This window comes from Phoenix dactylifera, chromosome 2 (assembly GCF_051530095.1).
Source record: "Phoenix dactylifera cultivar Ajwa chromosome 2, Ajwa_hap1_PhDact_Kaust_v1.1, whole genome shotgun sequence".
Lineage (NCBI taxonomy): Eukaryota > Viridiplantae > Streptophyta > Magnoliopsida > Arecales > Arecaceae > Phoenix > Phoenix dactylifera.
This window is the reverse complement of record NC_143191.1, coordinates 10,882,866-11,004,761: the sequence shown is the minus strand read 5'-3', so window position 1 is coordinate 11,004,761 and position 121,896 is coordinate 10,882,866. Positions and strand designations below refer to the sequence as shown.

Genomic DNA, 121,896 nt, shown 5'->3' with positions numbered 1-121,896 from the left:
CTGCAAATTCATATATCAGAAAAAAAGAAGAAAAAGAGTGGGACCACAAAGGATCTTCTTACTCGCATCCTTTATATATGGTTATAAAACCATGACCATATTACAAGATGGATGTCATTTGAGTGATGACGCATTGTCCCATTACCATATGGACCAATTCAGTCAATTCCTGCAGTAGAGACAGAACCATGATCCATCTCTCCAATTCTCCTGAACTGGAGAGGATGCAAATTTAGCCATAGAAGAATGAATATCTGCACCCTAAAAATTTCCAATGGGGTGATTCGAATGCAACAGTGCAAGAGATCAAAGATGCAGAGCCCTCTGTTTCTACTGCACACAATTAGTCCTACCAGAAAGATTTGGAAGACCATAATTTCAGAACTGACATAAGTAACTTCTCTTCATCTTTTTCTTACTGTTTATAAATGACAATTACTATTAACATACAAAAGCCTTCAAAATTAGAAGAGCAAAGACCAATGAGAGTGCCAGCAGGTTCTTGTGTACAGTCGCATTTCAACTCAATGACCTAGACTTCGGGCAACAAAATTCCCTCTGCCCCACACATTTGTAAAAAGTTGATACCACAAGATGATTACCCTATGGAAAAATAATCAATCCTTCCATGGATCTCCCTCAGTCCGCACCTCCGAAGGTTCAACCACCTCTGCCTCAGTATTTTCACCAGATCCTGATTCAGCACTTGCTTCGGCATCAGCTTCTTCTGTTGCTGCTTCAGATTCCAGTCTACCCCATCTTCCACCAAGGGCAATTGCCATCATCTCATAAATCTTTCCCCCCAACTCAGCTGGGCTGTCGGGCTGGAGGAAGAGAAACAAGTACAAGGAAGATGGGTCAACACAATCTGCTGTGGAAACATAAGGTTGGTTAAGGGATTTGATTGACTTACAGTGTATCCACTGGAGATTAAGGCAGTATCATACAATAAATCAATGGCTCTCTTAGCTTCATCACTGCTTGGGTCATTCTTGCAGGCAGCCTGCAGATAGTCTATGTTAGAACAAACGGCGAAGAGTTTCAAGCAGGACACAGTATAGACAAAACTTCAGCTGACGGCAAACATATTTAGAACAAATATCTGCCTCCCTGACCATACATTCATCGAAAAAGCACCCACCCCATGTAGCACATAAGATTTTACGCTGTTGTGTGTGTAACTAGGCCAACAAACTGCTGAAATATTCAACAAGCAAAAAAAAATTAGTCAAACAATCTTACGTTCAAGTCTTTGATGATCGGATGATCTGGATTGATTTCTAAGATTCTTCTTCCTCTCATGAATTCTAAGCTTGATGTGTCACCAAGAGTTTGAGCTTTCATGAGCCTATGAACCACATGTATATATCATAAATTAGAAAAGCAAGCTTAGAAACGTGAACGTATCAAAACATAGAATTACTACATGATTACATTAGTTTCTCAAATGAAGATTAAGCAATTTGAACTTTTGAGTATACCGTTCCATGTTTGCAGACCATCCAAATTTGCCAGAAACAAGAACACATGGTGAAGAACTGAGCCGCTTTGAGACTTGGACTTTAGCAACCTTATCACCTAGCTGTTGCTTTATCCAGTCACATAAAAGATTGTACTCCTGTTTGTTTTCTCTTTCTTTCACGTCATCCTCATCACCTAAATCAAAATTCAAATCATCATCAGATGCACATTCAGAAACTTGATAACATTAAAAGAGAGGATGCGAGCTGAATGCTCCAACTGATCATTTGTAAGTCATTTCAGAACACTCACCCAATTCTAGATCTTCCTTACTGATATCGACAAACTTTTTCTCTTTGTAGGTCTGCAGGTTCTGAATACCAACCTCATCAATTGGCTCTACCAGATATAGAACCTAAGGAAGCAGAAAAACGCAACAGGGAATCATAACTCAAACAAAGCAATTTAACAATAGTTGCTCAGTGGAAATCCATCTGGGTGCTTACTTCAATATCTTTCTCGACTAGCTTCTCTAAAAATGGAGCAGTTTTCGCACTTTTCAAACTGTCTGCGGCCAAGTAATAGATAGCCTTCTGGTTCTCAGGCATGTTCTCAACATACTGATCAAGGCTTATCATATCTTCCTCATTTTTAGAAGAATAGAAGCGCAACAAAGGAGCAATGCGCTTGTGATTTCCTGAGTCCTCAATACATCCAAGTTTGATAAGCTTTCCAAAATTCTCCCAGAACTTCTTGTAATCCTGCAAAAGATTAATAGTTAGTTTTAACATTAGTCTCATATAGTATGATGAAAGCCTACCTTCATTCTTCCAAAAGAGAATAGGATTTGCTCACAGAGAGATAGATAGATAGATAGATAGATAGATAGATAGATAGAGAGAGAGAGAGAGAGAGAGAGAGAGAGAGAGGGGAAGAGAAGAGAAAGTCCAATTAAGACACTTCTCACCTCCTTGTTTTCACTTTCAGATATTTCTTGGATCATATCAAATGTTTTTCTCACAAGCCTTTTCCGCATAATTCTCACCTGTCAATATAAAATATACATTTAAAAGAGTTGTCAAGATGAATGCAAATTAAAATACATCAAAAGCCTAAACACATATTTATCAACCATGCATCCAGACATTGGTTAAATTAATACTAAGACAGCCAAATAAACTAATATATATGGTGTGCATACTAAATAAACTAAGTTTTACAGTGTCTACATCTAAATATCAGATGACTTACAATTCGACTTTCTTGAAGAATTTCGCGAGAAACGTTGAGAGGAAGATCATTCGAATCCACTACACCCTTCACAAAGCTCAAGTATCGAGGGAACTGAAATTGGAATACTAATTCAGCAACTAATTCAACTCAGATTCGAACATGCAGATCATGAACTAATGTGCACGTATATGGACAAAATCAATGATCAAACTAACAATGTATCTACTCAACCTTGAATTTTAATATGGAGCTACATACCAGTTCACCATCAAAATCATCTGAAATAAATACACGTTTGACATATAAGCGAATATTCTTTGTCTTAGGATTTATTATGTCTTCATTGTTAAGAGGCGCCATTCCTGGTATGTAAAGAACACTCCTGAATTCCACCTCCCCCTGTTATGTAATGAATTGAGTCAACTTCACAAAAATCACCAAGAAAATGAATTGCCTAGCTGCTTTTATAAATCAGCCTAGTAAACTTTCAGAACTGCTCACCTCTGTGGTGAAGTGAGTGTGTGCAAGAGGATCCAAGAACTCATTGAATGTCTTCTTATAGAATTCATTGTATTCATCTTTCTGAACTTCTTTTGGATTTCGCATCTGGAAACGGCAAATAGAAAAATAAACCAGCTTTAGTCTTTGCTAATTTAGGTGACACATCAGCAGAGAGACAAATTTGGATCAAGAGATCAAGTCATCAGAAAGCCAGAAATTGATAGAATATGTCTCATTGTAGATTAAGGGAAAAAGTTGTCTAAGACATTGTAGATTCTCATTGAATGTTTTGGAGCATTGTACTCAAAACTTACCCATATAGGCTTTGTTTCATTTGCCAATTCCCAGTCCCAATACTTCTCAGTAACAGTTTTCTTCTTGCTCTTCTTTTCACCCTGCCGACAAGCAGGAAATAAGTCAGCCTCATTATATGAAAGCACTTTACCACGAGCTGCCAACCATCAAAAACACTAGTTACCTCTGGTTTTTCTTCTTCACCCTCTTTTGGAGGTTCCTCTTCTTCCACCTATCAAGAAATATAAAAAGAAAAAAAATTGAAAGATGCTCATGGATAAAGATTTTCTAAAAGAGAGATCAACAGAAGAATTGGCATGCCCAAACTACATTCTCACCTCTACAGTTCTTGATTTCTCCAGCCAAGTGTATATGGGGAAGGACACAAACTGTGAGTAGTTCTTAACTAATCCCTGGATCTTCGTGGGCTCTGCGAACTCAAACTTATCATCTGGCTGATGAAGTAACAAAATGATAAGAGCCCTACTGAGTAGATCTGCATAACACATATAAAAGGCTGGTAGAGTTCATACTCTTAGATGGAGGGTAACTTGTGTTCCGCGCTTTAGTAACTTCTCAGGATCGGTCTCTTCTCGTATCACATATGAGCTACTGTCAGCCACTGCTTCCCAGACATACTGCTTATCTGACCTAGGGTTCTTTGTTGATACAACAACCTATTTCAGAATGGTTTTGCATTTCAAAAAATAAAAGGCCATTGTTTTAGCAACTTCACAAAAATGATAGCGAAAAAAAAGGGTAAGAAAATGCATCTGATGTGAATTTAAGCACTAGCAACTGCAAGTTAAATATTATTCAACAAGGACCAGTTCCAAACCTTGTCTGCAACCAGGAAAGCTGAATAGAATCCAACACCAAATTGACCAATTAAACCATTGTCTGCCCCAACATCCTTGTTCTCCTATATATATAAAGATCTTACATTAGTGATCTAAAGATTGATGCAAAAGCCAGCTAGATTTACCCGTTACACATTAACAAATAAGCCATACAGTACAATATTAATGTTATATTATTAAGTCAGATATCATAAAGAATAAAATTGAACCTTGAGAGCCTTTAAGAAGTTGGAAGTTCCACTCTGCGCAATCGTCCCAAGACAATCGATAAGCTCTTCTTTGGTCATTCCAATGCCAGTATCACTGCAATTTCAAACCTTTTATTATGTACTGTAGAATTAGAAGAAAAGGAAACCAAGGGTGTTTACTATCCTACCTGATTGTAATTGTCCCATTGTCTGGATCGGGCTTAATGCGTATCTCCAACTCACCACCATCACCAAGTAAAGAAGGATCAGTCACACTTAAAAATCTCAGCTTATCCAGTGCATCACTTGCATTACTGAAAAAGATGACATCAATCAGCAGTAGCATTAAACAGCACACAAAATATTTTACGTAGGACCTATAAAAGAAAAAATTATCATCACATGAAAATAAAGTACAATCAGATATGTCCTATATAGGATAAACTGATTGTCCGGTCCTAGGAGCAGTATTTCCTGAACTTGAACAAGGTATTAAATTATTATCTGCATTGGGAGTTATTCATCCATATGAAAACATTATGAGCATGTAAACATTGAAAATATAAGCATGAAAATAAGGGGCCCACCTGTCTTCAAACTGCAACCTTTGCCTGCAATATTAGAACACAGATAATAGAAGTTTCAAGCCAGTCCTTTTTGAAAAAAGGTAGATGCCTCGGCAGGTTTAGAATTTAGAGAATACTGTCATCAACATTATGCCTATTGTGGTTTTCAAAAAATGGTGGGCATGTCCCACAAGCTCAAGGCCTACATGACAAAAACAATGCCGTCACCAAATCAAGGAGAATAACAAATGTCACCTTTTGAATCCTACAAACTGGTGAAATGCTAATTTTTTGTTCGTGAATAATGCCACAAGGATCCAGCCAGTGGTGTTGTTTCTAATAAAGATTTTAGGATTTTGCAGAGGTGCCTGATCACATTAGAAGAAAATGTGTGTGAAAAGAATGGTGCTGGTTACTGGGCTCATGCAAATCTACCTGGATGCCCTCAGAAGAGTTCTTTCTAACTGTTCATCAGCCATAGTTTTATGTTTGAATGTTATTTTTGCAGTCTTTTCATACTTCTGCAATCACCTTTTCATCTATAGGGCAATTTCTGAATACTGGCAATCTACTTAAAAAACAAAAGGCTCCATTGTTCATTAGTCTGTTGGAGCATTGTTAATGCATATTTTATCTCCCTTGTGCTGGAATTTCTATTTACGGTAATTTTGGATACATGGATCTACGTCTTCCTTTAGCATCAGTTTGGTTTAAGCAAGCAACATCTTACATGCTGATATCCCACCTTTACTCAACGAACAAATCCATTATACTTATTATTTTGTTTTAGCATGTCTTATGGTATTATTTGTTGTTTCATAATAATAAGTGATTTGTTATTAATTTCTACTTACAAGCTTTTAAACATACAATATGCAAACATGAGTTTACACTAACTAATATGTTGCATGAGATGATAAACTTTTCTTTCCTGCCTAGGCTTGAGCATCAATACAACGATAGCTGACTTTCAGACTAGAAGTTTGACACTTGGCTAACTAACAAGTGGGTGGTAATTAACCCTCATGCCATTATAATCCACAAAAAATTGCACACCACAATCACTCAATATAATATTCCTATAAAATAAGAAAAAAGGAGATAGACAGGAAAACTGTCCATCAAGAATATATTATTCTAAACCCTTTGATTAAGATGCATAACTAGAATTATTTTTTGTCACTATTCACACCGCATTTCAAACCTTTAAAGCCATCATTTTGCTTGCATATGCAGAGAGGAAACATAGAAACGATCATTTATTTGACTATTTCCTTCTATCACCAGCAATATTCAAATTTCATCTATGAAGCATATTTTAGAAATGAAATTGACAAGTAAAATAATGCTTTCAAAATGTAAGAAATATATAAAGAACCAGTTCAAACTTATAGGGTATTCTAGCTTCTTGAAATCCATGAATTGAGCAAACTATTGGAAATACCCATTGACTGGCCTATTACTAGTTGATTCAAAGGATACATATCAGTATATTAACAATATTGGGGCAATGAAAGTGCAAAATCAGATTAATGAAAACATAGATTCCACAGGTCTGTCATGCCAGATTTTTGAAAGTACACTAAATACATCTAAGGATAATTACCAATACCAACCTTACAAGCTCGCGAAGAAACACTTCTTTGTGGCTGTACAAACTATGAACTATCAAATCCAATAGGCGGCTGACCTGCAAATATCATAAGTAGAACCAACCGCTTGTTGAAAAACTAACAGTGTGTATCAAATTAACAGAAACAGGTCAAACATATAACAAAAGCTCAGGATGAACAGATATAATGGGATTTTCCTTTTGAGAGAAAAAGACCGCAACTTTTTTAATTTGACGACAGAAAATTTTCAATTTTCAAGAACAGAGCTCAACAGAAGATATAAATAGGATAAGACCCTTTCAAAAAACGTAAGAAACCCATTCCAATCCACAATTACTAAAGAACTAATAAACTAGAGTAATCTCACGAAAGATAACAAAAAAAGTCTCAACTTTCATCAACAAAACTTAGAGAACAACAAGCAACAAGCCGAAATTGAGAAGATAAAGGAAACCGCACCTCGGCCTGGTACTCAAACTTCTCGCCAGAAGCCTCCTCCGCTTCCTTATCCGCAACAGCCGCCTCACACCGGACCACCATCCGGCTGTCCTTCTCCAGTTTCCATCTCAAGCCAGCTGAAGGAAACCCCTTCCTTGCAAGCAGGGATTGAGGCAAAACCGAACTTCTAAACGACACAGCTCTCGGAGGATTGGAGACCAAGGGGGAAGAAGGGAAACCGAAGGCCGAGACAGAGGAGGTGCCCGGGCTCCGGCTCAATACGGGCGCCATGGACGCGGTCGCGACGGCGAAATCCTAGAGTTCTGGAACAGTTCGGAATCGAAACCCTAGCAATTTGGAGAGAAGCGGCTTGGGAGGGAACACCCCTCGCGAGAGAGAGGAGGGTTTAAGGGGGCGACCACGGAGAGAAGTGACAGAGAGAGCATTCTAGAATACGAGCACGAGATAGGATGCGAGATACCATTTCAAATTACAAGCATAAGAAATAATATGCGACAGCTTGATCTACCGTTGCTAATGTTATACAAAAAGATCTTGTCCGTTGATCAATTTCTCACATAGCATTTCTATCCGCAAATGCGGTAGAGGTGAAATTGTGCTTAATATTTTATTATTTTTCTAGAAGGTTCTGTTCGCAGGGTTTGTAAGGCGCGGATGCTGCCACGTCAGTTCGCACAATATCCGCGAATCGATGTTCGGAAACTTTGGACACGTGGAAGCATGGTGTGCGTCTAGCACAAAATTGGAACTTTATGTGGAGTTTTATGCTTGTAGGATAATTTAGCGGAGGTAGCTGAAAAGATCAGGATCATGCTGGATGGATGGAAGGAAACAATAGCATTGGATATTTTTTCAGTGCTAGTAGGGTAAGAATATTGATGGATGTTACTGGTGACATGGAGATGGAAGTATAAATATGTTGCATGCGGCAAATGTTTTAAACATATTCAAAGTTGAAGATATTAGTATACATGACATGTGTCGTACATACATTGTATATCTACTTTTATCACAATGGCAAATGGCTTGATAGACAAAAAATTATATTTATATTCTACACCACGTGTACCATGCGGCAGTTTATACTCCACCATATGCACTACACAACGGTGCATCATGGCAATCATGGAATCACCTTATCTCGTTTTTATAGGCATCATTCATCATACGCACATCTCAAATTGCTGTCGCATTTATCTTGTCTCTAATTGTTTCTTTAGTACATAGCCAACATGGTGCCGCTTATCTTGTTTTGAATTGTTACTATGGTACATAGCCAATATGGTGGAGTATAATTTCTCCTAATAGGCAGCCCCTCGATTTAGAACCGGAAAGAATCATGTCATAAGCTATCCATGGGCATTAAAGGCTTTTATTATCTACTTTTTATTTTTTATCTGCAAAAAAAAACTCATTCAAAAGTTATTCCAAATTTGTAATGTTGATGTTGGTAGTAGATTGATAATGCATGTGGCCAATCATGATTGCCATCTTTGTAATGAGCCATGATTCAACAACTCATCATTTTTTCCCTTACTGGAATTTTTACTTGTCATGTGTAATGACCGCATCTTCCATGGATCTAGCAAGTAACTAGTTAGTCTGAGTGAGCTCAAATAATTTACAATAGTCCATTCTACTTCCATTAGAATACTAGGTAGCTCAAACATCTCTGTGAATGTCAGCAAGTTCTTGTTTTCTACTTAAAGAATGCGAATTGTTGATATCCTCAGGGCTATGGCATTGCTGAGCCATCAATCTCTGATACATTCACTTTTCAATAGGAAGAGTATAAATTATTCCCCTTCCAAGGCCAGTTTCTGTTTTGGAGGAATATCTAAAACAATTAACAGGACATGTAATTCTAACCAAAGCCATATTTCACCAACATCCACCCTGTAAAGTACTACTCAATTTGCACCATGAATGACATGCCCATGACATGTCAATGTGCATGCAGCTCTGAAAACAGTTGCAGAGGTCAATAGAAGCTCGGATCCAAATCAATGGCTGCACCCTTTTTTATTTTGTTTACATAACTCATCAGGAAGAATGGATCAGAGGGGATTATGTCCCATTCATTGATTTTTATTAGTTGCAGCATGAAATTATATTTTGGACAGTAAAATTGTTTGTTTGCGTTGCGCAGCAAAGGAAAACATGCATGAATATATCTTACAGGACAATGCTCTGCAGATCAGCACTGGGCAGAGAGAAATCTGTGGATGACTATGATTCAATCAAATCATAATTGTTTGAAGTTAAAACTAATAATGGGGGGCAAAAATCCACATACTACTTTCCCCTCAAAAACACAATCAATGACTCATTCATAAACTATATGATGCTTACCAAAAATAAAATAACGCGAACACAGATAACCAGGAGTCGAACTTGCACCGGGATTTAGACATCTTTTGTTGCTGTCTTGTTACAGTGTCAAAGTCTTCACAAATGCCAATACATGCATTCTACTACTAGAAATGGAGATCAGCATACTTAACAAGAATTGCTTAAATTTGGAAATTATAATCTTTTATATATTGAATTTATCATACTTTCTGAGAAAGTATCAGTTTAACTTTCAGAAAAAGTGCATGGCCAAGCTCGCAGAACGGTCGTTTATTGTAGTTTCCAGTGGTTTGAGCCTTTTAGGCTGCAGCTATGCAGCCAATGAACAAGTTGTCAGGTTATTCTAACAAATGAATATCCTCTCATGTACACAAGGCTGATATGGGCAGCATGTGAAGTTTGGCAAGGAATACATACTACCTGCTTCTGATCAGGGTTGCCTTTCTGGATGTGAAAATCTCAGGAAAAAAAAGGATTTCGATCAAAGATACTAATTGTCAAATATTCACAGGATCTAAAAACAAGTTGACAAAGTTATTACAAATAATGAGCACTGAAACTTAAAATCAAACATTCAATCACTATAAAAAATTAAAATCACAAATTATGTGTAATTCTGATTCCCAACGTTGATGCAGATGCACATGCACATGCTTGTCATAAAACAGGCAAAGCTAAAAAGTTCTCTTGAAGCAGAGAACTACATTGGAAAAGGTAGAGGGTCAGGCCTGGCTGAGCACATACAACATATTGAATAGACCCATCTGGAATAGTGTAAAGATCAAGTTTTTGGTCCATTTTTCAACAGCATCCCCTACCAATAGCAGACTGCAGGATGCCATAAATTATAAATATCATTTGCCTGCCGCTCACCTAACAGTTATCTGACTACATGGATAGCGCACGGAATAAGGCTAATCCATTGGCAGCAGTCGCACGAGAAGAACTTTGCTGACAAATATATATAGAGCTAGAGTTCCATAAAGTTTTATAATTTTAAGTTCATGGAAAGAGAAAAATATATATCAAAAGAATATATCAACTATTAAAGAGGGTTTAAAACCCTTTATAAATCTGACAATATCAAGATGTTCGAAAAACTTGAAAGTTTAATCATATTTTCAGAACTCGTCCAACTCTTTAACATTGTATCTAAAGATAAGCCACAACTATTTAAACAAAGATTTCCAATAGACACTTGCCAGTAAAATGAGCATTAGAATTGAAATTGCACCACAAGTCACAAAATGAAACAAGAATTGAACGGCCAATGGTGCAATAAATAAGGACCAACTTTGTCATGCTTCTCAATCAGCACTACCTGACTTGCTAAAAACTACCTAGATCTTTTATATTTAAAATGACAATGATGAGCTAATAGAATAACTTCTTGTAAGGGCTAGTAGCAGTATACAGCATTGCAGATGCCTTCACAGTAGCAAACATAGTGGAGCACCATGCCCCCAACCTATCCACTATTATATGTAATAGATGCAAGAAGCTGGAAGCTATTATGCATAAGGAGATTACATGCAAGAGATACGCAATTCTTCAGAAATTGCCTTTGATTCATTTCACCTTACAATTAGCGTACCCTGCCACCATAATGGGTATGAACAAAATGAACTTGTATTCTGCTCCTTATATTTCAAAATATAATTGCACTTTCCTCCAATCAGCAACAACACGAATGACAATTCAGTATATAGAGTAAAATCAGAGTCTATTCGCCAAGAAAGACACCATGTTCCATTATTTTCAACATTGATCTTCCAATCAGACCCTTTTATGGAAGTATTAGAGTTATCCATGCTGTTATTTATGGCAAATAATTTGCCATTCGCATGAGGAAACAAAGACAAAAACAGGTATGTTGCCAGCACCAAAACCAGACAAAAGAATCACTATACTAAATTTTCTTATAGTAATTTTAATATACCATTTGCTACTTTGCTTCTGTTAGAAAGCTGATCTCACGAGGCAAATAACCAAGCTCAAAGGTAAAGTTATGTAGGGGCTATAAGATACCCACATGATTTTTATGCATACCAAATCTCTTTCAATGGACAGTAACATACATGTCACCAAGATTGATTGCATGACACAGAAGAATAAAAATGAAAAGAGAGAATTTCTCCTTCTATGAGCCTGACAACAAAAAGCTCGTTAAATTAAACCGTATTATTTTTTCCAATAAACATGAAGATGCGAATTTTCCATCACCAAGACAATCCACCCAACCCATATATTAATCAGAAAGGAAAAAACAACCCAAAACCAAGCACTGACCTCTGAATACCTCAGGCCCCGGAAGCTTTGTCTTTGAAACAGTCGATATTGCACAACCCCACCGATCTCACCATATCTCCAAAGCTGCCACCATTTGATTACAACAGTCAAGAGAGAACCAGACAACACAAAAACCACAGAACACAAGAGATATATATACACATATGACAGAACACAAAAATTTGAAAAAAAGGAAGAAAATCTTAGCCAGTCATTTAAGTTTTATCCGACCGATCAAAGCTTTTCCTTGGTTTCTCTGGCTGGTCCATGTTATCCTTTGAATTGTCAGAACGATCAACACTTCTTCTTGATTTTTCTCTCCTATCAGTGCTGGCTCTTGACTTTTCTCTCCGATCTGTGCTTTGCCTATGTTTCTCTCTACGGTCAATGCTTGACCTAGACTTCTGCTCTGTGCTCTTCCTTGGGAACTCCAAATTATCGGTGCTTGGCCTAGACTTCTCCTTCTGGTCAGTGCTTTTCCTGGGAAACTCTGAATTCTCGGTGCTAAGCCTAGACTTCTCCTTCTGGTCTGTGCTCTTCCTTGGAAACTCTGAACAGTCAGAGCTTGTCCTAGGAGCCTCAGAGAGATCTGAGCTCTCAGCTGATTCAATTTTTATTGCAGGAGACTTCTCTATGGCTGATATAAATTTTCTTAGATGCCTTATATAGTCAGGATAAAGTTCCAAGTTACAATGGTTCCCTCCCTGAATCCAGAGAGGCTCATACTTTTCTTTGCACAGTTCCCAAAGCTGCTTCCCATGGTAGAATTTCACAACATCATCATCAGTTCCCTGAAAAAAAAAATACACTTCACAATCCTAAAGACAGGGAGAACTTCCTGGGAAAGCAGTATTCTTATAGAAGAAATTCTTTAGGCACAGACAACCTAAAGAAGCATGCATGCTTATTTATTTATGCCAAAAATAAAGAAGTTCATTTTTCTTTCCAATATTTTTCAAAGTATAGGTTGCCAATGCTGCACCAAAGATAATAAACACTTGTTAATATCATGTTTGGAAGGAAAATCTTAATTTGAAATTTCCTATTTTTCATTTGCCAGTTCATGTAAAAACATCAGGTTTCTTGTATGATGCAGAAAGGACAAATATTGAAGCATTTTTTTCTAGGCTCTTTATTCCAGATACTGCAGTTATTTTACATCAGTTATTCATTCTTCTGGTCAATGCACATCGAACATCCTTTGTTTATGATGTAAGAGTTTCAAATGAATGCCATCTTACACTGACATCATGCCTATCGTTTGGTGATTGATAACTTGGACTCAATGACCAAAAGGATAGTTCCCACTGATTAATATAATTATACAACACGACTTGAATGTGTACAATTGAAGTTTTTCTACCATTCAGGGTATGAATAGTAAATACAAGAACTATAGTGCCAGCTATACAAATAAACTTTCTTTCATCTATTCTATTGCCCAATAGTGACTGCAACTACATTTCCATAAAATGCAATATCAAGCTCTAATGGAAGGCACATTCAATACAAAGAAGGTTGGAAAGAGGCACCTCTTATGAGTCATGAGTGAGTTATGAATTCACCAAATAATTGTTGCATTCACTTGGTCATGAGTATCACAATCTCATAAAAATAATGTAACATTAGTATGCTTTTTTCTTTTCTTCATCTAAATGACATATCTAGTAAACTTCAAATTCGCAAGTAAATAGAAATCAAATACCAATCCAAAAAACTCCACTAGCAGAAATTTCTAACTCAAGATTTTTTTCTTAGTGAATTGAATGGTGCGAAGAATACCTAGACAATGCTTGGGACATAAGAAACAAAGAAAGTGTTGCTGAATGCTGGAAAAAAAAAACACTAATGGAAGAAGATAAGTATTAAAAATATTTTCTAACAGGTAACACCAAGTTAAATTTGATGTACACCCCTCGCCCCAAAGTTTAAGACTTAGATAAGTACATAAAGTTGTAGACAAAGAAGAATGAAATGAGAAATAAATAATGAAAGTTAAGCTAGCCAATAGTTTTCTATCCTTAAAACAAATGATTCATATATAATCATCCACTGGAGAATCACCATATATGCATGGTGCAAACACAAGCTCCATTCTACAAGTATATGAAGAACCACTAGAGGAAAAAAATAAAAATACAAAATTATAGCTACTATATGTTAAGAATGATAAATATAAGATAATTGGAAGGGAAATGAGGTTCCCCTACTTTGTCTAGGAAACTCCAACCCAACATTAACATGCAGTTATAGTACAACCATGGCATTTCATAAGAGTCCAATATCCAATAACTAACTTAGCAAAACTTCCATAACATAGATTTCATTGGGAGCAGAAGAATGACTCCAACTGACAAAGAATGAATGCAGAGAACCCAAAGTACCAAGAGAAATAAAAGATTTATAGGCAACTATTTATACTGAGGCTAACTGAATAAACTTAAAATGTGATATGATGCTTTAGCAACACTTTCAAATAAATCAAGAGAGGTATCAATATAATGTACTCACATGAATTACAAGCACAGGACACTTGACATGTGAAATTTTCTCAATGTTCTGCAAAGATAACAAGAGTTCATGTTAATCTGCTAAAAGCATAAATTCTTTAAAACTAAGCAAAGAATGATATGGGAACCTTGTATATGTCAAACCAATATGTATGCTTCACAGGATACATCACTCGTAGACCAGACAAAATGGGACTATGTAGAACAACTGCTCTCAAATGAGGCATGCGAGTAGCTAAATCCAAAGTAGGCCCACTGCCAACTGATTGACCATATAAAATGATATCTTCTTCATGGGTTCCATATGTCTCCTCAAGGCATCTGTAAGCAGCCTCAATATCTGCATAAGTATTTTGCTCACTTGCCTGCCAGTAAAAGTAATAAGAAAAGGTGAACTTTAGAGAAGTTAAAAATAAATAAGCAAAACAAGAGGCAGCTAAGAACATAATTCCAACCTTTCCAGATGATTGTCCATAGCCAGAATAGTCATACCTGCAGAAATTAGATATCTATGTTAAAAAGGATATCATCCACCACAAGCATGGGATGGATTAATATGAGAAACCAAAAGGCATTGAAGACCTATGCAATTGGAGGCAAGGAAAACAAAAAGAAACACAAACTTGGAGGTCCATCATGTGCCAAGTGCTAAGTCTCGGCACCAAATTCAATTAGGGCTGTCAAACGGATAAGCTGTTGACGAGCCAGCTCATGTTTGGTTCAAAATTCAGCTTAAATTCAGCTTTTTAAATTAGTAAATGAGCCAAGATAGAGCTTGATTGGCTTGTTTGAGCTCGGCTTAATTAAAGCTTGAAATATAAATATAAAACTAATTAATATATTAATTATTTTAGCAACTATTTGTATACAACAAATATTTGATAGTTATTCATTATAAACTAAAATAATTTGTATAAAAGAAAAGAAAATGTGATATATCTGGGATAATCAGTTTAAAGAGTCCACAAGCTCTAATAGATCTCTTGAATAAGCAGTTTGTGAATTGCGAGCAGCTTGAGACTGGCTCAAAATTAAAGGAGCCAGCTCAACTACTGTTTGTTTACGCACCTAAATTCAATATTAGAAAGAAATGAAAGCTCTTTTATACAAAAGAAAAGGGTTTAACTATTTAAGCCCATTTACTTTAGCTTCACTCTATTGATCTCCACACACTAGAAAACTTTCCAAAGTCATTCCCTTGACTTGTCACCAGTTCTTCGATTACACTCTTGTGAAGCACATTTGCCTCCATTTTCATATAGATGTTGCATCAAATGCTGGTGGGGTTCACATGACATAGAAATGGATACATGCAGATGGCTTTCAGCTACAAGTTGAATAGATACAACATTCCTCATGTGATTGTATTTACAGCACAAACATTTCAATATGGGGTCTCTAAGCAGAGAAAATCGAGTAGAAACCAACGTCTGTTGTGCCGGAACCGGGCTCCGTACCGGTTGTCTGGCAGCACGGGCTGGTACAACCCCACATCGTGTCGTGCTGGTCCAATACCGACACAGTAGAGGCGAGGGAGAGGGAGAACAGGAGAAAGAAACAAAGAGAGAGCGAAGAAGGAAGGGTGCGGAAGAGGAAGGGAGAGAGAGGCCGACCAAGGCTGGCCAGCAGAAGCCGAGGAGCCTCCACATGGAGGAGGCAGAGGTCGAGGAGACACGGAGGCCGGGCTCCACCTCCAGTCTCCTTTTATTTTTGCGGATTTTAAGTTGAAGTCGGCAAACCCATTGCCAACTTCACTTAATTTTTTTTTAAATTAAGTGCTCAACCATCTCAACAGTTATCATCCAAGTCTCCATATTTATATATCATTCAGAATTCAAACCAAAATATTTGACGACTATGTAGCCGGATATAATCATTGGAATTAGTCCAAATTCATCATCTACATATGAATTTATTAAATAAAATTTAGGGAAAGTTATCATAGCACACTGCTGAACCATCTCATCAGTTACATTTACCAATAAAAATATAGGCACAGTACAATTTGTTTGGATCAATGTCTGATGAGTGCGTCTATGTATACATATATATTACTAGCATAAAGAATTGACACGTTGATTTAGAATAGCCACATAACCCTAGTTTAAATGATTTCATTCCAACATCCCAAAAAAATATTAGGATTGCATTACTATCAACATCAACCTATTTATAATATCCGGTCTTTTTTTCCATTGATGAGGTATGAAGAAGTGAACAACTATGCATATAAAACAAGCCAAAGTGGCTGGTGCAATGAACAAACAACCAAATCATGCACCGACATCAGGGACTTTTTGGAGGGACGGTCCCAACAGCAAGAAAATTGCATCTATCTTTTCTCTTCTAGCGGTTAGCCACACGGTAGTTGTACGCCAACAATATACTGTTACCGATTGAGGGCGGTGACCACGCCACCGCTATTGTAATGGTCCTCTGTACTGAGTCTCCGTCGGTGTCGATGGCGTGGTGTAAGCATCCTCCGATGAAACCTGGCGGCGAAAATAACGACATTATCGTACCTTCCTCATTGAGCATGTGATACGTATTATAACGACAACATAAAAACCCTATCTCCACAACTGTACGTTGACAGCTACAGGAGCCTCCTAAGGACTGGCATGTAGCTCATGAGATTTAAATTATATACAACACTTCTAGCCAACATCTCTAAAGTCAACACAAGTCATAAAGTATTGGAATTTTGGTCATTGAACATAAATAACTATTATCATTGAACATAAATAACTTAATTTTTTTGAATAAAAAAATAAGTAAAGTCGGCAATGGGTTTGCCGACTTTAACTTAAAATCCGGAAAAATAAAAGGGGGCCCCCTCCGGGCCCCTGTTTCGAAACAAACAGGGGACCGGAAGCGGAGCCCCGCCTCCGTGTCTCTTCGGTCTCTGCCTCCTCCGTGTGGAGGTTCCCCGGCCTCCACCAGGCAACCCCAATCGGCCTCTCTCTTTCTTTCTCTCCCTCTCCCTCTCCCTCCCCCTCTCTCTTTCTCTCCTTTTCCTTCTCCTTCTCCCCCTCTGGCGACGGAGTCTCGATTGCGATGACGGAATCGTCCCAATCCGCCGCCGGTACGACTTGGGACGCTCTGAACCGGGCGGTTTGGGATGGTTTCGCCGACCATGGTAGAAACTGTAACAAAGTTTTCTTTATGGTAAAGCACAGACACAATGGTCGACCTTACCAATAAAATCCTTGAGTTTTTCTTCTTTCTAGGTCATATTACTAGAAGCATAGGATATAGCAGACTAAATATTTGCGTTTCAGTAAAGTCCATCCATGCATTTTAAATCTCCCATCGGAACTTCCAACAAGGCACGGTTTGTGATCAATAGAGAAACCAATCAAAGATTGAAGTTATTAACTTTCAGTACAACGTAGATAAAATTCAAGTTTTGCATAACTTCCTTTGCTTTCAAGCTTTTTATCAACATAACTTTATGAGGCTTCCTATAGTTGAAATTACTTTTTCTGTAGACATCTTTCTGCTTATAGTAGACTCTTGATACAGTTTTCCTCTACTATGCGCAAACTTCTTTTGTTCCTTCACATGTCCATGTGCCACAGGTTAATCTTATTTTCATTGATAATTACAAATTAACTAGTCAGCAGTTGCACTTATATAACTTCATTTTGTATACCTTTGCTAGCTCATCGTAGATGTTCTAGTGCTATGTGTTAGGCTGACACTACAAAACAGGATTCCGAAATGTAGAAATAAGGCGTTCTCTAGAAAGAATAGCTGAAGACAGGGTACTTAGATGGACATGAAAGCACATGCAGGTGCCCCTCACACACATACAGAAAAAAGTAACAATAGAATTGCACCTTTGGACTGCCAATGAGTGAAGTTATAAAACTTCTACACCAAGGTCTAAATTGCAAAACTAAAATAGTCCATCCCTATTGTGCTGTAGGAGAAGCTAATAAATGACAGTATGGACTGAAATAAAAGAGCACAATAGTTACAGAGCTCCAATTGCCGGTACCCTTTACATCCATAAGCCATTATTTAGCTGTGAATACACTGCAATAAACCAAAATCCTCTCATCCTCACGGCTTTCTTCATGTGAATAATAACACAATAATCCAACCTTTATATAATATTTAAGAAAAAATGGATAAATTTTGAACTAGAAAGAAACTGAAATTATTTTTATTTTTTTTTAAGAATAAAGTACTGCAAAAATAGCCAAGAAAAGTTTGAATTTTCATTAATCTTAAAAGTTAATGATTACAATAAGTAAAATTAAATTTAAATCTGAATGCAACAGTAGATATTTAAGAGGTGTAACCTTTTAAATTCCCACCTTCTTATAACTTCCAATTTTCTTCTTTTTAACTTTTTGAAAATTAGCATGTATCCACCAGTCATGTTAGAGGAAACAACCTAAGTATTCCTCTTTAAATTGGTCTGTCTATCACTAGACCAAATTTCTAGAACTAGAGGAACCTATCACACTGAGACTACTTAAGGTAAATAGAGGGACAACCCAAAATTCACTGTCATGCTACATGTTAAAAACATTAATCCTTAACCCACCAAAAGCGCCTCACTCAATAAAAGACTTCAATATTATTAACTGATAAGAACAACTTGCATTCATAAAAGCAGCAATAAAATTCAATCTAAACTTGCAACATGCCATAGATCAATCAAAATGCATGGACTTCCAACCGCCTTATTCAAATGCAAATAACAAATTAAATTGAGCTCTCAATTAAAATTGTTCATCATAGCATCAATAATCATCATTAATGTTGTTATATTTAGATACATAAGATTCAATAAAGTATTACTTTGAAATACAATGATGTACTTGCAATTGTGTCTATCCCATTTTAAGTGGATGCTGCTTTTATTTCTTCAACAGCAAATGTTTTAACTACCATTCCGTGGTCAAATAAATAAGGAGCGAAAGCAAGAAATTGATATATTCATGGGAGTGGAAGGATCATGCAGCAAAAGTTTTCAACCACGAGAATGCGTACAAGGCAATGTGTAATAATTAAGATCAGTGGGTGGACTTCCAGTTCCAGGATCCAAATAGCATTTCACCACCCATTCATAAGCAAGAAGTCTACTATCTACCAATTCATTGATGTCCCTTCACGCCTAAAATCGATTCTGCCCTCAAAACCAGCATTTTCTAGTTCTTTAATAAAGATGAAAGAAAGAAACTTGACCATGCAACCATGCAATTGTAATCATCTTTGATTTTTCCAAAACAAGGTGCCACACACCAATGTAAAGCATAAATTTTAACATGCTATTCGCTGCATCAAATGAAGCTGCAAGGTTATAAATTAGGGAACTTTATCTACTTTACATCTATAAAAAAAAAAACCTTGCTGATAATTACACTAACACTCTTGGAAACACAAGTAGCAAAGAAACTCAAATTAAAAAAAAAAAAGAATCAAAGAAACTCCAATCAAATATAAAAAAAATGACTCATGATTCTGCTCCTCAGTCAAAATTTATAGACTAGCAGCAAACAAGGGTGTCCTGCCTATCATTTCAAGAGAAAAAGAAAAGAAAAGAAACGAAGCACAGATGAAGACATTATTCACACCTTTTTTACAAAGACCGATCTAACTCACACCACTCAAGGAAGTTCAAAAGAAGGGCCACACCCATACTTTTCCATCTGTATCCTAAGATTTCCAAATTGAATACAGCTATACGAGACATAGAGGTTCAAAGAGGTAAATAGCACTCTAGTCTGTAAGGCTTCCTCAAATAGACTCAAAGAATTTTAAGTTGAACGAGTTGCTTATTCCATGCAGCAGCAGCAGCAACAACAACAAAAAAAAAACAAGCGTTCCTTATTCCAAAATTTCAAACTACCAAAAATTCAAATTTGAATTAAACTAAGAACCTGGAGACTCATTCATCCCATCAAACAGAGATCAGACCTTCCCGATGTCTTCAGTCTCGGCAAACATCAATAAAATTCTCCTTGGCATCAAAATCGAAACTTTAACCCCCACCCCAAAAGAAAAACGAAAGAAGGAAAAAGAAAAAAGAAAGAAAGAAAGAAAAAAAAAAAACAAAAACAGCCCACGAAGAACGTTCAGCAAAAGAAACAACATGAGAAGGCTCCTCACCCCATCAAGTTCACTCGGAGGTGATGGCTGAGCTCGACGAAGAGCTCATACATCTGCCCGAGGTCCGCCGCATTGCCGTGGGAGTATAGCACGGTGAGCTTGGCCTCAGTGTTCCTCACGTGCATGGCCACTATCTCGGTCCCCCGCTTGGTCTGCAGCCTCCGGACCTCCACCCCCTCCCGCCGCGGCACCTCCGTCATCGCCAGCCGCCCCGACGCCTCGTCCTCCACCACCACCCCGTACGACGGTGGGTCGGGAGGGAAGAAGGCGAACCTCGCCACCATCGTGGACTTCACCCCTCCCATCTCCGATCAAACCCCCACTCCTCCCTTAATTCCCCCAACCTATCGGGTCACGCCGCCGGCTGCAGGCCCCACCGGAGCGCCGTCGTCGGCATCGGAGAGAGGGCTCCCAATGAGGATCCTGGTGTTCCAATCTAGGTTTAGGGTTTTGGGTTTGGGGGCGGAGAATGGAAGAGGGGGCGGCGTAGGGAAAAGAGAGGGGACGTGGGGAGGAGGAGAAGGGGAGGGAGGGAGGGAGAAATAGAGGCATTTTTTTATTTTGATTTTTTTGAAAAATGAGGTATTAAGAGAAATATTTCTAAAAAGGGATTTGGGGGAATAATTAAAGAGCGAATTAAAATGGGGAGGGAGGGAGATGGGAGGAGTTCCCGGCGCAAGAAAGGTCAGGGGATCACGTGATGAGACCTGCGAGTCACGTGTGGCGCGGAAATTACGGCAGTGAGGTCTGGTGACCCTGTTGAATTCTTGGGCGTTAGATGGTTCTAGCAGAATTTTGTGGGATTTGGTGAAAATCTGAATATATATATATATATATATATATATATATATATATATATATATATATATATATATATATATATATATATATGTAGAAGTGGAATTGATTGACTTGTATGAATCTCAAGTTAGTTTAAGGACAGAACTTATTTTAGTAGGGACTCCTTTTTTTATTGCCATGTATATGAAAAAATTGATCTCAAAAGGTGCAACCCTCTCATGTTGCATGCAAGTTATGTCTTCAAAACTAGGGTCAAGTAGACTCAAGCATGTGATGTAGCTCTGAGCAACACATGATGTATTTAGGTGGTGCATGCATGGCAAAACATCATGTTTTGTTAATCAAAAAATAATAATAGTACATCGACAAGTTAAATATAGATGCTAAGAAACTATTTGTACACAAAAGATATTGTTTAAATTAAATAAATTGATTATGTAATTTTTGATTGATGCACCTTTAGAGAGAGGGATGGAATTAAAATGGACCGAAAGAAGTATGTTTACCATATAAAGTGTACTTATGCAATGTTATGAACTATGAAGCTTGCTATGATCTTAAGTAGCTTAAGCTTAGCTTGAAATCAGCTTGGTTTGGGCTCGACCTATTTACAAAAATAAGTCGATCTCAAACCAATTTCAATGCTCGGCTCATAAAGGAGCTAAGGTTGAACATTTGAGTCATTCATCTGGAGTGGAAGAGCTCATCTTAGCTCGAATAAAGCTCCACTTAGGAAAGCATAGCTTGGACAGACTTTTTATGAGCTTGGTTTGAGTTCAAGCGGAGATCAAGCAACTTGTTTATTTTCTGAGCTGAGCTTGAGATACTTGGCTTGGTTCGGCTTATTTATAGCAATATTACTGGGCAACTACTAACGTGAATATAATTTTTGAAATAGTTACCTATGTTATAGTATTAAATGGGAGAGCTAAATGTTGTTTTAGAATTCGTCTCTCAAATTTTATGACTATAATAGCCTCAATTACTCTCTTCATGAATGAAGCTAATCTACTTATGTCTCTATTTGTTTTTCTCTTTATCAGCTATATGCTTTCTCCTAAAAATCTCAAACCAATTCTACAGCCCTAGCGGATTGGAGTTTTTTCAAAATTAAAACCAAACAAAGATGTCAATACTCTTTATTTAATCCATATATTTTCTCCTTTTCCCAATTCCTTAAAACTCTTTTTTACTAAATGATGGTTTCATAATTAAGAAATATTCTCTCTTGATTCCATCTATTAATTTTCATATCAACAATACCCTTCTTAGGGTTAACTCGCACACACTTTCTCCTCCTTTCTCATCTAAATTATTTATATCACTCTCATAGGACTCCAAAACAAATTGAACTCTCTTTCTCTAATTCAACCTCTAAACAACTCTTAAAACTTGTGCGCAAATTAAACTCTCTCTAATTCTACTACGGACTCTTGGATTTGACTTATAAATGGATCTGACTCTGTCGCTTAGCTCTTTCTTCTCTCTTTCCTACTACATACATTGCATGTTCCTAATTACTAGATGTTAATAGATTGGACTCTATCACTTGTTCCACTCCGGCAATCACCAACTTCATTCTACTTAGTAATCTGAGTAGTGATTTGGTGGGTAATCTAAAGCTTTTTCCACATAAAATTAAGTGTGACCACAAGACAGAGCATCGACGACAAAATAGAAATAGTATAACAAGCACATATATTATGCATTTAAGATCAATTATTTATGTACGAGCATTCTTTTCTTGACTTACTAATTTAAATGCCATTACACATGTAATAAGATAGCGAAAAGGGCGACAAAATCATTTTAATTGCAATCACTTTTTTTTTTTTTTTGAGAATACATGCCTGGCTAGGTTTGCGAGCTTGCTCAATCATCTTGGAGGGCGACAATCAGATGGATCTAGGGGGCCCGAGGGGTGCGGATGACGACCACCCTCTGCCTCGTAACATTTAGGCCATGATAAGGGATGGAATGGCCTTTCAGGTCAAGCATGTCTTCTGTGAAGCTAATGGGATTACGGATTGGGTGACCACCTATGTGGCCAACCATACGGGTAGTACCATGTGGGCTGAAAGATGGGGAACTACCTCGGGCACTCCGAAATATTTTATTTTCTGATTTTATTGGGTGTATTCGTACTTGTCAGATATGAATCGCCCGTCCTAGGTAAAAAAAAAAAATACAGGCCAACAACAAATGATAACACATGAAGACTGAAAGAGGAACACTTTGAATGGGGATGGGAAGGCGAGAATGCATGTTTTGGCATGTGGGAAGAGGCCAGAAAGCTTCAGAAATTTATGGACAGGGTGCAGGAGGACGTTTCTGGCCAAAATCTCACGGGGTTTTACTCTCTGAGAGAGTTTAATGCAGAGAAGGGAGGGGGAGGAACAGCTGGCTGGCTCTTTAGATTGGACCGAAATATCTGGTTGCAGTCCTGCAGGACAGACATGGCACAGTTGTTTTGATACTGAGATGGACCCCTCACTGACCCCTTAGCAGTCTCCAAGTATGGGCTAATACAGCTAAAACCAGCAGAGTTTATAGATTTCAGAATTGTCACAATCTTGCTTTAATTCTGAACCAAAACATATTTATAACTATTAATAATTAGATTTTTTTTATATGAATATCTTTCTAAAAATTCAAATTTATTTGAATACCATCTTAAAATTTATATTTATTTCTATCCCTTCATGAAACGCTATTTTTTGCACAAATGTCCCTAATATAACGGTTCTTCCAATACTATTAATAAAAACCATATTTATTTTTATTAAAAATAAAATAAAATTTTGAAATTATTTTTTTGTCCTCCATCGCGACCGTTTTATAAATATTATTTTACACATCTATCTATTAAGGGTATTTTAGTCATTTTAATTTGAAACTGTTAATTTTTCTAACGGCGTTTATGTAAAAATAAGGATAAAAAGAAGGATAGAATAGCAAAACAAGTGTTTTACGAGGGTATACATGTAAATATCAATTTGGAGAGGATATTCTTGCAAAAAACACTTAGTAATTCACCAACTCAAATCGAAAACAAGGTACAAGATTTTAAGCTAGGTGAGATCGACAAGAACGACAATAAGATCGAAAGCCATGTAAACTTATGAATAGTTTCACTGATTCTGCATGCTCGCATTGATTTGGAACAATAGATATCCAAACAATGCTGGGTTATCTTGGAGAACAAAATATTTCGATAAACCTCGTCGCCATCCCCTCCCTTTAACAGTCAATTTAGGAGCTTGTGATATGCCAATCTTGGTCAAGAGTACAAAGAAATCTTCAAAATATAGGAGATACAATAAAATGAAAGCCATGATATCTAGGAGAAACTTTCACTATGAGATACACTCGAGTGCCATTTTTGTGCTGCCTTTGTAGTGCGCATGCCTCGGCACGGCTCTTATCATTAGTTGGTCACACCCATATCCTAATGATTCTTGAGGATGCCTTTTGATATGCCTCCCGTTCTCTTAGCAGTAAAGGGCTCTCAGGCTGAGGGCATCTTTGGATTGGTGGGGCAAATGGCAGTGCATCTTTTCAAAAGATTTTCCAATCCAATTGAAAGCGCATGTTGCCTTTGCTGCCTTTGTTCTTGAAACCAATGTCTCTTTCCTTATGATAGAATCTTGGTCTATATGATAGTTGTTTGGGAGACTCTCTTTTTTTTTGTGAATACATTAGAATTTACGAAAATTATAACAAGCATGCTCTTTTGGATATATGGAAGGGAGTAAGCAAAGCAAGCATAAGAATTATAACAATTTTGAGTTTGCTCTTGGAAAATAGGCTTCTTAACTAGGTTTGGGCATAAAAGTGAATAATATCTAGAGAGAATCATCTTGAGAACCTGGGCTGAATAACTTGGAGTTTGCTCTAGCCTAAGTTTTTTATATGTAGAAAAAGAAAATACAATTATTTTAACCCTTTTTTGCAAGTGATACTGGTCTTAAATTGGGTGTATTTGGACTCGTGATGTATGAAATACCCATTTTAACAAGCAAAAAAAAGAGAGAGAGAGGATAAAATGGTCTGAACCTAATCCAGCCTGCTTTGAACCCAATATAGGCGAATGTGGACCACACTTGGTCGGGCAATGTGCAACCCACGCTTGGCCTGACCTGACTTAATAATAAATCACTTGGGGCCCAAACTGACCCAGTTGGTTTCCTAAAGCTTCATCTCTAATGGCACCTTCATCCTCTATTAAGTTCCAATTATGGTCCTTGAGCTGTCGAATATTGTTTCCATGCCTTCTGAGCATCGTAGATCGATGGAAGAATTTGGAATTGTCTCCCTATCGTAGCCTCCTCACTCTAGACTTGTGCCTACAGAAGACCTCACTCTAGACTTGTTGCTGCAGGAGCGAATGATGCTGAGCTAAGCAAGAACTAAGTGTGGCCAATTACTCATCTGTCGAGTCATTCTCACAATCCTTAAGTTGCAAATCTCTGACTCATTTTTCTTGGCTCTTTTGAGAATATTATCCATCATAGTTCTGTTAGTGAGCTCCTATCTACAATTCATCCGATACATGGCATCACCCCTGATAGAAATGCTCCAAACACCATAAAAATATCCTAGAACTGCCGGTACTATAATTTGTCAAAGCGAAAAGGGAGTTAGCAAGATGTAACTATAGAGGTATTAATAAGTATAAGATAATAATAAGATGCAATTCGAGAAAGATGATGTACTTGGTGGCCTGGGAATCTCAGTATCCAGCTCCCAGTGGCAAAAGCTCTATCAATATATTGCTAGACTATTCTTATCAAGAAAAAGAAAAAACATTCTTAGATTATGGCCCGACCATTGTAGCTATTACGCCAAATGAAATGCGCCGCCATATACTCCAAATCAGGCAATGCGTTAAAAGCTATGAAGCTACAGAATTCTCTGACATCGTTATTTCCAGTGCAAGGTTTGCTCCTTGCTTCTTAGTCGGCCCATCAGTACAATTGAAATCTTCTATAATCTGGCAAGCTTAGTTTATCAAAGCAGAATCTTCTGGCCATATAATTTCCTTCGTCAATACTTTGTATCTACATAAACAGCCAAAAAGATCCATGAACCATACCAAGTTCCTTGATTACAAAATCTATCTGTTGGGAGCTATTATTAATGAAAACACCCATCCTTGCAAAAAAAACCCTACTGCCAAATAAAAATGATGCCTCCTTTCAACCCTTACGACTCCTTAGTATCGCCCATCTAACTAGTCAAACTTTGCTCCCCATATTTTTAGCACCAATAACAACATCACATCTACCACCATCGCCGCCACCTTTGCTAGAAAAACCTTCTTTTGAATTGGAAAATCTCTTAATTATTTCATAAATAGTTTTCTACACACACAAAGCAAATAAAATAAGTTATAGATATTACCTACTTCAAGGCACGCTATGGAATGCTCTCTTTAAAGTATAATTTGCCTTGACCATGTGCAAATAATTGATGGCGGTTTACTCCTAAGATTCAAATAACCGTTATATTTTCTTCTTGAAAATCAACCAAATCCAGATGTTATGAAAATCGGTAAAATAGATTGAAGAAAATCGTTCTATCTTCTTTTATATGAACTTAGCCCTTTCTTATCAAATGCTCGAAGGATGCATTTGAGCCTACTCACTTAGTGCTCAATTTACTCTCTCAATGTATAGAGTTAGGCTCCAAGGAAAGCACAACATTTTATTTGATTCTTCGATGTCAAAGACCTAAACTCGATCGTACTTTCTTTTGAGAGTGTTATTCGCCTTTTACTTTTCGTGAAATGAAATATGGTGCTATATATCCAACCTTCTTCTCCTTTTGAGTTGTGGTAGGAACAATAAAAATGAATAAAGGATACGTATATCCTTAAGATTTGAATAACTTAAAGCTCGTCAAATAAAGCTAGAATGCCCATACAGAGGAAGACAACTGTGTGTCCCTTCAATTCGTGGCAATGAGGACAAGGATTAGCTATTGATCCAGAATTATGGGAAAGGAACGGAGCAAACATCAAGGGCTCGTTCGGTTTGTGGGAAGCATTTTTTCTCCTAGGAATATGATTCCTGGCAAGCAGATTCCTAGGAAGAGGATGCTTAAAAAAGTACTTTTGGCATGTTTGGTTGACCATGGAAAATTGACAAATTTCCAAAGTGCTTATATTTGGTTGGCCATCCACTTTCCTGAAAAAGTTTTGTATAATTCCTATTATACCCTTAATAAAAATTAAGTCTTTAATGCCTCTTTAATGCCGAAGGGTTTTTTTGAAAAAAATAAAAATGGAGTGATTTCCGCCTCATGGCAAAGTAACTTTTCCATATTTCTCATGGGAAAGATTTTTTCATGAAATGTGGGAATCATATTCCCATGGGAATACAACCTTTCCGTCTCTTTTTTGAAAATTCCAATTAAACAAGAGGCATCTCATTACTTTCAACAAGCCCCAAGAGCAAAATACTTGTGAGGGGACATAAATGAACCTTTGGAGCCTATAAACCTATATTTTGATACAATGCTTTTTGCACCTGCACGAGGGAATAGTCTAGATGTGTCATAGCGTAAGAAAGATACCAAAGAAAATTTTGATGCGGCATTAATTTGTAGTGTGGGACTTGAATTGGAAAATAACACAATGAAAATATTAGTACATTCAATGCTTGTAGAAGGATACCTACTTAAAAATTTTATAAATTTGTAAAGCCATTGAGCACTTTATTGATGTACCTACTACCAATGTTGCATGTCAATATGTGAGAGGAAGGCCTCCTTCGAGCAACCATCTAAAAGGTGGTAGTGGTTCTTTCACTCATGGTACCAGAGCCCATAAGTTATACCTATTAAGCTGCCACTAAATTTGATCCATATTCATTTAGATTCAAGGCCCATTTCTATATGGTGAGATCGATAAGATGAGGTAGATGGAAGCCTTCCCCTCCAAACTAGTTTAACATAAACATGGATGATTCTATAATTCAAGCAAGTTGATGGTAGTGCAATTGTCATCATCAGAAACCACATTGGACAATCTTTTGTTGATAAAGGTATAACATTTGTGCTCAAACTCCTCTATTCTTGCAGAGGCTTGGGCTCTTCATGAGGCCTTTTGAGGCACTAGTTTCTACTCCCAAAAGTGATCATTAGAAGTAATTTCCCCACCTTGCTCTCAAATATAGAGCATGGTAAGCCTTTCCCTTTCCTATCTCTTCACCTAGGCTCGTTTGGTTCGCAGGAAAAATAGGTGGGAAAGTGTGGTCAACAGGAAAGTAATGAAATGCCTCTTGTTTGGTTGGAGTTTTCAAAGGAGAGAGATGGGAAAGTTGTATTTCCATGGAAATATGATTCCCACATTTCATGGAAAAGTCTTTCCCATGAGAAACATGGGAAAGTTACTTTCCCATGAGGTGGGAATCACTCCTTTTTTATTTTTTCCCAAAAAAACCCTTCAGCATTAAAGAAGCATTAAAGAGACATTAAAGACCTAATTTTTATTAAGGGCATAATAGGAATTATACATAACTTTCCTAGGAAAGTGGATGGTCAACCAAACAAAAGCACTTTGAAAATTTGTCACTTTCCCATGGTTAACCAAACATGCCAAAAGTACTTTCCTAGGTATCCTCTTCCTAGGAATCTGATTCCCAGGAATCATATTCCTAGGAGGGAAAATACTTCCCGCGAACCAAACGAGCCCTTTAATTCTCAGCTGCAATCTCATGATGGATGGCTCCAAGCCTCCAAGGAGACCAAGTTGCAATGTGTGCTTAGCGAAGGAAATTGAGCAAAGAATTGGATTGCTTCTCATACTAGAAGGTTGCGAACTCATTGATTTATGGATGACAATGTATCTGGAGATCTTAGGGACATTTTGAAGGTCTAATTATAGTGAATGTGCACATGCACGTGGAAACTAAAGAAAATCTACCCAAAATAAGGATAAGTGAATTATTAAAAGTATATTAATTGTACTATAAAAAAGATAAAAATTAATAATTTATAGGGTTTTTTTGCATCAATACCTTCCTAAATATCAGATATTGTATGAATACACTTCCAAAATTGATATTTGTATGTATACCCTCGTCAAACACTTATTTTGCCATTCTACCTTTTTTTATTTTTATTTTTGCATATGTACTCATGCTATCTAACGACGTTAAAAAATTAACGGTTTCAAATTAAAATGACTAGAATACCCTTAATGGTAGACATGCAAATAAATCGTGATTCCGATAGGAAAAGAAGACAAGGATAATAGCATAATTTTAAAATTTTATTTTATTTTTAATTAATATAAATATGATTTTTCTGAATCTTGTTAGAACAACTGTTATATTACGGGCATTTGTACAATAACAAAATTTTACGAGGGTATACATGCAAATATCAATTTTGGAAGGATATTCATGCAAAATTTGATATTTAGAAGGATATCCATGCAAAAAACCTTAATTTATATGATTAATTAGAATGACGGTTATATCTTGCACGATATTTTATGCATTACAATAATATAGGACATTATTATTTTGTTTGCATTTGTTGCAATGCAACAGAATTGACCTAAAAAGTGATCTAACTTATTCGACCTCGAGAGTTAATGGATCAAGTTTGGGTCAAATTCTTATATTCAAGGTTAGCTGATATCAGGTTCAAGTCATGCTAGGTAAGTGCCTCAAAAAACAATTGTCCGTAACTAGATTGCATTTAAACAAACTCAATAAAAAATGGTTCTAAAAATTGAACCTATAAAAAACAATTGAATACTATGAAAAAGGTGATATATTATATTTGTATCTACCTCATAAAATCCATGAATTGCTTGTTCCAATGACCATTGCTTCTTTTAAAATTGATTGAGATGGTAGCAACGTCTATCCTAAAAATCTTAAACCAAGTATATATATATATATATATGAGATGGATATTGCTCCCCTCGAGAGGAGAGATTATCCACATCTCTCAACTCCAAAATCATTAACGTGGAACTCAAATCAAAGACTTACCTCGTTGATCATTATGTTCCTAATAATTCTCCAGAACCAAAAATCATGTGTTCTGATGGTCTCCAAACTATGCATTATGTGGAAAAAAATGAATCATTGAAATGATATAAGAGTATATTTACTATGATTTAAACATCAAATCAATTGATTTCTATTTTATAATTATTTTAATATGTCTAGATAATGTTAATAATATGGATTCTCAATTTAAATATTTTATGTATTAGCATACTAGTATAATAAAATTATTTTTTTTGTGTATACATGATACATAGGTTATAGACTACCAAAATATATGATTTTTGGTTTCGTGACACTTTTAGTGATATAGTTCATAATCGCTGGTACGAATCTTTAATTTGAATGTCTGATTATGAATTTTGGATATGAGAGGAGTAGATATCATCTTCTCTCGAGAGAAATATATTTAATCTCTATATGGAATAAACTATGCTCCTCTCGAGAGAACATATTTGCTCTTCTTAACTCTAGATGAACTATGCTCCTTTGGAGATAAGAGAGTGTTGCTCTTCTTAAATCCAAAATCAATAATCAGATATTCGATCCATTGTAATAACCCAGGACTTCACCCAAAAAAACGAGCCGAAAGGTATTTTTTAGATTCCTTAATCTTGTATAAGTACCCAAGATCTACATAGCGAATAACCAATGTGAAACTAAACAGACGCCCGCATAAGTCATCACATCCACACCTCTGCTCATATCTATATTACTAAAAATAACAAAAATTCAAAAATCATATGCTTTAGTAGTATATAAACCTTGCATCAAAAGAACACAAAAGCAAATGATTTTTGTCATGCTAGGATGTTAAAATACATGATAAGACATCTAAATTAAGAATCTACTTTTTGGACCATGATCTATAGATTCTATACACATTAAAACATATATAGATTAAAACTCATGATAGTACCTTTTTTTTAATGGTATAGATCACAACCAATAATGATATGGATCCTCGATTTGGATGCCCCATTATTAATTTTGAATACGAGAGAAGTAGATTCCATTTCCTTATATTGATAATGTGTATATATATGTGTGTGTGTGTGTGTATGCATATATGTAAGGAGGAATACAGAGTTTTCCACTTGTTTCGTCAAGATAATGAAAAGAAGAGAAAGTAAATTCTAATGAATAAAAAGCATGATAAGGAATATAATAACAAAAGAAGATGTAAACCGTGTGTTGCATGCTGCTTCCTTTGGGTTAAGAGCATCTCTTATATCGTCATTTTAACCTATCAAAATGCTATAGATTCCATTACGACAAAGTGATCGATATTTTAATTTGAAAGTTTTAGAACTTTTAACTACCATAATTTTCCAACTTAACAGTTGTATTTTGATCACCATCACTGCTCTTAAAACCATGCTTCATGATCTTTCAAAGTACAATAGTTTTGGGGTCCCACATACATTATTTTGCGTGCTACATTGGACGTGCCACACATGGCTGCTAACTTTTGTGGCCATTCTTGTAAACCATAAATAATAACATGCTAAGATTTATAATCACAATAACACTGTATTCAAGTTTGAGAGATATATCTGTGGAAGACATATTGAATATGATTCTTCAATCACATGTAATAATAGCGGTTGGATCTTTTCTTCCATGCTCCTCACAAAAATAGTCGTCAATGGGGCAAGCTATAAACCATATGAAAAGGAGAGGGGGACCTAGCCTTTATATATGAAACATAAGGAAGCCTTCCCATTAAGGGCTCCAAACTCTAATAGGGTTTCCTATCCTACATGCCAAAATTATTGTTGTGGGAATAAAGGGTCCGAACTTAGTCCTACATCGACTAGATAGCGGAGATGTCTGTTCCTTAAATGAAGGGGGGCAACCCCTTTCCCTTCAGCGGCGTCTTTTGCAAGGCAAAACCGTACGTTGGGAAAAGACTATGAAACTCCCTTCAAAGCGAACAATACCTCTGAGGAGAAGCAGTTGCTTCCGCTGTCTGAGCCCGGTGGGGACTGAGCTCTGGGGTTTGGGTGGATGCGCTCCGACCTCATCAATTACCACAATAAATAGGACTCGATCCTATAGATCCAAGATGCACCAAACCCATAAAACAAAATGATCACACATCATATTGTACTTAACCTAGTACCATTATGAATCATACGTTTAACCTATTTTATAAAATAAAAATACGCAACCAGTGAAAACACATATTTTGAAATTATTCTAACAACCCTCCCACGTAACATTTTGCACGTAGGGTTGCCACTTGTGGAATGACAAGTGGCAAAGTCCAACGTAGCACAGGAACCACGTGGCTCGGTTTTCTACCCAGCTTGGAACCGACTTATCAACAGTTGACACGCTTCTCGGAAAGTCCTCCACTGGTGGCAAGTTGGGCAGCACGCCCTCGGGTTCTGAACTTATCCCCTCCCCCCAAAACCCTAAGCCTGGTCCTCAGCACGGTTTTCTGACTTCATCCACTTTAATATTGATAATAATATGAAGGTTGGTAATTCTAAGAGTCCCAGTCCCTTGAACAAGTTCCTATGGCTCTTGATTTGATGCCCTTGTCACTTTGCGAGCTTCAATCTCTTGGCCACAAGAAAAATTTAAAAAATAAAAGGGCTACAGGATCCAACTATGCCCATTTGATTTTGATTTTGTTGTGATTCAAAGTTTGGAACTGCATTGTGTAGTTTAGATGTGCAAGGGAGTGGTTTAATTGAAGAAATATTATTTTGTTGATGGGAGGACTTTTTTTTAGGTGTCCAATAGTTAAAAACATCCCCTTGGCAAGCATTAATTTAACAAATGATGTTTAGTCTATAATAATTATGTTGAAGGAAAAAGAATCCTATCATGGCGTACCATTAGCAATTAAGCCTCTATTTTCAATGTTGGTATATATGCTTTTGTTAGTGAATACAGTTTGTCTAATTCCTAATTTTTTCTTGATGGATTAAGGATATGTTTGGATATTCCTACATGATTGAGCTAAAAAATTTTAGGATTTCGGAATTGAGCCATCTATTTAAGTCTGTCTCTGTATTAACCAAACAACATCCAGCTTAATTTATTTGGGATATTTTTTTTTTCTTGTAGCCTAAAGGCTATAATTTAGAATGAGCTTGGCCAAGCTCTTAAAAAATATAAGTTAGATAGGTCAACAAGGTCCGATTTTTATAAAATTTTCAACCCATTTCTATAGAAATATTCAAACAGACCCACTAATTATTTCACAACATGGTGCAAGAATATCGTATGCCAAATACTTGGTAAAACACCTCCCAAGACTGAAAAAATAAATTCTCCTCCATTGGAAAGCAGTGTTATTAGAGGGCCTGGTTTTCCCATCTTCTAAGTGTCTTAACTTCATCCAAGTTTGTTCTATGTTTTTTTTCTATTAACATTTTATAATTAAACCCCCTGGTTGGTCTAGCATTTACTCATGGACGGTATGGCAGTACCTGATTCATTGGCAAGCAAAAGGATGCAAAGGCAGGCAACGTCCAGTGCTACTCAAACCCTGAAGTATCTACTTGTGGCTCTTAATTGACACCAGATGATCCCAAAGCATTTCTAGAATAAAAAAGACCCCATGCTTTTTAAGTTCATATTAGTCAGGGAACTTACATAAAAAGAGAAAAAGATATAGAACCTCTCGAGATGCCAATTTTCATGCTGCATAATTATTTAAAATTTCTGTTTTCAAATATAAGTTTGTCGGGGAACTTTTTGTAAATTGAAAAATTCCAACATTTGTATGTAAACTTGGGAAATTGTCATAAGTTGTGCAAAAACTCAGCCTTGATAAGGCATTTTGTGCATGTTTTCATGATGCATATTTCAACCACTAAGCCCTCTAAAATATGAACATGGATCCTCTGTGGTATGCATGCAGCACAGCAGAATACTGTAAAGCCATGGATGACTGCTATCAAGAGATGGACAACCATAAAACAAGATAGTCCATGAGCACACGAGATGTCATACAAAATTGTATGTTATCTGATGGCTGTCCATCTTCTGATAATGGCCACCAAGAGATGCACACTCTACGGTGCAGCCCCTGCACCGTAGAGGATCTTGGTTGCTAAAATATACCTTTGAGGTGGTACACGAAAAACATACCTTGAGGCCGTGCTTCCAAACGTGCCCAACCAAATCCGGAAATAATGCTCAAACGTACACTGAATTATTCTTCTACTAGGCTTTTGTTCTCAGCAACAATACCGTTGATTGAAGCAACATCACATTAGATGTTTGAATTCCAATGATAAGTCAAACGAGACAGCTCACGCCATCTACCATTGTTCTTATTTTTACACTAGGGTTAATAACAAACAATTCATTCATTACCAAACATTCGGAAAACCTAAGCTTATAGGTACTAGGCTTCACAAGTTTTGATATCTTTGAATCAGGAACAATATTCTCAAGCTATTTCTATAATGTATCTCACTTTCATGCTAATAACTTCATATCAACTTCTTAGCACACAGCAAGTAGTTTAATGGTCGCGTATTTTGGAACCCGACAAACCCTGAAATGAAATCACATTGCTCGCTAATTAAAGTATGTGTGATTAAACAGATATTCATCAAACTCTTTTTTCGAGGAGCAAGCCAAGACCAAATCGACGATTAAAAGTTGAAAAAATCCTTACATCCTAATTGTTCCACACAGAATCTTGGCCCTGTTGATATAACTACTACTAGATTAGATTTCTAACACAATGTCAGATTCTTACAATTTCAGTCTGTCTACAATTTGACTATGACTAAATTTGAACTTATCCAATGGTATCTGGACATGTGTCAGAGTCAAAGTCAGACGAAGGTCAGGCGATAGCTGGTCAACATACAAGTGTACAGAAATTTATACACCTCTTTTCACACTTTAGAACAAACTAGGCAGCCAGGATAGCCTCCAGTAGTATTAGGAAGTGTGCCCAAAAACAAGTTTGGCTCTTGCTATTTTGGTTCTCTTGCACTCACCTCAAGCCACTTGCATCTCCTCATGGCTACTCATGCAAAGAAAGGAACCCTAAACCCGGCCAAAAAGGTGTGCTCAAGATATGGGGACTTGGGTCCAATAGTATAAAAGTAAAGGGTGTCCAAAACCCTAGGTTTGGTGGGTTGGCAAAAGCCTTGGCCACTGCATTCCAACTTTCTCCTCGTTGCATGCATGGCGGTAGACAGGCGCAAAGCACCCGTATCTTCCATTCCACGCGATGCTAAGAACCGCATTAAACTTTTTTGTTTTTCTCTTCTCTCAAAACTTTGAACTCTGCTGCATGGTTTGATCCTTCCAAGCACCAAATTTTAGACCAAGGAAGAGAAGTAACAGGGACTGGTTAAAAAAATGACCACAAGGACAGTTAATATATTATCATAATAGAAAGAGGTCATGTTGGAATGCAAGCTAGCTTTGACTAGCTTGCTTGGATTCTCTTCTTTATAAAACCTTAGCTCCCCTATCCTGTCTCTCTTCTCTTTTTGTTGTTGTTATACAACAAACCTACCCAGTAAAAAGTCATGGGGTGTATGAGGTTCAAAATCTTTCTTCTTGGGATTTTGCTCTCTTTCGTTGCTCTTGGTGACTCCTTTGCTGATGTCCACCATGGTAACCTCTCTCTTCTTCTACCTTGCATTGCCACATGAAGGAATGGCAGAACTTTAGGATGATTAAATTAACTTTAGTGTTTTTTTTGGTGTAGCAATCGAGATGGTAGGCAGCAATAGTAAGGCAACTGGTGGTGATAAGGTTGGTTTTGATATTATTACTCATTCAAGTACTATTAAATTTTTAGGTTTATTTTTGAGTTGGTTTCTTGAGCTAAACTTGTTGGCAGGTATTCCTTGATGAGACTGGGACAGCTACCACATTAACCAGAAGCAAGTGGCTAAGAGGAAGGAAGATGGGTGCAAAAGATGAGGTGGAGAAGACACCTGAGGTGGAAGCGAAGGGCCCAATGAACACAGGTGCAAACCCTTCTGTTGGAAAATATGATCATGGAGGGAAGAGGGAGTTGAAATTAGAGAGTGGGTTGAGTGCTAGAAGCATCCCTTCCAGGGTCAAATTGGTTGATCTGATACCACTCAGTTCTGACTATCGTGCCCCCAAAACCCACCCCCCAAAGAACAACTGAAGGAAAAGGCTCCTATGCCACTAACTTGCAGATTAGGCTTTCTTTTGATTTTGTTTTTCTCCACACATCTTAGTGACAAAAGAAGAGAACCTCATAGTGTATTTGTATGAAATCGGCTTTTGATGCTTAAAGGAATCTCTTTTTCCCCCTACATATATACCAAAAAGCCCTGAAGTTTATGATGTATGGTAACAATCAGATGTTACTTCTGAAAATTGGAAAGCATGATTTAGGGTTGGAGACACCAATTTTTATTTTTGGAAGAGTACAAAATTCATCAACCAGCTACAAAAATATGCCAAATATTTACAGTTGTGGATGGTTGGCATGTGTTCGCAAGCAACGGAAGGAATTCTAATATGGGCATAAGTCAGGGATGGTTCTCCTCCTATTTGAAGTATATATTTGATTTTTTGGATGCAGGAAAGCCTAGGAACTCTTCAAAGAAGTTATTGAGGTCATCAAGAATGAACGAACATGACAAGGTCTTTCTCTCCCTCTCTCATTCACCCCCACTACTCGCTCACACTCACACAATAACATATTTCAGTTTACATAGTTTGGAATCCTTACCCAGGCAATTTAGGGATAAACAATGTCACATGAACTGTTTTCGCTAATAAAAGCAACCAAAACTATTACTACTGCAATCCCAAACTCCTTTTGCTACTCCAAAATATTTTGTTTAATCATGATTTTCATGATTTCTAACCTCTCCAATCAATATTCTCTCTCTTTCTCTCTCTCAAGGGGGACAGGCTCCAATCAGTAATCACTAACATGTACATTCTCTTTCGTTTTTTCCAACTCAGGATAATATCTCCTCGCCGGAGGCGAACCCATCAATAGCAGTCAGCATGAATTCTAAAGGGAGTTCCCATGGGAGCCTAAAACACTCAAGTAATCAAGAACGCTGCCCCCAAGTCTTTGTAACATCCTCAACTCATGGTAGCTTGGGATTACCACCAGGGGGAGCATTATCAGCCTCCCATGGATCTCATGATGCATTTCAGACAATTGATATACAAAAACATCAAGATGCAGTGACTGAGATGTTCAACATGCTGAACAAAGATTACGCAGCGAGGGCCCGTCGCAAGCCTCCAATCAACAATGATATACCACTAAAGGATATTGATGTGGAACCCTAGCTAGTTGTATGAACGGTATTTTAGATAGGGTGACCTCTCTTCTACTTCTTATTATTACCCTTACTTAGATAAACAGGGCCTAGGTTAGATTTGTTTTTGGCTAGTCAATAATAGAAACCCAGACATATATAAGCTGTTCAATATATAATGCCTCTAAGCCTCCTAGTCCAGTCTTGGTTACATTGAAACATCTACTGAGAATTGGGCAATTTTGGCCATAAGTGAGGTTGAGGTTTGTACTAAGTCTCCAACTTTAGACTTGAAATGTTAGATAATTCTGAATATGCATCTTGTGAGCTACTTCTTCAGCATTGTTTATAATAGGGCAAATAATTTACATATTAATTTATGCAGAGTATATTTGAAATGGATTTAGGATTCATAGAACATAGATATCTTACACAGGATGATGGCTGTGATTCTTCTTCTTCATTTTTCATGTTTGATTGTAAAGATGCCCTAAACCGATGTTTCATGCTTTTTAACAGATTTTGGTTTTCTGAGCAATATAAATACTATTGGGTTGTGATTACTCCTCAAAAAATCAGAATACCTGTTTGGTTACAAAGGTGGAGAATAGAAGTTTTTAGCATTAAATCATATGAAAGATGTAGGTATTCTGCTATCAAATCTATACTACTGCTTCAAGAAGTTCTTGATGCAACATATTGATTTAAGGTTTAAAAGATCCATTGTAAGATATGTTTGATGGAAGATGTGTAACCCTTTCTCCTTTCAAAAGGAAAAAAAAAATGTTCCAACTGTTTCTTAAATACTGAATATTATGTATTTGAAATTTTGCAAGAGCCTGCATGCATGAAATTTGATCCAGCCTGTGATTCATAAGAATAGCAGGGAATATTTGTGATATCCCACTTGGTTAGTTCCTTAATTTCTGAAGATCAATCATTTTTTTTCTTTTCTTTTTTCCTTTTTTTTTGAGAAGAACTGTCGGGGCACGGCCCATTATTTCACAAAAATGATAGAAGAAACATCCATGTCAAGCACTTGGTGAAACACTATCCGAACAAGGAATTTCCTCCAATTGGCAGTCTGTTTGATCAGATCAATCCCCTACGTCTCAGAAAGATAAGCAGAAAAAGTTATACTTTTCGTAATCTTTATGTGAATGGTTTGTTCAGTGTTTGAAATACATGGTGGAGATGCAAGTGTTCTTATCAAGCTTCAGCCATTAAGCAGTGAGGAATGCTACAATGCTAATTAAGCAACAGTAACAACACTACCTATAAACATGGACATAGTTAATTCTCCAAGGTGAATCTTCTTTCATGCTTTATATTTCAATGTAGGGTTGCTAAAGGGGCCAAGACTGGGCTGAGCAAACCCAAGATTTAAATGCATCCAGCCCAGACTGCAGCCCTAGTTTCTGAAAAAAAAATTGGATACATAATGGAACATTAAGGGCAGGGTCTCCAAGAAAAGCAGTGCAATTGCATTGCAATTTGCAGCCCCATACGATCAAACAAATTGCTTTACGCTTGGAATTGTTTGTTTAAATATTTCAATCCAGACATGGAAGTGTAAGATAGAAAAATAGCTTGCGTTCTCTTTTAGGCTTTCACAACCATCTTTTACTACAGTGAGGAATCTCTAATGATCTTTTTTCCTGAAATGTGCTCCGATGATTTTTATGCAAGTAACTAAAAACTCTCCTTCCTTTTTCTTTTCTTTCTTCTTTTTATAAACAAACTCTTCTTTGTGTACTAGTTCTCAAATCCCAACCAATAATACTTGGATTTCACCATTTGGATGTATTGAAGCCATTAATAATGCTTCAATGCCAATTAAAATAAAGTTATATTATCTCTTGACACCAAATTCAAATTGGGCATTCCATTACTAACAATTTTCGGTGCACAATTTGTAAATATGTATCTCTTTACTAACACCTATATTTTGTGGGTCTCTCCCATCTCTCTTTATTAAGATAGAAATAAGAAAATGTATCTGTCATTGAGCATCTATTTAAAAGAAACTTTGTTTTGGCATTGCACTGAAAAGTGTTAGGATTTGTGTTTGTGTGGTTGTGAAAATGTTTGACTTGTGGGTATATCAAATTACATGCTAATTGGGTTTCTTCATTCTATTGCAATAGATATCTTTTTTTTTAAAAAAAAATATCTTTAAATTTTAAAAGTCACAATTGAGGGCACTAATTGGTAGAGTCGGAAAAAACTCACCAGGCGTGGATTCCAATTACTTGGGTTCTATCCTGCCAACACTCCGATTTTGACTAGCCTTCCATGCTAACATTCAAAAAATTTTAAAGCTTAATTTTATAAGTGACCCCTTTTAGCTCAATTTTTTAAGTTGCCTTTTATACTAGCAAGATGTTTGAACATGTAGAAATAGAAGGTGACATTTTTTTCATTTTCTAGTGAGTCAATGAGAAAATTTTGGTGATAGATTTATTCAAGTCATTAGCACTTCTATATACCATTTTTCATTATGATTCTGAATCTTTTGTTGAGTATTCCCTTTTCTTCAGAGTCGCATTATATTGAGATACAAGATCTAGTAATTTTGCTAATTCAAGATGTAATAACAGAATGCTACATGTATTGAAAAAGTTGGGTGAGGTAGGAAGAGAGCTTTGGTGTGAATATATATAATTATAACATAGGAAAAAAAAAAATCCATGCCCCTTTGCTTCATACTTGAATTGGAGAAGCCGAGTCTCAAATCATACATCTTTTTTACATATTGGGGAACAACTAATGATCAGAAAAGGCATCACATGTACCAATAAATACCTTTATAATTTGGCGAACTCTTTAAATAAAAATGAAAACCTCTATACTGAAGTATGAACATATATCTTAGTGGATTATTCATGATCATTTTTGCCTCTCAAGACATGCTGGTTCCATCAGTAAGGACCCTAATCAACTCCCTAACTATTTGGAGGTAAACTGAGGAAGCATATTAGCTCAAAATGAGCGTAATAAGCATCAATTCAACAACAATAACAACAAAAATCTAGTGATTAATGACTGGAAGAATTGTTTTTTCCTTGGAGAAGAGATGAGTCGGGCTCTACCTAAGGAAAAGAGAAAAGCAATAGAAAATTCATCATGACCTGCATCCATTTCTCTTGCATGGTTGCATGTAAACTAAGAGGCTATATGTAGCATATTTGTTTAGACGCTTCCAAACTATTCTTTCCTTGGATAAGATGATGTTTTGAGTATTCATAGAATTACTAAAATGGGTGTTAACAAGTGCCAATAAAAATTAATTAGATAGCACATGAGGTACCTCACAAAGTATGACCTACAAAAAAGTATGATCTACTGTGTATCTTTTCCAAAATCATTGTCTAATGCAGTGTTATGATGTGAAGCATTTGATGTCTGACAAACAAAACTTGTAGGAAGTTGTTAGCTAGCATCCAATTGTCAAAAGTATCTCCTGTTACCCTAAAATTTGAGAGATAACATATAAAATAATCCATCAAAGATTAATTAAGTTTGTTTGAAGCTAGCCTTTTTTTTTTTCTCTTTTTTCTTTTTGTTGTTTTGCTTTCCAAGGACTTGCCTACATTTGTGCATCCTTTTTCCTTGTTTACCTAGCTGTCACCTTGTCCCATATGGGTGATTGGGTACGGTTTGTGAAGTTGAGCCAATCACTTCTTCCCCCCGAGGCTTGGGTTGTCGATCGAAAGAACGCTCGACCGTTGGATCGTATCACGCACAGATGTCAAAGCATTCCGAATGACTCCATTTATCTTCTGCACAGATCTCGAAGCGATCGTTAAGCAACCCAACGGTGGATTCGCGGCGAAGAAGGGGAATCCTTATTTGGCGGGAAAGATACAACCCCTGTTCCTCTCCACGTGCTCTCCTCCCCCACCTTACCTTTTCTAGAAGCTAACACGTGTATAATCCAACACCCCACCCACCCTCCCTGCGGCCGCCGCCGCCGCCGCCGCAGGTCCATCCCCAAACACCGTGGTCAGAACCAAGCCCTTATAGCCAGCTCTCTCTTCACTTCAAAGAGAGAACAGAGAACGAGACCAGAGAGAGATAAATGGCGGAGCCCGTTGGGCCCCACGTGCTGGTGATCCCCTACCCGAGCCAGGGCCACATGCTCCCCCTCCTGGACCTCGCCCACCTCCTCTCCTCCCGCGCCGGCCTCGCCGTCACCATCGTCGTCACCACCAAGAACCGGCCCCTCCTCGACCCCCTGCTCTCCCGCTCCCCCTCCGTCGCCGCGCTTGTCCTCCCCTTCCCCGACTACCCGGCCCTCCCACCGGGCCTCGAGAACTCCAAGGACCTACCCCACGACTTCTTCCGCCCCCTCATCCACGCCCTCGCCGGCCTCCAAGACCCCCTCCTCCGCTGGGCTTGCTCCACTCCCCATTCCCTCACCGCCATCGTCTCCGACTACTTGCTCGGCTGGACCGCCGACCTCGCCGCCCAGTTGGGCATTCCCCACCTCGTCTTCTCCCCCTCCGGTGCCCTCGCCATCGCCGTCTTCAACGTGCTCTGGCGCCGGATGCCTCAAAGATCGGATCTTGACGACCCCAATTGCCCCATCTCCCTCCCGGAAATCCCCAATTCCCCTGTTTTACCCTGGCGCCAGCTCTCGTTTCTCTATCGGACCCACATAGTAGGAGAACCGATCTCGGAGTTCCTAAAGGAGGGATTTTTAAAGAACATTGGGAGCTGGGGGTTCGTCTTCAACACATTCGCCGACCTGGAACGGGTCTATCTGGACAACCACCGGAACGATCTGGGGCACCCGCGGATCTGGGCTTTGGGGCCCCTGGCTCCGCCGGACGGCCCCGTGGAGCGTGGCGGGGTGGCCTCCGCCGCCTCCGGTGAGATCATGACGTGGCTGGACGGCTGCCCGGAAGGGTCGGTGCTGTTGGTGGCCTTCGGGAGCCACAAATACTGGCGCCGCCGCAAGCGGCGGCACTGGCGGCGGGCCTGGAGCGGAGCGGGGCGAGGTTTATCTGGTGCGCGAGGGGGGCGACGGCGGTGCCAGAGGGGTTCGAGGGGCGGGTGGCGGGGAAAGGGCTGGTGGTGCGGGGGTGGGCGCCGCAGGTGGCGATCCTGGGCCACCGGGCGGTAGCCGCGTTCTTGACTCACTGTGGGTAGAACTCGGTGCTGGAAGCGGTGGCTGCGGGGGTGGCGATGCTGACGTGGCCGATGGTCGCGGACCAGTTCTTGAACGCAAGGCTGGTGGTGGAGGAGGCCGGAGTCGGGGTGGCGCTGTGCGAAGGCGCCGACGCGGTGCCCGACGCGGACGAGTTGGCCCGAGTCGTGGCCGAGTCGCTAGGCGAGTCGACGAAGGGAGTCAGGGATCGAGCGGAAGAGCTGAGTCGGCGGGCTTTGGAAGCGGTAAGAGAAGGGGGAAGCTCGTATAAGGAGCTGGACCGACTGGCGGCCGAGCTTTCCAAGGTTGCAGTCAAGTGAAATATTTTGGTCGTTTTACCATCTTTTATGGTCTTTTTATCATCTTTTTCTTTGGTATTATGTAACCCTACTGCTACCTGTGATAACTAATAAAGGAACATGGCATCACTTTTTCTTTTCTTTTTTTTCCTTTTTTTTTTTTTGAACAATAGGGTGGTTTTAAGCAACCACCATGTTCGGAATCCTTGACATCTCCCTCTGCGTGTCTTCAGAATTTGAAAAGGAAAAAGGTGAAGCCGATCTAGCATGATTAGCAACTGACCTAATTGATTCCTCGTGCAGGACTTAGTTTAAGAGAAAGAGATCCATCTTTGGTGAAGTTAGTTTGGCATTATCAGACTACCCAATGTTTGGATTCATGTTTGGTTTTATGGGACATTCATCCCGAGGTCCATGGAGCTTGGGACCAGATCAAACATAGCTGACTAATATTAATGTTAATTATATGTTTTGTGTTCCTAAACTAGAATTACTGAATGGAATAGGTACAATATCAATTAATCAGAAAGCATGATTCTGATTATTGACCTTTTGAACTTTCTCATTTTGAAAGATTGATGCAACACAGGACAGCTAAACCAGCCAAGAGAAGGGGAAGGTTGGAAATGTTTGTCCACAAACAACTTAAAAAAGCAATTTTTGATTGATGATATGCCAACATTTTATATGAAAATGTAATTTTTGCTGGTCTTTTGGCTTTTCTGTCTACAGAAAATGGGTATTATGTAAAATATTTGGTCTTCTAAGTTGAAACTAATTCTATGTTATGTACAAAATAAATTTTATTTAAGCTGCTTTATCCCACTCTCTGTCATGTTTTATTATGTTGGTTAAATTAAGACAATTTAAATAATTCAGATTACAATTTGTAATCTCTTTTTCATTAGTTGATAAAATATTTCTAAACATAATGGGTCCATAAGCCACCGAAGTCTATAGAAGCTCTCCCGATTGATCCAACACAAAAGAGGCCATCCAGTTCGCCGCACTATTGGCCTTGCTGTAAACATGCCTCACCACAAAGGTAAAACAACTACCCACCTGACGCTACATGTTATGAATCAGAAGGTTTGACCCCACAACTTTTACCCGCCCCTGGATCCAACTGATCACTGTTGCCGAGTCGCCTTCCAATATAGTGGAATCAACCCTCAAGAAACTCCGCACGTGTCTAAGTCCAGTCCAAGTAGCCCTCATCTCTGTCCAAGAACAAAACAAGTGTATAACCGACACCCACCCACTGTAACTAGTTTGGAATCAAGGCCCCTAATGATGAAGCCAGCGCCATCCCTCTTTCCATCTTCCAATACACACATGCAAAGTTCACCTTGAAGAAGCTAGAGAGTGGAGGCTCCCAGGTGATATACACAAATCGAGACTTTACCAGAGCAGGAGTAGAGTCCTAGGTGCCCCGAGCTATCAAAGAAACTCTAAGATGGTCGAGGTGGGAGAACTCGGTAGACTGTGCCCGCATTCTATCTAGAACTAGACGAGAAGGCAGGCTGCTCTCTCCAAAGATCCAAGTGTTCCTCGCCAGCCAGATATGAAACACAGCATACGCCGTTAAAACAGCACCCAATCTAAACTGGGGTCTTTTCCAACGACTCCTCAGGTGCAGCAGGAATGTGGCCCCCGAGGTCAACAAAGAGAGAACCTCCTGGGGGATATTAGTTAATCCCCATATCTGCAATGCTCTCATACATGGGAAAAGGACATGATCCATAGTTTTCTCCATCTCACAATAAGGGCAGGTTGAAGGAACAGTCACCCCTCGTCTCCTCAAAGCAGATCTGGTCAGCAGATGTCCCCAAGAGACCTTCCAAAAAAACAATGTGACTTTTGGATGGAGTCCTAACCTCCAAACCCAAGCACAGTCATAGCTCTGACCTTGCTCATCCCTAAATAGGCCATAAAGGTCGCTTACCCAAACTTTCGGACTGCAAGAGGATCTCCACCCCCACACATCTAGGGTCCTAGACTTTGGGATAGTCATATTAAGGACTCTCTTTGCAAGATGCTCTCCAAAAAGGCAACTGATCTGACCCATGTCCCAACCTCCCTCCCCAGGGGAGAGAAGATCATAGACCCATAGGCTATCCCCTATCTCAGTGTGGATCATGGTCGGTCAAAGACTCAAAAAGAAGATCATCCAACCATGCATCTCCCAGAACTGCTACACTCTGCCTATCCCTAAGCTGCAATCTTATGTTGGCCATAACCAATGCTGCGTGAGCACATATCTCCCTCCACATGGAGCACCTCTAACCCCCACGAATATCCCTCCCAGGGGTCCAACTGCTGTACCTATCTCGCATCATGACGCTTCATAGATTGTCCGACTCAAGTATGAATCTGGCTACATGTCTGGCGATCGTTGCTTCCCTTCTCACCACCAAGGATTGAAGGCCAAGACCACCCTCCTGTACAAGCTAGCATACCACCCCCCATGCCATGAGGTGCACATCATGCCCCCCTTTATAGGAGCCCCACAAAAAGCTCCTCATCAGCTACTCAAACCTCTTAAGAACTGATCTCAATAGGGTGAGTCTGCCCATCATGGATAAAGAAAGGGACTGCCAGCCGTCTAGCCGCTCTTAGATGCTCTGCTCTAAGTGGGTGCACTCAACTCTTCGCAGCCTCCACCCTATAATAGAAACTTCAAGGTAGGACTCGAGACCCTCCTGCTCATGGATGCCAAGACACTCCCTGATCGCATGCCTCATCCTCAGCTTTATTTTTGGGCTAAAGCACACTATAGACTTGTGCAGGTTCATTCTCTGACCCGAAGCCAAATCATAGTCCTCAAGAATAAGTTCAAGTACCACTTCATTCCTCATGGTTCCATAGGCCAACAACAAGCAATTATCAGCAAAGAACAAGTGAGAGATCGGGTGAGCACCAGGGGCAGGCACATAGGCCTCCAAATCACGGTTCATACATGCAGCCTGCAGGGCTCTGGATAGTGCGTCAGCATAAATGACAAAAAGATACAGCAATAGAGGACAACCCTAACAAAGACCAGCTATGGAATGGAAGAAAGGGGTGGGCATATAGTTGATGAGGATGGAAAGGGATGGGCCCTACACACAACCCAGAATCTACCAAATCCAAACCTCATAGAACCCAAATCCCTTTAGGGCAATTCGGAGAATCTCTCAGCTCATACGGTCGTAAGCCTTCTTCATGTTAAGCTTGATCGCCATAAGACCTCTCTGATATGGAGCTCTAAGGTGATCAAACATAAATTTTTGAGCAATGAGGATGTTATTATAAATGCACCGACACCCTACAAATGCCCCCAACTTAGGGCTGATAAGTTTGGTGGAATTAGCCATAATCCTTGCAACAACCTTGTACAAGGTGGTACACAAGCTAATCACCCTGAAGTGACAGAGCTTCGATGCATCATGCCTCTTCAAAATTAGGGTGATGAAGGCCTTCTTTCAAGCATCGGACATTGACGCAAATCGAAAGAAGAGCTGGACAACTGCCACTACTCCACGTCCTATAATGGACCAATATTTTTTGAAAAATGGAGGAAATCTATCTGGCCCAGAGTATTGTCATGCACCATGGTTAGAAAAACCTCTCGCACCTCAGTCGCAGACACATGCGCAATGAGGGCAGCATTCTTTGCCTCCTCAATGCCCATGCCTGGGGCAAAAATGGACAAAGGGGCAAACTGCCCTAGGCTCTTCGACTATCGTCCTTTAAAGAAGTCGAGGATCAGCTGCCAGATCTCATCCACCTTCTCTATCTGATCTCTCGAGGCATCACTCAGCGCCCAGATCATGTTGCCCTGCTTCCTGATAATAGTAGAGCGATGAAAGAAGCGGGTGTTCCTATCCTCCTCCTTAATCCACGAAACCCACAACTTCTGCGCTTTCTTGAGATTTGGTAGATCCTCGACCACCAAAGTTGCCTCCAATCTTGGAAAATTTACACCCATCATCTGAGTGCCCAATTCCGCACGGGTAGCAAAACACTAGCACACTCTTGTACACAAACGGTCTCCAGAAGACCCTTGACCTCCCTTGGATCCGGATCTATGGTTTCAGCAGCACCGTGGCATGAATGATCACATTTATCGGAGCATACCCCAGCTTTTTTAGCTGGTCCATGAAGGAGTCCATAGCTAACGGATGGCCGATGGCCACCGTGATATAAAATATAGACTCCTTAACCCAATATTCCAAAGAGAGTTGTGACAGCCTCAACTAGGTGACTGCCGTCCTCACCACATACTTGCCGAAAACGAAGTTGGGAGCCTAAGGCTCCACCGCTAGAAATTGGCCCGCCCATCGGCCAATGCTTCCTCCCAATCATCCTTCGACTTAAAATGAAGGATATGGTGATCTTCTGCCAAAGGGAAGGATTCCACCTCATAATCAAGCTTCCCCCTTTCTTTCACTTCTCGGACCACCAATCAGCCGGAAGCCACCATCCCAGACTGTGAATGATGATGGCCACCCTCTCCCAGGATTGCCTCGCAGTTTCGATGCGCTCCTCTAGCAGCACTAAGATATAAGTGAAATGTCGCTGCAGGATCTCCACCTCCTCATCGGGCAGTTGTGAGTCGTCCACCCCCTGACCGCGGATGGCTAGGGCCTACTGCCTCCCTAGATGACAATGAGGGATGACCCCTCCCACCAGAGGAGCCTCCTCGATGCTTTCCCACTCCGATCTCCCATCGACCTGCCCACCAACTATTCGACCTGATCTCTCAAAGAGAATGCAAAAAATAAAGCAATCGCTCAAAAGAGAGCGGATGGCGTTGAGTATAATTTTTTAGCATTGAGTAACTTTCCTAAGCTATTCTGCAAAAAACTAGTCAATAGATTCATATATTTTTTTACTTGTGAGGGATCCCAAGAAAACCATCACATACCGTATTTTTCGGATGAGGTACTTGAAGTTGGACCCACAATCTGGTATATACCCCCCCCCCCCCCCCACCCCCCAAAAAAAACCTAAGATATTTGCATACATGGTTAAAATTATTTTCCGTGGCAAAAGGCAATAGTGTAGTGGAGGCACTCCTCGGGATATTTCATCATTCAAATCATAAAAATATTTCTTCAAATCTTTGACATGTATATTTTTTCAATCATTTATATGAAACAATTAAATTACATCATCATTATCTTTAATTTTTTTAAAAAATCTTAGAGCAACTTGAACACCAATTTAAGCAAGATGGGCTCGACAAATCCTAATGTCATGCCCTAAAATTCTCGTATGCATATCTCCTTATCCATGTGCCATTAAGAGGAGGTCCATATGCCATTAAAAGGATGGTGACTTTTGTGGATGATTACACCAAAAAAAATGGCTTTGTTTTGCAAGTGAATGAACTTAACTTATACAAAGATTTGTATTGGAGTCTCCAGATGTGCACTATGTTTAATCTTCAATGTAACAAAGTTGCACCTCAAAACATAATTTTAAACGAGATATACAACATTTTAAAATTAGATATTGCACAATCAACTTATATTTTTTTAATTAATTATTAGAGAAGGACAACACCTAAAAAATAACTTAAAAATTTAAAAAAAAAGTTTTAAATTTTAAATTTTAAAATTCACATCTTTGATCTTATTCTGCTAAAGATGTTTACAATTTAATAATCATATAATTTGAAGTCCGAAGCAGCAAATAGGGAAAAATTAATTTTGTTAGGATGTTAGCAAGCATAATAATATATTATGTACGAATTCTTGAGCTTCTACTCAACGACACGTGTACATCCGATATCCACGACTCTATTACCAATACTAACAAAATCGGGTATACCCACTTCTTCAAAGTGGCTCAGGCTGTCAGGCAATACGTGGAGAGAGGCGGAGGTGCTCTCGCTGGGCAAAAGGATGACGGATGTCTCCGAGCTCCGCGGCTCCCCGGCCAAGCGCCTCAAAACCCTAGCTCCGTCTCCCCCTCCCGGCTCTAAGGGCAAGGAGAAGATGGCGGAGGAGCCCGCGTCCGCCGAGGGATTCGCCTCTCTGACGGCGGCGGCGGAGGAGACTTGCGGCATCTGCCTCTCCGACGGCGGTCGGTCGATCCGCGGCCGGATCGACAGCTGCGACCACTACTTCTGCTTCATCTGCATCATGGAGTGGGCCAAGGTCGAGTCCCGCTGCCCCATGTGCAAGCAGCGCTTCCGATCCATCCGCCGCCCGCCAGTGCCGGAGATCTTCCCCTTCGAGCGGATGGTCGAGGTTCCAGTTCGCGATCAGGTGAGCTAGGGTACTTTGATCCTTTATATATATATATATATTTTGGTTTAGGCTTTAATTTTTTTACTTTGTAGTTCTTCTGGATGGATTTGATTGGAATTGGATTCGTTTATATCGGCAAAATTATCCCTGAAACCTGGTACGATTCGAAGCGGGCGAAGTTAACTTTTTTGAAGCTCATTTGAAGTCCAAAGGATCTCTATGTAGCTCACTTCGTAAATATTGCACGCTGGATTTTGTGCTTATGAAATATTTTAGGGCTTAAAGATATGAGGACCCGAAAATGATACGGTGTAATATCGAAAGAAGGTTAAAATAATGAGTAGTTCAGCTCATTTGGTTAGTGCATGTCAAAGCGGTTGATCTTAAAAGTTTACAGTCGCAAATATTTTTAGTGAACATCCTGTAATATAATATTGAATAAAAAAAGAAGGGGAATATAAATTTCCAGAGATAAGTTAGTAGTAAAAGTGATATCATCGTTAAATGGGACATGCAATGTAATATTGAATATAAAAGAAGGTAAATGTAAATTTCCCAAGAGAAGTTAGTATGAATAGCGATATCATCATTAAATGGGACAAGTGCTTGCGCAACCTCCCAATTTGTATCCATGGTTAGCTAATCTAGGCTGGACTTATTTTTCATTTCTTTTTTTTTTTTTTGAAAAATAAGCTGCATCCCTATATTCTCTTCTAGATTTGGGTGACTCTAGAAGATAGTGATCCTTTTATGTTCTTGATTTCTAATTTTGTCAAATTCTAGGGAGGTTTGACAAAATGATGTTATATTTTATTTTTTATCTTCCTAAGTATTGGGTTGGGGGGGGGGGGGGGGGGGGGTGATTAGTCTCCTGTGTTGCCCCTGCATCAGGCAGGGAAGGAAGCTGAATGATTGAGCGAGGAACATCTCCTTATGAAAGAGTTGTTCAGAGGTCTTCAGACATTTGGAGGTATGGGGAGCACTTGGGCGAGTCCGAGGTTTCCAACCTTTTCCTTTGGAGGTATAGGACCCTTCATTGCATGGTATTGGTGAGTCCTAGAAATAACAGAATGGCAGATTATAATTTGTGCATAAAAAAGAGTGGGGGCCTATTCAGTGCAACAATAACTGCCACTTAAAATTGAATGGCATTTATGACCACATTGGCTCTCTCCTCTCATCCTTGTTCCTCCTGGGTGCATTGCATGTCCAATACTAGTGCCTTTTATACAAAAAATTTTCATAAATTTATTCTTATGGGGTGCAAAATTTCCTGTTAGATTTTTACATTGAAGAGATCTGACCTGTATATAGTATGCTAGAAACAAGTGGAATATAAGTTGTCGCATGGGGATTCTGATGTGGTATATTGAATGGGATCATATCTCTGATATAGTGCATGGGGATGAGATGAGCATGGCTCTCTGTGATCCAAACAGATAGCCTTCCTGCTATCAGACTTGAGTAACCAACAATAGTCCAATGCCTAGCATTGATTTTGACTGTCAAGATATCTATGTATTTTATCATCCATTAGATCAGTTCTCTGTCTCTCACTTTGGTCCTCACTGCATCAGTGAGAAAAATGAACATACTCTAGAACTTTACACTCCGTAGACCTAGAACTCTGCTCTATTGTGGACATGTGGGCTCTATAATGCGGTCTCCGCTGGTTATTCATATTTCTTTAATTGAGTGAAGGGAGGTGATATCATGATTAGGCTTTTACTATGTGCATTCTAATGCTTCTATATGTATTACCATTTCAATAGTGTAGAAGAGTGGTTAAATATGCTTGCTTTTGCCCAAAACTATTCTCCACCGGCTTGTCAAGTTTGATTTTAAACATTTTACATATCTTGAAAGAAGTCATATCCAAATTAAACTATGTTAGCGAAACTTAACCGACCCATTTGGTTGAAACCAAGGATTGCCGAATCGTGCCAAACCGGTTGGTTCGGGCGTACTGAACTGGACTAGTTGGTTACTAGCATGATTTAGCCCATATATTCGAGTTCAACCCACATATATTCGAGTCGACAGAGTTGAGAGTTTCATTTTTTGGGGTATAGGAGGGTTTCGTACAAGGCCGTCTCTTGGTCTCTCACAATGGTTCGAGAGAGCCCCCTTCCCTCCCTCTCCTGTTGCTTGTGATGGTTGGAGAGCCCCTCTCCTCCCACCATTCAAGGGTTTCCTGGTGTCGGACACTGCTTGCTCCCTATTGGCTGTAACTGGGGTTAGCTCCCTCTCTCTCCCTCCCTCTCTCTCCACTAGGGTTAGCTCCCTCTCCCTCTCCTGCCCTCTCTCTCTCTCTCTCTCTCCACTAGAGTTAGAGTTAGTGTTTAGCGCTCGGCCCTCCCTTTCATCCCTTTATCCCTCTCTCTCTCCCTCTCTTCTTTTCTTCCTCTCTCCTCACATCTCCCGATTTTTGGTTTGTCCCTGAGTGGCACAGTATGGACCCATTACGTACTGGATTGGTCACCGGATGGTACAACCTTTGGTACCGATTCGATGAACCTTGGTTGAAACATCTTGTATGTTTAATTGACTATTCTTTTTTTCTGCTTCTAGGCGGCCCAATGCATGAGTCTTGCTATTGCAGAATTTGGAAAGGGTCAAATGTATATAGCTTTATTCCCACATGTGAAAAGACTGTTTTCATGCTTCAAACCAATGGCACCTAGGTTATATTAGAACAACCTTACTGTTGCACCAAGACTCACTCTCAGTTGACTCTTTTTTATCTAATAATAAAAAAAAAAGAGGAGATCAATTGGTTGCCCAAATGGAGCATAACTAGGCGTGACAGCAGCTGTGGAGCAAATTCAATTGCTCACTTACTTATCATGTTTTTATATATTATCTGTTTAAGTCTGGAATGACTATTATAATGTTTCCCTAACTGTAATTTTTTATTTAGTTTCAAAGTTTTACAGCCATCAAATTTTTGATTCATTTTTTTCTCCTGTGCATTACACAGATCATTTGCTTGATCCACTGTTTCTTTGGCGTTGCTATTATTTAGCCATGCATATACTTCATTCTTATCATAGTTTTCAGGTGCAAAATATATCAACATGGTGAAGCTTGTAATCTTGAAATCTGTTTATTCGAGTAATAAATCTTCTCCAAGGATCAAGAACTTTTCAAAGTTTTGGGACCCTTCTTTTGTCATAATCATTTAGTTGAATGGTTTGGTTTGTTCATTATCAGTAATTTTTTTGGGATTAATGAAGCCTATTTCCATGTGAGAGTAGTGCTGGGTTAAGCTTCAAAATGAATCCTAAGAGGCAGCATAGCCTTCGTGTGCAGATAAATGATGCATTTATGTTAGTATAAATTGCCACATCTGGAGGGGACATTTGAACTGCATCCTGTGCCTTACTACTTTTCCATGGGCAACTCTCTTCCACATTATTACTCGTACATTACATGTGCCTGGCTTCATACTCAATCATCACGATAAACCATAGGTTATACATGGATCTACCTTAGAAGGTTATTTTACTTTGGGCATTCCGTTAACATCCTGACAGATATGACCCTGCCATTGACGTAATACTATTTTATGCCTGTTTAATACAATGGGTGATTCAATTTGCAGGTTTACCATCCGCTCGGCAATGAAAGTACAGGGATTTCTGATCCATATGCGAATGTCAGCTGCAGTGCATGCCACAGTTCTGCAGATGAAGAACTTCTTTTACTTTGTGATTTATGTGACTCGGCTGCTCACTCCTACTGTGCTGGTCTGGGGGCTACTGTACCTGAAGGTGATTGGTACTGTCCTGATTGTGCCATTTCCAGAGATGAACACTTGAAATCTCAGTCTGATACTGATTCTTACAATCAAGATTCCTACAAAATTACCAGTGCAGTTCAATTTTCTGAGCCACCAGTTTCAATTTTTGAGATTGTGGCTGATGAAAGAACTTCTTATTTGTCACCAAGATTTTCCCCTATTCAAGTTCCTGAACAACAAAGAAATGACGATGGTTCGGCATCCAGAAATACTTCTCGTAGTGTATCTGAGGGCTCTGTGTCAAATACCGAGCGACCATCATCCCCTAGTCCACCTGCTGGGAAAACTGTTTCACCTACTCCAGCAGAAAGAGTCATGCAAATTGCGGCAAAAGCTGCAAGGACATTGCGCAGTTGCCGCAATTTGCATAGCCGAATACGTGTGCTACGTGAAAATTGGAATGCCCTGCGTGCTGGTTCATTAGCCTTCTCATCAAAGTTACTTGTTTGTGGTGCCAAGATCAATGGAAGAGAACAGAATAACAGCGGATCTGAATCTGATCTATCAGGTCATCCAGAGCCTTCACATCCTGTCCACGGTGGGCAAATTGCAAATGCAAATGCTTCTAGCAAGACATGCAATAGTGGATGCTCGAGTGATATCAAGAAAGCATGGAAAATGATGGAAGTTGCAAAATCAGCACATGGAACTCAGATAGGCAACACATATCATTCTCTAAACTCCTTCAGCAATAGGAATGCCTCGAAAAGGGCTGAAGATCTTCATTGTGGTTTCTTTGTCTCCAAAGGTAGAAATACTGCTCATATAGCGGCTGGAAGAGCTGTATCAAAAGATAACAAAAATTTCTCTCCCAAGGTACTGTACCATTATTTTATACCCCAACACCAGGATCAGCAAATACCAGAAATGCAGAACACTAAGGTGCAGCACGTTAACAGAGGACATATGGACACACACCTGTCAGGTTATGTGGGGCTATCTTCTGTGAAACAAGAACGACTCATGCATCAAGATGGTATGTGTGATGGGAAGGGCAGGCCAGCATCTCAGCAGGTCATGCATGAATTATCAGTGCCATGTGATGCACAGGAAACTCCAGTTTGCCCAGGTTCATTTGCTTGTTCACCTTCTGGAGCTTTCATTCTATCATTTAACAAGCCTGGCGAATTCTCTTCCTGCATAGAGCCCCATGATAGAAAACAGGGTTTGGGTACAAATTCTGATCAAACTTTGTCTAGAAAATTTGACATGTCGAATAGCAATGTCATGGGTAAGGTTGAATCAGTTGTCAAGCTCAACATGGAGTTGCGGAGCATAGACCAACGTGTAGAGAATGGGAAGCTTGGTGTAGGCACATATGCTGATGAAAGATTATCAAGAAGAAATGACAATGCAAATAACATTGCCAAGAGTGACATTCAGTCATTGGTGAAACTCAACCTGAAGTTGCTAAGCAAAGATCAACATTTAGGTAAGAATTTTATTGTTTCAGCTCTGTCATCTAGCAATTTAAGCCAGCACGTTCCATGCCTGGCTGCAGTATTTCCTGGTCCCAACTTTTTATAGCATCATTTTCTTGGACAGCAGGCTTTATTTGGGTGCTGTTTTTACCGTGGACCATTTCTAGTGATGTATGAACATCGCTTTTCTATTAATGGCTTATAAGTTGTAATTAGGTTAGTTAATTTGTGGTCCTCTAAAGGGCCAAGATAAGTTTGGTCATGCTTGTTGCATTGATTTCAACCAACCAAAATAAGAAAGAAAAATCCAAAAGAAAGAAGGAGAAATTCAGGCAGCTGTTTTTTAACTTTTAATCTCTGGTGATCTGGTACCATCCAATCCCTGAAGATGACATAGGGTGTGGTGTTTCTGAAAACAAGACATCTAAATTTTGGCAAAAGGCAGGGGGGGATAGCCTCTGAGGATTACATAAGAAATTACAAACACTCGTAGATTTATCCCCTAGCATCTGCCTGGGCCCTAGCACACACATCATAGGGATAGAAAGATGTCCATTCCATTCTCTCGTCCAAGTTGCAACCCAGGTTCAACAGAAAACGGGATCTTTGGTTAAATGCTTAGTACACGAATTCATGGTAATAATTTTAATTGGCAAGTTCTCATGCTACCTGCTAGACATGCTGGTCCTAATCTAACCTTGTCATATAAGTATCAAAAGTTGGTTTGCCAAGTGACACCCATATATCCTTACTTGTGTAACTATAGAAAGATTTGATAGGACTTAAGAAAGCTGGTAAGTAATGGGACAAAAGTCATCTGATTGCTAGCCCAAGGAGTTATGGTGAAAATTGTATTGCATTACTAATTAATCCATCTTATTAACATGTATGATTTATGACTATCCTTTCTCAGATAGTTAGCAGTTGTATGAAGTGTAGAAGCTTAGGTTTTATCCTATGTTTCTGGAGAGGGAATATTATAAAGGTGGCCATAGAGTGACTGCAATCTTTTCTTTTAGATATGGAATGATGAATTGAACTAGTAGCTTGTGAACTTCCAAGGACTTTCATTTCAGTAATGTTGGCATATAAGCTCTTTATATCTGTTTCAACTGGGCTTTTCTAATTAAAATTGAAAAAATGATAATATTGAATCAGGACAGAAAGCTGTGACTGTACTGTCATATCTTTTCTTATTGTAATATCAATGGTCTTTTATTAAATTTTTCCTCTTTCAAATTGAGTTGTTAAGGCCTAATGTGGATGAATCAATTTGCTATCCTGATCTGGCAGCCTGGATGTATTGGTTTTCCTTTGATAAAACAAATTCAGTGTCTGGATTATCCATAATTTGTTCACACATATTTTGTCTTTCTAAATTTGTTTTCCCTGCAACAGATGATTTTCCACCACCTTACAGCTTCAACATATGATTGAAAAGCAATATTTTTTTCTGATCTGGAGTTAATTGAAGAGGTGTTGTCTACCGCAGGTGCTGATAAATTTAAGGAAGTTGCAAGGGCTGCTACTCACACCATCTTGGCGGCGTGTGGGTTGGAACATTCAAAATCAAATGCTCGAGCTGTCTCAAGCTCAATATGCAAGCACAACGGACAAATTAAGCATATGCGTAGATCCAATCTTATGCCCAATTCTTGCAGAGAATGCTTCTACACATTTGTACAAGATGTTGTCAAGTGTATATTGTCAGAAAAACATATCCTTCCGACTGCTGCAAAATTCAGTTGACTTCCTATTTTTTATCAGGTTTGTTTTGTCAAATTGTGTTTATCTCTTTTTTCAAATATGTGTTAGAGAGGCTACTAAACTAGAAAACTATGTGCAATATACGCCATTCAGAAGAAGTCAATTTAAGGGCTTTCATATTTTGTTGATGTTTTTATGCTCGAACCATTCTTGGTCCATGCATGTGGTTCTTTGTAATCTGCTAGCAAGAGTGTTGGTCAATTTGTTTTCTTTTATGTATTTCTAATCTCTTGTGCCATTGGTGATTCCCTCATTCTGTCCTTTTCACAGTTATGATCTTCCATGCATTGATAGTTTCTGTATAATTTCATGTCAGCTGACAGGCCATTTTATCTTCAGTCTTTTGTTTCTCTTCTTCAGGATCATTTTGGAGTTATCCACGTTCCTGGTTGCTCATGTCTATTGTCAGTATGATATAGCGGCAAAAAGGTGGCCTCTTATTTTGCCGATCACTCTGGTTCAATTTGCAGGGACTTGATGATGACTGCCCCTTGTGAGTATAGATATGTTTTATCTTCTGACTTTAATAGTTGCATTTACTGTCGCCATATGTAATGCATCCTGTTTACGCAAAAAAATCATATATAGATCATTAGCCTCCAGCAGCTGCTCCTACAATCTCCATTGGTGGTTAGTATCCCCTCCTTATGGTTTGGTGAAGGTGGTTAGTATCCCCTCCTTATGGTTTGGTGAAGGCAGATTTCGATGGCTCCTTCAAAGATGGACAAACATGGGCTAGTTTTATCATTCGGGATCACCTTGGCAGGACAGTTTATGCAGGCTCACGAGTTTTTCCAACTACCATACTTGCACTTGCTGAACTTTTAGCTGCTTGAGAGGGTTCTACGGTTCTACCACAGCTTTCTTCAAGCTAAATTGTAATGTCATTGTCTTGGAAGGTGTCTCTCATACTGTTATTAACTGGATCAAAAAGAGCACTTCTACATTTTTTTTTTAATTTTTTGAATTCACTTCTGCAAGATATTCAGACAATTGTCTTAAGGCTATCTACACCCCAGGCAATACACATTTTTCGAGAAGCTAATAGCCCGGCAGATTGGTTGACTGGGAGACATCTAAATTGTGGCTTCTCTGATGTTTCTACTTTTCCTTCTGAATTGGCAATTGCAGTCCAATTAGATGCCATGGGTTGTTCGTATGTTCATTCTTAATATTTCAGGTATCTTTCACTGTATTGGAAGGGAAAAAAGAGAGCATACCGTCCGCTTTGGGGACCCTGCTCCACTTTGTGCAAGGATTTTCAGACGGGAATGCAACTCTAATTATTACAACTTATATGACTTGCACCTAGTGTCTATGGTGCTTTGTCTGATCATGTTCACTTCAGCATTTTTGCCCCAGTTTTGATACTTTAGTTTGAACAAGTCTGGCAAGAAACACGTAGGAGCCTGACTCCACCCCTTGCCCTTGCGTAAAGGCAGCCATGCAGGAAAATTTTTTAGAATTTGAAATAAGCAAATAAGAGAACGTTAAACAACACCAGTTGGGGGGGGGGGGGGGGGGGGGTGGAAGGGAATGGGAATAAATTTAATATTTAATATTTTTTTTTAAAAAAAATCATGACTCGAATTTCAAGCAGTAGTCTCAAGGATGAATTGGGTTTGCAGCCAAAATTGCAATTGGAATAGATTAGGAGGGAAATTGGAATAATTATATTTCTCAACATGGTTGATTCATAATTGAAATTAGCAGAAATTAAAATTGGAATCAAAAAATCAAATAAATTGAAAGATATTTTAAAAAAAAATTCTTTAAATAAAGGGGTATTTTTGAAAAATTATTTTTTCATTAAATTTGGTGGAAAAAATTTGAATACTAGAAGAAGAGCTTCCCATTCCTTCTTGAAACGAGAATAAACATAAAAATAAGAGCAGAATTTTCATTTTTTAAAATAAAAAATATAATTCATTCATTCTTATTTTTATTTCACAGCTTAATTCTCCCCCAATCAAATATATCTTTATTGCGGGAGGGCAGTTCTAGCATCTCTCTCGAGGGTCGCGGATCAATTCAAAGCCGCCGAAGCTGACTTCTACGTCCTCCAGCGGCTTCACGTGACCCGACGACTGACGCCCACGTTGCCCAATTCTCCTTCCTTCGTTTGAATCGGAGCCGACACCTTTCTTTTGCCAAAGGCAGGGAAAGAAACCACACACCAAACCCAAAATGATAAATCTAGTATGAGAAAATTAAGTATAACTAAAAGCTCAGTGTTGGGGGGAATAAAGTTTCTCCCCAAATGACATAAATATCCCTAAGAAGCCGTACAACCTCCGACCCCGGATGGCCGAAGTCAGCGTCGGACCTCGGAACGCCCGGCCACAAGACGACCGACCCCGAAACCTCCGACCTAAGAGAAACCCCGATGTCCGAGGACCGAACTCTAACACCCCTCCGGCATTTATTGCGTATGGCCGCTGTAATCTTCCGGCACACTCAACAATAAATGCGGATCTCCGGCTTACTCCACCATTAATGCGGATCTCCGGCTTACTCCATAATAAATGCGGATCTCCGACTTACTCCACAATAAATGCGCATGGCTCCTGACATCTACGGATCCCCAGCTCTCCACGGCAAATCAACCCAGCAGGGTCTAGTCGACTATGATAAGTCTCTGATCTCGGCCATACCGCCGACATCAGTGCAATGATTCGCCTGACCGAGCGCCGACCTGAACAACATGCCAAGCCGTACTACGGCCTCGCCCTGTTACATCACAGGTAAACCGACCCCCGCATATAAAAGGGAGCCTTGGCCTCTCAAGAGGGGATGGGAAATATTCATACACCCAAAAATCACTGTTTATCTCCTGCTCCCCACTATTTGCCCCCTCCCTGACTTGAGCGTCGGAGGGCCGGCGCCGGAGAACCCGGCCACCGGTTCGTGTGCAGGCACCCGGACGGAGGACGCCGCCAGCCAACGGATCGCCGCCCCGCTGCGAGGACCTGCTGTTCCTTCTCTCCGACCGCCCCAGACGGAGGACGCCGCCCGCCGACAGACCGCCGCCCCGCCGTGAGGACTAACAGTCGCTCCCTCTCCTCGGCCGAAGATTGCCCCCGGGTCCAATTTCCAGCAACAGGCCCGCCGACAGACCGCCGCCCCGCCGTGAGGACTAACAGTCGCTCCCTCTCCTCGGCCGAAGATTGCCCCCGGGTCCAATTTCCAGCAACACTCAGTTTTCTGAAAACTGAATCCATTTAACAATACATCGTGCCACAGAAAATCTGTCTGCATTTAGGACTTTGATAACAGGATAAGGGGGAGCTTTTGGAGGGCCAGAAAGCACTTTCTGGCCCTCCAAAAGTACTTTTAGATGAAAAACTGTATTTGGTAAATTTTTCAAAAAGCTGTTTCAGCTTTTGCGGGAAGCTGAAAACAGCTTTTAGGAGGAAACTCCAATTTGAAGCTTTTGGGAGGAAGCTGTTTCAGCTTTTTCGGAAAGCTGTATTTTTAACAAAAATACACATATTAAAATAACATAATTACATAGTTTGTCCCTTTATAAATCTAAAAATCTGCTGTAGCTAAGAACCCTAGCCGTCAAACTCCCTTCCGTAAGAAAAGGTATTTTTCTTTTCAATTTTTGTATGCATCTCTTGAACCACATTTTAGAAGAAAATTTTTTTAATCCTTTTCTATACCTTCCAAAATTAATCTATTGTTTTTTTTTATCATCAACCTCGCGGCCCGCGCTGAGGTTCTCCTCGAGCGTGGACCACGAAGAAGAGCCCCTGTACCGCAGAAAATTATTTTATGGAAAATTATTTTATACTAATAATTATAATATTTTATACATTTATTTTTGTATTATACTATAAATATAATATAATATTATATTATATCATAATACATTAATATGTTATATTAAATAATTTAATATTATGTTATATTATGAAAAATTAATTTATACTAATAATTATAATATTTTATACCTTTATTTTTGTATTATACTATAAATATAATATCATATTATATTATATCATAATACATTAATATGTTATGTTCAATAATTTAATATTATGTTATATTATAGAAAATTAATTTATACTAATAATTATAATATTTTATACCTTTATTATTGTATTATACTATAAATATTATATTATATTACATTACATTATAATACATTAATATGTTATTTTAAATAATTTAATATTATGTTATATTATGAGAAATTAATTTATAATAATAATAATAATATTTTATACCTTTATTATTGTATTATACTATAAATATTGTATTATATTACATTACATTATAATACATTAATATGTTATTTTAAATAATTTAATATTATGTTATATTACCAAATATTAATTTACTCTAATAATTATATTACTATTATGCTATATTAACATAATATTATTTTATATTACAATAATATTATACTATATCGTATATTTATGTATTAATTTATGTTATGTTTTATTATGTTATGTTGTATAATACTATGCAATGTCCTTTATGGTAATTTTGTCATACAAAAGTACTTTCTCAGTTTGTTTACTAAACACAAAACAAAGTACCACAACACTTTACGAATGTAGTTACGAAACAGTAAACAACTTTTTATAACAGCTCTACTTCAGAGAGCTCTACTTCCAACAGCTCTACTGCCAACACTCTCCCAAACAGGGCCTAAGTGAAGGTTATCCTTGCAAACAGGGTATTGTTCCGCCAAATGCTCAAAAACGGCATGCAATATAGCTTATATTCGCATGAATACAGAATAAGAAGTTATTCAGATAATTCTATTTAACTAAAATGATGCTTTTCATGTAATAGGAAGAACTTATCCCTAAGCCATGTATTTTTAAATGTAATAAAAATAAAAAGATAATTTATTTGTATGATAAAATTTCTTTATTTATCTCCTCAATCAAATAATAAAAGAAAACTATTTGCGGCCATGCTCGGCACGTGCTACAGGCTAGAAGAGTCATGCTTAAGGGTGATTCGATTATGATGATCGACTGAATCCAGAATCGATGGTGTAGGTGGATGCCACTCCTTGCTTCGAGATATTCGAACTATAGATAGCGGCGACATGGCATTTCAGGAAGTATGTTAATAGAGAGCCTAATAGGGTCATAGATTGGATGGCGTTGTATGTGATCAATTATTTTAAAGAGGTTTTGTGGGTTAAAAAGAGAAAGTTGCTTAAAGCTCTCTGTCGTTCCGTATATGAATCATCCGTTTAGAAAAAAAAAATATATTTTATGAAATAAATTGTCCATCCTCCAAAAACAAATATTATTCCTTCTACCAAGAGCAGTCATAATCCCTTCCTCATAGTACATCCATGGATTCCAAATATTAGTTAATTTTATAGATCACTTCATTTCTACGTACGCAGCTTCGGAGAGCTCCTTGGCCATTTGCTCCAGAGCCCGGTACGAGCTCCCCCCTTCTGCCACCGCCTCCGCCGCCGCCCTCCCCAGCTCAGTCGCCCGGACCCTCATCTCCGGCCACGCCCCCTCCGCCACCGCCTCCACCATCACCCTCGCCAGATCATCCGGCTCCGGCGTCCCCTCCACCCCCTCCCCGACCCTCACCGCCACCCCCAACTCCTCCACCAGCAGCCTCGCGTTCACGAACTGGTCCGCCCCCATCGGCCATGCCAGCAGCGTCACTCCCGCCGCCGCCGCCTCCAGCACCGAGTTCCATCCGCAGTGCGTCACGAACGCCCCCACCGCCCCGTGGTTCAGTATCTGCACCTGCGGCGCCCACCCCCGCACCACCAGCCCCCGCCCCGCCACTCGCCCCTCGAAACCCTCCGGCACCACCGCTCCGTCGCCGCCGGCGGCCCACACGAACCGCGCCCCGCTCCACTCCAGCGCCGCCGCCAGCGCCCGCCCCTGCTTCTCCGTCGGCGTGTACTGGCTCCCGAAGCAGGCGTACACCACCGACCGCGGCGGGCACGCGTCCAGCCAAGCCGCCACCTCCTCCACCGGGATGGAGCTCCGGCCGCCGCGCCCCACCGCAGGACCAGCCGGGGAGATGGGCCCCACCGCCCAGACGCGGGGGTAGGCCCGCTTTAGGTGCGCGAGGAAGGGGCCCTCGAGGGCGTCGAAGGTGTTGATGGCCGCCCCCCAGCTGCCGGTGGCGTTGGCGAGGAAGCCCTCCCGCATGACTTCCCAGTCCGGGTCGCCGGCCCTGAACCGGCGCCAGACGCCGGGGAGGTGGTCGAAGGGGAAGACCGGGGAAGAGGGGAGGTCGCAGAGGACGGTGAGGGCGGCGGGGCCGTCGCCGTCCTCGCGGCGGGGCATGCGTTGCCAGACGTGGTCGACGATGGAGACGGCGAAGGCGCCGGAGGAGTAGAAGACGAGGCGGGGGACTGCTAGATCGGCGGCGAGGCGGTTGGTCCAGCCGAGGAAGAAGTCGGAGAGGATGGCGGAGGGCGGGTGGGGATGGGATCGGGCCCAGCGGAGGACGTCGGGGCTGAGGAGGGAGAGGGCGCGGACGAGGGTGGCAGTGGAGATCTGGGCGGGGAGGTCGCGTACGTGCTCGACGCCGGCGGGGAGGGAGGGGTGGGCAGGGAGGGGAAGGGCGAGGGGGCGGGCGGAAGGGACGGCGGAGAAGAAGGAGTCAAGGAGGGGGAGGTTGGCGGGGGTGACGAGGACGGTGAGCGAGAGGGCGGCGCCGGCGGCGGCGAAGCGGTTGGAGAGGTGGCAGGCGAGGTCGAGGAGGGGGATGAGGTGGCCCTGAGCCGGGAGCGGGACGAGGAGGAGGTGGACGGGTTGACGACGAGAGTCCTCGGAATTCGCCATCGGGGTTGAAGGAAGGGGAAGGGAACCGAGAGCTTTTCTCCAAGTCGTCGACAAGTGGGAATCGATAAAAGCTTTACCATTTGGACTCTTTTTTTGGGGGTCAAAAAATGGGGGTCGGCGTCTTTGTTGGGCCTTATGCATGATCATGATGCGATGGATGCATGGCGCAGGAGATATTGCTGAGCTCATGCATGATCCCACGCTATGGCTGAGTTCATGCTATGGATGCATGGCGCAGGAGCTATGGCTGAGGTCATGAAACCCAGTTCGTGGGGCACCATGGTGTGTCGTGGCAGGATAGAGAGCCGCAGAAATAGTTGGCCACGGTGATTAGTTGGATGTAAAGGGCCAGGAGGTGACAGCAGCGACAATCCACCATGACATTTAGGTTATGGTGAGGGGGAGAGAGCCTTCCTGATCGAGCATGTTTTTCGAAAAGCTAATAAGGCTGCGCGTTGGGTAGTTGTTTATGTGGCCAGTCACTCCGAAAATATCTTGTGGGCTGAAAATGAAAAGATGCCCCGGACACTTCATGGAATTTTGTTTTCTTACTTTATTGGATGCATTCGTATTTGTCATGTTTGAATCTATCCGCTCTAACAAAAAATTTATATACAAAAGTTAAAAAAAAATAATGCTACAAACATAATTATTAAAAAATAGGTAAAAATAATAGGACAAATATGATTAAAAAAATAAAATATGATGGATGATGTGCCCAAAGATAATTGAAGAAATCATAGAAGGAGCATCAAGAAACTAGGTTAACTAGATTTTCACAAATTTCTCCTGTGGCCAATTAAATAACTAGCTAGGTGGTCACCAATATGAATATCATAATCAATATTATATGAATATGAATATGGAAAATACATGTACATATACTTAGTCAAAAATATAATGTTATTATGCTATCTATATTTATAATTTATGCATATAATCATTTTTATAATAATGATCCATTTTCATATTAATATTACTTATCATTAAATCATATAACATCATTTAGTAATATATTTTATCCTTTTCTTCTATAATATATTAATATAAAATTTATTATAATAGATTAAAGTAAAAAATTTCTATTTTGGACCAATATTCCACCTAGGTATAAGAGAATGAGCCTTGATGTGATTGGTAAAATTGTTCCTTTCTAGCCAAGAAGAATATGACATAAACACTAGACCACTGTACCATTAGAAATGACTTACTTATTTCCTTTGTTTTATGCGCATATGAAATGGGCCCTTTGATTTGTGTGTGTGTGTGTTATAGAACCGATGAATTAATTATTTAAAATAAGTTTAAATTCATCCATAAAATCTAAAAAATAAAGTATTTATAAAAAGCTGCAAGATATGCAGAAGAATTCTATAATGTAAATCTAGTATGGTTAGCCATATAGCTCGTTATCCAATCTACAACACCGTTAGTTTCTCTGAGAATCTAATTTAATTGTATTTTTTTTGCACCCAACGGCGACAACAGGAGTATGCCACATCTCATGTATCGATGTAGTATTACCCTTCTACTCCAAACAACCACATGAATTATCTAGTGATGCATCATATTCTAGTGTTGTCGGTCCACCATTAGATTGCCTTCCACATTGCCTTTTGATCAAAGCTTGGTAAGTCATTTGAGAATATTAGCTTGGACATAAAGTCCTTCGATCGTGTACTTCTGCTCGGATCATGCCTCCATTAAATTGTCCTTCTCTCTCCAATCTAATTCAAAGAGCCTTTCTAAGTTTGAAATGAATTGGCTATCATATGAGGATACACCGGAGGTAGTGGATTCTAATGCTTGGAAGTGAGTGGATTCGTCCATGGATGCAGCTTCTAACCTTGTCCTAAAGTTAAGAGCCACTAGAATGGCTCTTAATGCTTGGTCTTCGAAAGTTAGAGTTGAGACCAGAGCCGATAAAGACAAGGAGATACAGTGCTTGGACTGAAAGGAGGAACTTCCCCCCCCCCCCCCTCTCTGTTGCAGAAAGCGAATTTAGGGAGACTTGCAGAAGAGACTTGCAACAAATTTATAAAGTGGAAAATATATTGGAAATTGCTGGCAGTGTGGGCGAGTACCACCTTCTAGTTCGAGACATCCAAGCCATAGTCTACGATGGGGTGGCCTTCTGGGTTGTGCATGTCTACAGAGAAACCAATGAGGCCACAGACTGGATGACCTCGTACGTGGCCAACCACTCTAGGAAGACCCTATGGGTTGAAAAGAGTGATGTGGAGTGATTGATTAAAACCCTATTTGATTTTGATGAGCTCAAAGCATTTGAGTATATCTTTTGTTTACTAATGAATTCAATTGAGTGTTTCAGTGAAAATCTTGTCTAAGTGTTTCTAGACTTGGTTCAAGATATTTTGGATAAGTTAAGAAGTCAGTTTGAACCAAAGTCTGAGACTCGAGTCGACTCCGGAATATTACGAGTCGACTCCAAGCGTATCAGAATCACTGGCACAGGCTCGAGTCGACTCCGGATCATTACGAGTCGACTCCGACTGAGAACTGACAGACGAACAGAAAGACTCAACTCAAAACCTGTCAGCGAGTCGACTCCTGAAGTGCGCGAGTCGACTCCGATGATTACCGAGTCGACTCCGGAGTAGTATGAGTCGACTCCAAGGAGTTACAGACAGAAAAGTCAGAGAGCAGTTTTCGGACTCTGAAATCCGAGTCGACTCCCGCAATGCGCGAGTCGACTCCGAGACAGCGCGACCCCAAAAAGACAGAAGACCGAATTATTGTCTCTGAGAGCCGAGTCGACTCCCAGACAGCTCGAGTCGACTCCAAGGCAGCGCTACATCAAAAAGGCAGAAGGCTATGTTTCGAAAACTGAGAGCCGAGTCGACTCCGGAACAGTTCGAGTCGACTCCAAGACTGGACGAGCCAAAAGACAGAAGATCGGGAGTTCAGGCTCTGAGCGCCGAGTCGACTCCTAGGATTGTCGAGTCGACTCGAGTGGGCCAAGTTGAAAAATTAGCTCCATGGACTTCATGGGATGAGCCGACTCCGAAAATGGCAAGACAGCTCCAGAAGTTGGCGAGTCGACTCCGGGTTAAGTCGAGTCGACTCCCGGTCGCGGAGGTCACTTTAATTCAAATCCGGAACAGTTGCCGAGCCGACTCCAGAAAAGCATGAGTCGACTCCCGCTACAGCCGAGTCGACTTCAGATCGCGCGAGTCGACTCCGACCCCAACGGACATATTGTCAGGATGTGCAGAGTGTGCAGAACGGGCAGAAAAAGGTGTCTAACGGCTAGTTTCCGTGGGGGATGGCTTAAATAGCCACAGAGGACTGTAGCAAGGTAGACAAGCACCATTCCACTCAAAGAAATCAAGCATCCTATCTCTGCCAATTGGTTTTCAACAGAAAAGAAGGAAGAGCGCCATTAACTCCATCCAGCTACCTCTTCCCAGCATAAAAAGAAGTCTCCTCCTGCCTTCAAGTCGACCAGACATTCAAGAGGAGACTCACAGTTCAAGAAGCCCTACTCTACTCCAACTCAAACATGTTTGAGGGCTCTTAACTTCTCTCTAGTTTATATTGCTGTATATCTGTTTTTTAGAAGCTCTGTTTTTCTGTTTGTCCTTGTTCTTTCCATCTTGTCTTTGCTTGATTCAATCAGGGGATTGAATCAAGAGTGTAGAGGTTGGTTGGTGAGCCGAGGGTAAAACCAACGTGTAAGGGTTCGATTGTGATCCCGGAAAAACAATCGGGGTGGTTCTAGTCGGTGAGCCTGGAAAAATCGACCGAGTTCGTTGTGAGCTCGTAAAACAACAAGTTGAGTTGTGAGCTTATAAAACAACCGGCTGTAATCCAAGGGGTTATAGTGAATTCCCAAGTGAGACTTGGGGAGTGGACGTAGGAGCAAGGGTTAGCTCCGAACCACTATAAACATTGTGTTTGTGATTGCTTGTGTCTCTCTCTCTCACTCTCATTTCACTCACAGCACATAGCAACTAATTAATCATCTTGCAAAAGTATTAATTAGTCATCCACAAACGTTTTAATTGCAAAATTATTTTAAAACCCAATTCACCCCCCTCTTGGGTTGTCTATCTGGGCAACAAGTGGTATCAGAGCCTAAACTCTTCTACCCTAAGAGTAAAAGATCAAAATGACAACCCCATTTGGATCTTCCCACATTGAGGGTCAGTCCACCCAAAGACCCCCATTCTTTAATGGATCCGACTACTCATATTGGAAGGTTAGGATGAGAATATTTATCCAAGCCCAAGACTATGAGATGTGGACCATTGTAATAAATGGACCATACATCCCATCCATCTATGTAGAGGGTGTCACTGTACCCAAACTCGAAAAGGATTGGGATGACCATGACATGAGAAAGGCACAACTCAATTCCAAAGCAATGAATGTGCTTTAATGTGCATTAGATAGGAATGAATTTAATAGAGTCTCTACTTGCAATTCTGCAAAAGAGATTTGGGATAGACTTGAAGTGACCCATGAGGGCACGAATCAAGTCAAAGAATCCAAAATAAACATATTGGTTTATAAGTATGAACTATTTAAGATGGATTCTAATGAAACAATCACTTGCATGTTCACTAGATTTACTGACATTGTCAATGGCCTAAAAAGCCTTGGCAAAAACTATACTAACAGTGATCTTGTCAGGAAGATTCTTCGCTGTCTACCAAGATCATGGAAAGCCAAGGTGACGGCAATCCAAGAAGCCAAGGACTTGAACAAGCTACCACTTGAGGAGCTTCTTGGATCCCTAATGACGCACGAGCTAACAATGAAGCAACACAGCGAAGAAGAGTCCTCCCATAAGAAAAAGGTAATAGCTCTCAAATCTACATCATCTAACAAAGACTTGTCTTGCAGTAGCAGCAGTGAAGAAGAAGATCATGAGGGAGAGGATGATGAGGCTCTTCTCGTACGTAAGTTCAGAAGATTCATCAACCAAAAGAAGTCCTTTCATCAAAGGAGAGGCCCCTCAAATTTCTATCGAAAGGATAAAGGTAAGGAAAGGGAAAATGAGGGGATTGGATGTTATGAGTGCAAGAAGCCGGGACACATCAGAGCTGAGTGTCCTTTACTGAAGAAGGGGAGCAAGTACAAGAAGAAGAAAGCCCTTGTCACCACCCTATCGGACTCCGACACATCATCATCATCATCGGATGAGGAACAAGGAGAAAAGGCCAATTTCTGCTTCATGGCCAATGAAAATGAGGTAACATCCGCACCACATTTAGATTTTACTTTCGATGAATTATATGATGCTTTCAATGAATTAATGGATGAATACAAAACAATAAACGTTAAAAATAAAGAACTAAAAGTAACTAACCAAACTCATCTCCGTAAGTATGATTCATTAGTTAAGGATAAAGATGTTCTTATCAAAGAAAATGCAGAACTTAAAACAAGCAACCAAATCTTGATACAAAAGAATAATACCTTAACTAAAGAAAATGAAAGGCTGAACAAAGAAACATTAGAACCCAAAAACAATAAACATATAAATGAGAGTCTCACAAAAGAACTAAATGATCTAAAAGCAGAAAAACAAACACTAACTAAAGAACTTGAAAAATACAAACCCTTGGTTGAAAAATTTACATATAGTTCTGAAAAATTGAATATGATACTTAATAGTCAACGAGCGGTATTCAATAGAGCGGGTTTAGGGTATAAACCTAAACATAAGCAAAAACTTCTTAGTAACTTATTTGTTAAAGCAGGAAAAAGTAAAACTAAGAAAATAACCTGCTTTTGTTGTGGAACTTTAGGACATAAAGCAAATGTGTGTAATTATAGGAAAGGAAAAACTAAAAGAAAAATTAAGAGGGTTTGGGTTCCAAAAGGAACCAACATTACTAACCATGAAGGATCCAAGAAAACTTGGGTACCTAAGATTATATGATTTGCTTGTGTAGGAGTGTCTTGCAGCCAAGGTCGACAAAAATTGTTGGTACTTGGATAGTGGCTGCTCAAGACACATGACGGGTGACAAGGATCAATTCTTCACTCTTGAAGCTAAGAAGGGAGGTGTTGTGACTTTTGGAGACAATAACCAAGGTCACATCATTGGTATAGGTAAAGTACAAATTACCCCTTCAACTTTTATTGATAATGTTCGATATGTTGATGGTCTTAAGCTGTAATAACCCCAAAATTTTTTTTTTTATATATAAAAAGGGATAGAATAGTCCTTTAAAATTGATATAAGGGGTAAAATAGGAAAGAATCAAAAGATAATGGCATAGTTGTAGATGCATTGAAGTGGTAAGGGTAAAATTGGAAGGAATCAAAAGTTAATGGCATAACGGTAGATATGTTGAAGTGTTAGGGGCAAAATGGGAATTTAATAATATTAAACAAAGGGTGAATAGTGTCTTGATGTGATTTAATTGGAGGGTTTGAGCTGGCTTTTGGAATGAAACCGAGAGAAAGAGGGAGGGGGTTCTCAGGCGTGAAACAGAGGAAAGAAAGAAAGAAAGAAAGAAAAAGAGAAGAAGAAGAAGAAGAAAGAAGAAGAGGAAGGGGATTCGAGGAGGAGGGGGATTCCGGTTGCACTTCCAGCTGAAGGGAAAAACGTAGATCTCCTTCCCCTCTACGCAAGGACCTCGATTTCCAAAAAGAAAAAGGTAAATATCCATCCCTATCTAGTCTTTTGATGACATTAGGCTATACAAAGGGTGGATATAGTCTAGAGGGGTCGGATAAGGGTTGTAGAGGTGGTTAAAAGAAGAAGAATCGGATTTTGACAAATTTTTCCGGCACTACGGAAAAACTGTGTCGAAGTCCCAACTTCGGCAAATTATTTAGGGGGTCAAACGGCCTCCGATGATGATGCATGTTATCTCTTTGGAATCCTCTGTGAGTGTAGAATGTTAGGTAAAAATTTCATCAAATTTGGAGTCCTGAAAGTGGATCAAAACCGGGATGAAGTAACCCACTGTCAGTTCGGGTTACTGTTCATCCGGGTGGAAAATAAGGGATTTCATGCCATAATAGGGTATTAAGCCTAGATTAGGCTAAGGGAGACCTTGTACTCGTGCAAGGGAGTCCCTAATACACATAAATGATGAGTTAATTAATAGAAAAAGAAAAAGAGAAAGAAAAGAAAAGATTTAGGAAACGGGGGAGTTGAATCAATTAAAGTTCCCTATATTATAATTGGCACGTAGATTATAGCCCTTGATACAAGACTAAATGTATTGTAAATGCATGTCACAGTTGGGCAAGAAGCTAGGAAACAAGAGGAAGAAGTTCCCCACTGCCAGCTGTAGATTTTTGGAGGCGTATCAGGGCTGTGCCAGATTGACAGGTGAGTGGGAGTCATGTACTTTGCACCATGAGCATCCTTAATTCATTTTCATGAATGTCGCCAAGTGTGAATTGATTCCACTTGAGCATATTGATTGATATTGTAGTAGATTCCTCTATAATCTTGATTCTCCATGCTTGATTATTTTATACATGCATTTGAGGGAACATTGAGAGGAATTACGAGGGGTTGATGAGTAATCAAATTGATTCCGAATTGTGAAATGATTTCTTTTGTAAATTGATTTCATTTCCTCTATTTTAAAGACTTGTGAGTCGTAGCTTGATTATACTCTTTTATGAGTAATTAAATTGGTTCCAAATTGTGAAATAACTTCTTTTGTAAATTGATTTCATTTCCTCCATTTCAAAGATTTGTAGAGCCTTTTCAGTGGTATATTGAGTTGCATTGCACACCCTTGACCCCTCACTCCCAACCCTAATGTTAGTTTATGATTGGGTCGGAGTCGAGTGAGTGGTAGTCTTAATTATGCTCCTTTTTAGTAGAGTATTGGGAGGGTGCATTATGGCATTTATGCATGGCTTGGCAGTATCTGCAGGACACCTATAGTCGATGGGGTTGAACATCGGCCTTTGTGCACATAGTAGCCTTCTGGGTGGGCGGAGCCCAGTCCCTTCCTAGGGGGGACACGGCCCTAGGCGTAGGATCGGCCGGTCCTACGACTTATATTCTGCTTGCCGCCGGGCATAGTAAGACCCCGCGAGGTGCAGTATGGCTTTCCGCGGATGTAGAATTCCCGCGAGGTGCCGTTTAGTATGTAGATGTGAGATGGATTTCTGTTCTGGATACTGGCCAGCATTTACATGATCAGTGTGGTGTGTTATCCTGCATATGCATGTGACAGTAGGGAGTTGTTGCTGGTTCGCCTGGGGCGTAAAACCCACCTCCCAACAGCTGTCTAGTGATGATTTACATATTGGTGTGGTGTCATATTCGATGTATTTATATGGCAGTAGGGAGTTGTTGCTGGTTCGCCTGGGGCGTAAAACCCACCTCCCGATAGCTGTCTTGTTGATGATTCAGCCTATTGACACCTGATTTATATGATTCAGTACTATGACCTATTGAGCATATTCATGGGTAGCATATATGATTACTTGATTATTCCATATGTGCTCCAGATGTGTTGATTGGGATTGTGATGATTCACTCCATATTCTCTATATTGAGTTCATGTTCATCTTGTTATTGATCTTGAGATTTCATCTCGAGCCATGATTATATTCTGTCTCATGTGCATAGTACTCTCTACTCCACTCACTGAGTATTTATATACTCACTCCCCAATTTGGTGTTTTTGATTGCAGGGCAGGTATTGTATAGAGAGGAGCAGGATTAGTGGTTGCCTGCTAGCTGTGCCGCTCCATAGTATAGTATAATGTAGATAGAGGTTTATACCTTTTGGTGTATTATAAACCTTCTATTGTATATAGTGCATAGTTACAGTCATAGATCCTGTTGTGGATATGGGTTTGACCATGGATGGATTAGGAAGCAGGTATATATATATGTGTGCAGATGAGTTATATGCCTGAGATGATGTATTGCTATATATTGTCCAGGTTTATTATGTGACAGATTATGTGATTGCTGCTCTGACAGGTAGTGTGTTGTATGTATTGAGATAATCCTGACAGGTCACTATAGGAAAAGTGATCATTTTGTGCATGCATCATGCCAAATTTTTTCAAGATTTATTGATGATTGATAGGTAGTAGGGTTCTACGCGGTGGCTGGTGGCCTTATGCCTACCCGCACCCTAGGACCGTCGCGGCGGCCCGCCGGGAACGGGGCGGGGGTCGTGACATAAGCATAATTTATTAAGCATTAGACAATTATGTGATAGAGGTTATAATGTTATGTTTAAACCATCACTATGCATCATAACAAACCCAAATGACAATAGTTTAGTTTTTAAAGGAATAAGACGTGGAAATGTGTATGTTGTAGACCTTGAGGATCTTGCCAAACACAACCCATGTTTAGTTGTTAATGAAACTAAGGATAATGATGCTAGTTGGTTATGGCACCGTAAGTTAGGTCATGCAAGCATGGACACCATATCTAAACTAGTTAAAAGAGATTCTGTGATAAGTTTGCCAAAATTAAAGTTTGAAAAGAATAAAATATGTGAAGCATGTCAATTTGGCAAACAATCAAGGAACTCCTTTAAATCTATAAATTGTGTCTCTACCTCTAGACCTCTAGAACTACTACACATGGACCTATTCGGACCAACTAAAACCACAAGTCTAGGTGGAAATAAATATGGTCTAGTTATCGTAGATGATTATTCTAGATATACTTGGGTCATGTTCTTAGGCCATAAGGATCAAGCATTTTCAATTTTCAAGAAATTTCATAAAGAAGTAACAAATGCTAGAGATACTTCAGTAATAGCTATTAGAAGTGACCATGGTACCGAATTTGAAAATCATTTATTTGATGAGTTTTGTAGTAAAAAGGGGATAACACACAATTTTTCTGCACCTAGGACACCACAACAAAATGGAGTTGTGGAGAGGAAAAATAGAACTCTAGAGAAAATGGCTAGAACTATGTTGTGTGAAAGTAACCTCCCTAAGTACTTTTGGGGAGAAGCCGTCAATACTTCTTGTCATATATTAAATAGAGTTTTATTAAGACCCATCATAAAGAAAACACCTTATGAACTTTGGAAAAACAGAAAACCAAAAGTGAACTATTTTCATATTTTTGGATGTAGGTGTTTTGTTCATAATAATGGGAAAGATAATCTAGGAAAATTTGACTCTAAATCTGATGAGGGTATATTCTTGGGGTACTCCACAACTAGTAAAGCCTATAGAATCTTTAATAAAAGAACCCTAGTTATAGAAGAATCCATACATGTTGTTTTTGATGATTTTAGTGATATCTCTTCTAGCAAGAGAGTTAATTTTGATGATGATGGTGAAATTCTTGAAGAGAAGATAGATGAGATGACATTACAAGATGATAACCAAAAATTAATTGAAAATGCATCATCAAGCCAAGAGGCTATTATGGATCATGGGCTGACTAAGGCTTGGAGGTTTGCTCACGGGCATCCTAAGAAATTAATTCTAGATGATCCATCTCAACCTGTTAGGACTAGAGCATCTCTTAGGAACTTAAACAATCATCTAGCTTTCGTTTCACATTTTGAGCCCAAACACATAGAAGAAGCTGAAAAAGATGTAAATTGGATAAATGCAACGCAAAAAGAATTAAACCAATTTACTAGAAACAAAGTATGGAATCTAGTTGAAAGACCTACTGAATATTCAATTATAGTTACCAAATGGATTTATAAAAATAAACTTGATGAAAATAGAATTGTAATAAGGAATAAGGCTAGACTAGTAGCAAAGGGTTATAATCAAGAAGAAGGTATAGATTTTGATGAAACCTTTGCTCCTGTAGCTAGACTTGAGGCAATTAGACTTTTACTAGCATTTGCATGCTCTAAGGACTTCAAATTATTTCAAATGGATGTAAAAAGTGCATTCTTAAATGGGTATATTAATGAGGAGGTATATGTAGAACAACCTCCTGGTTTTGAAAATCATCAATATCCTAATCATGTATATAAATTGAACAAGGCACTTTATGGTTTGAAACAAGCACCTAGAGCATGGTATGAGAGGCTTAGCAAATTCCTATTAGAACATGAGTTTTCTAGGGGTAATGTAGATACAACATTGTTTCTAAAGAAGAAAAACAAAGATATGTTGTTAGTACAGATTTATGTTGATGATATTATTTTCGGTGCTACTAACAATCGCCTCTGCGAAGAATTTGCTAACTTGATGCAGAGTGAATTTGAAATGAGCATGATGGGAGAGCTGAATTATTTCCTCGGGCTTCAAATCAAACAATCTGAAGAAGGCATCTTCATCAATCAAGCTAAATACATCAAGGAGATGCTTAAGAAGTTTGATGTGGAGGGGAACAAGTCAATCAGCACCCCCATGAGCTCATCATGCAAATTAGACCAAGATGAATCAGGTAAATCTGTAGATCAAAAACTATATAGAGGTATGATAGGATCTTTATTGTATCTTACTGCAAGTAGACCTGATATCATGTTTAGTGTTTGCATGTGTGCTAGATATCAGTCTAATCCTAAGGAATCTCATCTAATTGCAGTCAAGAGAATCTTTAAATACCTAATAGGAACAAAGAATATAGGGTTATGGTATTCTAAAGAACCTAGCCTAAACTTAATAAAATACACAGATTCAGACTTTGCTGGATGTAAACTTGATAGAAAAAGCACCAGCAGGTCATGTCAATTCCTAGGAGAAAACTTAATCTCATGGTTTAGCAAGAAACAAAACTCGGTTGCATTATCTACTGCTGAAGCTGAATATGTTGCAGCCGGAAGTTGTTGTGCTCAAATCTTGTGGATCAAACAACAATTGGAAGACTATGGCATTAAACAAGATAAAATTCCCATTAATTGTGATAATACAAGTGCCATTAACCTAACTAAAAATCCAATTCAGCATTCAAGAACTAAACATATTGAGATAAGACATCACTTCATAAGAGATCATGTACTGAATGGTGATGTGACACTTCAATTTGTTTGCACTGATGATCAATTAGCTGACATTTTTACAAAACCCTTAAGTGAAGAGAGATTTAGTGTGCTTAGGAGGGGATTGGGAGTGATTGATCCATCCTAGTGGTATTTTCCACTAGTTCATTGATTTTGATGATTAGATTGTGGCTAATTTAGAGTTTCTTTACAATGATCATCAAATCAGATCATAACTTAGTGATTTTCCCTCATTCGGCACGAACATAGCATGATTTTTAGGTGCGTGCCAGAGTTCGAGACGACTCGAGCAAGTTTCAGAGTCGGCTCGTAACGGGGAGTCGACTCGCATACAGTCGGGAGTCGACTCGAGGTCAATAGGCGCATAAGGAGAGTCGACTCGCGCATACTTTGGAGTCGACTCGAGGTCGAGTCGACTCGCGACTCAGAGGAGTCGACTCGCAGTCGGGATCCGATTTTTTAACCCTAACTTCATCGTTTACTCAACACTTCTATTCACCGCCGCCACTGTTCACAAGCCCTAGAGCCGACTCCTAGAGCGTCTCCGGCCGACCTTAAGGTTTTTCCCGTCCATCTTCCTCGCTTCTTTAGGTTCCTTCCCCTTCCCTAGGTCAAAATGCCTCGTAAAGCCGTTGTCCGGAAGAGACCCCAATCCGCGACCGGTGCCGAGCGGCGTTCCAAGGCTCGGAACGATCCCGCGAGGCCACAACCTCCGGCTCGTTCCCCGCCGAGGGAGGTTCCCTCGAGGCCGTGCGCCGGGAAGGCGGTCTCCACCGGGAGATACGTCGATTTCGACTATCTCTCCCGGGAGGGCTTTACTATAGGAGAGAGACTGCGGGCCCAGGGCTTAGAGTATTTTTGTTCCCTAGATCTCCCCACATACCCTGGCCTAGTTAGGGAGTTCTACGGTACTGTACATAGGGGCGATGGGGGTATCGAGGGCACGGTAGCCGGTGTCCCATTGTTCATTTCGGAGGATATCATTGCTCAGGTCCTCCATCTTCCACAAGTAGGGGTGGCTCCCACACACCCCGAGGATAGGACTGAGGCCCTTACGGCCATTCTAGGACATCCACCTCAGTCCCCCTTAGATGAGGTGTCCGCTAGCTCACTTTTAGTTGAGATGCGGCTCCTCTTGAGTATCATCTCTAGGTCCCTCTTCCCGAAGACTGGCCGCTTCGATTTTGTATCTGAGAGAGACCTAGCTCTTATGTTCTACATCCTCCAGGACACCCCAATCAACTTTCCCAAGATGATGTATAGATACCTATGTGAGCCACTAGATAGACCTAGGCTCACCCTCCCCTATGGCATGATGTTCACTCTTCTGTTTAGGGAGGCCGAGATTCCCATTCCTGAGGGGGAACCCTCTCGCGCATTACGATGGACAGATCGCATGCGTCCGGAAACCCTACACAGGATGGGGTTTCGGAAGGTCGAGGGAACCTGGGTTAGAAAATCATCCACCTCCACACATACCACCAGACATTCCCCCAGTCCTGACCCAGACTCAGACTATCCTACCTTTCCCTCCACCTCTGCTCCCACCACCTCTGCCGGACCCTCCTCCTCAGCTCCACCTACTCAGCCCATGGAGGTCCGGATCTCTCCTGAGCAGCTCTGGGAGTTGCGGCAGGAGATAGTTAGAGATCTCCAGGACGACCTGCTTAGGGAGCTCCGAGGTACAGTGACTGCTCCCTCTCCTGCACCTTCTTCAGCGTTGGTCCCTTCCCTGTCAGCCGTGACTGAGATGACGGCTGTTGCCCAGTAGATACAACCCAAGAGGGGGGGGTGAATTGGGTCTTTTAAAACTTTTAAACTACTTCTAAGACTTTTTGATTAACTATGCTAAGTTATATAGATGCACAGTGGAATTTAAACTTAGCAACAGTATGATTTATTAAATGGGACTTGATTAAGTAAATTGAGTATGCTTGCAACTAAGGGATGCGTAGATACGAGTTAAGCAAGCAATATATCTAAGTAAGCAAGTTAGACAATGACAAAAAGCATCACAAACACAATAAACATATAGTGGTTCGGTGCACCCCAGCACCTACATCCACTCCCCAAGACCTCTTGGGAATTCCACTATAATCCTACAGATTACAGCCGGTTGTTTTACAAGCTCACAACCCAACTTGTTGTTTTGCGAGATAACAACGAACTCGGTCGGTTTTCCCAGGCTCACCGACTAGAACCACCCCCGATTGTTTTCCCGGGATCACAATCGAACCCTTACACGTTGGTTTTACCCTCGGCTCACCAACAAACCTAAACCCCGTTGGTTTTCCCTTTGGCTCACCAACAAACCTTACACCGTTGGTTTTCCCTTTGGCTCACCAACAAACCTTTAACCCCTTGATTCAATCCCTTGATTGAATCAAGTTACAAGATATTAAAACAAAGAATAAAAACAAATCAAAGCTTCTTAAGCAAGCAAATATAACAATATAAACAAATAGAGTAAAGAGAAGCCCTCAAACGAGTTTTGAAGATGGAGGAGCTCGGCTTCTTCTTTACTTGACCCTCTTCTGATTTGGCACGAGGTAGAGGATCACTGAGGCAGCACACGGATGGAGAGGAAGCTTTGGGATTCTCTTGGATGCTCTTCTTCTCTCTATTTCGCTTTGGATGGCCCTTGTGTGCTTATGGGAGATTTCCTTTGTAATCTCTTTGAGATCTCTTTCCTAGATGATCTCTCCCACTTCCATCCGTTCTCTCCTAGCTCTCTTCTTGTTTTTATAGCTTTTGATAACGTGGAAACAAGAATATAGCCGTTAGAGCCAAAAATAGAGCCGTTGGAACCAGTCTGCAGCTCCTGACAATATGACCGTTGGGTTTGGAGTCGACTCGCGCGATCAGGAGTCGGCTCGGCTGTAGCAGGAGTCGACTCGAGCTTTTCCGGAGTCGACTCGGCAACTGTTCCAAGTTTGAATTAAAGTTGCCGTCTTGACTGGGAGTCGACTCGACTTAACCCGGAGTCGACTCGCCAACTTCTGGCGCTGACCTGGCAATTTTGGAGTCGGCTCATCCTCTGTAGTCCGTGGATCCAAATTTGAATTTTGTCCACTCGAGTCGACTCGACTGTCCTGGGAGTCGACTCGAATCTCAGAGCCCGAACTCCCGATTCTCTGTCTTTTGGCTCATCCAGTCTTGGAGTCGACTCGAACTTCCTTGGAGTCGACTCGGCTCTCAGTTTCCGAAAGTTGGTCTTCTGCCATCTTAGTGTAGCGCTGCCTTGGAGTCGACTCGAGCTGTCTGGGAGTCGACTCGAATCTCAGAGTCGGAAAACTGATCCTCTGTATTTTGGAGCCGCGCTGCCTTGGAGTCGACTCGACTTGTCTTGGAGTCGACTCCCCTCTCAGAGACGAAAATACCGTCTTCTGTCTTGGGGTTGTTCTGTCTTTGGAGTCGACTCGGACTTTGTGGGAGTCGACTCGAATCTCAGTGTCCAAAAACTGCTTCTCTGAGTTTTCCCTTGTGTACCACTGAGAGTCGACTCTCGCTTTCTTTGGAGTCGACTCGGCAACCATTGGAGTCGACTCGAATTCCTTAGGAGTCGACTCGAAGACTATTCTTTTGAATTTTCCTTTGAATTTGCTCCTCCAATTTGAATCTTTTGAACTTTAAAGTTGGGCCAATGAATTGTAGCTTTCTTCTAACTTTTCTTGAGTGCTTTTGGAGGCCTTCTTGTGTTCTTCCAACTTGCTATGTTCCTTGCAAAATAAATATCTTTCTCCTTGCAACATAAACATTAGTATCTATACTTCAAGGTGTTGTGATCATCAAAATCAATCTATGAATCAATCTTTGGGTCATCAATCTCCCCCTTTTTGATGATGACAAAACTTGGAGTATATGCAATATAAAAGATATTGTTTTCTAGAAGTAATACATAGCAAAGTTGCATGAAGTAGACAACATGTATATTTAAAACAAAACATACTTCATGATAATGCTTTAGATTTAATCAGCTTAACACAATCAATATATTTCAGTTCAAGCTGATTATCACAAAGCATTATAAGCATATACTTAGATATTTCTCCCCCTTTTTGACAACATCAAAAAGATAGTGAAACATTAAGTACAAAGATCAGAGCAGAACACATCGAGTGTGAATTCAAGAGATTTTCTAATTTGATACCACAGATAGTTTTCTAATCAAGTGTAGGTGGAATCTTCCTTAGGTTAATTCAAGAAGTACCACAATTAATAACCAAAAACATGAGTGGAAATCTAACCTCTCTTTAATAATAAGTATGAAAGCTTGTTCATTGAAGAACTTTTGCCCAATCTATTAAGTATTTTATCAACATGAGAGCAATTTAATTGATTTTCAGAGTAAAAGATCAAAACTTATATACTTGAAAAACATATCATCATGTTGGATCATGACTTCAAAGTTCTTTTTATGATAATAAGAGCATTGGGGCACAAATACCAAAATATGAATTCATGCAATTTATGATATATCTTAGAGCTCTTTTAAGGACTTTCTTTTATTCCTTTAGAAAATAAGCACGATTTGATACATATATAAAAATATGAATTGGCACAATATTGAAGTTCTAAAGAGCAAGCCAATTAGGACTCATTAGTGAATTCCAAAATAGATTTTCTACGAGATACTCAAGAAAATTTAACACGTTATTCTCCCCTTTTTTTCATTAAATTAGAGGCTCTTAAGATCAACTATTTGAATTGCAATTTGGTTCATGATTTGTGCAGAAGATATATTAACCAAATAACATGCCTCAAGGTGTATCATAAAGATTTTCATATTTAAATTTCAGATGATACATATTGGAGAGTATTAGGATCACTTTTCATTTAGTATTCTTTCCCTCTCCTATAGATTTATGTAATTAAGTTCCGTGAGACCTCTCCTTCTGAAATTTTCTTTCTCCCCCTCTATTGATCATTCCATTTAAGAGTTTAGAATTTGAAGATAATGTTCAATAAAATTGTCAATCTCAAAAATATATTTTCTATAAGTTTCAGCTCATTTTCATAAGACTCAAGGTTTGAGATAAGACAGCCTTTATAGAATAAAGCATGTCTTGCAATATAAGGAGGTTCATCAAAATCAATCCATAAAATTAAAGTTTCTTTAGGATAAGATACTGAATATCTAAAGCTCCCCCTCAAAAGATGCATTCTTCTTTAATCATTCTTTTCTTTGGTTGAATTTCAGAATTTAATAATAAACATGAATAAAACTGAAATTCTATGTTATCGAGAATGTAGAGTGATCTAGAATTATTCAAAATTTATAGTATTCACTCTATATATATATATTCTGATAATAGTTTCTAAGAATGTAGGAGAGAAAAACATATAGATGATCATTGAGGTATGTGTATTTATAGAACTCAATTTCTTAATCACAGTTCTTCAGCAATGTATACATGAAGCTCAATAAATTTTTTTAAATATTAAAATAAAGTCATATATTTTAAAAATATTTACTTGCAATCAAGATCATCGTAAGACACATCATTTGAATCAAAATTATTATACTTTGAAGGTAAGAAATGATATGTTTCGGATGCGTATCGGAGCAATCAAAATAAATTCTGTTTTCTTACATTAACATTTTATTTAGTAATCATATGGAGTTTAAACTTTTATACAAAATCGGATTCTGAATTACATAGGATTTTCAATAGAAGCTTTCTAAGTCATAATATGAGATATGTATCTTTCACAATGTGGCTCATCTTAAATTGTTACGATTGAAAAATACATATTTCAATAACATTAAAGCACTTTCAGAATCTTTGTGTTTAATTTTGAGTTTCGATACAAAATAAAGGATATTTTAACAAGTATTAGGACATTATGTATCAAAGTTAGGCAAGTAGAAAGATAGATCAATATCAATTTATTTTTCCTAAATAGAGATGTTCTTCTCTTCTCCTTTCTACAATTTTATTTAGCTTTCAGATTTTAACAATGATTGTGAATGACAAATCTGAAATTTCTTTTCAATAAAACTAAACAAAAGATGTTATGTAGCAATTCAAACATTCAATCAAATTGTCCAAGTATGAAACATTACAAAATATTGAGAATCCATAAATCAAGACATTATACCATATGCAAAATATACCATGTGTTAAGTCATGCATTAAAATACTAAGTACAAGAATGTCAAGGATCAAAATCAATTCTTTTCAAATAAACTCCCCCTATTTAAATATAATCTTGCAATGATTTCATCCTTAAAGTGTGTTTTCAAGTGATTAAAAATTTGACTTAATTCTACTTTCATTTACTTTGTTTTTCATTTATAACTTTCTTATGCTCTATACTCTATTTGCTCCCTATCCGGTGGAGTTGGGAAGGGGCACGAGGTACTACCACTAGCCTCCCTCTTGTGCCGTCCCTAATATGCCCTACACCGAATAGTTGGGTCAAATAGTGCCGGGTACTACCACTAGCCTCCCCATTGGCACCATCCCTATGATGAGCAATATAGAAAGGTTAAAATGTTTACTTCAAAACCTCCCTGTTTAAGTGTAATTAATTATGGATTTTATCCCTTCCAAAAGAATGCTCACACAAGTCTCACAAATGTGTCGAATATATTAAGTTTGTTTTGCTTTTCCTTAAGGTTGAAGTGTTTGCCTCTACTTGGATTTTACTTCTCTTGAATAATATCCATTTTCTTTTCTTTATCTCTCTCTCTTTTTGTTATTCTCAAGTAATTTTCATGAGAGAGCAGAATAGAGAATTAATCTTACGTATCATATATATGTATATCATGCAAATAATATTTTCATTATGCTCAAGGTTTCATAACTTCTCACAAGTTATTTTACATCAACATTTTAAGCATATACTTGTGTATTTCATGGTTATGACATAGGCAAAGATATATTTTAGTTTGGGCAAACCATGAAATAATTTCTAAAAGTATAAGTCAGTCAATACACATATAGACATGATATCAAAAATTAATAATTAAAGAATTTAATCATGCCATAATAGGATTTAAGTTATTGACTTTGCTCAATTAATTTGTGAGAAAGGTATCTAAAATTACCTATTCATTATATGTTCTTCAAGCCAAATTAGATTTCTTATGTGTGAACTTTTGGCTGAAGAAGATCCTCTCTCTTGTTTGCATGTGAATGTTTAGTGTATCTTACATGAAGATATCCTTCAAGTTGAAATTTCTCATTTTTCTTTCTTGAAGGAAGGTCATTAGTTTCTTTAAGATACAAAGCATTCATCCAATATATATATATTTTTTAATTAGATGACTCAATATGAGATATGACAATAGTTGCATGTTGAGTCACTTTATTCAAGAGATTGCCTAAATATAAGCAAGCACATATCACTTGAACTAAAGAGATAGATTCATTAACCAAGATAGTTCAAGGACAAGCATGTGAGGCAATAGACAGATTTATCAAGGTCAAATCAATTTAGTTTAGATTCTATTTGCTTAAGATAATTATCAATAAGATGTGTTAACTAAGTTTTAATCAACTTATCTTAAACGTTTGTTTCTATCAAAATTCAGATTATGACGTATTTGTTATCAATAAAATATGATTAATTAAAGTTAGATTGAAGTCTTGCACAAGGTCACATAATGAGCATACAATCTGGTCTACTAGCTGTATGATAAAATAATTATTCTATCATGCTTCAATACAGCTTTAAACAATAGATCTACTTTGCTCATCCTTTACAATTTCGACAAGATGGGGTCATAGATATACCTTCTTCACGCCAATCTTCTATAAGAGTTTTCTTATGGACTAACGTTGGTCAATGAAGATCCCCTTTCTTGTTTGTCTTAATTTGGAGTTTGAGAGAAGATGTTAATTCATTCATCATATTTCAAACTCACTTTGCAATATATCTCTTCATTAGTAGAACCAAAAATGATGTCATCAATGTGTGCTATGAGCAAGCAAGATATCATAGATTCTTCTTTTTGATGCATAGATTTATCACTATTACTTTCTATCAACAAGGTTACCTAAGCTTTTATATATCAAGCTTTTGATGCTTGTTTTAAATCACATATTGCTTTATCATATATGTAATGTGTAATTTTTAAATATGGTGGTTATTTAACATAGATCTACTTTTTAATGAAATAACCACATAGGAGTGAATTCTACACATTCATTTGACAGAATATAAAGCTCATGAGTCAAGCAAATGATAGTGGTGATCTTTACTTTTAATCATGCAAGAATCAAGATCTATTTCATCTTTTCTTGATTCAGTCTTTTAGTAGTTATCAATTTTTCTTCATTAAGTGCATTTCTGAAAAACTCAATTTTGTTATAATTATTAACAAGTTTTCAGATTGTTATATGTAAAAGATTAACCATATATAATTTGATCTTAGTATCTTGACAGTAAATCATTAGTCTCATAGAGAATAAGACGACTTGATATTTTTGCAACTAAAATCTTTTCATTGAATATTCTATATACATTGCTTGATGAATGATATCCAAGGATAGACATATCTCTATCAGATTTGGCATTATTTTTCATAAGAACATATCAAGCATAACATGTACGACTGAAAAATATGAAAGATATGCAATGGTTCATTTTCCATTTTTCAGAAGATCAAAAGGAGTTTTCATCAAAAATAGATCTAATAGAAATCATATGTATGACAAGCAGTGATGATAGCTTTTTAAAAATCATTTAAGTAGATGACTATCATACACAGTTGTCTTTTTCATTTCTTCAAGAATTCTATTACCCCTATTTTACTTAAGATGTCCTTGGTGCTGAAATAGTTAATTTCTGCATAAACTTTATCAGGATTTTGGTTTTCAACACTGTGCCATGATACTCTTTATCTTCACAGTTAGGAAACCTTTATCATTTGAAACACTTTTACAAGATTCAGCAAATACAGAAAATATTTTCAAGTTTATTTTCCAAGAACAAATCCAATGTAAGCTTTTGAAAACTTAGAGATGGAAACAACATCTTTAGATTTAGAAATGATTTTTGGTTGTTTCCTTAGTTAGCATGCATAGCAAAACTTTGACCTTTAAGAAGATAATTTAAGTAAGCCAATGGCAAGGTCTTTTGAGATTAAGTATATACTAGCATGAGTTGATTTTGTATGCTAAAGATGGTTTCTTTAATCTTGGTATTCATAGTGCATATATTTAAAAACATACCAAGTACACATTATCATATCTATGATCAATAAACAATAATGCCATGGATAAAAACTCTCAATCAAGCATATAGAGAATTCATAGAATTATTCTTAATAAATTAATCATTTTGCAACTTATCCAATAGTGAGTAAAGTACACTATGAAGTGATTTGATCATATTTCCAAAAGTATTTTCTATATCACAAAATTGATCACTATTAGCAATTCATATCAAATACTAAGCAAAAATAATGATGAGATGCAAGGATTACTGATTTTTGTTAATAACTTTTCATAAGTATATTTTAAGTTTCTTTTGTTCCATGGGTATCTTGGTACACCTATGTGTACATCCTCATTTTCTCATTTTGGGTACCCAAGCTTGCTTGAGTCCTTGAGAGTTAGGACATATGGTTCCTTTTGGAACCCATATCTGTTTAATAGTAATAACTTTACCATTTGATTTAATTATACTAGAACGATAGGTAAAGTTGTTATTCCCATCCTTTTCATTTTTGAAATAACTTATCTTATTTAATGGTTTGCTTGATGAATTGATAACCTTTTTCTCTAGAGATTTATTGTTAAGTAAAGGAATCAAGCCAAGTTTTGATTTATCACAAGCAACATATTGGCTTTCAAACATCATTTTTAATCGTTCTGAACTTACGGTGAATTTGTTAATAAAAGATTTTAATTGATTAATTTCTTTACTTAAGTTTTGATTTTCTTTAATTAAGCTATGATTTTTCTGAATCAATTCTTCTGAAAATGACCTTAAACTTTTATTTTCAGAATTTAGTTTGTCTTGTATTTCAGTAATAGAATTTCTTTCTTTTGAAATTTCCAAATTTAGCTTTTTAAGATTTTTATTTTTCCTAGCTAATTTTCTACATTCACTATACAAATCATGAAAAGCATTTAAAAGTTCATCATAAGAATATTTTTCATGAAAGTCATTTGGTGTAAGATTAGATTCAGATTCTACTTTATCTTCTTGTACCATAAGACATAAGTTAGTTACCTCTTGTAGTTCATTGTTGCTCCTAACTTTCAATTCCTTGTCTGACTTTCTCTTGGTCAAGGCTTTCTTGCGCTTTACCTCTTTCTTCCTTTCTTCTTGCTTCCTCTTCTTCTTTGTCTTTAGGAAGCTGATTTGCCTCGGAGTCGACTCGGACCTTATTGGAGTCGACTCGACTAACTTGGGAGTCGACTCTGAGCTTCTTGGAGTCGACTCGACTGAGGGAGATTCATCACCCTTTTCTGCAGTCTCATTGTTAGTATATAATTGAAGCATATGAGAGCTAATCTGAGATTTATCATAAATATTTTCTAAAGTATCCCAGATCTCCTTAGCAGATAAGCATGCAGAAATTTCATTAAACTTTGTTTCTTGAATAGCACAATATAATATGTTCATAGCATTAGCATTTAATTGTGCTAAGTCCTTCTCATTAATATGAGAGAGTGTGTGAAGGTCATTTATTATGATTTTCCATAGATAATAGTTTTGTGATTGAATGAAAATGCGCATGCGTATTTTCCAATGTGGGTAGTTTATACCATTAAACAGTGGAGGTGTATCAATTGATTGTCCTTCTCCTAGAAAACTATCTATTTGAGTTGTCATGATCTTTGGCTCTAGTCGGTTAAGACTACAAATAATATTTGAGCACCTGCTCTGATACCACTTGTTGCCCAGTAGATACAACCCAAGAGGGGGGGGTGAATTGGGTCTTTTAAAACTTTTAAACTACTTCTAAGACTTTTTGATTAACTATGCTAAGTTATATAGATGCACAGTGGAATTTAAACTTAGCAACAGTATGATTTATTAAATGGGACTTGATTAAGTAAATTGAGTATGCTTGCAACTAAGGGATGCGTAGATACGAGTTAAGCAAGCAATATATCTAAGTAAGCAAGTTAGACAATGACAAAAAGCATCACAAACACAATAAACATATAGTGGTTCGGTGCACCCCAGCACCTACATCCACTCCCCAAGACCTCTTGGGAATTCCACTATAATCCTACAGATTACAGCCGGTTGTTTTACAAGCTCACAACCCAACTTGTTGTTTTGCGAGATAACAACGAACTCGGTCGGTTTTCCCAGGCTCACCGACTAGAACCACCCCCGATTGTTTTCCCGGGATCACAATCGAACCCTTACACGTTGGTTTTACCCTCGGCTCACCAACAAACCTAAACCCCGTTGGTTTTCCCTTTGGCTCACCAACAAACCTTACACCGTTGGTTTTCCCTTTGGCTCACCAACAAACCTTTAACCCCTTGATTCAATCCCTTGATTGAATCAAGTTACAAGATATTAAAACAAAGAATAAAAACAAATCAAAGCTTCTTAAGCAAGCAAATATAACAATATAAACAAATAGAGTAAAGAGAAGCCCTCAAACGAGTTTTGAAGATGGAGGAGCTCGGCTTCTTCTTTACTTGACCCTCTTCTGATTTGGCACGAGGTAGAGGATCACTGAGGCAGCACACGGATGGAGAGGAAGCTTTGGGATTCTCTTGGATGCTCTTCTTCTCTCTATTTCGCTTTGGATGGCCCTTGTGTGCTTATGGGAGATTTCCTTTGTAATCTCTTTGAGATCTCTTTCCTAGATGATCTCTCCCACTTCCATCCGTTCTCTCCTAGCTCTCTTCTTGTTTTTATAGCTTTTGATAACGTGGAAACAAGAATATAGCCGTTAGAGCCAAAAATAGAGCCGTTGGAACCAGTCTGCAGCTCCTGACAATATGACCGTTGGGTTTGGAGTCGACTCGCGCGATCAGGAGTCGGCTCGGCTGTAGCAGGAGTCGACTCGAGCTTTTCCGGAGTCGACTCGGCAACTGTTCCAAGTTTGAATTAAAGTTGCCGTCTTGACTGGGAGTCGACTCGACTTAACCCGGAGTCGACTCGCCAACTTCTGGCGCTGACCTGGCAATTTTGGAGTCGGCTCATCCTCTGTAGTCCGTGGATCCAAATTTGAATTTTGTCCACTCGAGTCGACTCGACTGTCCTGGGAGTCGACTCGAATCTCAGAGCCCGAACTCCCGATTCTCTGTCTTTTGGCTCATCCAGTCTTGGAGTCGACTCGAACTTCCTTGGAGTCGACTCGGCTCTCAGTTTCCGAAAGTTGGTCTTCTGCCATCTTAGTGTAGCGCTGCCTTGGAGTCGACTCGAGCTGTCTGGGAGTCGACTCGAATCTCAGAGTCGGAAAACTGATCCTCTGTATTTTGGAGCCGCGCTGCCTTGGAGTCGACTCGACTTGTCTTGGAGTCGACTCCCCTCTCAGAGACGAAAATACCGTCTTCTGTCTTGGGGTTGTTCTGTCTTTGGAGTCGACTCGGACTTTGTGGGAGTCGACTCGAATCTCAGTGTCCAAAAACTGCTTCTCTGAGTTTTCCCTTGTGTACCACTGAGAGTCGACTCTCGCTTTCTTTGGAGTCGACTCGGCAACCATTGGAGTCGACTCGAATTCCTTAGGAGTCGACTCGAAGACTATTCTTTTGAATTTTCCTTTGAATTTGCTCCTCCAATTTGAATCTTTTGAACTTTAAAGTTGGGCCAATGAATTGTAGCTTTCTTCTAACTTTTCTTGAGTGCTTTTGGAGGCCTTCTTGTGTTCTTCCAACTTGCTATGTTCCTTGCAAAATAAATATCTTTCTCCTTGCAACATAAACATTAGTATCTATACTTCAAGGTGTTGTGATCATCAAAATCAATCTATGAATCAATCTTTGGGTCATCAACGGCCCATGTGCGGGAAGAGATCTACAACGTCAGGAGCTTGATTCAGGCCCAGTTCTCCAGTATGAGCGATGTCACGAGCACCACTTGGAAGATGCGCGATGACATGCGACACGACATGGGAACCACTACCCAGGGGGCCGAGCGCTTGGCGAATGTGCTCATCGCCAAGCTTGACACACTTCAGCAGTCGGTGACCGAGCTCGATACGACACATAGCAGGGCCACCTCGGCCATTATCCGACAGCTCGAGCACGTCACCAATGCAGTCACACTACTTGCAGAGCGCATGCCCCGGGGAGCCGCATCCTCCTCGAGGAAGCCTTAGATATCTTTTTGTATTTTGACATGTATTCTTTTTGCTTTACTTATTGTATTCACAAATGTATTTACATACACATCAATACAATGAGTAGACATATTCTCTTCAATTTTGTGCAATTTGCTCTCTAAATGATTGCGTGTTATACTCACTTCCTTTTTGATACGATGACAAAAAGGGGGAGAAATATTTAATAGATATGTAAATGGAATCAACATAAAAGAAATCAAAAATTAAAACATAATTTGTTCTTAGTGGATTTGGTACCTCGAGGCTCATTATCTCTCTGTTGGGGCTCCTAATGGAGTAATCTCCAGAATCTATTCAAGGGATATTCGGAGATTAGTTGAATCCTACTCAAGAACAAATTGACAGATTTTCCCTCTAAAAACCAAAAATTTCAGTTCAAAAACTTCAATGCATTAAAAGGAAATTCAGAGAATCAAAACAAAGTAGAATGCATATGTTGAGGGGGAGAATCTGAATTTTTAAGAAAGTCAAATCATTAAATATATATAAGCCAAACAATTGAGTGCATGACATGAAGGCTTATATAATTCCAAATGAAAGGAAGAGCTTTAACTCCAAAATTTATTGTTTCACACCTTTCAAGTTTGGATAAATTAAAAAACCAGACACTTGAATTCATTTATAGATTTCATTTCCTTGTTTATTGAGCAATTCACTTTACATATACTCAATGTTTTGTCATCATCAAAAAGGGGGAGATTGTGGAGTGATTGATTAAAACCCTATTTGATTTTGATGAGCTCAAAGCATTTGAGTATATCTTTTGTTTACTAATGAATTCAATTGAGTGTTTCAGTGAAAATCTTGTCTAAGTGTTTCTAGACTTGGTTTAAGATATTTTGGATAAGTTAAGAAGTCAGTTTGAACCAAAGTCTAAGACTCGAGTCGACTCCGGGATATTACGAGTCGACTCCAAGCGTATCAGAATCACTGGCACGGGCTCGAGTCGACTCCGGATCATTACGAGTCGACTCCGACTGAGAACTGACAGACGAACAGAAAGACTCAACTCAAAACCTGTCAGCGAGTCGACTCCTGAAGTGCACGAGTCGACTCCGATGATTACCGAGTCGACTCCGGAGTAGTATGAGTCGACTCCAAGGAGTTACAGACAGAAAAGTCAGAGAGCAGTTTTCGGACTCTGAGATCCGAGTCGACTCCCGCAATGCGCGAGTCGACTCCGAGACAGCGCGACCCCAAAAAGACAGAAGACCGAATTATTGTCTCTGAGAGCCGAGTCGACTCCCAGACAGCTCGAGTCGACTCCAAGGCAGTGCTACATCAAAAAGGCAGAAGGCTGTGTTTCGGAAACTGAGAGCCGAGTCGACTCCGGAACAGTTCGAGTCGACTCCAAAACTGGACGAGCCAAAAGACAGAAGATCGGGAGTTCGGGCTCTGAGCGCCGAGTCGACTCCCAGGATTGTCGAGTCGACTCGAGTGGGCCAAGTTGAAAAATTAGCTCCATGGACTTCATGGGATGAGCCGACTCCGAAAATGGCAAGACAGCTCCAGAAGTTGGCGAGTCGACTCCGGGTTAAGTCGAGTCGACCCCCGGTCGCGGAGGTCACTTTAATTCAAATCCGGAACAGTTGCCGAGCCGACTCCAAAAAAGTATGAGTCGACTCCCGCTACAGCCGAGTCGACTCCAGATCGCGCGAGTCGACTCCGACCCCAACGGACATATTGTCAGGATGTGCAGAGTGTGCAGAACGGGCAGAAAAAGGTGTCTAATGGCTAGTTTCCGTGGGGGATGGCTTAAATAGCCACAGAGGACTGTAGCAAGGTAGACAAGCACCATTCCACTCAAAGAAATCAAGCATCCTATCTCTGCCAACTGGTTTTCAACAGAAAAGAAGGAAGAGCGCCATTAACTCCATCCAGCTACCTCTTCCTAGCATAAAAAGAAGTCTCCTCCTACCTTCAAGTCGACCAGACATTCAAGAGGAGACTCACAGTTCAAGAAGCCCTACTCTACTCCAACTCAAACGTGTTTGAGGGCTCTTAACTTCTCTCTAGTTTATATTGCTGTATATCTGTTTTTTAGAAGCTCTGTTTTTCTGTTTATCCTTGTTCTTTCCATCTTGTCTTTGCTTGATTCAATCAGGGGATTGAATCAAGAGTGTAGAGGTTGGTTGGTGAGCCGAGGGTAAAACCAACATGTAAGGGTTCGATTGTGATCTCGGGAAAACAATCGGGGTGGTTCTAGTCGGTGAGCCTGGGAAAACCGACCGAGTTCGTTGTGAGCTCGTAAAACAACAAGTTGGGTTGTGAGCTTGTAAAACAACCTGCTGTAATCCAAGAGGTTATAGTGAATTCCCAAGTGAGACTTGGGGAGTGGACGTAGGAGCAAGGGTTAGCTCCGAACCACTATAAACATTGTGTTTGTGATTGCTTGTGTCTCTCTCTCTTACTCTCATTTCACTCACAGCACATAGCAACTAATTAATCATTTTGCAAAAGTATTAATTAGTCATCCACAAACGTTTTAATTGCAAAATTATTTTAAAACCCAATTCACCCCCCTCTTGGGTTGTCTATCTGGGCAACAAGTGAGCTGCCTAGTGCGCTTCGAGATATACTGTATTTTGACTTTTATGGATATATCTGTACTAGATCTGTATGAATCATCTGTTTCAGCAATATATATATATATATAACAGATGGGCAAATATCAGTAATACGTCATTCTTTCATAAAATTACAAAATTTCATAAAAAAAAATCAATTGGATTAGATAAGTGAAGTGGAATAGCATGGAGGTGTTTGATCGAGGTGACAATAAAAAGGATCTTTATTGAATTTTCTAAAAATATTTTTGACACACGATCTGCTTCCCATATTGGATTGGATTGGAACAGCTTGCATGACTCTCTGTGCCTTGATCTTAGCAGCGCCTCTGTTGGGGCCTGGTCTTTTGGAGGAGATCCCTTGGATTTTTAGGATCATATCCTGTTCCCAAAGTTCCAACGATAGATTTGGAAGGGATCTGATATTTTCCTGGTTGGAACTTAGGTCTTCGACTCTCAACTACCCGTAGTTGGTCAGCCACGGACCACAGCCTCCGGCCTAAGATTCTCTATTTGACTTCCCTCGGTAGAAGACAGAACAAGAGGACCAGGCGGCATAACATAGAAGTTCTCCCACGTCGCACCTTCGAGACTTCAGTTCCTGGAGTAGAATTCAGAGCCGCATGGAAGAAAGTCTTTTACGCGAGATGAGTTCTAGAGGCATGGTGCATCATCCTGGAGGGTGACTCAATGGAGGTGATTGAGAGAATTCTACAAAAAAGGCCAGGAGTGCCGATCACCCACTTCTAGATGATATCCAGAAACTGCTGAGGGAGTGCAATGTCTACCAGATTGTACATATATTCTAGAAGGCGAATCGAGCTGTTAATTGGGTTGCCTCCGTTCCTCCATTTTTGTGGAGTATTTTGTCTCTTGATTCTAATGGCAATGCTCACGCGAGACTAGCCTAAGCTGCCGATATGCAAAAAAAAAAAAAAAAAAAAAAAAAAAAAAAAAAAAAAAAAAAAAAAAAAAAAAATCATGGGAAAATCCTTCCCAGGGACTTGCGATCGAGAACGATGACCGACCTCCATTTTTGTTGACCCGATCGACCTCTATGTCAGAAAATGCCACCACCCTAAAAAAATTTTCTTTAAGAGCTGTGATGTCCTCCGCCATGGCCCTAGTTGTCTCCCAGCGGAATCATCTTCCACCTCGGACCACCTGAGACCATGTTCGAGCCGTCTCCAGTGACTGCTCACCCCTGTGCTCCATTGAACTCTGAGGAGGCAAAAAATCCGCCCCCTTCTCTGGTCGATTATTATGCCTCTGTTCCTCCTTAGTTCGATCCTTGCTCGAATCAGTCGGATCGAGGTCCATATTTGACCTCTCTGACTGAATAAACCCCCAGAGCACCGATGAAGCCCTAGTGGACTCCTTTTCCTTTTTGCCCATATTGCTCCTTGTGGAGTACCAAGCAAAACTAAAATCTGATTTTTGAGAGGGAAAAAAATAAAAAGTAGTTTGTTCATTTTATTAAAACAAAATATGCTAATTTAATAAAAAAACATTTTTCTCCTTTTATTTCAAATAGAATAGAAAAAATTCTTAAACAAATATTCAAAAAGAACCTAGCATAACCTTAGCCTATAGCCATTATGAGGTGATGAAACTCTTCACTAAGTTAAATTTATATAGACCAAAGTCAGATTGATAATATATAATTACTTATTGACAATAGTAAAACTCAGAATTTTATATTTTAGATGATGCACTGGAATCTTGGGGAATGTTTTGCTTGGGGGGGGGAGGGAGTTGGGTTTTGGAATGAAAATAGAAATGAGTAACTCCAATTCCGGGGGGGGGGGGGGGGGGGGGGAGGGAGTTGGGTTTTGGAATGAAAATAGAAATGAGTAACTCCAATTCCAGCCATTTAGTGTGGAGGAGTCTAATTCCCATTCCGATTTTAGAGAAGAATGGAAATACCCTAATCCCCTAAAACCTAATCTTGACTCTTCCCTTATATTCAAATTCCATTCCAGTTCCAGTCACGAATCAAATACGTTGCAAAATATGGGCATTCCTATTTCTTTTCCAATTCTGATTCTAGTCACGAACCAAATGTACCCTTGATCTATTCGATGCATCCAAAATAAGTTGGGGACACGCCAAACTTTTTTAGAGAAAAGATTAGGTAATCCTACTAGGGAAAAAAAAGAATTTTCTCAATATGCTCAACTCGAATCTCTCAAAACAAATTTAGAAGAAGATGGAACAATTGCAAAAGTAGGGCTTAAGTCCCTTTTTTTTTCATTGATTATCTAAAACCGAGGTACAAAGCTTCTATTTATAATTTATAATGGTAAAGTCTGCCCTTATATAATTCGGGTTGGATTTCTCTTCTTAATTCTTATAAAACTGTCTTATCTAAAATAGACATCAATAGTAGAAATAAACTTGAAAATGCCAAAATTCTTCAGAAAATAGATCTTGACTTCTACATCAACTTTGCCTTCTACCGCTTGATTCTTCTTAGATTGAGAGACATGTCCGCTCAAAATCTTACCCGAAAAGAATACTTTGGGTTTGATTAGCTTATATCAGGCCCTAAATGATGGAATTTGGGTCGAATCATAAGGGGATCACCCCCTAAAGGGCATGGCATCATGGCATAGCTCTTGAAAAGTTGTCTGTTTTTTTTTTTAAAAAATATATCATCTCAACTGAATGTCGTATAATCAAGTTATGGCCTTCAGAAGTTTGGCTTGTAGCTTGGCTTCTCAATATGGCATGTCTTGCTCCTGGATCTTATCCAACTCAATTCGTAGTGGCCAAAATGGTCCACATCGAGTCTGGGCATCCTTATGTATTATTGGCCAAAGCCCAATCAGCTTCCTTGAGGCAATGAAATAGAAAGATTTCAAGGAAGTTATGGAAAAACAAGAAATGTCCTTAACACTGGTAGCCCATCATCTTTAATTTATCTATGCGCAGGTGACTATTTAGTTTAAGCCATATGAGCGAGCAAATGATGTCAAGTGACTGCTGTTTCTTTTGCCTGTCACTACAAAAGAAAGGATATTTTTCGGCGGTTTTTTTGGTCTCTACCGACGCTTTTAAGCGTCGGCGAATTTCCAGCCCACGCACCCCAAAGCGTGGGTCAGACGTCGGGCAGGTGGGCGTGGGTCCGGTTTAGGCCGACGCGTCAAAAAAGCATCGTCGCTCTATGCCGACGCTTTTAAACGTCGTTCTTCTTCGAGGTACCCGACGCTTAAAAGCGTCGGCGTACTTGAACCGACGCTTCAGGCGGTAGGTTTTTGTTGGACTATGCCGACGCTTAAAAGTGCCGGCATATGCTCCTTGACCGACGCTATAAAGCGTCGTTAAAGGAGTGCCAGTTTTCGTGCCAATTGCTTTTTTCGATGCTTAAAAGCGTCGGCAATAACATTTTTTTTTAAATTTTTTTTCGTAAAAGTAATTTTTAATACTCTGTATACATTAAATTCTAATCAAATAAATACACTAAATCACATATATAACAAAATACATGTCACAAACAAGAACTTTGATTACATTCATATTATCATATTTGATTACATTGTACTTCAAAAACATTCTAAAAACATACATCTCAAATTCCTAAGTACACAATCTACGATATGTATCAAGGGTCGACGGCATCATCATCTCTACGAGTAGATGAAGTATCATCAATCTACAAGAAAAAAAATATTTTAGAAACTAAAAATACGAAAGTCATCACGCTCATACAAGAATACATTATAATTACATAAAATATTCAAATAGATTTAGTTACGTACCGGAGGAGCAAATCTCTGCAAAAAGGATGAAATATGGTCAAGCTGATCCTGCAAAGATTGTATCTTCAACTCTTGGCTTTGCTTCAACTCCACCATATCAGTCATATGACTCTGCCTCATCTCCTCTATCCTTGTCTCATATGACTGCTTTATCTGTGCCATCTCTGTCTTCAAACTACAAACCTCTACAGTGCTAGTACCTTGTCTAGCATCTTGGATATATCGGCTCACTGCAGATAGCTGAGTGAGGGTAACTCCGACACCGTAACCCCTCACGCGATCATAACGTTCTGGGCCCATCAATTCGGCATAGACCTGAGCCTCGATGCGACTGGCCGCCTCGGATGATGATGACTTTCCGACGCGCTCTGAAATAAGATTTGTAGCTCTTTCCTATATCTCTCTCCCAAAAAAACAGTCACATTAATATTTTAAAAGAAGTAAAATTAATAAAAAAATTGTGATCAAATAAAAAATGAATACATACAACTATATCTCTCGACTCGTCCCGGACAAAGCTGCCATCTCGGTGAGTGTAGGTCATCTTATAAAACTCTACCTCACCAAGCTCCCTTCCATGCTCTACTATCTACACATATAGAAAGTATATTGGCAAACTATATATCATGATACGTGCTATATGTTAGTACAGTTTCATATAGTTTCAAAAGAACTTACGAATTCATTTCTACGTCTCGCATAACTCTTCGAGCCGGAAGTATGAGGAACTGCTTGAGATGCTCGTGCAGCTCTACCAATATTAGAATATGTCTGCCAAAATAAAAGCACATAGTATAATATGATTCAATGTATATATTTGCAATCTATATTAATAATAAAGATAATATAAGATATTGAAACAATATACATGACCTGTCCTCTTTCAGAAAACCAGTAGTGAACAAGCTCCCTCCACTGCTGAGGGTATACATCAGGAGGAGTCACACGAGCAACCTCCTCCTCTGTCATACCCTCGCGCTTGAAGTCCGTCTTCAATTTTGCTTTATATTCTTTCCATTTGCGATTGAGGGACTTTAGCACCCAATCATGGCTCTCTGGAGGGAGTACAAACTTACCCTACAACAAGATACAGAATATTATAATAATATTAAACATCTAAAATAAAATTATGATACTAAGCAAATTAACATACAGAAGGTGTCGAATTAAAAAGAATAAGTTCAATTCATTACCTATATAAGTCTAAGAAGCTCAATCTTATACGAAGGAAGCATGTCATTCCACTTCGTATAATTGAGTGGACACAGCTGACCCTTGCGTGCAATCGATCCTAAAAGGCTTGATAGTAGACTTCCAGCTCTATTGATGGGCTGCCCCAATTCGTTGCATCGGATGATGATCTTCTCACCCGGAGGAAGTTTCTACACATCCTTTGCTTGAGTGGGTCCCCGTCTCGTCCTCACTGTCCCTTGTCCATCTATTCAAATTAAATAAAATATCTTAAAAAGTTGAAGACAAATATGAACATAAAATATGAACTTTAAATCGAATTATCCTGGATCCGGAGCTCATCCTCCGGACAATCAGTAGGAGGCTCGCGCTGAGATCCTGACTCGTGCTGCTGGTGATCACATGGCTGCTGGGACTGCGGGGACTGCTCAGAAGTAGATCCCACCTGAGAATGCTGGAACTCCACATCTCTAAATCGTCTCCCTCGGGGCATATTGTTACCTGGTATGCACAAAAAAAAATCAATATTTGGTTAAATGATAGATTTATACTAAATAAAGGGCTAATAAAAAAGAATATAATAACTCATTCAACATATGCTTCATAAATTTTACTTACCATTATCAAATTACATTCTCATTCAACATCCATCCTAATCAAACTCGTTGGCACATTTACTTCATCAGTTGGCACAACATTATAAGGTATACACTGAGTATAAGTATCATCGTCCTCCTCTTCCAACTTTTTTCCATTATCATAGAAGTCCCTAGGTTTCGTTTTAATAACAAGAGACCAATTTTTATCTTTTGAGTCTTGCACAAAAAATACTTGTCGAGCTTGAGATGAAAAAACAAATGGATCATCTTTCAATAACACACCAGTATGTATCAACCTTGAAAAATTTACAAGTGTGAATCCATTTATGTCTTGCCTCAAACCTCTAGGTGAGTTTGTATCCACCCAATCACATCGAAATAATACTACATTAAAATTTTCATAATAATCCAGCTCATAAATATCTGTTAGAGCACCATAACAATTTTTTTCGTCCGCTTCAACCATAACTCCACTATTTTGGGTTTTTCTAAATTTCTCACGCTCTTTAGTATGAAATTTAAAACCATTTATAATGAACCCATCATATCTGTTGACAATATTATTCGGACCTCGAGCAATGACTATTAACTTCTCAGAACAATTCCTCTCCATCATCACTGGTACCTAAAAAAAATTATAGAAGTAATGATTAATTTCTCTCTATAAAAATTTAAAAAAAAGCTTAATATATTAGACATCAAACCTGTTTGAAAAGCCATTCTGGAAATAATTCAACCAACCATCGTTGCTCAATCCTTGGTGTAGGACGAATGTTATGGTTGAGACTTCGCTGAGCTATTAAAAATTCTCTGCACGATCAAGGTTATCTTTAATTAAATACCAATATTACATTCTCCTGACATGACAGTAAATTTAGATTTCAATTAACCGTACTAACCTGCGAGACTCGGATATTATATCACTATAAAGTAAGACATAGCGATGTGCCTATGCCAACGATTTCTGATCAAGAACAACACTTTCAACTTTTTCCAAAACTCTTCCACCAAATGAGAACTTGTAAACATCTGCATTCTTTATGATATCATAATTCCTTTGAGGTCGATTGAAAACTATTTCAACACCTTCAAGATATCTCAAACAAAATGTCAAACACTCCTCAGCAATATATCCTTCAGCAATCGAGCCCTCGGGATAGGCTCGATTGCGTACATAATCTTTTAAGTGCATAAGAAACCTTCAACAATAAATTTTTAAAATAAATATCAAAATCAAACTGATTATTAAATAATTATATTAGAGTTTAGAAAAATCACCTCTCAATAGGATACATCCATCGGTAGTGAACCGGGCCACCAAGTTTAGCTTCCGCTGCTAAGTGAATGAGTAGATGAACCATAATAGTAAAAAACCCAGGAGGAAAGATCTTTTCCATATTGCATAGTGTAAGTGCAACATTAGACTCCAATTGATCAAGCTCCTTAGGATCAAGAACTTTGGAACATAATGCCTTAAAGAATGATGACAATTGAGAAACAATTGCAAAAACTTGTTTCGGTATTGACGATCTTAAAGCCAATGGAAAGATATCTTGCATCAAAATGTGACAATCGTGACTTTTAAGATTTGAAAGTTTTCGCTCTTTGAGATTTACGCATCGTGAAATATTCGATGAGTACCCATCAGAAACTTCAAATTTTTCAGAACTGTTAGAAAAAGATCTTTCTTTTGAGTAGACATTGTATAACATGCAGGAGGTGTATAAAATTTATCATTGGCAAGCTCTGTCGGATGAAGCTCTTGTCTTATGCCCATATCTTTCAAATCAAGACGCGCTTTCAAGTTATCTTTGGTCTTCCCATCAAGATTTAACAATGTTCCAATCAGGTTGTCACAAATGTTCTTCTCTATATGCATCACATCAAGGTTATGTCGAAGAAGATTATACTCCAATAAGGTAAATCACAGAAAATGCTCTTTTTTTTCTATAGTTATTTCTGTGTAGATGTTGCCATTGAGTCATCATCATTTTCCTGACCATATATGTTGTCTTCATTCTCAAAAAAGTAGTCAGCATCCTCAGCAACCTCTGCTATTAATCCTTCATTCATTGTGCTGCCAACATGCTCCCTCCCCCTCTTCTTTGAACATTTGGCGACCTTACCCGGTATATAATTGGTGTTATGCATTTGTCTAAAGACTTCAGTTCCAGTTGGTGGAACAGGGGGCAGATCACAACTCTATGGTACAATCAAACAAGTCTTTCTTAAATCGAAATGGGTGGTTTGCTTCTAACCACCGACGATGGCCCATATAACAGAACTTTCCTCCATGTTTTAACCAATACGAATGGGTTGAATCTCCACAAGAAGGACATGCAATACGCCCCTTAGTGCTCCAAGCAGATAAATTAGCATATGCAGGAAAATCATTGATAGTCCAAATAAGAGCTGCATGCAATTTAAAATTTTGGCCAGCAAAAGCATCAAATGCATCAATACCCTCCCATATTTGTTTCAATTCCTCTATTAGAGGCTGTAGAAAAACATCAATATCATTACCTGGGCCCTTGTCACCTGGAATAACCATTGATAGAATTTCTGAAGACTGTTTTATACACATCCATGGTGGCAAATTATATGGAATCAAAACAACCGACCAAGTGCTGTATGTTGAGCTCATCGTTCGGAATGGATTAAACCCATCAGTAGCTAAACCTAGCCTAACACTGCGAACATCAGAAGCAAATTCAGGATGCCTATCATCAAATGCTTTCCATGCGGGACTATCCGCTGGGTGTCGTAACATTCCATCCTTCGTACGGCCTTCGTCATGCCATCTCATCGAGGAAGCCGTCTTCGGTGATGCAAACATCCTTTTCAATCTTGATATAAGAGGAAAATACCTCAAAATTTTAGCCGATTTTTTCTTAGTCGGTGCAGCATCCACTTCAGTCAACGAATCATTCTCGTCTTCTTTATGTTTTCCCCATCGTGAAGTTCCACATATTCGGCACGACTCTTGGTTCCTATTTTCACCACGATATAAAATGCAGTCATTCGGACAACTGTGTATCTTCTCATATCCAAGGTCCAACTCTTTTATCAGTTTTTTGGCTTCATATGAAGATGATGGCAAAGTAACACCTTCCGGAAATGCATCCTTTAATAATTGAAGAAGCATGGTAAAAGACTTGCTGGACCACCCATTCAAATATTTCAAATGTAATAAATGCAGAAGAAAAGAAATCTTCGTAAAATTCCTACAACCTGGATACAGTTCTTGATCACAATCTTTCACCAAGTTATCATAATGAGCCGTGTCATCAGAATGTATAGATTCCTCAACATGCATGGACTGATCAATAACTGCATGCTCATCTTCTCCAATAGTTCTGATACTATGTCCAAGAGCATCTCTAAGTAGGCTCCTTATATCATCTTCTTCTACAGAATTTTGTTCCGTGTCACTACATCCAAAATTGAAGGTGTCTTCTAGATCGGAGGGTTGGTTACATGAAGGTATGAACTCTCCATGGAGTACCCATTCAGTATAACCCTTTAGAAAACCATTCCATACCAAATGTTCTTCAACAATTTTTGGATCAAGAGCAGAACCGTTTACATATTTTTGACATGGACATAAAATCTTTCCGTTCATATTAGATTTCTCAAAAGCAAACTTAATGAAATTCTGAACTCCATCCGAATATTCAGCACTAGATCTTAACTTATTTATCCAACTTTTGTCCATTCTATTAGAATACCGATTGAACTGCAGTTTTTAAAAAAAAGATAAACAAAATTAGAAGGATGGCCTACATATAAATTTCAGAAGATATTTTGCCTTGCAAATTTATATATCTAACTGGAATGCTACTTCTTGTATCAATGTCCATATAAATCTTAAAAAGATGCAATATTTTAGACTTTCAGCAATGTATGCCTTATGTTGTAAAATCATAACATAGAGAAAGTGATGTATTGGTTTCAGAGAATACCAATAGTTCACTAGTGTCTTCTCTTGCTTTGACCTAAAGTCAAACCTTGATTATCTGAAACAAAGTGAAATGATTGAATTAGTTATATGATTCAAAGTAAACCAAAACATGTTGATAGCAAAACTTTGATCAATCCAAGAATGCTACATATTCCTTTGATGAAGAAACCATATGACCCCCTACAGTTCTTTGATGAGCTTGTTGCACAAGTTAACAATAAGATTCGTGGTTTTGAGGTAGTTTATGGTCTATAGCAGATTCCTTTACATTTAAATGATTTTGCCTTTTTATCCGAGTAGGCTTGAACCATATGATTGCCAATATGTTAAGTCCTTATTTGTTCTCATACCTCAGAAACATATTTATGGCTGCTAAACTTTAGCTTACTGTTAGGAGTTTACTTTCTGGGGAAACACTCATTAGATGTGAATTAACTAGATCTATTATCTAGCCACTAACTACGATTCAGTGTTAAGAATTATAACCGAGAGTTTGATAATAGATGTAGCTAGCATTAAGTTCCTTGTATACTTCTTATTTATGTAAGCTAAATAAATGTGAATGCAACAGAAGAAGTATATTATGCAGCTGAATGGAATGAGAATGAGAAAGAGAAAGGTTACCACCCAGCAAGCTTAAAGTTTGCAGATAACAGTGTCGGTGAAAGAGAGGGCTCTTCACCTACAATCCCTGTGGATGTACCAACACAAGCATGAACACATGAAATTTATTTAAGAATGTCAACAACAGCCAGTTCGAGAAACATCAACTCACCTACTGTTTGATTTCTTATCCTTGCAAGTTGTTGATATGTTTAAATGTCCGAATATGCTGTCTGGAATGAAGATAATGCTTCTCAGAAGAGCATGTAAAACCACTGAATCTTTTTTCCCTACATGATTATCCAGGATGGAGTATACTTTAATACATGTAAGACTTCTAGCATGCCAAAATTTTTATGGATCTGATGGTGGAAGAAGATAGGCGAGAGGATGCTTCAAAAGAATGATATACGAAGCCTGTGCAAGGCCTTGAGGCCCTGACCGATGCCATCATCTACTTGCAGAAATGCATTGAAGATCCTGAGGATCAGCAGAAAACAGCCAAAGCGAACATCCGAGCGATTGCCTTCGCGGATCCAAACGTGCTCACAAGGCGCACAATAAGAATAAGACCAATAGAGACTTCATAAGGGACCATTTGAGGCTTGTGTTTTCTTGGAAACTGGTTTCCCCTGATCTTGAAGACTCTCCTCGATGAGGGTCTCTAAGTCCCATATCAATACAAACCTTTATACTCTGTTTACCTTGACTCGCCTCTTTGATTCTGTTCTTATGGTCCATCTATCCGAATATCTAAAAAAGAATCGATTTCGATTTCATTCAACGTTTGATTCAAAGAACTGCGCTTAGCCCCCCCGCTCATGAAACGACTCTGTTGCAATGGATAGCAGAGGGTCCGTAGTACCCGAAGCACTGGAGTGATCCAGTAGCCGGAAAGGGGCCTAGAAGTGCCTACTACTACACCACACTACACTTGGCTCTACACATTTACAGAGCTAACCCATTTCCAGTGTCTGGCAGAACGTTGGGGGCTTCAATCCTGACTCCTTATCCCCATCGCAGCCCAGGCTAACAGATTAGACGAGAGTTTCATAGCTAACTGCTCATCATCGTAAATATCGTACCAGTCTTTTTTTTTGTTTTAACTTCTTTAGAGCAAGGTCTTGAGTCACAATGACAAGCAGAACAACTGTTGAGAATTCTCATGGATGCTTCCTACATCAAGCCAACCTATCTTCCTGGTGGCACCAAGGGGCGTAGCGGTGGGGGCAGTTTCATGTTCCAGAACATGATCCACACTGTCCATTTTGAAGAAATTTTCATGCATAACTGACTGATTATATGTAAATCCATGGTTCAATCTTGATCACTCCATGTTGGATAAGTTAAAGAGGATTGAACATAAAATTTAGATAAAAGAAAACAACTATCTTAGTGCGGCAATTTTTCATTATTGATATTAACCGGAATGTTTCATAGTAATAATTTTGTTTTCGTGACTTATATTTCGATCAAGAGATCCAACAACTATGACTTTAGAGAAACTCATGTAGTTTTTCATGGTCTTTATCTTAATCCAATAAATGATAACAAATCAAGACTCGGAATATTTTGTCTCGTTAATATTTTATTGCTATATGCAGATCCATTTAGTAAAATTAATCAAAGACAGTATTAGGATCCAAATATCTGACAGTCGGCTCAAGTTATGGGATTATGTCCATCATTTTCTCCCAACTGCAAACTGTTGCAAAGTTTTTAGCCAGATAAGGAGAGAACTAGTTATTGCCACTCTAGATAAGTACCATTCTGTCAACCTCATTTTGGCTGACAAGCACGAAAGGCATGTGCCAAAGACTTAGTGCCACTAATATCTGAGCCGGCGTGGACCAAGATTTTGGATTGCTGTGGCTAAGAATAGTAGATGAGAAGTCACGAAATAATGGAGAGGATATTGACCAAAATTTCAGGGATATGTGATTCTTTTCAAAAAATATTCCCATGAGTAATAGGAACCTTTTCTTTCAGACTGCAAAATTAGATGCCTTCTTCATCTCATCAACTTCATGTCGCAGGGCCTATGCTTCTTGAACAATTGTTGATTTGGAAGAATGAATGAATTGGGCCCAAATTAGCTCCCTTCTTAATAATATTTATCATATAATTACATAACATAATTTTTTGAGTCATTGATGGTCCTAAGCGCTAAAAGAAACTTTATTAAACATCAGAAAGGCAGAAGCTGCAAGGTGGGAGGAGACAGAAGGGGGAGAAGGAGACTAAAATCCTCGAGCGGAAGCGGGCCTGGATCGATCGCGACTTCGGGCCGGTCGGTCGACGCCGGAGAGGAGGGAGGAGGAGAAGGTCCTCGGGCGGAGGCGAAGCTCGATCGAGGCTTATACCAAAGAAGAGGAGAAGGAGCGCGTTAGGGAAGGAGGAGAACAAGCGAGACGGAGGGAGAGGAGGGAGTAGGAGAAACTACCTCGGGCGGAGCGTGTTGGGGTCGGTCGGTCGACACCGGAGAGGAGGTAGGAGTCGGACGGTCCGCGCCGGAGAGGAGGGAGATGGGGGCAGCGCCGGAGACGAAGGCAAGGGCCGCGCCGGAGACGAAGGCAAGGGCCGCGCCGGAGACGAAGGCAAGGGCAGCGCCGGAGAGGAGAATGAGGGGTATCGGAAGTAGCTAGGGCAAGTATGCGGGCTTGGGGTCGGCCGCTATGTTTTAAGGGGGCTTCGGCGACGCTTATAAGCGTCGTTTTAGCGTTTCAATTAACCACGCTTATAGCCGTCGTCTTAGGCAAAAACAACGACGCTTTAAAGCATCGTTTGGCCTCAAGTCTACGACGACGCTTTTAAGCGTCGTCCACTACTTCAAATTACCCACACTCACCAGGAGCGTCGGGAAAGTTTGGCACGAGAGTAGAAAATGCCGACGCTTTCCCCTAGCATCGGCATTTAAGCGTCGGCTTTTCCCACTTTTACTGTAGTGTGTGCTCTTCATTTTCTGAGCATTGGACTAATGGTAATGATATCCAAGTTCAAAAGTTTCATCATAAGAGAGTAATAATATGATACAATATCCCAAGCCTTACCATATTTAAATTAAAAAGGCCAACCAACTAGAACAAAATTTTCTTGCAAGAGCAATCATCATCTCCACCCCCATTCAGCCGTACCTTTTCCTTTTTGTGTTAACTTGTTATATCCTCTTCCTTAATTTTCAAAGCAAACACTACCCACCTATGACCACCAATTATTTATTGGAATCCCAGCCACCAAAACAGGAAGAAAACCCTCTTCTTGCTACCCATTCAAAAGAGTCAATAGAAAAAACTAGCTCACCTATATTCTGCAGCTCAATGGAACACATGAAAGATAGGATATCCTTGTCCTTTGGGGCAGCGGGTCTAATATGAACCCCATGAGTAGGACTTAAGCTTGGAAATGGACCCAGCAACATTTACTGAGATATACTCCCCAACCAAAATATATTCACGTTTTGTTTATGATTTTTTTTTCCCAAGTCCTTCGCAATTTTAAATGAACTTGGCCGGATCAATTTTGTTATGCTCCATGCAAAATTAATCCCAGAAGCCCAAGGGAATGCACATTAATTTCCAGAAAGGTAAAGAACTTAAAAAAAATGTACTACTGTTTCTTCCCGCATGCTTGTTTTACTAGACACCCAGTTGTATTTTTTCTATCATCTAGTTTTTTTTTTTTTTGAAAAAAAAAAAGCATAGAAGTAAGAAAAAAAATAGATATGTAAAGTTCTTTGATAGATCCGGTGTCTCTATTAGAAAGTTTGCCGGGTCCCAAAGATACATGCCAAAGATTCATGAAACTTCACTGAAAAGATCTAATGCTACTCATGCCTCTAGATGCAGCTTCGGGCTTTTGTCTCACATTAAAACTTGTTGCATAATCCAATGTTGCAAATGTAGTGACTACCTTTCAGAATTGCTAAAAACAGTGATAGGTTACCACATTATTAAATTTTTAACAAAAAATTATTTATTAATCCATCATCAGAAAATGATCTTAGGATGTTCCTTGTCATCATTTTCTTTTTTTGTGACAATTAGCAGTGTTCATCGGTTCTTCAGCTATCAAAAATCGTTGAGTAATCATAGTTACATGCTAAATAAATTAGAGACTAGCCAACTTGCTCAAAGCCAGGGAAGCTTTCACTGATCTGCCATGAAATCCATATCCTACCAAACCAACTATGACATGGCACCAGAATCTGAAACCATTTATAAAACCCCCACCAGCACCTACAGATGTGAACAAAATCTTCTCATCTCCCTCCCATTCCAATTGCTTGCCTGCTCTCCTAAAGCATGCCTACCCCAAGTCTTGGAAGGCATGTTTTGGAGAGAAGCCCAAGCCCCAGACAAGTGGAGAGGAGGGTGCAAGGCAAGAGCTCGCTGTCCAAACACCTGCAGAGGGTGTACCCACTTAGCATTCACAGGAGCAGCTCAAGTCTTACACTCTCATCTCTCTCTCTTTCCCAGAATTCAAATGACTCCTCTCTTAACAGCTCTATCTCCAGTTGGGACCGGAAGATTCAGCTATCATTTCATGGGATGTTCAGCTCCTGGGAAAGGAGATTTATCTGTGCTGCTGGGAAAGGAAGGTTTGGAACTGGAGAGCTGGGAGGGTTTGGAAGTGGAGAGTTCGAGTCTTTTGCAAGCACTGAAGACTTAGCTGATGATGTTGTGAAGGAGCGGTTGGGATGTGGGGAGGCAGGAAACCTGAAGAGATGCAATTGGATTACCAAATCCACTGGTAACCTATTACTGTGCCTATATTTCAGTCACAACTATTATGTGATGAGTTTACTGAATGAAAATTTGAATCTGAAGCCAATAGCTTGTGTAACTCGATCCATTTATTGTTGATCTCACTCATCCATCAGGAATCTGCAATTAGTTTAAAGATGCTCCTCGATAAGCTAATTGACTAAGAATTACACATATTAATATCAGTGAGAAAACTTGTGCAACTCTAAGGAAGAGAGTCCATTTTATGTTTTAAGAATTAACATAAAAATGTGAACACTTATGAATCCATTTTTCATGTTTTACCGCAGATGAAGTTTACATAACTTTCCATGACGAATGTTGGGGTGTCCCTGTATACAATGACAAGTGAGCATTTTAATCTTTCTCCTAATACTAATATTAGTTTACCAACTATGTTTTTTTTATTGTTCAACTATGTTAGTTTAACAACTATGTTATAACTAAAAAAAGTAATGCTGGACATGATGTCTTGTAGCCGACTCTTTGAGCTGCTTGCGTTATCCGGCATGCTTATCGATCACAACTGGACCGAGATTCTCAAGAGAAGGGAGCAATACATGTCTCTTTCTTGTCTTAAGAACATTCTGAATGAAGCCTTAATTGAATCACTATTTATGATGATTAGTTTGGTTCTTGTAGTGAAGCCTTTGCCAAATTTGATCATAATGTTGTTGCCAAGATGGAAGAAAAAGACATCATGGAGATAAGTTCCAACAAGGAGCTCATGTTAGCAGAGTGCAGGGTGAGATGCATCATAGACAATGCGAGGTGCATAGAGAAGGCAAGTTATCGGATTTCAATAAATGAAGTATTCAGATGAAAACATTCTTGTATATTTCTATTTTGTTTTGGGAACAGAAAGTCCACAGGTTTAACAATTATAATCAAAATTACAAAAAACTATTAAGTTCTTGAAAGTTATGATAATAGAATTCTTATCTGGTCTGCCTTGGAATGCAAGCAAAGGTAAAGAAGAATATGTGCGTGTGTGTGTGTGAAGGAGCCCACAAAAACATAAGGTAAAGATGAAGGCCACTTTGATGATAATTTCATATTTTCTAACCAATTTTTTTCAGGTTGCTAAGGAATTTGGATCCTTCAGTGGCTATATATGGGGCCATGTGAACCACAAACCGATGATTAACAAATACAGGTATCCAAGAAGTGTCCCTTTTAGGACTCCAAAATCAGAAGCCATTAGCAAGGATTTGGTTCGAAGGGGGTTCCGCTTGGTTGGGCCGGTGATTGTCTATTCGTTCATGCAAGCAGCAGGGATGGCTATAGATCACCTTATTGATTGTTTTAGGTTTAACGAATGCGTGCGACTCGCAGAGCGATCATGGGGCATGACTACTATGGCTATGTAGCCCATGAAATTTTGGCTTAAACCTTTCTTTTGTGTATATTTAAGTGCTGGAAGTTGACAATTGAATGAGTGTTCAGAGTTCTGTAAACACATATGTTTGTATTTATTCGATAAATGATACACCCTAAATGTGATCTATTTCGATGCTTAATGTATCAATTAATTGAATGATGTTTACAAGCTAATATTGTCATGTTTTATAAGGTCCTAATGTATTTAGTAACTCTTTGAGCATCAATCACCTTTCTGCAGCTGTAACCAGTCCAAAGTAAGTGATTCGGACATAGCGAATGAGGGTTCCAACACCAAATTGTCGAGAGATCTCACATCAACCCAAATAAGGATCAAGCTTCAAATTTAAAACCCTATCGAACCACGTCCATAAAAATTCGGTTCCACTAATTTCTTGTAGCATAGCCTTCAATAATCAAGTAAAATTTTTAAAATTTGGTTTTGGTCCTCCGATGAAAATGACTCCAAGTCTCCTCAAACTAAAATAAGAACATGGTATGGTAGATAGGCAGGCGAGTACTTTAGCCTGAGGCATGGATCTAATATGTCGCCAGCTAGGGCCTAGGCTGAGATGTTTCATTCTGAATGAGAGCAAGTTGGATTCAGTCTGGGAATCTCCACAGATCTCAACTTGGTCTAATTCAGATCCAGTGAGGAACAGAGTGCTTAGTATCTTGGAGCAAGATTTGAGCACATGCCTGAGCTTAGTCATTTAAGCCTTAGGTTGGGCCTTGGCTCTCATTCACATCCCTAGGTGTAAATAACAGTCTGAATTCTCATCCACTTCATCTCCAATTCTCTCTTAATTAGCAACAGACCGATAAAAACTAGATTGATTGTATCCAACCAATCCTGATAAAAAAAAGGGTTAGATTATCAATTGCATATCATAAATCTCTAGAAATGTTGAAGCTGCAATCATTTTCCCATGTGCGTTGGACATAATATCTTGCTTGCTTACTTCCATATTGGGTGAGCTGAATGCAAGATCGAGCTTATTCACATGATGAGCCTCTCTTTGGCAATTCTTTTGTTAAAAATTTCTATGTCAAGCCAATGATTTGAATCAAGTGAATATTTTGGAGAATCATCTTGATTTCTCTCCCTATTACTCCCTCTAAAGCTATGGGGTGAACAAAGAAGAACTCCAAGCTTGTTCCACGGCAACTTGAATACATCCTTAAGAAGTGGCTTGGTAAGAACATCAACTAAGAACTCAGTTTGGTTCGCACCGAGAATTTTTCTTACTAGAATTTTTTTTTTCTGAGAAGCTAATGCCTAAAAAACTGCTTTTTGTATATTTGGTTGACTACGGAAAAGTGGCATATTTTAGAGTGGCTTATGTTTGGTTGAGCATCTATTTTTCTAAAAAAGTTATGCAAAATATTTATTATGTCTTTAATAAAAAATTCTTACCTCATTCTAAAAACTTAAGGATGCTTCTGGAAAAAAAAATACCCCAATTTTCAGCCGGTGGGAATTGAACTTTTATATGTCCCACATGTTGAATATGAGAATTTTATTCTCATGAAAAAATTACTTTCTTATCTTTCTCTTTTGAAAACTCCAAGGAAATATGAGGCATTTCTCTATTTTTCCATGGATCACACTTTTTCCCCCTCCTCTTCCTGCGAACCGAATGAGTCCTAATTGATTTAAGGACTCGACATACTGAGTGATAAGTGATCCTTATGCCACATTTTTCTGTATAAATTAGTGATTATCCAATTCAACATGTTTCATTCTAGCATCAAAGGCTAGATTGACTGTCATGTACAAGGCATTGATATTATCATAGAGCAATTATGCTTGTCTATATAACATGTTGTCTATATACCATGTCTTCTAATGTTTTACAGATGAAAGATATCGCCAATTCAACTATTGCATGTGCCATGGACTGATACATAGCTTCAGCACTTGAACAAGCAATTGTATGTTATTTCTTTGATTCCCAATCTAATCTCAGAAACACATACTAACCTATGGTTGATCATCTAGTGATTGGAAAATTGGCGCAATCAGTATTAGAGAATGAATACAGATCAAGAGAATTGTTGTAAAACAAGTGGAGACCATGAGTGGAGTACCTCAAACATCATGAAGAATTCTTTTAAGCTCGTACATGTGACGGTGTTTTCTTTCTACAATACTATTTTGTTCTAGAGTTTTTGGATATGAAAGCTATCATAAAATCCTAAGAGCTGATCATATATATAAAAACTCCCTCTTATTAAATTCTTCTCCCCTATGATATTTGAAAATCTTAATGATAGCATGAAATTATGTTTTAACCATTTTTTAAAAGGATATGAACCAGGCAAGAAATTCAAATTTTTGTTTTAAAGGATAAAATCAAATGCAGTGAGCAAAATCATCAATAAGTGCCACATAATATTTGAAACCTTGCATAGAAGCAACTGGAGCAGCACCCAATAGATAACAATGAATTTTATTAAAAGAAGTAGATCTACTAGTTCACATCTTTCACGAATAGATCCTTCTTTATTCCAACTAGAAACAGTGGTGTAACTTGATTTAGTTAAGAAGTTTTTCTTTTATTTGCATACGCAAGCCTGTGCTGCTTTTGGTGCTGAAAGAGAATAGATTCCTCCATTTCTTGTTCTTGAAACTACTATCTTGTCCTATTATTTGCTCCTTGATCACAAGATCATTAGATGAGAACTCAAAAAATACAAGAACTTTCATCAGTAATTAGTTGTCCTATCGACAATAGATTTTTTTTTAACTTCAGAAACTAACAGAACATTTATGACTATGTACATTTTTTGCCTCCACTTGATATGATGGTGTCACCAGTATGAGTAATATTTGCATAATCTCTATTGCCAACAATTATTTTATCTGTTCCAGAATAAAGTCTCAAAGACTAATACCTACCTAGATTATTTGTCATGTAAGAGGTTGCACATATATTTAGAACCCATTCTAGATCTTGTGGATTTATAATGATCGTGGCTGCAAGTATTGAAGGAATTCTTTTGCTTGATAGGCATGATTAGAAAGATTCTAGTAGTTAAGAGCAGTATGACCATGTTTAGAGCAAATTTAGCATGTTACCATTTGGTTTCGATTTGTATTTCTAGGTTAAAAGCTTTGATCACAACCACCCTAACTTCCATGAAAAGAATCATCATCTTCAATAACATTCTCACCTTGAGAAGTGGTTCCCAAATGCTATCCTAGGGCTGCTTGTATAAATCCACATCCTTGAGAAGTGAACTTTGGATTCTTGCCTTTACCACGATTTCTACATCTACTTCTATGTTCACCAACAAAGGCTTAAGTTGTATTCTTTTCTTATGACTTCTAAGAAATGAGACAAATCATGCCCACATGGGCAATGGAGGCTTCATCATGATAGTATCAGTGAAGTTTCCGAAGTCAGATCCAGGGCCATGCACAGCCCCAAATACCATGTCTTCACTCTGACAATGATTTCTAAATTGCTACTAACTCATCATATAAATTCTTAAATTTTTTCATATTTTCTAAAACAGATTGATTATCCTTGCAGATTGACTTGATTTCTTGGAAAAGAAAGAGCTCTCTTTCCTTGCAGACTCTAGCAGAAGAATCCTCTAGGATGCTGCAAACTTTCTTGCTGATTCTTTTCGAACGACTAATCCGAGCACTTTTTTCTATGTGTGACACATATTAGACTTTTCAGTAGTCTATCTTCTTTCTTCCTGTTGCTGGAAATTGGACCCGGGGGCGGCTGTCGGCTGAGGAGGAGGAGCCTCGGTGGACTCCGGCGGGCGGCGACCTGACGGCGAGTGGCGTCCTCCATGGGGTGGGGACCTGCACGAAGCCGGTGGCCGGGGTTTCCGGCGCCGGCCCTCCGATGCTTAAGTTAGAGGGGGCTTAAATTTGGGAGAGAAGAAGAGGAGAAGAGCAGAAGAGCGTTCTGCTGCCCTTTTTCTGAGTCCAACCCCCTCCTTGAGAAGGAGGGATTCCTCTTTATAGGGGAGTCGGATTACCTGTGATGTAATGGGGTGAGGTCGCTGTACGACTCAGCACGTCGCTCAAGTTGGTGCGTAATCAGGTGAATTAATGCTTCGGCGTCGGAAGTGAGGCCGGGATCAGAGAGTTGTCATGGCTGACTGGACACTGCCGAGCCGTCTTGCCGTGGAGGATTGAGGATCCGTAGATAACAGGAGTCATGCGCATTGATTGTTGAGTGAGCCGGAAACACATATTAATTGTTGAGTGAGTCGGGAGTTTGCAGAGATCGTGCGCATTAAATGCTGGGGGCGGTGGCAGGGTATGGCCCCCGACCGAGCGCCGCCCGAGGTCGGCCGTTGTCGGTCCTTCGACGGCAGAGTTCTCATGGGCTCGGGGGGGGGGGGGGGGGACTGCGCTCCCCCAACACTACCCACCGACTTCCGAGTTCGAGCCGCTTGCGAGCTCGGACGTGGGAAGTAGAAATCTTTATTACGGTAGCTGAGATCGAGGAGAGTTGAACTATGCCGGCGTCCTTACACATCCCGAAGCGTTTATTCGGGGGGTTGCGCCTTTTGGTCCTTCGTGGCCGTTTCGTATGGCGAACTTATGATGGGGTCTCAGGACTCGATGGAGTAAAAACCTCGATCTTATAGTCAGGGTGTCTTTCCTAGACAAGCGTGCTGCATCGATCCTTGAAGCGGACACGTGGCGTGATCTGGAGGTTCATTGGGTTGATCGCCTTGAGGTCGGGCGTTGGATCAACCGTTCGGGATTTAAAGCCGATCGGGTAGTCCGGGATCGAGGATAAAATTAATTACTCGAGGTTGGACGCATTTAATCTCGTATCGGCCGAGTGGGGATTTGGAAGGCTGTAATTATGTCGGTGCTCCGCGCGCCCCGGGGCTCCTTTACTGAGGGGAGCGGGGGCGGCGCCTGCTCGCCTTTCGAGGTGATCTGGCACAGCGGATCCATGATGAGACTACGAGATCCGATGGGACGGCGCCTCGGCTCTGCGCCCGAGGCGTCGGTCCGGAATGGGCGCGGTACTTCGGCTTCCGAGGCCGACACGTGGCATAATCTAGACGGGGAGGTGGGAATTAAACCCGCCGATCTGGGCCGTTGGAGGGGTCTATATAAACCCCCCAAATCTGCCCTAAAAGGGGTCTTGTTTGGTTGCCTTCCATTTTCGCCGCTTCCACCTTCATCCTATTTCTCAACAAAACCTCGTCGACGGTACTCGGAGCGATTTCCGGCGACTCCCCCGTAGGTTTCCTCTCTGTGTCAGCTAGGGGGTTCTCCTCCTTCCTCCTTTTTCTTGTTTCTTTTGTCTTTGGGTTGCTTCATTTTTCTGCAAAATGGGTTTCGGTCTGGATGAAGTGGGGTCTAGTTTGTCGGGGGAGGAGCTGGAGTTGATCCGCTCCCGGTTCTTTTTCCAGCCCGGGTTTCGTCTCGAAACTGCGGGGCCGGAAGATAGGGTGACGCGGCCGCCCCCAGGTCGGATCGCGATTCATTGCGAGACACTCTGGGCCGGCTTGCGATTCCCCCTACACGAGTTCGTGAATAGCTTGCTGGTGGAGTACCAACTCGTCCCAGCACAGCTCGCTCCGAACTCGTGGAGGACCATAGTCGGGTTTTTGTCCCTTTGTCTTGCACATGGGATCCCGACTTTGGTGAACATTTTCCGCCGGTGTTTCTTACTAAAGACTAACCCGGCGGATGGAGGGTGGCTATACTTCGCCTTTCGGGGCGGTATGTTATTCTTCCAGGGTGCCCCTTCCTCCATTCATGAGTAGAAGGGGAAGTTTTTCTTTTTTGCGTCCGAGGTGCCATGGGGATTTAACCCGGTGTGGGGGCAGCCCCGGCTGAAGGCCCTTAACAAGCTCTCCGAGCCCTCGGGGAGGGACCTGAGAGTCCTTGACGCCCTGCGGGGCCTCGGGAAGGGATTCAACCTGACCGAGCTCCTAAGAGAGGACGCCTTGGCGAGCGTTGGCTTGAGTTCGGCGCGTCCCGAGGGTAAGAGTAGTCGCATCGTTTTGTCTTTGCTTTACCTGTTTCTTCTTCTTACTTTCCAATGTTGGTCTGACACTTAGGAAAATTTTTGGTTTCAGACATTCCTCACATGCCGACCAGCAACACATCCCTCTTCCCCCGGTTGAAGAGGCGGGAGGCCGAGGCCGGGGGGGCTGTTCCCCAGCCCCGGAAGAAGTCGAAGTCGGCCGGCGCTTCTACCTCGGCCAGGACGGGAGGCCCGGAGGCGGGGGCCTCCGCAGCCGACCAGGGGCGGACATGGGCCGCCGGTGTTGCGGGCTCGGCGGCCCCACTCTGTCCTACCCCTGTCACCCAGCGGGGGGGGGGGGGGGGGGGCGACCGTGATCCATCTGCGGCATTCGGGGCCTGAGCCGAGCAGAGGCCCCGAGGTCCCTAGCTCGGACGAGCCGAGCTCTTCGAGGGGCCAAAGGGGGGAATCGGCCGAGCCAGGGTCCCCACTCCATGAGGGAAGCTCGGCCCTCCACGACGCCGATGTCGCACGCGCCGTGTTTCGGCGTGCCATGCTTCCAGCGGACCGGGCCGAGTTCCGGAGCTTGCCGCTGGAAGAGATCGTCGACAGTACCTACCGCAATACTGCTCGGGTAAGCCACTTTCCCAATTTTTCTTAGGCTAATGGCGAACATGTTATATGTTTTTCAACTCATAGTCGTTTTCTCCCTTTTCTCTTGCAGCACATCCATGAAGTCGACACCTTGGTATTCATTGCCCAAGGGTGTCAAGAAGAGACTCGGCAACTCAGCCGGCAGTTAGAGCCGGCTAAGAAGAGAATCGCCGAGCTGGAGGCGGCGCTGGCCGAGGCCGAGGCGCGGAGGGAAGCAACAGAGGCTGGGTGACTGGCCATGGTCGAGGTGCTCGAGGAAGAAAGGGCTGCCCATTCTTTGGCCAAGTCAGCCCTGCGCGCTTCGGAAGCGCGTCTGGGGAAGGCTCAGTCCGAGGTCGCGGGCCTCAAGTACGAGGCGGGGTCTTGCGCCTGAAGATAGAGCAACTTGAGGCCCAGGAAAGGAGGGCGCTCGAGCGAGCGGAGCATGCCGTGGACCTCTTCAAGGAATCGGAGGAATTTCGCGACATGCTAGAGGAGGAAACCGTAGATGGGTTCCTCCGAGGCTTCGAGAACTTTCGGAGGCAGATGGCCCGGTTCTGCCCCCAGCTCGATCTTTCAACGGTTCGTCCGAGGATGAGGTTGGGCTACGACTCCGACGACGACGTTCCCGCCGCCCTTGTGTCCGAGGGGGATTCTGCCGAGCCAGATGCAACCGAGCCGGCGGTGGCGGAGGCCCTCCCTCGTGAAATCAACGAGGACGTTTCCGTGGCGCCCGCTGAGGCCCCTGCCGCAGACCCCGAGCCCGCATCCGCCGAAGACCCTCAGGTCATCGCCATAGATGACCCCGAGGGTGACGCCGACGCGACCGCCGTCCCTTAGGACTTAGATTTATATCTTCTTTTATTGTAAATGAGGTCGGCCTTCAAATTTTTGAACGGTCGACCTCCAACTTTGTACTTAGCCTCTTGGCACTTTATTAATGAAAAGATTTTTTTTCGCCATTCCGCGCTTACTTTTCCTTTTATCTTCTTTAGTTGTAAGCGAGGCCGGTACTTTAACTTATTGTTTTACCGACCCTCGACTTTGCATCCTAGCCTTCGGGTTGCTTAATAAAGACATGTTTTTTGGCTATGTTTTGCTTTTCTGAGTTCCGATTACGCTAACTAGGGGGAGCTCTAAGCTTAGATTCTAGGAAACTTCACTAAGTCCTGTAGCTCGGACTTGAAGATCGCAGAGGTCGCCATGTTTGGTTCTTGGATTTTTGAGGCACCGGGCTCGGGCCTCGGGCCTCCGAGAGGGGCCGTGCTAGACTTGCATAGGTCGCTATCGGGGTATTTAGCCAAGCTTTCGAGCTCGGCTTTTGGAGCGTAGGTCTATAAGAAAGTTAGTGCTGCCCCCTGAAGGGGAGCATGGGCCAATAATCAAATCGTCGCCAGGGCTTTCATAGTTATTGCCCTCGGACTCTGCCGAGGTTCTGGCGAGCGGGGTCGGAACCTGTAGAGAATACCTCGGCCTTCTTGAGCTCGATCAGTACGCCCGCGGTCGAGGTCATCTTCATAGGTCGACATTGGAGTCTCTGCGTATGGGGGCCGAATCGGGCCCTCACTCGAAAAAGTTTACATGAGTTGTCACGGGGGTCGCCGGTAAAGGAAACGTGCATGAGGTCGGTGGGACCTCGGTTTTGGATTGACTCGTAGGGGCGATCCGGCCTTGGCCGGGATGAAGGCCTGATCTCGATCGGGATTTTACTGGCAATACATAGGTAGATGAATATAGTAAGGCGGGTGTCGAGTGGGATGTACCTCTCGCCTCCGCAGAATTGTGCACTTCGTAGTGGAGCCTTCGGAGCCATCCTTTAGCTTGGGGTCTATCTTGGGAATACCAATTGAACCAGAGGGGGCTGCCGTTGTTGAAAGCTATCGCTAGCGTCGCTCCGTTGTTGCTGTTGAATGTCCCGGGGGACCGTTAAAGCGCTGTCCCCGATCTCCTCGAAATGAGGGGGGCGCGAGCTCTTCGTCAGCCTGGCAATACTTCCTGAGGTCGGGGGAGCTTGGGTTTGCTATCAACCTGGCGCCGCTTTCCGAGGTCGAGGGAGTTTGGATCTCTACGGTCGACACTCGGGGCATCTCAAACTCAGTGGAGGGATCATCCACGAGGTCGGGGGATCAGGGACCGCACTCTCGACCCGCGACGCTTCCCGAGGTCGAGGGAGTTTGGGACTCTACGGTCGACCCTCGGGGCATCCCGACCTTAGTCGAGGGATCGTGCGCCAGGTCGAGGGGTCTGGGAATGCTCTGTCGACCCGCGACGCTTTCCGAGGTCGAGGGAGTTTGGGACTCTACGGTCGACCCTTGGGGCATCCCGACCTTAGTCGAGGGATCGTGTGCCAGGTCGAGGGGTCTGGGAACGCTCTGTCGACCCGCGACGCTTTCCGAGGTCGAGGGAGTTTGGGACTCTACGGTCGACCCTCGGGGCATCCCGACCTTAGTCGAGGGATTGTGCACCAGGTCGAGGGGTCTGGGAACGCTCTGTCAACCCGCGACGCTTTCCGAGGTCGAGGAAGTTTGGGACTCTACGGTCGACCCTCGGGGCATCCCGACCTTAGTCGAGGGATCGTGCGCCAGGTCGAGGGGTCTGGGAACGCTCTATCGACCTGCGACGCTTCCCGAGGTCGAGGGAGTTTGGGACTCTACGGTCGACCCTCGGGGCATCCCGACCTTAGTCGAGGGATCGTGCGCCAGGTCGAGGGGTCTGGGGACGCTCTGTTGACCTGTGACGCTTCCCGAGGTCGAGGGAGTTTGGGACTCTACGGTCGACCCTCGGGGCATCCCGACCTTAGTCGAGGGATTGAATATGGGGCCGAAGGAGCTTGGGCTCGTCATCGACCCGGTGGCGCTTCCCGAGGTCGAGGGAGTTTGAGACTCTACGGTCAACACACGGGGCATCCCAACCTTAAGCGGGGTATCTGGGGACCACAAACGACCCAATATTAGAGAAATCGTAATCATGGTCATCGTGGGGAAGTAAATTATTGTAAAGAGGAGACAGGATCCATGTTCCTGATTGCTCGGAACCCCTTGGGGTTTTATTGATAATACTTCCGTAGATTCTCGGAATTCCAGCTTCGCGGGATAGAGGTTCCTTCAAGAGATTTCAGCTTGTACGCTCCAGGTCGTTGCACCCGGGCGATTTGGTACGGTCCTTCCCAGTTCGGGGCAAGCTTTTCTTGCTCGGTGGGCTGAGAAGCTTCGGCTCTTCTGAGGACAAGGTCCCCCACCTTAAAGAGCTTGGGCTTGACTCTGGAGTTGTAGTACTGGGCTGTTTTCTGCTGGTACCTTGCCATGCGGACTCGGGCGATCTCTCGCGTCTCTTCGACGAGGTCCAAGTTATTCCTGAGCCGAGAAAAGTTGGAGTCGGGATCGTAGTGCTCCACCCTTGAGGAGGGAAGGCCGATTTCCAGTGGGATAACAGCCTCCGTGCCGTATTCCAGGTTGAAGGGGGTCTCGCTAGTGGGCAATCGGAACGTAGTCCGGTAAGCCCAGAGGACGTTGTACAGGTCCTCGACCCACTGTCCCTTGGACCAATCAAGCCTAGCCTTGAGCCCCTACAAAATGGTACGATTGGTTACCTCTGTTTTCCCGTTTGTCTGCGGATGGGTGACCGAAGTGAAGCGGTGATCGATGCCAAGTTCGGAGCAAAATTCTCTGAAGCGGACATTGTCGAACTGACGGCCGTTGTCAGATATAAGAATACGGGGGAGTCTGAATCTGCAGATTATGGACTTCCAAACAAAATTCTGCATCTTCTGTTCGGTGATTCGGGCCACAGGTTCAGCCTCGACCCATTTGGTGAAGTAGTCGATGGAGACGACCAAGAATTTTCTTTGCCCAGTGGCTAGGGAAAGGGCCCCAGGATATCAATTCCCCACTGGGCAAACGGCCAGGGGGCGATAATTGAGGTCAGCGGGGCCGAAGGTCGGCGCTGGATGTTGGCGTTCCGTTGACATCGGTCACATTTTCGGACGAAGTCCGTTGCATCTTTCTGAAGCGTGGGCCAAAAGTATCCTTGTCGCAGGATCTTATGGGCTAGTGCCCGGCCTCCCAGGTGGTTTCCGCAAATTCCTTCGTGGACCTCTCGGAGGACATAGTCTGCCTCCGAGGGGCGGAGACATTTAAGGAGGGGAGAAGTAAACGACCGACGGTAAAGTCTATTCTCATATAGCACGTACCGAGGAGCTTGACGCCTGATCCTGCGAGCCTCCACCTCGTCGTGTGGGAGGGTCCCGTCCCGGAGGTAGTTGATGAACTCATCGATCCAGCTCGGTTCGATGTCGATACACATGGCCGGTTCAGGTTCCTCTGTGCTGGGTATTCGGAGGTATTCGAGCGCCATTGCCTTAGAGAGCTCGCTCATGCGGGAGGTCGCCAGCTTTGACAGTCGGTCCGCCCTGAGGTTCTCCGTTCTGGGGATGTGCTGGATGCTGAAGGAGCCTAGAGCGGATGTAAGTTCCCACACTTTTTGAAGATATTTCTGCATTGATGGTTCCTTCGCTTCAAAATTCTCCTGGACCTGGCTCATTATTAGTTGGGAGTCACTGAAGGCCTTTAGGTCTTCTACCTTCAGTTCTTTTGCCAACTTGAGTCCGACAATGAGCGCCTCGTACTCCGCCTCATTGTTCGAGGCTGGAAACTCGAGGCGTAGGGCCTGCTCAGTCACCACCCCATCTAGGCTGGTGAGGATGAGTCCCGCTCCGCTACCCCTAGAGGTCGAGGAACTGTCCGCATGTAGGACCCATGGCGGCCTCGGGGTCTCTCCCGCGGGTGTGAGTGGCAGCTCGGGGTCGTCTGGCAGGGTGCACTCCACAATGAAATCGGCGAGTGCTTGAGCTTTAATGGCTGGCCTGGGCCGATATTCAAGGTCGAACTCCCCAAGCTCAACCACCCACTTGGCAATCCTTCCGGCCCGATCCGACTTTTGCAGTATTTGCTTCATAGGCTGGTCGGTTAATATGGCTATGGTATGTGCTTGAAAATAGGGCCGGAGTCTCCGAGCTGAAGTGATCAGGGCAAAGATCGTCTTCTCAAGCTTTGAATATCGGGTCTCGGGATCCCTGAGGACCCGACTGGTATAGTAGACCGGCTTCTAGTGCTTGTTCTCTTCCCGGACCAGGACCGAGCTCACGACCGGGGAGACGGCCAAATACAAGTAAAGGACCTCGCCCTGCCGGGGTTTGGTGAGTAGCGGGGGGGAGGCCAGGAGGCATCTGAGCTCTTCAAAGGCCCGCTGGCATTCCTCCGACCACAGGAAGTTTTTCGGCCGTTTCAGGATCTTGAAGAATGGAAGGCATTGCTCGGCCGACCTGAAGACAAATCTTCCCAAAGCAGCGACCCGCCCAGTGAGCCGCTGGACCTCCTTAACCGTCCTTGGAGGTGTCATCTCTTGCAATGGGCGGATCTTCTCAGGGTTGGCTTCAACTCCGCGCTGGGTCACTATGAAGCCCAGAAATTTACCCGAGGTGACTCCGAAGGCGTACTTCGCCGGGTTTAGCTTCATTTGGTATTTTCTGAGTTTGGAGAATATTTCATTGAGATCAGCTATATGGTGCTCCGCGATTCGGCTCTTCACCAGCATGTCATCCACGTAGACTTCCATATTTCTGCCGATCTGATCTCTAAAGACTTGGCTGACCAGCCTTTGGTACGTGGCTCCTGCATTCTTCAGCCCGAATGGCATTACTTTGTAACAGTAGGTGCCCTTGTCGGTGATGAAGGCCGTCTTCTCCTCGTCCTCAGGCGCCATTCGAATTTGATTGTATCCTGAGAAGGCGTCCATGAAGGTCAGCAGCTGGTGCCCAGAGGTGGAGTCGACGAGTTGGTCGATGCTGGGGAGAGGAAAACTATCCTTCGAGCAGGCCTTATTCAGGTCGGTGTAGTCCACACACATGCGCCATTTTCCGTTGGCCTTCTTTACGAGGACCACGTTGGCAAGCCAATCTGGGTAGAAGACCTCCCGGATGAAGCCGGCCTCAAGGAGCTTGTCGACTTCTTCGGCTGCCGCTTGCTGCCGTTCCGGGGCAGAGCCCTGTTTCTTTTGTTTTACGGGCCTGCAGGTTGGCTTCACCTGGAGTCGATGGTTTATGACCTCAGGGTCGATTCCCGGCATGTCCGCGGGCGACCAGGCGAAGATGTCAATGTTGTCCCGGAGGAATTCGGTCAGGCGTCTCCTTTCGCAGGGGCTTAGGCCGGAGCCGATCTGCACAGTTAGCTCTGGGCAATTTTCTTGTAAATGAATTTGATTAAGAAGCTCACCAGGCTCTACTTGCTTCTTCCAGAGGTCATCCCTTACGTCCAAGGTTTCTATGGGCAGCGTGCGGCCCGCTATCTAAGTTGATGTCTCGGCTGATAGCTCTTGCCGACTTGACGCTTCAGTTGGTTGCTTTGCCTTGCGGGTCGCTATGTTGCATTGTTTGGCCATCAATTGGTTCCCGCGGACTTCGCCTACCCCCTGGCTGGTGGGGAATCGCATGAGCAGGTGGCAGGTCGAGACCACGGCTCGGAGGGCATTCAGCCCTGGTCGTCCAAGAATAGCGTTGTAGGCTGAGGGTAGGCGGACCACAAGAAAGTCCGTCCTCACAGTACTTTCTCGGGGGGCGAGGCCGACCATAACAAGAAAGCTGACCTCGCCCTCAACCGAAACCGAGTCCCCGGTGAATCCGACAAGCGGGGCATTAACCTTCCGGAGCTGGCTTTCTGTTGACCCCATTTTTTGGTAAGCGTGGTAGTACAAAACATTAGCTGAGCTTCCATTGTCAACCAAGACACGTTTTACATCAAATTTATTTACAATCATGGAGATGACCACAGCATCATCGTGAGGGGTCTCAACCCCTTCCAAATCCTCGTCCGAGAACGAGATGGCTTCAGAAGTGCGCGGGCGCTTTGGGAGGATTCCTCCTTGGGCTGAGTCTCTAGCCGAGGTTCCTCCAATTACGTTGATGGTGCCGGCGATAGGCCTGTTGCCATTTGGATTTTCAGGCGGTGTGGCGTTTTCCACCGGTCTTCTTTCCTCACGCTGGTTTCTCACGAACCGATTGAGTATTCCGCGGCGGATGAGCGCCTCAATCTCGTCTCGGAGCTGAAAACAGTCTTCTGTGTCGTGCCCGTGGTCTCGGTGGAAGCGACAATACTTTCTGGGATTGGAGGGAATTCCTGTATCCCGCATAGGAGGTGGAGGTCGGAAAAAGTCCCGACCTTCAATCTCCATCAGAATCTCGGCCCGGGGTGCATTGATAGGGGTGTAGTTTTCGTACCTCCCCGGGTGCATCCGAGGTCGTAGTGGGGATCCCGGTTGAGGCGGGGACCTCGGTCGAAACTGTCCCCGCTGTCGAGGCGGGCTCCTCAGCCGGGGGAGGTTCCTCTCTTGGCGGGGGGACCGGCTTCTTTGGCGGCCGCGCTCCTCGCGGCATTTCTTCTGCTTCTTTGAAGCTTGTTCAGTCATACCCCGTCTGGATGCAATAGCCTCTTCGGCCTTAGCATACTTCCGGGCTCGGGCCAGCATCTCGGTGAAGTCGGCAGGGAAGCCTTCTCGATAGAGAAGAGGAATCTGTAGGAGCGAGCCCCAGTTTTTAGTGCCGACATGGCTATTGACTGGTCGAGCTCGCGAACTTTCCATGTGGTGGCAGTAAAACGATCAAGATATTCCTTGAGAGATTTCCCCTCCTTCTGCTTGATATCTAGGAGGGAGTCCGATGTCCGCCGTTATCGTCGGCTGGCAGTAAAGTTGGTGGCGAACTGCCTGCCGAGCTGCTCGAAAGAGGATACCGTGCCTGGCTTCAGCCCGAAAAACCAGAGCCGAGCTGTCTCTCGAAGGGTCGCTGGGAAGGCCTTGCAGAGCACGGCCTCCGAAGAACCTTGCAGTGCCATGAGAGCCCGATAGTTCTCCAGGTGGTCGAGGGGGTCGGTGGTTCCGCTATACGGCTCCACTTGAGGCATCTTGAACCTCGAGGGGATCGGCTCGTCCTCAATCTGGCGGGAGAAGGGGGACTTAGTGGTGAACTCAAAGTCCCCTTCGTGCCTTGCCCTCCCGCTGCGGAGCGCTTCAATCTGGCGCTCCAGGTTCTCGACTTTCCTGTCGAGCTCCCCAGCCCGGAGAATCGTCACCGTAGTTTGCTCCGGTTCACGGCGGTCCGGGGCCGACTCAGCTTCGGAGAGCTGGGGTCTTCTGTCTAAAGATCCCTCCGGCAACTCTCTCCGGGGAGACACACGCTCTTCATTGTTGGCCCTGGAAGAGCCGTGAAGGTTCTGGCCTTGAAGAACTGGGCCGTTCGGAGGAAGCA

General features: G+C 40.7%; 6 protein-coding genes, 1 long non-coding RNA gene and 2 pseudogenes across 14 annotated transcripts; 5 read left to right on the top strand and 4 right to left on the bottom strand.

Moving 5' to 3' along the window:
* Window positions 1-376: 376 nt before the first annotated feature.
* On the bottom strand, window positions 377-7,616 carry LOC103706592 (heat shock protein 90-5, chloroplastic-like). Its single transcript, XM_008790740.6, has 19 exons — window positions 7,176-7,616; window positions 6,720-6,793; window positions 4,726-4,851; window positions 4,559-4,652; window positions 4,328-4,411; window positions 4,023-4,166; window positions 3,828-3,944; window positions 3,674-3,721; window positions 3,510-3,590; window positions 3,196-3,300; window positions 2,953-3,093; window positions 2,713-2,805; window positions 2,429-2,506; window positions 1,968-2,222; window positions 1,774-1,876; window positions 1,482-1,656; window positions 1,243-1,348; window positions 914-1,003; window positions 377-824 (listed from the first exon to the last, which is right to left on the bottom strand). The coding sequence occupies exons 1-19, from the start codon at window positions 7,443-7,445 to the stop codon at window positions 618-620; spliced, it is 2,391 nt and encodes a 796-aa protein (XP_008788962.3). The 5' UTR covers window positions 7,446-7,616; the 3' UTR covers window positions 377-617.
* Window positions 7,617-10,021: 2,405 nt separating this feature from the next.
* On the bottom strand, window positions 10,022-20,964 carry LOC103706591 (uncharacterized). Of its 3 annotated transcripts, XM_039132175.3 has the most exons (7): window positions 20,453-20,904; window positions 16,720-16,818; window positions 14,782-14,818; window positions 14,455-14,691; window positions 14,328-14,375; window positions 12,048-12,607; window positions 10,022-11,900 (listed from the first exon to the last, which is right to left on the bottom strand). In XM_039132175.3, the coding sequence occupies exons 1-7, from the start codon at window positions 20,755-20,757 to the stop codon at window positions 11,828-11,830; spliced, it is 1,359 nt and encodes a 452-aa protein (XP_038988103.3). In that variant the 5' UTR covers window positions 20,758-20,904; the 3' UTR covers window positions 10,022-11,827. The 3 variants fall into 3 exon arrangements, with proteins under 3 accessions (XP_038988103.3, XP_038988104.3, XP_088571418.2); XM_039132176.3 differs by lacking the exon at window positions 16,720-16,818 and having other exon boundaries at window positions 20,453-20,964; XM_088715292.2 differs by lacking the exon at window positions 16,720-16,818 and having other exon boundaries at window positions 14,455-14,818.
* Window positions 20,965-35,725: 14,761 nt separating this feature from the next.
* On the top strand, window positions 35,726-37,844 carry LOC120112596 (uncharacterized). The gene is made up of 5 exons (XM_039132180.3): window positions 35,726-35,883; window positions 35,978-36,024; window positions 36,113-36,242; window positions 36,833-36,894; window positions 37,222-37,844. The coding sequence occupies exons 1-5, from the start codon at window positions 35,796-35,798 to the stop codon at window positions 37,558-37,560; spliced, it is 666 nt and encodes a 221-aa protein (XP_038988108.3). The 5' UTR covers window positions 35,726-35,795; the 3' UTR covers window positions 37,561-37,844.
* Window positions 37,845-41,482: 3,638 nt separating this feature from the next.
* On the top strand, window positions 41,483-43,258 carry LOC103706617 (UDP-glycosyltransferase 89B2-like; annotated as a pseudogene).
* Window positions 43,259-48,786: 5,528 nt separating this feature from the next.
* On the top strand, window positions 48,787-57,290 carry LOC103706589 (uncharacterized). Of its 6 annotated transcripts, none has more exons than XR_001879417.5 (5): window positions 48,787-49,237; window positions 52,824-54,453; window positions 55,935-56,209; window positions 56,570-56,702; window positions 56,798-57,290. XR_001879417.5 is itself a non-coding variant. In XM_026804477.4 (4 exons), exons 1-3 carry the CDS (start codon window positions 48,872-48,874, stop codon window positions 56,189-56,191), a joined length of 2,253 nt encoding a protein of 750 aa, XP_026660278.3. In that variant the 5' UTR covers window positions 48,804-48,871; the 3' UTR covers window positions 56,192-56,209; window positions 56,570-57,290. The 6 variants fall into 6 exon arrangements, 2 of the variants coding, with proteins under 2 accessions (XP_026660278.3, XP_088571416.2); XR_015975067.2 differs by having other exon boundaries at window positions 48,804-49,237; window positions 56,549-56,702; XR_015975069.2 differs by having other exon boundaries at window positions 48,804-49,237; window positions 55,841-56,209.
* Window positions 57,291-61,469: 4,179 nt separating this feature from the next.
* On the bottom strand, window positions 61,470-63,291 carry LOC103706616 (flavonol 3-O-glucosyltransferase UGT89B1 pseudogene; annotated as a pseudogene).
* Window positions 63,292-69,082: 5,791 nt separating this feature from the next.
* Window positions 69,083-71,970, top strand: LOC149768201 (uncharacterized). The gene is made up of 2 exons (XR_016399114.1): window positions 69,083-69,638; window positions 70,231-71,970. It is a non-coding gene; the product is annotated as an uncharacterized LOC149768201 (long non-coding RNA).
* A 22,525-nt stretch (window positions 71,971-94,495) lies between these two features.
* LOC148702293 (uncharacterized) lies at window positions 94,496-95,588 on the bottom strand. The gene is made up of 4 exons (XM_089929334.1): window positions 95,381-95,588; window positions 95,186-95,278; window positions 94,995-95,096; window positions 94,496-94,900 (listed from the first exon to the last, which is right to left on the bottom strand). Exons 1-4 carry the CDS (start codon window positions 95,474-95,476, stop codon window positions 94,496-94,498), a joined length of 696 nt encoding a protein of 231 aa, XP_089785460.1. The 5' UTR covers window positions 95,477-95,588.
* Window positions 95,589-105,096: 9,508 nt separating this feature from the next.
* LOC103706566 (DNA glycosylase superfamily protein) lies at window positions 105,097-107,131 on the top strand. Its single transcript, XM_008790708.6, has 5 exons — window positions 105,097-105,610; window positions 105,915-105,972; window positions 106,103-106,186; window positions 106,267-106,408; window positions 106,704-107,131. The coding sequence occupies exons 1-5, from the start codon at window positions 105,163-105,165 to the stop codon at window positions 106,992-106,994; spliced, it is 1,023 nt and encodes a 340-aa protein (XP_008788930.1). The 5' UTR covers window positions 105,097-105,162; the 3' UTR covers window positions 106,995-107,131.
* Window positions 107,132-121,896: the final 14,765 nt, after the last annotated feature.

Coding starts and splice junctions, on each gene's coding strand:
- LOC120112596 (XM_039132180.3), top strand. CDS start 35,796: ATGGGGTGTATGAGGTTCAAAATCTTTCTTCTTGGGATTTTGCTCTCT. Junction 36,025..36,112: donor AGGCAACTGGTGGTGATAAG/GTTGGTTTTGAT, acceptor ACTTGTTGGCAG/GTATTCCTTGATGAGACTGG. Junction 36,243..36,832: donor GAAGGGCCCAATGAACACAG/GTGCAAACCCTT, acceptor TTTTGGATGCAG/GAAAGCCTAGGAACTCTTCA.
- LOC103706592 (XM_008790740.6), bottom strand. CDS start 7,445: ATGGCGCCCGTATTGAGCCGGAGCCCGGGCACCTCCTCTGTCTCGGCC. Junction 3,094..3,195: donor ACACTCACTTCACCACAGAG/GTGAGCAGTTCT, acceptor ATTACATAACAG/GGGGAGGTGGAATTCAGGAG. Junction 1,657..1,773: donor TAAGGAAGATCTAGAATTGG/GTGAGTGTTCTG, acceptor ATTTTGATTTAG/GTGATGAGGATGACGTGAAA.
- LOC148702293 (XM_089929334.1), bottom strand. CDS start 95,476: ATGACAGAGGAGGAGGTTGCTCGTGTGACTCCTCCTGATGTATACCCT. Junction 95,097..95,185: donor CGAGACGTAGAAATGAATTC/GTAAGTTCTTTT, acceptor CTATATGTGTAG/ATAGTAGAGCATGGAAGGGA. Junction 94,901..94,994: donor ACGAGTCGAGAGATATAGTT/GTATGTATTCAT, acceptor AGAGAGATATAG/GAAAGAGCTACAAATCTTAT.
- LOC103706589 (XM_026804477.4), top strand. CDS start 48,872: ATGACGGATGTCTCCGAGCTCCGCGGCTCCCCGGCCAAGCGCCTCAAA. Junction 49,238..52,823: donor AGGTTCCAGTTCGCGATCAG/GTGAGCTAGGGT, acceptor TTCAATTTGCAG/GTTTACCATCCGCTCGGCAA. Junction 54,454..55,934: donor AAGCAAAGATCAACATTTAG/GTAAGAATTTTA, acceptor TGTCTACCGCAG/GTGCTGATAAATTTAAGGAA.
- LOC103706591 (XM_039132175.3), bottom strand. CDS start 20,757: ATGGGAGGGGTGAAGTCCACGATGGTGGCGAGGTTCGCCTTCTTCCCT. Junction 16,819..20,452: donor CTCCGAGTGAACTTGATGGG/GTGAGGAGCCTT, acceptor TTTCGCCGCCAG/GTTTCATCGGAGGATGCTTA. Junction 12,608..14,327: donor GTCCTGTGCTTGTAATTCAT/GTGAGTACATTA, acceptor TTTTTTTTTCAG/GGAACTGATGATGATGTTGT.
- LOC103706566 (XM_008790708.6), top strand. CDS start 105,163: ATGCCTACCCCAAGTCTTGGAAGGCATGTTTTGGAGAGAAGCCCAAGC. Junction 106,187..106,266: donor AAGAGAAGGGAGCAATACAT/GTCTCTTTCTTG, acceptor TGGTTCTTGTAG/TGAAGCCTTTGCCAAATTTG. Junction 106,409..106,703: donor ATGCGAGGTGCATAGAGAAG/GCAAGTTATCGG, acceptor AATTTTTTTCAG/GTTGCTAAGGAATTTGGATC.